Here is a 125,593-nt window from a genome sequence, read left to right as displayed (position 1 = left end):
GTGATGGCTGCAAGGGAATTCATTATAGAATTCTATCTACATTTGTCTATTTTCCAAAACTTTATTAAGAAAAGATTTAAGTACTTCTGTATTTGGTTTCAAAAAGACTTAGGGAAAAGGAGTGAAATCTCAGACAGCTAAAAAGTTGCAAGAAACTTCATGAGCAAGAGAATAGGGAGAACTGGTCCAGGTGAAGAGGCGCCACTGGCAAGATACTTCTGCATTTGGGAGACAGTAACACATCTGATCAGTGTATTTGGGGAGAATATGGTACAGGCTCCGCATAGCTCTGCTCTTCTTCTCTTACGATATGCCTGCCTGCAGGGGTACAAATTCACTGCCCCTCCAGGGGCTCTGGGAGGGAGGCCTACCAGTCAAGCACTGCCATCACAGGGAGTGTGGGGGAGTCTGCCTAACTCAGGGGCTCAGTAATACACTAGTATAAGCCCACAATAAGCAAATGCTTGGTCTTTGTCAGTAATAAGGGAATAATCCAGACTCTGCCTGCCTATACTTTGCTTCATCTTCCAGTATGCTTAGAACCTTAGTCAGAAAGACAGTGCCATCTACTTGGGTCCTCCAGAAACCCCAAAATGAGGGCTTCAGGGGCCTGGTGAAAAGGAAGGAAGGGAAGGTAGATGGAGGGAAGTGATGAGAGCAGAGAGGGCCCGAGGAAGGAGCAAAGAATCCAAGAGATTGGAATGCTGCCATGGGGAGCAGTAAAATCCAGTATGGAGATGTCTCTGAGATATATCTAGGCACAAAGGACCTTAGGTAATCTCAGCAAGATTCCCACAGGCCAGAGTGGCATGAGGCAGGGAGAGAACTATGGTCTCCAGCAGAGATTGAGAACAGCCAGGTATCGCCAGTAACCAGTGGGGACCAAAGATATCTCTATGAATGCCTGTGTGCATGGAAGACCTTGAAAACTCGATCCTCCAACACACACACACACACACACACACACCAAACTACTAGAGCTCAGGGACTTAAATATAACCCCAGAGAAGGGGTAAAACCCTCAATTAGTTGAGATCAAGTTTCTGCCACTTCAGCAGAATGGGAGTTCAAAATAGAAATTAAGTTGAGTTATAGAAAACTTTAATTATATATTCAGGTGAATTTATGAACAGAGATTTCTTCTTGCTGGAATAAATACATATATTTTATTGTTGTTGTTAATCCTCACCCGAGGATATTTATCTATTGATTTTCAGGGAGAGTGGAAGAAAGAGGGAAAGACAGAGAGAAATATCGACGTGAGAGAAACACATCGATTGGTTGCCTAAGCCCTGACCACTGAGCTTTCAAACCAGCTAGGGTTGGAGTAAATGTTTTGAAGGCAGAATCAACAAGACTTGGAGGCCAGATGCATGATGGGGTAGGGAGGAACAGGAAGTCTCTCCTCCCTTTGGGAGATTTGCTTCCCAAACACCCCAGGCAAGATCAAGTTCTTCAACACTGTCTGCCGTTTTCATTCCTTGCCTTTATGGTCTTCCCTCGTGGCCCTGTAACATGGGTTCAATTGCTCTTGCCCATTTAATTAGTGGTTTGGAGCAATTACCAGTCACTCCAATAAAACAATCTACTCTACTAGCAATTTTCTATTTATATCCTAGAACACATAGATGTTAAATCTGCACAGTTCATACTATTGCACAGTGGTCTCTGTAACAAGTGTGTTGGACTTTGCCCTGACCTCTCCCAGGCCCTCTGGGCCTAGTTGTTACAGAGACCATTTTACAGTAGTAGGGACTGTGCCCAGGCACCATCACCCTCATGGAAGGTCCAATTCTCACCCTGGGCATCAGATATTTCACACTGGACCTCATCTCTACTCCATTCCGAGAGGATGTGGATAAAGGGGAGCCCTTCTCGTGCACTGTAGGTGGGAATGCAGACTGGTGCAGCCACTGTGGAAAGCAGTATAGAGATACCTCAAAAAATTAAAAATGGAACTGCCTTAGGACCCAGTGATTCTACTTCTGGGAATATACCCAAAGAAACCCAAAACACTAATTTGAAAGAATATGTGCAGTCAGGCCGGTGTGGCTCAGTGGTTGAGCACTGACCCATGAACCAAGAGGGCACCAGATCAATTCCAGTCAGAGTACATGCCTCGGTTGCTCCAGTAGGGGGCGTGCAGAAGGCAGCCAAGAGATATTTCTCTCTGTCCCTCTATTTCTCTCCCTTCCTCTCTAAAATCAATGAAAACATATTTTTTAAAAAAGAAAAATAAAGAATATGTGCACTCACCCCTATGTTCATTGCAGCATTATTTACAATAGCCAAGATTTGGAAGGACCTCAAGTGTCCATCAGTAAATGACTGGATATGGCACATTTATACAATGGAATACTACTCAGTGGAAAAAAAGAAGAAAAATTTACCCTCTGCCACACATGGATGGACCTGGAGAACATTATGTTAAGTGAAATAAGTGGCGAAAGACAAATACCATTATGATTTCACTCATATGTGGGATCTAATGAACAAACTGAAACTAACAAGCAAAATAGAGACAGGCTCATAGATAGCAGGCTGACAGCTGGGGGAAAGAAAGAAAAGAGAAATAATTCATGGACGTGGACAATAGTATGGTGATTGCAGGGGAGAGGTGGGTGGGTGAAGGTGGAGAACTGTATGGGGGGGATAAATGGTGGTGGAAAAAATTAAAATACAATAAAAGAACAACTTTATAAATTTTTTAAATATATTTTATTGATTTTTTACAGAGAGGAAGGGAGAGGGATAGAGTTAGAAACATCGATCAGCTGCCTCCTGCACACCCCCTCCTGAGGATGTGGCCGCAACCAAGGTATGACCGGAATCAAACCTGGGACCTTTCAGTCCGCAGGCCGACGCTTTATCCACTGAGCCAAACCGGTTAGGGCTAAAATAACAACTATAAAAAATCTGTACCGTGTGTATATGTTATGTGTTCAAAAAAGAAGGAAAAGGGGGAAAATCCCATTTTTAACAATACACAACTATTATATGTTTTAAAGATGTTCCTTTGTGTGCTACTCACAATCCTCTCCTTTTTTTGAAGCACTGACTAGTACGTGCTGGTTACCCATTCTTCTCACCCTGGTTGTAACTGTGTTAAGTGTCCACTTTCCCCACCAGACTGGAGAGAAGGACCCGGCCGGAGTCCCGTGTCCCAGGCACCGAGCGCTAGACTCTCAGGGGACCATACATTGCAAATAAAGTCCTGGACGAGCCTTTCGTCCCTTCCAGTTCAGGCCGTCCACGAGCCCTGGACCACGTGGAGCATTTTGCTTTTTGTAGCCTCGATTGTCGCCGCTACACAGTGGGAACGGCCGCACCTGCCTCTCCGTGTGAGTGTGAGAAGTCAGGTGATGGGTGTGAAAGTGCCGTTGCAATGCAGATATTCATCCATCCATCCTTCCATTTACGGGATGACGCGACAAGGGCCGGGCAGTGCGCTGGCCACTGCGGACACGCGCTCCTCGCGCACGTCGCGAGACCCGGAGGGCGTCTCCCCACCACGTTCTTTCTCCCACGGAACTCCGGGTGCTGACCTTATTCAAAATGGCGCCGGCAGCCTCGGGGGCTAGTGCGGCGGCGCGGACTCCTCGTGCCCTCTGACCTGTTGGCAGCGGCCGAGGGGGAGCCGGGCGCCGCCATATTGGCTGTTGTCCTGAGAGGGGAGCGGCGGCGGCGGCGGCGGCGGCGCAAGTGGAACGAGGGAGAGGCGCGGGCAGCAGCATGACTCGGAGGCGGAGCAGGCTGAGCGGAGGCGCGGGCCGGCGCGAGCGGGCGCGGGCCGCAGGGCCGCAGAAGCCTCAGGTGCCCGAGCCCCCGCCGCCGCCGAGCTTGGAAGCCGGAGCGGGTGCAGGGCCCCCCGAAGCGCCGACGGAGCCCGTCCGCGATGGAACCAGGGAGGAGGACGAGCCCAAGTTGGCGCAGGTAGGAGCGAGCGAGGCGAGTGCGGCTGCTCCGGCTCTTGCAGCTGGAACGGGTTTGGGGATGGACCATCGTACCCCCAGGGCCGAGGCTGGACCCCTCTCTCCAAAGCCGAGGCATGGCCCGACTTGCTCCGAGACCACGCTGCCTGCCCCTCCCGCCGCCTCCTGGCCGGAACAGAAGCCAACCGTCCTGGCGGGACCCCCACCCGGGCACCAGGCTCCGGCCCGGAGGCCACGGCTCAGCCCTCTGCCCTCGCTGTCCCCAGGCCCACCTGAGCCCCCACCCACCCTCCCACGGGCCATCTCGAGGCGCTGGGGCCTGGAAGGCTGCTCGCATCCTCTTCCCTTTCCCCCCGAGAGCGGCTCCACCCCTTCCCCTCACTGCCTGCAGCCACTGCCCCTCGGCAGCTGTGCCCCCGGCGTCTGTCTCGGGGCCTCCCTCCTCGCCTGCCCGCCGGGGCGGTGGGAGCAGAGCGCCAGGCTGCCCGCGGGACTCTGGTGAGGCTCCTGCACGGAGGTGGGAACCCAGCAGGGCCTACCTGTTCTCTTCTCCATACCCCTGACCCACGAGACGCCTGCCCTGCCCTGCCCCTCAGGTCCCTGGGTTTGGCGAATTCTGCTGAGAGCGAGCAGGCAGAGGACTCGCCAGAGCTTCCAGCTGGCCTCCTGGAAGAAGGTCACTTTCTTTTGGGCAAAGGGTTTAATGGGAGGTAACCCTGCCAGTGTTCGCCAAGCGGCCCGGGTGGCAGGAGCCACGGGTGCTCCGGGCGGGTTGTGGCACCTGGGGCCGGGTGGCTCGCCCTAAGCTTGCTTTGACAAAGGAGTTTTGAGTTGGTCTTTTGGCTGAGCTTGCCAGGGAAGGCAGGCTCCTGCAGGAGTCTTGGAGGGTCCGTGCGGCGCCGGATGAGGCTGAGGCGTGGCTGAAGATGCGTTTGGCTCTGCAGACACTGCATCGAGCAGCAGGGGACTCTGGGAGGCTGGTGCAGCCAGAAGGCATGGCTCTTGACAGCCTTCTAGTAGAGTCTCTGGAATTGTGCATGTGAGTGGGGATGCCATTTGGGGTACCATTCCCAGAAAGCCCTCACCTCCCTGGTTGTGAGGTACCCTCTCTGTGCCCACAGCCTCAGTGCTCTCCTCTGGTTTTACTCCCCATTCTGTGATGAAACATGTTGTTGATGTTTCTATTCCTACACTGGACTGTGAACTCCACAGGGGCACAGTCTGTGTCATCTACCTGGTCCTCCACACCTAGCCCAGGGCCTTTCTGACATGGAGTAGAAAGAACTAGGTGAATGAGAGAAGGAATCTGTTGAAAACCTGTGCTTATTATAACCCAATTTTGATGCTGGTCTCCTTTGTATCTCAGATCACAATAAAATTTTTAATTAATGAAAATATCACTACTTACTGAGTGTCAGAAGCCCCACCTTCACCCCCATCCCCTACCCTGGGCTGCAACTGCTTCCAGAGGAATGGGACTGCCCAGGTTGGAACCCACCCTCCACTGGTCTGACTTCAGACCCTGAAGCTGCCTCCCCTCCTAGCTTTTTCTTTCTCCTCTCTGAGAGTGCTGTTATCCAGAAGGGGAGAGTGGGGGAAGGGAGAGCCAGGGAGCTATTCTATTGTCTTCTCTCCTCATTCAAACCATACAATAATACTTTAGGGTCCCCTGCCATTTAGCCAGTCTAAAGTATTCATGGCCAGAAAGTTTGGATGATGGCTTAATCATTTAGTTCTTATTTAGGATGCATCTTTCCTAAGAGCTATAACCTTCACTAACATGGTACATTCCCAACATGTTCTTACCTACAACACTGCTTAACCTTCCATTTCATTCATGCCAGGCATTTACATGCCTTACTTCTAATCTTCCCACCACCCCTGTATCTCCTCAGCATTTAGCACAAATGTGATGAGTTAACTTGGTATAATTATTGGTCTGCTTTTGCTACATAAACTCTGAGTGTGCAGGAACCATCTCAGTCACCATTATATTCCATGCTTGGTGATTAGCAAATGTTAATGAATGAACTGAAGGATATAAATACTATTACCCCTTTTTCAGATGAAGAAACAGAAACTCAAAACAACTAAACATTTGCCCAAATCTCCCACTATAGGTCTCAGTGCACCCCCCCCCCCCCAAAGGGTGTCCTGTGGGGGATTTAACACAGCTTTTCTTCCCACTGTAGCCACAAAGAGATGAAACAGATTGACAAACTCTCTTCTGATTGTGCCCAAATTTTTTGCTGGGGAGGGGGGGTTCTGTATGCCAGAAGCAGTTTTTTTGTGCCCCGGGAAAAGCACCTGCTGAAAGGATCAGTCATTGCTCTGCCCACAGGCGAGGATCTCTGCTCCCATTGCCATTTATAACCCTGTCTTATGTACACAGAGTGGGTAAGTAAAGTGGAATTCAGTGTTCTATGCTGAGTTGAAGCCTGAGATGGCAAATCAGGCCATTTCCAGTCCACAGTCAGGTTCTAATGCCCCAAGTCACACATCGTTTTGTTTCTGGTTTTGTTTTGATTTGAACTCAAACTGGATTTATGCCATCTCTTAAAACTCTAGAAGTCTGCTGCTGTGGCAACTGTTGCTGCTGAACCCACATTTCCACAAAGGCAGTAATCTGCAATCTCTGAATGGTCTGCCCTCTTTAGCATGTAAAGGGCACCTGATTTGTGCCAGGCCCTGGGCTATCTGGGGATGCAGAATCAAATCAGACACAGTGCCTGCCCACAAGGGGCTCAGGGTCTAGAGAACATGTGTATAGTAATTGCAATAAGCTTTGCTTCCTGAGTTAAGGTTCATAGGCCACTCTGGTTTCATCAAATCTCCTCCACTCATTTACATAACATGTACACATTTAAATGCAGGATCTTGAGCTTAATTGGGATCCCAAAGTCTACTTCCAATTGTTTCAGGCCACTAAACTACATTGTTCTGTTCACTAAGAACCCAAATCCATCTGGTAAAAGATTTATTTTGTATATTGTAAAAAAAAAAAAAAAATTAATTTAAAGAACCGAAATCCTCCCTTACTTCACAAGAAGACAGTTACTTAGCCTTATTAGCAAAGGGGAAAAAACTTGCAAAGCAGTTGAAGTAGGCATAAGAAATAGTGTTCAGTGTTATAGACTTGGGGTGAACTCCAAGCTCAGGCTCTTGGTTTTGTGACCCTGGGCATGTTCCTCCCCTCTCTAAGCCTCATCAGCAACTGTGCAAGAGAACGTGAAGCAACCCACATAGCACCTAGTACATCAAGGCTCACACAAGCTCAGGAGTCAGAGGTAGTGTGCCACAGGAGCTGTGCCACATGCCCATCCAAAGTCAGTGTTCTCACTGCCAGCTCTGCTGGCTGTCTTTAGGTTTCTCTTGGACCATTCAGTTTGTAATCCAGATGTGCACGCTCAGTAGACCCCCAGGATACTTGCTAGACTGTAAATCAGCAGTTGGTGAGGGTTGAACTCATGCTGCCCTTCCCATCTCTGCTCCCCCTATAGCATCCTCTGGGACTGTGCCCAACCTAGTTTAAGGGGACTCTGGAGATATGGTTCCCCCACTGCTCAGAGTTTAAAACTTGCTCCCTCAAGGGACTGGAGCAGATAATCAGTCAGTGTCTTTATTAAAACCATCTCATTATGTTTAATCTACTCAGCAAGCATTATGACCTCTGTGCTGGGGTCTTTATTCAGGACATACATACCCCGGGACCACCTCCTTAAAATCACCGCCTGGACATTTTCATTGCATGTAGGGGGAAATAATGCTGAGGGGGGATTCCTGCTGCCTCTGGTTCTTCTTTGTAAGCCCATAGAAATTCACTATGTAAAAATGCCAAAAGGCCTTTGAAGATAAAGGCTTACTCGCCAAGATTTTTAAAATTTTAATTTCTTTAAAACATCCCAGAGCTATAAGCTCAATATCTAATTATTAGATGGACTATTAAGATCCTAACCTTTACTTACTCAACCTAGAATTTGTGAGGACGGGGTGATGTTTTAATTCATTTCTGAGGTATTTATTGTGCATCGTCCTTATTTGCTCAAAAAATGGCTGTTAAACTAAATTATAATAAAATAAGTAAGTTCCTACCACTTTGTTCTTACCTGCTCCTGCTGCTGGACCAGGCTGGCAGTCATTAATTTAGGTCCATTGCACACACCATGCTCAGTCTTCCTCTTCTTTGACCTGGGCACACATTTATTCTGCAAACACAAATAGACACCTGATCTGTGCCAAGCACTGGGCAAACTGGGGGTGCAGAAGTGAATCAGACATGGTCCCTGTCCGTAGGGGCTCATGGTCTAGAGAACACATCCTATATAATAAAAGGCTAATATGCATATCGACCAAATGGCAGAACGACTGGTCACTGTGACACACACTGACCACCAAGGGGCAGACGCTCAACGCAGGAGCTGCCCCCGGTGGTCAGTGTGCTCCCATAGGGGGAGCGGTGCTCAGCCAGAAGCTGGGCTCACTGCTGGGGAGCGCAGCAGTGGTGGCGGGAGCCTCTCCCGCCTCCGGGGGGTTAGTGCTAGGGATGTTAGTGCTAGGGACAGCGTCAGTCTGATATCCCCCGTTGGACATCCCCTGAGGGCTCCCGGACTGTGAGAGGGCTCAGGCCAGGCTGAGGGATCGCCCCTCCCCCCCCCCCCAGTGCATGAATTTTGTGCACTGTGCCTATAGTGTATAATAATTGCAGTAATGCTAGAAGAACATTGCTTCCTCTGCATTAAGGTTCAAATCCTAGTTCAGCCTCTTGGTTTGTTTTTTCATGCATAAAATGACAGTGATGCCAGGCTCACGTTAGGGTTTAGCCAGTACTGCATGTCAAGCACTGAGCACAGGTGGTAGCTGCGATTATTATAGATGCTGGATGCTGAGGATGCACAGACATGGTAGACTTTTCAGAGTGCCTTCAAGGTTGAGAAGTTTCTCCTGAGGACAAAATGGGAGAAACTGTCTAAACAAAGGAAGCATAATAGAGACCCAGAGGCAAGAAGCACCCAACTCATGGGAGAGTGACAAGAGGCCTAGAATATCTTTAAAGAATGGGGCATCCCAGGGAGGAGCAGGAATAGAAACAGCCTTAGTTTTAAAGAAACAAAAAACAAACTTTCCCTGCTTCTTCAGTTGTTTCCTTATTACTGATATTCTGCAACTGCTAATCTTCCTTTATGTATCAGAACATTTACCCATGCCTATCTTTTTGTTTTTGTTAATCCTCACCTGAGAATATTTTTCCATTGATTTTTAGGGAGAGTGGAAGAGAGAGGGGAAAGACAGAAACATTGATGTGAGAGAAACACATCAGTTGGTTGCCTCCTCCACAAGCCCTGACCAGGGCCCAGGTCGAGGAGGAGCCTGCAACCAAGGTAGGTGCCCTTGACCGGAATCGAACCTGGGACCCTTTGGTCTGCAGATTGACACTCCATCCACTGAGCCAGACCGGCTAGAGTGACCCATGCCTACTTTGTACTGCCACCTCTACTGAATGATTGGAATGCATTGAACTAGGGGACACAGGCCTTGCCCATGGAAAGCTCATAGTGTTGTGGAGAGGTAGATTTCAACAACTGGGATACCTGTGATAAGCTCTGTTCAAGATATATGTAAAACAAGTGTTAGGGCATTCCAGAGCAAAGCAGTTTATTCTGCCTATGGACTTAGGCAGATATAACACCCAAACTGATCCTAAAAAGGAAGAGGCAGAGGGAAGTGTGAGTGAGCGCTTTGTGGATAATGGTTCTTTGTGGCAAGGTGTGCAGAGCAGACAAGGACTGTACTTATGTCCCAGGAAAGGCCTTGTGTTTGCACCCTTTGGTTCTTTGCCCTGCTGCAGTCCTATAGGCCATCTCCTTTTTAGTCCCTACTCAAGAATCTTAGATCTCCAGCTCTCCTTGTGGTTTGCCTCCATTCTGAAATGAATATAGGGAAACTAAGGTAGAAAGAAGGGACCTGAAACAATGAAGGTTATTAGAAAGTTGTAGCTAAAGAACATATTCTGAGGGGGTTCAAAGAGGCCTTGAAGGTCACCTGTCTAGTCCTTTGTCCTGTGCTTCAAGTAATAACTTTGGATTGGACAAGTCTCACTTAGTAAGTTTCCCTGTCATTTCTTCCAGGACAGAAGAGGAAAGAAACTAACGGGTATTGAGCACCTACTGTGTGCCAGGCCCAGGCCAGGTACTTTACATAATTTATTTCCTTCTGTCCTCACAAATCTGTGAAGTATGGTTTTATTCTATTATCATAAATGAGGAAATTGAAGCTCATCTAAGATCATACTGAAAATAGCAGAATGGGGATTTGAACTCACAACAGTCTTGTCTCTAAAATTCATACTCTTCCACCCATGAGATATCTGTGCTGGGGTTACAGAGTAGTAGGTAATACAGTTCCAGGTCAGTAAACAACAGCTTTTCTGTGGCTGATTGCACCCAGGAGGTAGGTTTGATGGATGAGCTAGCCTTGCGGGGAGGAGGGGTGGAAGGCCATGGAGGTCAGAGATACTCACTACCCTCTCCTTGACTCAGCTTGTATAACAAGAGTAGATTCTCTACAAATTGACTTTATGGTATGAAACAACCATTCTGCCTCCTGGGAGGACCTGAGCCAACAGCCTGGGTGGGAGTTTGAGTGAAAGCTCCAGGGCACTGAGGTACTGTTATATCAGCTCCCTGAGAATTAACTGCAGCTCTGATTGCCAGCATTAGAATGGTCTGGGGGGGAAAAAAAGAATGGTCTGATATTCTTTGCAGTGAAGCCCTCATCAGTGGCCTGGAGTGATGCAGTCATGCCTTTAACATAGCATGTCTGGTTCAGCTGTGTCTTAGATTCTATTTGTGTAGTCAGCTGAGACATGAGCCAGATGGGCTTTAAGCATTTGTTCATTTATTTCACCTTTTTTAAAAAAAATTAATTTTAGAAAGAGGAAGGGGTCGGGGGAGAGAGAGAGGGAAAAAGAGAAACGTCAATTTGTTGTTCCACTTATTTATGCATTCATTGGTTAATTCTTGTATGTGCCTTGACCGGGGATCAAACCTGCAACCTTGGCTTATCAGGATAATGCTCTAACCATTTGAGCTACCTGGTCAGGGCTGTTCATTTGTTCAGTAAAGGCCTGCTTTGTGCCAGGTCCAAGCCAACCCTAGGTTCTTGGGCACACTTAAGTTACCAGCGTACACTCCCTACCCCCAAAGAGCTCCCATTCTACCAGGAGTTTGGGGACAGATAGAGAATATGTCTATAGTACAAAATAATAGGTACAATACTAACATAATTAGCTCTCTACTTATCTGGTCCTTCAAAATCTTTATTGACCTTTAACCAGGATCTTAGAGAATGAGTAGGAATTTGCCAAGGAGTAGTGCTGACATGCTGAGTATGAATAGAGCCTAAGGTTCTCAGGTAGAAATGGAGCATGGAGAGGTTAGCTGGGGCCAAGTCATGAATGCCAGGGGCCAGAGAGTGCCTTGGTAGTAAGCTCAACCAGAAAGGAGCCTGAAGATTAAAGAGAGACCAAGATAGAAAAGGGGAGCTAAAGGAAAATCATTAAACTGGATAGGTATTCAAAAAGGAAATAATAAGCTTACATTGAGTAAAGAAGCCCAGTATCCTGGTTGTTTGTTTATTTTTCATTTGTGTATTTTGTGTATTTTAATTGTGTATTATTTTAATTTATGTTCTTGCCTGATTCTTCAGATGAATAAGGCATCCAGGTAGGTTGGGAACATTGACAACACAGTGCATGAGCCTGCCTGGTTTAAGCATGTGTTCTTAAGGCAGGAGCTCTATATAGTTTTATGTTTTCCAGCACCTAGTACAATGGTTGGCACCAGGTAGGGGCTCTTAAAATGTTTGCTGAATGAGGAAATAAATGAGTGAACAGAAGAGTAAATGGTGATGACTGAGCTGATGAGTCTTTCTAGACTGGGAATTCATTATTTTCTCTGCTTCTGGAAGGGAATTTTAGCTGCTGCTGTTGTCCTCTGCCTGCCTTGGTTACAGGAAAGCTATTGGAGTCCGGTGCCTTCAGAGTAGAGTGCTCTAATGGGCCGTTTCAGAATAGAATTTGGAAGCTGCTGCAGAGCCTCTGTTTAGATACAGCATTGTGTCTTGGGGAACCCTCTACAAATGTACAGGTACTCTTAGACATACTGTATAAGGAATCCGTGAGAGGAATAGAAGCAGGTTTAGTGCTAGAAATTTGATCCAGCTTCAGAGCAGTCCTTGACAGCTGTCTGGTGACCCAGGTTATTCCCCTTTAATCCCTAAATTATGGACAAAAAGGCCTGGGTGGAAATTTATTCATGCCCCCAAAGAGCTATCCAGGTAATGCTGTGAACTATATCATTGTTTATCACTATTTCTTTTTGTGCATTTTGGCAGTTCTCAAAGTGTTTGGTGTTGGGGCCATTTTACATTCCTAAAGATTATTGAGGACCCGAAGAGCTTTTGTTGGTTATATCTATTGATATCTACCAATTTCAGTATTAAAGCTGAGAAAGTAAAAATATTTAATTACTAATTCATTTGAGAATAGCAATATTATACCTGTTACAGTAACATAATTTTTAATGAAAAAATAATTATTTTTAAAAAATGAGTGAGAAGAATGGTCTTGTTATTATTTTTGCAAAACTTTAAATGTCTGGCTTAATATAAAAAAGCTGGATTCTTATATATGCTTCTGTATTCAGACTTTTGTAATATATTGTTTTGGTTGAAATACATTAAAAAATTCAGTCTCATATAGATCCCTATATGAGGAGTTGGAAATGGGAGGAGTATTTTAATGGCCTTTCCAGATGATAGTTGATGTTCTTTGCAATATGGAATCTGTGACCATATCAGTGAAGTGTAAATATTTATTTACATTAAAGTTATTGGATTTTTGACCAATGTTTGACTTTTTTTGCTTTTGTTTTTGTTTTTTAGAGAGAGAGAGGTTGGTTGCCTCTCATGCACGCCCCGGACAGGGATCGAACTCGCAATCTTTTGCTGTTCAGGATGATGCTCCAACCAACTGAGCCACACTGGCCAGGGCAATGTGTGTTCTTTAACATCATGCTTTGATCCTTTGGAAAATAGGTTTACTGAGCTATGCAGATTTTCCAAATGTTTTCCCATTTCATTTTATAGATAAGATTTGTTAACATCAATTCCAGTTACATCAGTAAAGCCTTTAAGTATTGGGGAATTGTCAAGCTCATGATGGTGGATACAGGTTTTCCAAAATTCTAAGTTTTGCTTGAAAGGTTGAATTTTATCATTGGTCATAAATAAATTGTTTTTCTTGAAGTAACAGGCTCATTTTTTTTTTTTAAGAAAATGTCTGACAGAACCTAAGTTCAAATAATCAGTTTGTCAGCCATTCTTTTAAGTGGAAATGGTGTTCTATGAAAAGAGTGGCTTCTCCTTTCTTTGATTTTTATCTCTTTTATTCAGGAAAAACTAGACTGCCTAGCATAATGCTTCTTAGATGAAAAGTCTCGGGGCCTGGTCAGATGAGGGAACAGAGATACTGGTTTTAATGGCTGCACATAAGAACCCCCTGGGCTAGGAGTGGCTATAGTCTAGGGCTCACCTGGTTCCTTGACTGCTCTGGGGATATGCGTGCTATAACATGGATCCCGTGTGAGTAACCCCGCACTCTCCAGAAATTCTGGTTTTGCTCAGAGAGTGAGGTAGAATTATCTTGGAGCTTGTTTGAGCAAATCCCAACTCAAGAGAACCCCTAGAACCGTTTCCTAACCGCCCCCCCCCCCTTGCCTAAGTCTAGACCTGTGTCTGCAAAGGCTCTGAAATTTTAACTGAGGTGGGAAGGAATAATTAGTTGTTGCCCAGGGCTGCTGGGTTTAAGAATCAATTCCATCAGCCTTTGTGATGAAGAAAAATGGTTGAATGCTTCATTCATTTCATAAATATTTATTGGTCATGTTCTTTGAGGGGGAATACTGTGCCAGGTGCTAACAACACATCTTGAGAACAGTTAGCTGGAAGCCTGGGTTGACTTCAGGATATAAGGGGTCGCAAGTTCCAGGAATTTGGAAAATGACAGGAGATTGCAGTCAAAGGGAATTCTGAACCAAGAGCTTTTCTCTGCCAAAGCAAAAATGTGAAGGAACAGTGGTAGTACTGACTGAATATAACGTCTCCACAGCTTGGGGTTCTCACCACCCTCTGGCAATTAGAGATGAAAATGTCAGATAGAAAAGTCCCCAGGCCCCACCAGGCATTGTACCCAAGTGCAGGCACCAAGACTGAGGGTTAAGACAGATTTAGGGGTTGCCTAGAAAGAAGGACTCAAGTGTACCAAACTCAGGTCAGTGGATAAGCTAGTTTCTGGTGTAGACTTATTAAGAACACAATAGCCCAGGGGCCTAGATAATAGATTGAGTGTCTACTGTGTGGATCCCTTGAGGTAAGCTTTGCATCTCTAATGTCACTTAATCCTCTGGGCAACTTTATGCAATGTAGGTGGTATCATCCCTTCTTCAGTTAAAGTTAATTAGCTTCCCAGGCTCTGTTTTTCTCTTTAACTGTCCTATAAATTCACTTCCATTGATGGCTAATCTCATTTATTGTGTGTACCAATTTGGCTGTAGGGAAAATCACTTTATTTCCATGAACAGAGGCATCTCATTATAATCTCCAAGCAATGCAATCTTATATTCTTTCACACTTGAGATTAGATTACAGTGGTTCTCAACCTTCCTAATGCCGAGACCCTTTAATACAGTTCCTCATGTTGTGGTGACCCCCAACCATAAAATTATTTTCGTTGCTACTTCATAACTGTAATTTTGCTACTGTTATGAATCGTAATGTAAATATCTGATATGCAGGATGTATTTTCAGGGGTTGCAACCCACAGGTTGAGAACCGCTGGATTAGAACCATTTGGGTGAAGGTCCAGGGTAGGGAGATGGCCTTTCTTTGTGGGAAGCAATAATTTCAAGCAGTGTCTCACCAAGCTGCCTGCCAGCAGTATTGCCTTGGGAACATTTAACAGGTCTGATTTAGCCACTATGTGCCCAGCTGAGCCTAGGCCCTGTGTTGCATTGTGAGGGAACCAGACAAGAATCAGACCTGGTGCTTGCCTTCTAGGGAAGGAAAAGGTAGGTAAATAAAATAAGTGGAAGGCACAGATGCTATAACCAAGGCACAGTGTGTTGTGGGATATGTGAAGGGAGGTGAATTATAAGAGGAACTCTCTAGGAAAGCTTGGGTAAGGTTGGATTTAAGCTGGGCATTTAAGCCCTGCCCAACTCCTTATTGGTAAACATGGGAAGGAATGGTGTTTAGGCAAAAGCATGAGGTAGGAGAATACAGAGTATTTGGGGAATTTAAGGAATGACTTTATGGAGTTGAGGGAAGAGATAAAGATGTCTAACAAGTCACCTTAGAGTCATGGCATGTAAGAAATACTTGCATTCTTGTAAAATACAGTGACCTGTATTTCTATATTTTCCACCCTAGTCCTGGTTTTGAGTACTGTTTTCTATTGCTCCCATCTGGTTCATAATTAGTACCATATGTTGAGCAACATATTATGGGCCTCGAACCAGACTAGGTGCTTTGTCACATTTAATGCTCACTGCTGACCGTACAAGTTCAGACTTAATCCCATTTTACAGATGAGGAGACAGAGAGTAAGTATAACTTGCCCAGCATCATACAACTGGTAAGTGATAGAGGCCCAGGATGTTAAAACCAGTATTGTTTCCGCTACACCCTTGCACTTGCCACACCTATTCTGGCATTAAATGCAGTCTATTGGTCACACATTTAACTTATAAGAATTCTGTATTTGCTTTTAAAAGAAAAAAGAAAAGAGCAGCCAGTGTGGTTCAGTGGTTGAGCATCAATCCATGAACCAAGGGATCACTGGTTCAATTCCCAGTCAGAACACTTGCCCAGATTGTGGGCTCGATCCCCAGTAGGGGGAGTGCAGGAGGCAGCCAATCCGTGATGTTTCTCTTCAATGTTTCTGTCTATCTCTCTCTCTCTCTCCCTTCCTCTCTCTCTAAAATTATATATATATACATATATATACATATATATATAAAGGAAAACAGAAAAAAACCTCCACTTAATCTTATATTGTTATAATGTATATTGTTAAATGTATATTGTACATTTGAATTCTCGGTCATATCTAAAACACATAAGCTATACTTCACAGGCCATATAAAGAATTTCAATCACACAGATTGTCAAACTGCAGCGGGAAGGCCGGGGAGGGTTGGGGGGCAGGAGGGAGGGGGTTAAGAGATCAACTGAAGGGCTTGTATGCATGCATATGAGCATAACCAATGGACATAAGACACTGGGGGGTAGGGGAAGCCAGGGTATTGTCAAGGGCGGGGGGAAAAAAAGGACACATATGTAATACCCTTTGTAATGCTTTAAGCAATAAAAAAAAAAAAAAAGAATTTCAAGAATAAATTTACTCATAAAAGATTTTCATCTAATATAGTAACTTAGAATCTAACACCTAACTGAAAAGAAGCTCTGTTGTAGTAAAATTACATGTCCAGGTGTTTGCCTTAAGACTATGGTCACCATCATTACAGGGAAGGAATGTGGGTGTTGGCCTCACCTTGTTCCTCTGCAGTTATGGCTTTCTGTAGCCATGGAAAGTTTCCTGGGTACACTTTGAAAAAAGGTCTTCTTTGCCTTAATTTCTCTGACCATCATTCTCCTCTATCCATCTTCCACCCTTTCCATGAGATACCACTAGTGGATTCTAGGAGGCAGTACCCTGTTGTAATTGCTACTGAGCAGCTGCCTTGCTCATTAAAATGTTCCCTTGGCAGAGACCGTGTAGGCCAGTGATGGCGAACCTATGACACACGTGTCAGAGGTGACACTCGAACTCATTTTTTTGGTTGATTTTTCTTTGTTAAATGGCATTTAAATATATAAAATAAATATCAAAAATATAAATCTTTGTTTTACTATGGTTGCAAATATCAAGAAATTTCTATATGTGACACGGCACCACAGTTAAGTTAGGGTTTTTCAAAATGCTGACACACCAAGATCAAAAGGTTCGCCATCACTGGTGTAGGCTCTTAATATCTCATATGAGTTGCACATGTAAGGTTTGTGTCTCTGGTACTCTTTTCAAAGGTCCTTGTACTTCCCCAAATGTTTCCTTATGTCCCTGGCACTACTGTTTGGTCCCTTTTCTTCCCTAGAAATCAGGGACCAAAGTCAGAGTAATTGTAATGTGACAGATTTAAGGATACTCTGATTCCATCTGACTCTAAGAAGGTGATTTTATTTGAAAAAAGATGATAGCATTGTCCAGCCAACATGGCTTAGTGGTTGAGCGTTGACCTATGCACCAGAAGGTCGTGGTTCGATTCCCGGTCAGGGTACGTGCCGGATTGCAGGCTCAATCCCATGTGGGGCATGCAGAAGGCAGCCAATCAATGATTCTCTCTCATCATTGATATTTCTATCCCTCTCTCCCTCTGTGTTCTGCTCTGAAATCAATAAAAATATATTTTAAAAAGAAAAAGATGATGGCATTAATTTTACTGGTAGGTTGAGAATGATAACCTTTATTATTCCTCTGCTTGGCCTCTGCAAACACCTGTTACTTAGTGGTTGGTAAGTTTGGAAGGTTATCTGTTAACAGTTGCATGTAACAAACCATCCCAAAACATAGTGGCTTAAAGCAGCAGCATCTGTTACTTCTCATGAATAGATGGGTTAACTGGGTATTTCTGCAGATTGGAGCCGGCTTGGCTGATCTCAGCTGTGCTCACTCATGTATCTGATCTGCCAGCCAATTGTCTAGAAAGACTCAGTTTTCTTCACACGTCCCTCATGTCCCTCCAACAGCTAGCCTGATCATGCTCATGACATGGCAGAGGTGCAAGAGTGAGCAAGCCCAGCCATGCAAGGAAGCAATGCATTCATTTTTTCAAGCTTATGCTGGCAGCACATTTGCTAATATCCTGTGGGCCAAAGAAAGTGACATGACCACACCCAGTGTCCCAGAGTGAGAGGAGACTACAAAGTTGTAGGACATAGGAAAGCCATTAATTAGGGTCATTAAATCCAATTAGCCTCCTAGTCAGTACCCCTCAATGTGAAAGAAAACCTATATACATATGTCAAGTTCTCCTAGAAGGGAAACAGAAAAGTCCAGATAAGAATTACTATGTATTGGGACTCTCCTATGGGTAGGCACTTACCCTTTTTATGCATTGAGCCTCACAACTCTGCAAGGTGGGTAGGAACTGGAGCTTGAGAGGTTAAATAACTTGCCCAAGGTCACCCAGCTCATGTGGTCAGGCAGGTGTTAGAGTACATATCGGTCTGACCTCCAAAGACCAGGTTCTTTTCACCACACCTTTGCCTCTCAGAAGCACCAGGTGTCTGCCTTACCTTCCCTCCAAATTAGTTTTCAATTCAGTTGATGCCTTTGACTAGCTATACAAACCCTTCCTCCAAAATGCTGCTGTGATCCTAATGGAATTACATAGCTCTTCAGGAAACCCACATGTCTTTCCACATGTTGCATTACCTGAAATATTCTTTCCTTCCAGATGGGATTTGTCTGTAGACTGCACAGACAACACAAGGATTGTGGCCTCTCACGGACATCTCAGACAAGGAAGGGCCATCTTCTCTTTAAACTTCAAGACTTGGGGAATTTGAGCATGAGCTTTGGAGTCACTCTCACTGAGATTTAAATCCTAGTTCAACCACTCACTAGCTCTGCAACATTTGGCAACTTACTTAACTTCTTAAAATCTGTCTCTTCATCTTTAAAAATGGGAATAATAACACCTACTTTGCAGAGCTTTTACAATGGCTAAAATTATGTAAAGTGCCTAATCCAGTGCATGGCACATAATAAGTGACATTATTAGTATTGCTAATATTATTTCTAAGCGGCCTTTCCCCTCCTGGGAAACCCTGTTTCTGTCTTTTGGGCAGGTTCCCCCCACCTCCAGCCAGTCTGTGCAGACTTGTTGCTTGCTGTGTCATCGGGAACGCAAAGGTTGGGAAGAAGGCCCTTCCCAAAACGGACTGGTGTTGCAGGGTGAGAAGCTGCCCCCTGACTTCATGCCAAAGCTCGTCAAGAATCTCCTAGGAGAGATGCCTCTATGGGTCTGCCAGAGTTGCCGAAGAAGCATGGAGGAAGATGAAAGGCAGACAGGTCGAGAGCATGCAGTGGCGGTAGGTAACCACTGTGAAGGGGCTCCTGAGTACAGGAGGGCTGCCTGCCCAAAGAAGTCAGGCTGTTGAACTATTCCTTCCCTGTCCTCTCAGGTGGCTTTCCTCGGGTGGCCCTTATGCCCAGGTGCTGAGAGACCGCTGGGCTGTACCCACACAGCATTAGTGGCTTAGGGTCACATGGCGGGGGAAGAAGAGAGGAGTAAGGCAGCCCACCGGCCCCTGAGGAGAGTCTGGGTAAAATGTGAGGGACAGTTCATAGGAATTGATAGATAGGACCTCTGCTCCTTCCATGTGGCCATGCTGCCTTCAGCTCTGTGGCAGCTTGAAAGCCAACCAGTATGGCATAGAGGGCAAAGGTCAGTTTGAGGGTCTATAGTGTGCCTCAGAAGGCCTCCAAGATGCTGGGAGCCATCTAAGTCTGCAATCTCCTGAATCAGCAATCAGACCATCCTTGTTTCTCGTTCCCCTCCAGCCCCTCTCTTTTACCAGGACTCCTGACTTACCCTTCTCTCCTTGGGAGCTCTCTGGACTCCCCAAAGGCCCACAGTTGACAGGCATTCTCTGTGATCCCTCCCCTCCCCCCAAGTCTCTCACCAGCATCCACACACTTTACTTCACTGGGAGCGGCACAGCCCACTGGGAGCAACTTGGCCCACATTTGCCCTTGCACCTGGAGCTGTGGGGATTGTGCTTTGGCCGAGAGGAGAAAGCTCTCCTGGGTAAGCTTAGGCAGCCAAGGATTGGCTCTGATGTTTGCTGTTTCATCATGAGCCTCTTTCTTACCTCTTCTCCAGATATCCTTGTCACACACATCCTGCAAATCACAGTCTTGTGGGGGTGACTCTCATTCCTCTTCGTCATCCTCTTCATCATCCTCATCCTCGTCCTCATCCTGCCATGGAAACTCAGGGGACTGGGATCCCAGCTCGTTCCTGTCAGCACATAAGCTCTCGGGCCTCTGGAACTCCCCACACTCCAGCGGGACTGTTCCAGGCAGCTCACTTGGGAGTCCTCCTTCCATCCCTGGTGAGTGTCCCAGCTCGGGAAAGAGACAGACTTCAGAAGTGTAGACAGCTGTGTTTTCCTAACCACTTTGTTCAAACAAACCAGAAGATCAGTTATTAAATTAAGTAAATGTAGAACTATTCTAGTGGAAGCAGGGGGGCACTCCTTTCCCCAGGACTCTGAAGATAAAAAACATTGCTGTCATTGGCTCTGGTAGCTGTTCCCATTAGAGCCAGAAGGGGACCTGGTGGGCACTGATGGAGTCTGGGAGGGCCTTTAGGGCATTAGGACCTAAATCACAGAACACCTGACCCCTACAGCAGCACAGAGGACTTGGGTGCCTTTGTCTTCTTAGGCTCCCTTTTCTCCACCTATGGGGTGGGTATAAAAGGCCCCACTTCTATCCACAGAGGATGACACTGCAAGCTGCCATGATTATTAGCCTGTTTCGTAGCCCTATATGCCTTCTTTAGACCCTGAGGTAATCCTCAGAGACCAAAAGAAAAAAATCATGGCTTATTGATGTACTGTGTAAATATGGAATTGCTGTCTACTTGTAAGTGGAGGGGCTGAGTTCTTCAGAGGGGTGCTGTCCCCTCAACTGTGAGAGTTGAGCAGTACATATTTCCAGTTATTTTGGTGCATAAACCAAAGTCATGAAAGCCTTTTTTTACTCCTCTGAAATCTGGGGCCACCGAAGAGTCTCACTCTTCATGGCCCAGAGACAAAATCTCAGCCTGCTGCTCTGCTGGCTCCTGCAGATCCTGCCCTGGGTCTGAGGAGTACCTGAGCAAGCAGGTCTTAGAGAGACCCTGACAGACAGAATACATTTCCCTGCTTGTGCCACAGTAGAGGTGTATGGCCTTCCATGGGGCTGGCATTCCTGATGCCTTCTCCCTCAAGCCTGGGCTTCTCAAGCTTGTCCAGCCAAGCTGCTGCCTGCAGAGAAACCTCTCCAGCCCAAGGTAGCACTGCTAGACATTCCCAAAAGCTCATGGGTCTACTGTGCTGAGGTACTGTGCCCAAATATGTCCCTCTGTTTGCAGTAAGCAGGGTGCTGGGGCAGCGGGTCCTTGGGCTTTCCTCCCAGGGGTCTGGGCCCCCACTCTGACACCTTTCTCCCCCATGTGCCCACAGGTGAGGTTTTCCCCATCTCGGAGCACCGCCGGCACTCAGACCTCACTGCTCCACCCAACAGCCCCACTGGCCACCATCCACAGCCAGTGTCACTGATCCCATCTCACTCTGGATCCTTTGGTTCACCATCCCACCCCCACCTGCTGCCCACCACCCCCTCAGCACCATTCCCTGCGCAGGTTTCAGAATGCCCTGTTGCTGCTGCTGCGGCCCCACATACCCCAGGGGCATGTCAGAGCCCCCACCTGCCTTCCACCAGCATGCCGCTCCTGAAGATGCCTCCTTCTTTCTCGGGGTGCAGCCACCCCTGTAGTGGGCACTGCAGTGGGCCTCTGCTCCCACCACCAGGCTCACAGCAGCTTCTTAACACTCACAGGTGAGTGAGTGGCCTGAAGGACGAACTCCCTGCTGACTTGGGCTTAGAGTTTTGGAAAACTTTGCAAAGGCTACCATTGGGGTAGAACTTAAAGGGTAGACTCTGTTTATGGTTGTTTTTTTTTTTTTTATTTTATTGTTTTTACAATTATAAAAGAAATATGTATTTGTTATTTTTTTAAAACTTGGGAAAATTGCCCTGGCTGGTGTGGCTCCATGACTAGAGCATTGGCCCTCACACTGAAGGGTTTGAGGGTTCGATTCCCGGTCAAGGGCACATACCTGGGTTGCAGGTTCACTCCCTGCCCCAGGTTGGAGCACAATTGGGTCGTGTGCGGGAGGCAAGCAGTCAATGTCTCTCTCTCACATCGATGTTTTTCCCTTTCCCCCTTCCCGCCTTCCCCTTCCCCTCGTCCTCTCTCCCCCTCCCTCCCTCCCTTCTACTCTCTCTGAAAAGCAATGGGGAAAATATCCTCATGGAGGATTAACCAGAAAAAAAAATTTGGAAAAATTTAGAAATGTCTATAAAGAAAAAATGTCCTCAATCAAAAGATAAATTTCTAATGCTGCAGTGTAGTCTCCCTGATGTTTCTCTATGTAGAATAATTAGGTCTCTGTTTGACATACTTTTTAAAAAATTGATTTGAGAGAGAGAGAGAGAGACATTGAGTTGTTACACTTATATATTCATTCAGTGGTTGATTCTAGTATGTGCCCTGACTGAGGATTGAACCCGTAACCTTGGTGTATTGGGATGATGCTCTAACCCACTGAGCTACTTGGCCAGGACACTATACATTTTTGTGTAATGATTTTTTTTTAAACATTATACCATTGATGATTTTTCCAGTTAAAAATTCTTCAAAACACTTTTCAGTGGCCACTTAATATCTCATTGTATAGCTCTAGCATGATTTTTTTTATTTATTTAATATATTTTTATTGATTTTTTACAGAGAGGAAGGGAGAGAGATAGATAGTCAGAAACATCGATGGGAGAGAAACATCGATCAGCTGCCTCCTGCACATCTCCCACTGGGGATGTGCCCACAACCCAGGTACATGCCCTTGACCGGAATCGAACCTGGGACCTCTCAGTCCGCAGGCCGACGCTCTATCCACTGAGCCAAACCGGTTTCGGCAAGCATGATTTTTTAAATTTATTTTCCTACCCTGGACATTTAGGCATTTCCAGTTTTTAAACCATTATAAACATGGCTGTTATAAGCATCCTTGCACCCAAATCTGTGTTTGAGTTGGGAATTGTGTCCTTAAGGTAGAGTCCTAAAGTAACCCTAGTTGTTGAGAAAGGTTATATTAATATATATTTGAAAGATACAGTTCTTTGGAGAAGATAGATGTCTATTTTTATTATAAATCAGGTCTGTGTTTGTTACACATTTGTAGTTGCCCACTCTAAAATCCCACCCCTTGGAGCAGTTTTCCCTCATCTCTTCCACATGCGTTGATGATGTCTGTGTGGTCGGCGGTTTCACTTAGCATTTTTAGCCTCCTGTGTGGTCTTCTGAGCCTCAGCTTCACGGGTGGGAGGATATTCTCCACTGTGCACTTTACCATTCTCTAGTCACTGAAATTTAGGTCATTCCACATTTTTCCCCCCAACATTTTAATTTTCATTTTTTAATATATATTTTTTATTGATTTCAGAGAAAGGAAGGGAGATGGAGAGAGATAGAAACATCTATGATGAGAGAGAGTCATTGATCAGCTGCCTCCTGCACACCCCACACTGGGGATCGAGCCCTCAACCCAAGCATGTGCCCTTGACCGGAATCGAACCCAGGATCAGTGATTCCATTGAGCCAAACCGGCTAGGGCTTCCCCAACATTTTAATATTTTTTTTTTAAATATATTTTTATTGATTTTAGAGAGGAAGGGAGAGGGAGAGAGAGAGAGAAACATCCATGATAAGAGAGAATCATGGATTGGCTGCCTACTGCAAGTCCCCCACTGGGGATTGAGCCCACAACTCCAGCATGTGCCCTTGACCGGAATCGAACCTGGGACCTTTCAGTTCACAGGCCGACGCTCTATCCACTGAGCCAAACCGGCTAGGGCAACATTTTAATATTATAAATAATATCTAAAGATACCTTTGCTTAAAGCTTTTTCTGACTTGGATTTTCCTCCTTGAAATAGATCTCTCAGAATGAAAAAAAGTTCTCAGTTTAAAGGATGTCAGGATGTTTCCCCCCTTTTTTTTTTTTTTTTAAATTTCAGAGAGCAAGGGAGAGGGAGAGAGATAGAAACACCGATGATGAGAGAGAATCACTGATCGGTTGCCTCCTGCACAACCCCCACTGGGGATCGAGCCCTCAACCCAAGCATGTGCCCTTGACCGGAATCGAACCCAGGACCCTTCAGTCCATAGGCTGTCACTCTGTCCACTGAACCAAACTTGGTAGGGCTGGTTTTGTTTTTTTTAAGAAGGGTTTTTAATACACTGAAAAACTGCTTTCCAAAAAGCTCTCCATAATGCCATGGCACCAGTATTAGAGTGCTGATCTCTCCATATTCTCGGGGGTACTGAGCATTGTAATTTTGCTAATGTAGCAGCTGAAGAGTGGTCAATTTGGATTAAGTTTCTCTAAGCACCACTGATAATAGCTCATGCTCCTCCTTTTCCACCCATGGGACTAACCTGCCCTGGAGCCAAGCCTCTTCCCAGCCCCTTGCCCTGCCCTTCCACCTGGCTCCCACTGCTGATTCCAGTCTGTATTATAAGATGCCCTGTGCTTCCTGAAATCCGGAGTCAGCAATGCAGTGGAAGAGCGTGAACTTTGCGCACAGACACAGGCTGAGTCCTGGTCACTCCATGAGCAAAGCAGTGAAGCACTCTGAGCCTGTCTCCTCCACTGCAACACCTATTTTGCGTGCCTTGGGGGGGGGGGGGGGGGGGAGCGGATAATCTATCTGTCTGTCTATCTATCTATCTATCTATCTATCTATCTATCTATCTATATAAAAGCCCAGCAACTGAAACAGCGGAACAGCCAGAATGACCAGAACGACTGGTGGCTATGATGTGCACTGTGGCAGCCAACCAGCCTGATCCGGGTCCCAATTGGCACCCCCCCCTTGGCTGGCCCAGCACCTGATTGGCCCCCAACCCCTCACCCATTAGGGGCAGGGCCAGCCGCCAACCACCCGCAGCCCGGCCAGACCCCACTTGTGCACGAATTCGTGCACCAGGCCTCTAGTTAGAAATAATATGTTGAATACAGTACCTGGCACAAACAAGTTCTTAGAGTCTATGGCCCACAAGGCCCGTTTTTTCCTAACCTCGAGGCCCAATGGCTAAGGCAGCTTTGCCTACTGGTACAGACTCAGGCATAAGATCTTAGAGTGAAAGGAGACTTACCCTGTTAACCTCCTTTGGATGCTCCAGGGGAGCCACCAGCCCACTAATCTGTTCAGATTACTTACTGAGAACCCACTGTGTGCAAGGCTGTTATGCTATACACTGGGACCCAAAAATAGAAGTGGCATAGTCCCTGCCTTTGGAGAATGCACAGTTGATCAGAGACAAATAGATTGCTATAGTAAAGTGTGATAGATGGTAGGATGGAGACAGATGTATTCGGGGCCATCAGAGTCCGGGAGGGTCAGATGGTGGGTGTGGGCAGGAGAGGCATTGGGGACCTTTCCAGAACAGTGCCATTGAGCTGGGCCCTGTGGGACAATGAGGGTGTTAGCCCTGTAATTATGAGTGGCATTGATGCAGCCTGGCTGCCTTGACCTTTGTGGGATGAGGCAGCTTAAGGGCAGTGGGGACATTGATGGCAGGGCTGCTTCTCCAGGTCCCTGTTGTAGCCTGCTCCTGCCACACCCTCTCTCACCTTTGGGCCTGTCTTTCTCCCCCATCAGCAGAGACCCCGGGTGCAAGGGGCACAAGTTTACACATAGTGGCCTGGCCTGCCAACTGCCCCAGCCCTGCGAGGCAGATGAGGGGCTAGGCGAAGAAGAGGACAGCAGCTCAGAGCGTAGCTCCTGCACCTCGTCCTCCACGCACCAGAGAGATGGGAAGTTCTGTGACTGCTGCTACTGTGAGTTCTTCGGCCACAATGCGGTGAGTGAACCTGCCTATGCCTGAGAGGGCTCGGGGCCAGCCAAGGTGAGCCAGGGGAGTGCCTGCTCTCCCCAGAAACCCCTTGCTCAAGGGGATAGTAACCTCGCTGGGACCCTGTGAGTCCTCGCATCTATGTCTGCTCACTTGATCCTTACAGCAAATTGGTGAGGTAGGGGTTTTTAAACATTTTGCTAACTTTGCTGTTTTTGTGGTTTCTCTTGATGACATTTTTTTTCCTTAGGCAAAAGGAAAGGAAATGGCAGAGAGGAAAGCTATAATTCTGATGAGTTTGTGTATGGCATAATCACAGAGAAGTGAACACTTGTGCAATGAAGGCAGAATGGAAGCAAAGGCTCTCAGTCCCCCAAGTGTGAGAGCCAGCTGAGGGACAGGCCATGTGCACAGATGGTGCCAGGAAGGAGGCACAGAGCAGAATACGTGCTGTCTCTGGACAGGGGGAGGAAGCAGTTCAGAAGTCTTCTAAGGTGAAGAGGAAGGGGCCGCCGGCTAGGGGAGAGCAGTTGAGAACAGAAGAATTGAAAGTAATTACATTGCTAGTCACCTTTCAGCTAGGTGTTATCCTCATTTTAGAGATGACAAAATTGAGGCTCACAAGACTCAGTGACCTGCCCAAGGTCATACATCTTCCAAGTGACGAAGCCTGGGCTCAAACCTGCTTTCCTGGCTCCCATGCCAGTGTGCTCCCAATGCTGTCACATATCTCCTACTCCCTCCTCACACCGCCTGGCTGAGGTGAAGCCATTTGGCCTCTGTGGCTCTGGTAGAAAGAACAGTTGTCTCGCTTCTTACCACATGTTTGGTGCCAGCGGGTGGGAGTCCTACGGGCTTCCCAGGCCCAGGGTGTAACGTCAGCACCTCCCCCTCCCCCAGCCACCCGCTGCCCCGACGAGTCGGAATTATACCGAGATCCGAGAGAAGCTCCGTTCAAGGCTGACCAGGCGGAAAGAGGAGCTGCCCATGAAGGGGGGCGCCCTGGGCGGGATCCCTGGGGAGCCCGCCGTGGACCACCGAGATGTGGATGAGCTGCTGGAATTCATCAACAGCACGGAGCCCAAAGTCCCCAACAGCGCCAGGGCCGCCAAGCGGGCCCGGCACAAGCTGAAAAAGAAGGTGGGTGTGGGGGGGGAACCCAGCTCTATCACCTCTTCTTCCTGAGGAATGCCTTGCCCCAACCCCCAGGACTTCCGGGGCATGAATGCTGCTGGCTGCCAAGGACTTTGGTGTGGCTCACTGCTCTGGGAAGGTCTGAATGAGTTTGGGAGGCATCAGGGTCAGGGAGACTGGGGGCCAGTGACTGGAGGACAAACGAGTCCTGGCCTCAGAAGCAGCTTGCTGGATTCCTTCAAGCCCAGGACTTGCTTTAGTCAGTCAATCACTTAATCATTCCGCAAACACTGTAAATAATGCACAAAAAACCAAACAAAAAAACCCAAAGCATTTGTTAAGTTCTTACCCTGGAGAAGTTCGGTCCATTGGAGAGACTGACACAAAACTTGACGAGCACATTAGTGTGTGACACATACTGGGATGAGGGAAGCCCCCCATCCTGCTAGGGCTTGCTGGAAATGGCCATACCAAGAGGCTGACTCTGGAACTGAGTCACAGGGAGTGAATACAAACTCATCAGGAGGGCCCTCCTGGCAGCGGGCATAACACTTTCACAGCAGTAGTGCAGCCAGGGCTTAAACAGGAGAGGAAGGACAGACAGTGGAGGTGAGGAAGGGCCTGTGGGCCCTGCTGAAGAGCTTTGAGTTGATCCTGCAGCTGAGGAGAGTCACTGGAGGGCTTTAATCAAAGAATGCACTTGGTTGATTCTGTATTCCAAGATTATTGTGTGGCAGTATGGGAGATAGCCTGGTGAAGTGATACTCCAGACCAGAAAGCCGAGAGCCAGAGTACAGATGATTGATGGTGGGACTGGACGAGAGGTGTATTTTCAGAGGAAGCAGAAGTGACAGGCTTTGGTGATTTGATTACAAGACAGATAAAGGAGTTAGGGATGTTTCCCAAGTGTTTGCTTAGGTGACTGGTAGAATGGTGTGCCTTTCACTGAGCAAGGATGGGATTGGCAGAAGACAGGAATTCAGCTGGGGCATGTTACCTCAGAGGTTCTCACGAGACATCCAAGTGGAAATGGAGGTGTGGGGCTGGTAGTTGCCAACGTGGAGATGTAATTGAAGCCATGGGAATGACCTAAGCTAAGGCCAGTGAGTTTTTCCTGGGCAGCCCTGATGCCAGGCGAGCCCTAGGGCTTGATGGCTGGTCCCCTGCCACCTCATTACCTTTTTGCCTGCCTACTCCCGGCTGCATCTGCACAGTGCCATACTTGAGAGCCCAGCAGTTGAGGAGATTGGGTTTGACAACCAGCTGGCTCCAGGTCCTGGGTGGTCAAACAGCCCTGGTATTCTGGAAAGCAACAGTGGTTCTCCTTCTTTTTCCAACCCAAAGGACAAACCAGGACCTTTGTCTTGCACCCTGAAGCAGGGGCCCACCATTGCCTTCAGAACGTAGTCAGCACTTTTTCCCTCCCATCCAGCATTGCCTGGCCAGAAGTGTCCTGTGGGCAGCCCGGCCTCTTTGACCTTTCCTGGCCTCTTAAGACAGTTAGGTATCAGTGGGCACATTTTGCAGTTCCTAGGTCTCGTGTGCTTTTCATAAATCTGTGTGCCACACATTCTTTTTTCTTCACCAAATAATGCTCTCTTCTCTCCCCTAACAACTTCCTTCCAAGCTCAGTTCAGATGTCTCCTCTTTTGCAGCCTTGCTCAGGTAACTTCTCCCACTGTACTCCTGCTACACTTTGCATATCCCTCTAGTCTGCCATTTATCACACACTAGTCACTAACTCAAAAACTCACTGCACAGTAGAGACCAGGATACAGTGGAAGCAGCCAGTTGCAATGCCATGTGATAGGCCATCATGGTCATTATCTTTTTATACGTGAGCCTCCTCCCCATTTCCTTCCACCTATCTCCTAGCCTTACAACCTGGCTATTCACCGAAAATACAGCTTTCCCTAGTAATCATCCAATAGAGTGCTCATTCTGTCCTGCCACGGGAGACAAATAAAGCCAAGTGAGTTTCTGCCTCCTTAGATCATTTCCAGACCATGACTCTCAACCCCTGCTCCTTTGGAACTGACCCCTGCCTTTGTCATCTGCAATCTCCCAGCCACTCCTCTTTATCCACTGAAGACTGTTGCGTACCCTATTCTCCCCTTTCCAGACCAGGTGAGACCATTTACTCACTCTCTTACCAATACTCTCAATTCCTTGTCCCATTGCCCTTCCATTAACTTTCACTCCGGAAAACCGCAGCCCTGGGTTTGAACCCAATCCATCTCTTTCCTTCTATTCTCAAGGAGAGCACTGACTCGAATCTATCTGTGGCACCAGGGCTGCATGGTCTCCCACTTGCCTGAGCCCCTATATTGCCTAGCAGGCCTCTGGTTTTCTTACTTCTGATCACTTCATTCATCATAGCCCCTTTATCAGACCTCCATTCTTCTCTAACTTCCAGGTTTTCCCCACCCACACCTTATTTTTTTGGCAAATAACCTTATTTTCTGTTTCACCAAGGCCAGTGGACAGGCATGCTCTCAACATCTTACTGCCCCAGGGTAACTTATCATGAGGATGAGTTACCCTTTTTCCTAGCTAAGGCCCATGCAGTCCTTTCTTGCCTCTTCAGGCTACCATCGACTTCCTGTCCTGCACCTGCAGCCTCTCCTCTGGGCTCTTTCCCATCAGCATTCTGCTGTGCCCAGTACTCTTTTTTTTTTTTTTTTTTTTTTTTTGGTTTAGCAAAGGTGGAAATTTATTGAAGAACAAGTACAGATTCCCACGTGGGGAGGGGGAAGAGTCCCCCCAGTACTCTTTTTTGAAAGCAAACTGTTTCTTGAGCATACAGCCTGTCTCACCCCACTCATCTCTTTCCTCTCATCATAGCCAAATCTCTTGAAAAATATTCTCTGTATTCACTGTCTTTACTTCTCCCATCTCACTACAACCTCTTTTCCACCCCCACGCCACCAGAGAGCTACCAGTGACTTCTTTGTTGCCAAATAGTCATATTTTCCTGTTCCATCTTCTTTGTCCACTAGGCAACATCTCACATTTTGTGTTTGTTCTCCTCTTCAAACATTCTTTTCTTTGGCACCTTCATTCTCAGTTGAGGGGGTACAGGAAAGGACAATGGGAATGCCAAATTCACGTTTTCCACCTTCCTCTCTGCCCTCTTTTCTGTCTCCTTTGTGAGCTCCTCTTCTTCTATCTGACCTTCCTGCTTGAGGACACATCCCTGGGAAAGAGAATCCATTTAGATAGTGTTGCCTCCCCGTATGGTCTGGCCACTTGTTTCCTCCTTGCACTTCACACTGATGTCCAGTACTGCTACCAGGCACCTCCTCACAGCATTCCACAGGTACTCAAACTCAGCACGTCCAAAGCAGCTTATCTTTCTCCAAGAGGCCTGCTCCTCCTCCTCCATTGTTTAGTTGGGTGCACCACTATCCACCCAGCTGCCTGAATCAGAACCTGGGTGCCATCTTGGGAGGAATGCATTGTGGTGATCGGGAGCAGTGGGCCTTGGAATTGGACCTCAGTTTGAAACCTGGCTCTGCCACCCTTGCTGTATGACCTTGGGCAAATCACTTAACCTTCAAGCCTCAGTTTCTTCATCAATAAAATGAGAAGAACAGTAGAACCTAACTCAGATTATTGCAAGGATGAAATGGAGTGATGTGCAGAAAAGGTTCAGCACAGTGAACAATTGGTCATTGTAGCTGCTGTGGCAGAAAGGTGGTTGTCAGGGTTGTTTTCATAACTCATCTCATTCTCCCCACCCATCACTGAGAGTCCTGGCCATGCTACCTCTCAAGTAGCTCAAACCATCCACTTCTCTCCACCTGTGGCCACTACTTAAAAAGCCTTCAATGTCTGAATGTGGCCGCAGGATCGAACCCAAACTCAAGCATGGCCTCCAGGACTCTTCAGGATCTAGCCCGTACTTAGCTTGCCAGCTTCACCTCTGTCCCTTCTGGGCTCCAGCTGTACCTCTGAGTGGTTTACAATCCCTAAAGATTTTGTGTTTTTCAATTTCCCAGCCTTTCTGCTTATCTTCTGTCTGGAAAGTGCTTGTCTCACTCTCTCCAGGATAATCCTCCTCACCCTTCATGCTCAGGGAGATACTACTGCCACTGGGAAGCATTCCCTGATGGCCCAGTCTGGGTTCCTAGAGCACCCTGTGCTTTTCCCCCATAGCTCTTGTCACTGTTACTCAGGAAGTCACTGTCTCGCAGAATTAAACAGCCTGTTTGCTGTGTGTCCATCTCCCCAAGCACACTCAAGTCAACGAGTAGAGACTCTTTTCTGCACACTTGTATTCTCAGAGCCCAGTCTAGTGCCTCAGAGTCGATGGTCATGAAATGATTTTCAGACGGGACTGAAAAACACAAGAACTGCAGATCACAGCTGGATGTGCTGTCTCGATTCTGCCACTGACTAGCCATGTAACCTTGAGCCAGTTCCTTATTCTTTCCAAAGTTGAGTGCCCTCATCTGTAAATTGAGGATAATGATGCAACAAGGGCAGTTGTGAGGATTAAATGAGACAACCTGTGAGCTCATGGTGCCCAGCAGAAATGTGTTTCCCGCTTCTCACTACCAAGTTGTATGCGGTTCCATATCACTCCCTCTACACCAGTTTCGAGACATCTTTGTTTAGCAGCAGAACTAATTCTTCTGAAAATGAAAAGGAACTCAGTTTCTTTCTTTTATTTTTTTTAAATAAATCTTTATTGTTCAGATTATTACAGTTGTTCCTCTTTTTTCCCCCATAGCTCCCCTCCACACGGTTCCTACCTCACCCCCTGCCCTTACCCCCCACACCCCCTTCCCTCCAAGAATTGTCAGTCCACTCCCTTTCTATGCCCCTGATTCGATTCTATTCACCAGTTTATTCTGTTCGACAGATTTTTAAAAATATATATTTTATTGATTTTTTTACAGAGAGGAAGGGAGAGGGATAGAGAGTTAGAAAAATCAATGAGAGAGAAACATTGATCAGCTTTCTCCTGCACACCCCCTACCAAGGTACATGCCCTTGACCAGAATCGAACCTGGGACCCTTCAGTCCACAGGCCGACGCTCTATCCACTGAGCCAAACCGGTTAGGGCTCGACAGATGTTTTATTCACTTGATTTTTAGATTCACTTGTTGATAGATATGTATTTGTTGTCACTTTGTTGTTTATAATTTTTATCTTTACCTTTTTCTTCTTTTTCCTCTTCTTAAAGAATACCCTTCAGCATTTCATATAATACTAGTTTGGCAGTGATTAACTCCTTTAGCTTTTTCTTATCTGTGAAGCTCTTTATCTGACCTTCAATTCTAAATGATAGCTTTGCTGGGTAGAGTAATCTTGGTTGTAGGTTCTTGCTATTCATTACTTTGAATATTTCTTGCCACTCCCTTCTGGCCTGGATAGTTTCTGTTGAGAAATCAGCTGACAGTCGTATGGGTATTCCCTTGTAGGTAACGGACTGTTTTTCTCTTGCTGCTTTTAAGATTCTCTCTTTGTCTTTTGCTCTTGGCATTTTAATTATGATGTGTCTTGGTGTGGTCCTCTTTGGATTCCTTTTGTTTAGGGTTCTCTGCGCTTCCTGGACTTGGAAGTCTATTTCTTTCACCAGGTAGGGGAAGTTTTCTGTCATTATTTCTTCAAATAGGTTTTCAATATCTTGCTCTCTCTCTTCTTCTGGCACCCCTATCATTCGGATGTTGTACGCTTGAAGTTGTCCCAGAGGCTCCTTGCACTATCTTCATATTTTTGTATTCTTTTTTCCTTTTGCTTTTCTGGTTGGGTGTTTTTTGCTTCTTCGTATTTCAAATCTTTGGCTTGATTCTTAGGATCCTCTAATCTGCTGTTGGATCTCTGTATATTATTATTTCAGTCATTCTATGCTTAATTTCTAATGGGTCCTTTTTCATATCCTTGAGGGTCTCACTGTATTTCTCGGAGGTTTCTAGAAGATTCTTGAGAAACCTTATAACGTGGTTTTGAACTCTATATCCAGTAGTTTGCTTTCCTCCATTTCTTTCATTTGTGACCTGTTTCTTTGTCTCCGCATTTTGGCTGTTCCCCTGTGTCGATAGAGTGGCTTTGTGTGCTAGGTGTCCTATAGGGCCCAGAGGCTCAGCCTCCCTAATTACCTGAGGTGGACACTCTTGGTGCACCCCTTTGTGGGCTGTGTGCACAGTCTTGTAGTTAAGCCTTGATTGCTGTTGGTATCACTGGGAGGAATTGACCTCCAGGCCAATTGGCTGTGAGGACCAGTTATGTCTACAATGGGAGAACTTCTGTGCTGAAGACACCCTTATGGGGCAGGACTTGCTTCAGTGGGGCTTTGGCGCTCACTGAGTCTGCCGAGGTTTTTATGTGGAGAAAGTCCAGACCATTTATATGCAAAAGTCTCTGCACACAGCTTCAGTGTGGTTGTAAATTGGGTGAGGCGGGGTCTCAGGGAATCACCAGGGCAGAGCAAACTGCAATGGCTGCCAGTATGCTCTGCCTTGGAGAGGTCCCGGGGTCTGTGTTCCGCAGCCCATGCAGGAACAATGACTGCTGCAAGCACCTCTGCGAGAAAGCCACCCTCGTGTTCTGGCCTGATGCCTGACAGTCCACTTTCTCTCCGTATGAGTCTGGGTCCCCAAATTCTCACCCGGAACTGGAGTTCAGAGCAGTCGGGAGCTTGTATCTCCCTCCTGACTGAAAAAGACAACAGCGTACCCAGCTGCCAGCCCCTTTTGCACACTCCTCCATACCTCCGCACTTCCACACCTCTGCACCTCCTACCAGACTCAATGCGCTTTTCTTTTCCCTTCTAGTTGTAGAAATTCCACTCAGCCAGCCTTCCCGTGGTTCTGGATGATAGTCATTTTGTCTTTTAGTTGTAGTTTTAATGTGGTTGTGCGTGGCAGCAAATTCAGGTGTTTACCTATGCCACCATCTTGATTGTATCTCTCTCTTTTTTTCTTTTTATTGAATTTATTGGGGTGACACTGATTAACAAAATTATGTAGGTTTCAGGTGCTCAATTCCACAACACATAATCCTGTACACTGTATTGTGTGTTCACCACGCCAAGTCAAGTCTCTTTCCATCACCGTTTATCCCCTCTATATCCTCCTCTTCCTTCCTCACCCCACTTCCCCAGAACTCAGTTTTTAACAAAAGCAAAGGTGTTCTGGTGTAGGGCAGGAGTGAAGAGAAGAAGGGCCTTCTAATCCTTTGTGCATTCCCCATGGCCTCAGCGCTCTGCCCATGGCCTTGAACTGCATGATATATACTGGAAACACTCATCCAGGTTGAAGTACTCCCTCATCTGAGCACCATGGTTATCAAGGTGTACAGCTTTACTTGTGCCCAGGGAGAGGGACACACACCCTCTCAGGTGTCCTAATAGCAATCCTATTAAGTATAGGTAGGTCATTTTTCTCCCAAATTTACAAATGGGGATAATAAGGTTCAAAGAAAATAAGTGATTTGTCCAAGGTCCCACAGTTGTGGTCCTAGTTAGTTGTGGAGTCAGTGTTCAAGAAAGATGAAAGAATAAATAAATAAATGTATGCCCGTTGGGGCACAGGGTTACCCTCTTTAAGTTGACTCTGAGGTGGTGGCATGTCCCCACTTTCCTTTTTCTGCTTCTTCCCCTTCAATCCCAAATCAACTGGAAATATGTGAAATTGTGGGTCATTCAGCCCCTGGCACAATACCAGTCCACCACCTTCCTATAAGCCTTTGACATCTGTCTCCTATCTTCCTGTAAAGGCCTCATTGGTTCTGCTGGTGCTTTGAGTTTGGGCAGAGAGGTGGGCTGAAAGCCCACATGCTTTCCTTTTCACTCTCCAGATCTGGCTTTGTCAGCACTGATTGGCAGGGCCTACCCTCCCTGAGCCCCCTGGGCCTCACCTGGGCAAAGGGGCTACTTTTACATCTTGCCCTACGGGCCCCATGTGGCTGTCCATTGTATGCTGTGGGGCACGCTCTTGGTGTGGTCTTGATTATTTGAGGCCAACTGAAGCTTGGCCCTCTTCAGTGGCACCTGTATACAGCATCGGGAGGGCACACATTCTCGACCACCCAAAGCAGTTGATCTACCATGTCAATCTCACAGCCCCACATGTTCCTTCCTGAAAGATCCATATGATGGCATAGCTTTTTTCCTCTACAACCTGCAGAATTGGAAGGAATGCTTCTATAACAGCTATCTTCCTCACATCCGTCCCCACTTTGGTCTTCACTCCAAAATTATTGTCCTTATTTTGCACATGAGTCCACTGAGACTCAGCAAATAAGTGGATTGCTCAAGCACAGGCCTGGAAGGCAAGATTCAGTGAACTATGTTCCTACCCCTTTGAGTCCAGCCTTCTTAGGCCCTAGGACTGACACTGGGATTCTGGGTGAACAAGCTGTAAAAACCTTGCCCTCTGGGTCTAACTGCCTCCACCCCCAGGACGTATACCTGTCTGATTACACTTCATCTTTACTCCTGCAGAGTGGGAAAGCAGGCCAGGATTTCGAGGTCCTGCTTCTAGCCAATCAGTGGCAGAGCTGGGCCCCAGGCTAGTGTGTCAAATGTCATGTTTTGCCTAGTTACTAGTAGCTGCCAGGCCCCTGCTGAAATTGCTTCTTGTATTGGCAGGAAAAGGAGAAAGCCCAGTTGGCAGCAGAATCTCTAAAGCAGGTGAATCGTGGTGTTTCTGGAAGCCAGGAGCTGAGGCCTGCCAGAGAGAGGTTTTTGGAGTGGCCTGACCAGGAGCTGGATCGGGTCAACAGCTTCCTGAGCAGCCGTCTGCAGGAGATCAAGAACACTGTCAAGGACTCCATCCGTGCCAGCTTCAGTGTGTGTGAGCTCAGCATGGACAGCAATGGCTTCTCTAAGGAAAGGGCTGCTGAGCCTGAGACCCAGAGTCTCCCCGCCTTGAACCTCAATGGCTCCTCAGGGCACCGGCCTGACATCAACCTTGACCTGTCCCCTTTGACTTTGGGCTCCCCTCAGAACCACACGTTACAAGCTCCAAGCGAGTCAGCCCCACCATGGGCAGAAATGAGAGGCCCCCAACCACTGTGGACAGAGGTGAGGGGCCCTCCTCCTGGTATCATCCCGGAGAATGGGCTAGTGAGGAGACTCAACACCGTGCCCAACCTGTCCCGGGTGATCTGGGTCAAAACACCCAAGCCAGGCAACACCAGCTCTGAGGAGCCAAACCCAAAGGAAGTCCCTAGTGGCAAGCAGGAGCTACCTGAGCCTGTGGCCTCAGGTGGGAAGCCGCGGAAAGGCAAGAGACAGGGTGGTCAGGCTAAGAAGAGTGAGGCGACTCCAGCCCCCAGGTCCTCAGCCAGCCTGGAGGCTCCCGGTGCTAAGGGCCAGACCTCCAGCCCCAAGCAGCCAGGCAAGACCCTGGAACCTCCCAAAGTGGGCTGCTGTGCTGAGGCCGGAGAGGGGAGCCCGGGAAACCGGCCAGAACCAGGCTGGGCTAGCAGCCCAAAAGCTGACAAGGAGAAGGGCAGCTCTTGGCGAAACTGGCCAGGTGAGGCCAAGGCACGGCCTCTGCAACAGGAGTTTGTGCAGCCCTCAGGCCCAGCAAGGCCACAGAGCTTGCCGCAGGGCAAGGGCCGCAGCCGCCGGAGCCGCAACAAGCAGGAAAAGTCGGCCTCCTCCTTGGGTGAGTGCACCAGGAACAGTGGCTGGCCCCCACCCTGCCAGCCCACGGGGTGGAGGGCAGTCCTCGTGTGTGGGCAGCACTGACCCAGAGGCCTGGATGTGGGCACTGAGCCCTCCTGGCTGTGTCTTCCTAGACGATGTGTTCCTGCCCAAGGACATGGATGGGGTGGAGATGGATGAGACTGACCGGGAGGTGGAATACTTCAAGAGGTAGGTGTGGGGCTGCCTGCTCTCCTGCTCGCACCCAGGCCTTTCAGAAAGGGCCTCCCTCAGCCCTGAGCCCTGGGATGGAGAGCCTCTCCAGCCTTCCTGGCTTTCCCCACAGTCTCCGCACTGAAGAAGCCACCTGGCAGGATGGGGCATCTGGCAAGGTGCAAGGGACTGAATGAAGGAGGTGTGCGTGTCAGACCCCAAGAACCAGGCCTTTTCCGGCTTCGTTCACTTTGTTTATTCACTTGTACTTCCTTTACTCTGCCTGGACTGAGCTATAGGGCAGAGATGAATCAAACAGTCTAGATGGGGCGAGAGCATAAACCTACAGTCTGGCAATAAGTGCGGCTATAGAAGTAAGTGGTGGGGGCAGCCAGAGCAGCCCTCCCAGAAGAGGTGATAACCAAGCTGAAACTTGAGGAATAGGAATGAGTGGGCCAAGGAAAACAAGGATATTTGTGACAGTGGAGTCAGCACATACAGAGATTTGAGGGTGAAAGAAACATGTCCTTAGGGGAATGGAAGGGAACCTAGCATAGCTAGAGTAAAATACAGGGTGAGGGGGACATCATATACTAAGGCAGTGTAAACTCTCTTCATATCTTGTCCCCTGGGCTTGTGGGTGCTCCATCCTGATAGCCCCCCAGCCAGCACAACTCCCATACCTACTAGACCCCAATGCCTAGGAGCTGGAGAGGTGCAGAGCTGACCTCACTGCTTTAGTGACCAGAACACACGGGTTCAGTAGGCAGGGGAATCTTTGACTGTGCTTCTTCTGTGTCATCCCCCAAACCTGACAGATTCTGTTTGGATTCTGCAAAGCAAACACGTCAGAAAGTTGCTGTGAACTGGACCAACTTCAGCCTCAAGAAAACCACTCCCAGCACAGCTCAGTGAGGTATACAAACCCCCAAGTGTCGCGTGCACCCTCTCCCGATGCTCTGCCAGCTTCTGTCCCCACCAGACCATTTCATGCTCTGAGGCACAGGGAATTGGACTGGGGGCTTGGTATCCTGGCCCCTGCACCTCCACAGTGACAGCCCAGTGGGCTATGCTCTCCAGAGGCACAAACCCTGTCTATTCTGCAGCCATTTACCCCCAGGACTCTGTCCTTTCATTGCTCCTCCCTGGGCCAGGCCCTCCTGTGAGATCTTTCCCAAGACAAAAGATGCTCCCTCCCCCCATCTCCTTTGACCTTTATCCTCCTCAGAGCAGGAGTCTGAGCACAGAGGCGGCATCTCCCCTGCCTGTACCCACCAGAGAACATGCCAGAGCACTTGTTCCACATTGGCTTGGGGGAAGGGAGTGCTGCCTGCCATGGGGGCCATGCGCTCCTTAGGGATGGCCCCCACCTTCCTTGAGAACTAGGATGACCTTTCACATGTTGATAAACAGAACTGGGGCTCTGTTTCCTGGCAGGGTTTTCATTTCCATCCTCTGCTAGAGGTGATTGAGGAAGTCTGTGGGAGCAAAAGTAGGAGCCAGCTGTTCCTCCCTCCACCTTGGACCCATGGAGACCCATGTGGCATGGGAAGGCCATTACTCACCATGTGGCCATGCTCTTCTGTTTTCTCAGCCCCTGTGGGTCCAGCTTCTTCAGGTGTCCTGAGACCCCCAACTGCCAGCTGAAGGTCTACAGTTTCTTCTTCCTCCATATCCCCACCCACCTGCCCAAGACCCTCCTTGCTTCCCGCCATCCTGGACCAACCAAAAGCTGAGCGGATGCCCTGCCTGGCTGGGGCCCCTCAGGACCTCCACAGAGCCGCCTCCTGGTGCTATGCAGCCTCCACACTCAGAGCCCGGGGGCTGGGCTGGGCTCGCCTGTGGGCCAGGGGCTGATGGTACTGCTGGCCCAACACTGCTCTTTTTGTGTTTGGTTTTTTTGTTTTTGTTTGTTTGTTGTTGTTTTTTAATTCTTTACTTTTGATACTGTGAAGATCTTTCCTGCCGAAAGATAAAGCAACTTTTGGACACAGAGTCGGTGTGTTGGTCTCTTGCTAGACTGGGTCAGGGGTGAGGTGAAGGATGTAATCAGAAGCATGGGGTGGCCTTAGTCATTAACCATGTTAGGTATGTACTGTGTTATCAATGGCTTGGCATTGTTTCCACTTAATTCTTGCATCTGTTCCAAGTGGGACTGTTAAGTGGGAATTTTATAGATGAAACTAAAGCTAAGACAAGAAAGTGAGTGTAATGAACTCAGTCTGGCTGACTAGGGTTAAAGCACAGGTCTCTGCCCTTTCCTCCTGTTGTGAGGCCTTGTATGGGAGTAGCCCCTTCCCCACACTGTCTGTTTCTCCCCTGTAGGATGGGTGAACGGGAGGAATGGGACTTGGTCTGTGGATAGCTGATGTGAGAAGGGGCTTGGGGAAAGCTTGAGGCCTTTATGAAGGGTGCACCTGTAGCCTGGGTGTTTGAGGTTGTCAGGGAAAGTTGGGGGAGGGGGGTATATGGAGTTTTTATAAATTGGATCTGACTTTCCAATGGGAATAAGACATGTAGCTTAAGTACTTGACAGTTAAGAGGATAATAAACCCTTCTGTAAAGTAAAGCAAACTATCTCCCCCATTAGATCTGGTTTGTAAATTCAAATTTTAATATAATAGGTTTGCTAAAAATGCCTCACACACCTGTTGTTACCCCCAATGTTGTTTTCTTGACTAAAATCAACTCAACTGTAGCTCATGTGGGGAGTGATGGAGGCAGTGGCCACACAATCACCAAGTATCTTTAAAAAAAAATTTTTTTTATTGATTTCAGAGAGAAAGGAGAGGGAGAGAGAGATAGAAACATCAGTGATGAGAGAGCATCATCAATCTGCTGCCTCCTGCATGCCCCCTACTGGAGATCGAGCCTGCAACCCAGGCATGTGCCCTTGACCAGACTCGAACCTGGCACCCTTCAGTCCGCAGGCTGATGACGCTCTATCCACTGAGCCAAATCAGCTAGGGCGACTAAGTACCTAGTGTTGGGAGCAGGATCAGAAACTGCTCCCTCTTCCTACCCCACCCCTCCACCTGGTTGAGCCCCACCATTGGCTAGCAGTCAGTGCCAGCTTCCTCTTCTAAAGAAGTGAAACAGCATTGCCCACAGGCTCACAATTCCAGTCCCCAGGGAAGTATGGACAGTCCTGTGAAACCTTTCTCTGTGTATGTATTACCTGTGTTCCTCTTACTCTCTAACTGTTGTACCAGCCTCCTGCCCTCAAGTTGAACTGGCACAGCTATCTAAAATTCTGCCTCACCTGGCAGGTGTGGCTCTGTGGATTGAGCACTGTCCCATGTACCAAAAGTTCAATTCCCGTCAGGGCACATGCCCGGGTTGCAGGCTGGATCCCCAGTATGGGATGTGCAGGAGGCAGCCAATCAATGATTTTCTCATCATTGATTTTTCTAACTCCCTCTCCCTTCCTCTCTGAAATCAATAAAAATATATTTTAAAATAAAGACTTCTTTTAAATAATAAAATTCTGCCTTATTTGAAAATTGCAGGTCTGATTGAAGCAGCACTTTTCCTGCAGATAAAAGACTTCTGTGAGTGGCATTTTGGACCCCCTGTGCCTGGCTTCTGCCTCCAGCACACACCCAGCCATCCGTACAACCTCAGTCTCCAGCTAGGCCTGACACCCTTAGATCTCCTGACTTTTGCTCACATACTTGTAACTCTTCGCAGATTACCCTTCCGTCATAAATTCCTACTTAATCTTCATATCCCAGTTGAGAAGACACTTTTACTATATGAGAATCAGTTTGCTCTGCCTTTGTGATGATTCCACCATGTCTTGATACTTCTTAACCTCAAGACTGGTTATATTTTCTGTTTCCTCAAATAATCCATAATCTCACAAGCCAGGTTTGTATCTTGCTCATCTTTTGTCTGCTTCAGCATTGCACAATGCCCAGCACACAAGGACAGCACTGACCCATCACTCCTCTCAGTCCCCAATGCCGAAATTACTGACAGTCACTGCTCTGCATGCTCTGAGCCCAATTTACCTCCCCAACCCTTGCTCTGGCTCCCCCTACTCCATGTGGGCCAATTGATCTCTTTATTCCCTAGGAATCTGCACTTGCACATAGCAGATCACTCCTGCTGGACCCTCTTTCTTCCTCTCCTCCACTCCCTGCTCTGAGATTCCACACTTCCCTGGAAGCTCAGATCCAGTCAGTGTCACCTCAAAGTCGCTTCAGGTTCCCTCTGAACGCTATTACAGCATTTACAACAATAATAGCTTACACACATATGTACAGACCCTCAATTGAAAACTACCGTCATCAGTATTTTATTTACCACTCACCACTCGGAGCATAGGTGTCTCAGAAAAGGACACCAGTCAGAGCGGCCGTGCTTGAGTCACTCGGCAAGCCGCATCCTGCCCGCTCGGCCCTGCGGGGGATGGAGGCCCGGCCCCTGGGCTCCCCAACCAATAGAAGGCGCAGTGACCGCCGGCGTGCGTGCGCCATGACGTCATGCTCTGAGCGACGGTCTTCACTCAGGGCACCACCCCTGCTACCGGATTCAGTGTGAGGCTTTAGCTCATGCTTCAAATCCTCCAGTATCCCACAATGCTTTGCCCGATGCTTTTGCCCTCAGCCCTGCCAACTGCATTGCCACAGGGAGAACGTAGACGCCGCCCCACAAGACGGCGGCTGAGGAGAAAGTTTGTCCCTCGGCGCGATCCGTCACTCAGAGGTCGTTGCTAGGCGCCGACGTCCGCTTCTTCACATCTGGTTGGATCTCAGAGGTAAGGCGGGGTTTTCTGCTGTGGGACGCATGCGTGCAGAAAAGGATGGAGGATTCGGAACCAGAACGGAAGGTGGGAGAGAGGCTGGGGTCCCCTGGGTGGCGAGCCGCCGTGAAGATGGGGAGGAAGGGGTTCCGGGCTTGATTGCTGGGTCTCTGCAGCGGGCTCGTACCGACGAGGCGACTGCCGCAGGAAGCCGTTCCGAGGCGGAGGATGAGGACGACGAGGACTATGTGCCCTACGTGCCATTGCGACAGCGCCGACAGCTGCTGGTGAGGGCCGGGGTCTAAGGAGGAATGAGAGTAGGGGTGGGTGTTTCTCAGTGGTCTGTGGAGTGAGGGGATCTACACGGGAGCGTGGCCTCAGGCACAACCCGAGGGACTGGCGATCTAATCTGAGGGGTAGAGCAGCTCTGCACCTCGGGGCACGATCTTCTCCCAAAGCCAGGATCCTGCCGCAGCTCCTGGGCGCGATGCCCAGCTCTGTGTCGGGCTTGGCTCTGAGGGGCGCTGCTGGACCCTCAGCTCCAGAAGCTGCTACAGCGAAGACGCAAGGGAGCTGCGGAGGAGGAGCAGCAGGACAGTGGCAGTGACCACCGGGGAGATGAGGACGACATCCCTCTGGGCCCTCAGTCCAATGTCAGCCTCCTGGACCAGCACCAGCACCTCAAAGAGAAGGCTGAAGGTGGGCTCAGCAGTGGCGGGAGGCTCAGCGTGGTGCACTGCTTTGGAGTCTCTCTGACATTTGTCTGCTTTTCTCCTCAGCCCGCAAGGAGTCTGCCAAGGAAAAGCAGCTGAAGGAAGAGGAGAAGATCCTGGAGAGTGTGGCTGAGGGCCGAGGTATGGTTGTAGCCTGGGCAGGGAGGAAGTGGCCTGGCCTCTGGGAAGGAGAAGCCAGTCCTGAGCCACATCTCTCTCCTCAGCCTTGATGTCAGTGAAGGAGATGGCCAAGGGAATCACATATGATGATCCAATCAAAACCAGGTATACTTTGTAGTCTCTGGAAGAGCAGTTACCCTTACCTGGAATAGTTTGTGGCTGAGACTGGCAGGCACATGCCAAAGGCAGCCATGTCCAGGGCCTCTCTTGACCCCTACCACCACTCACAGTTGGACACCTCCCCGTTATATCCTGAGTATGTCTGAAGAGCGGCATGAGCGTGTACGGAAAAAATACCACATCCTGGTGGAAGGAGATGGTATCCCACCACCCATCAAGAGCTTCAAGGAAATGAAATTTCCTGCAGGTACCTGGGGAGTGGGAGTGGCATCACACTTGGTAGTTAAATGTCTGTAAGGTTGTGTCCTAGTTCCCACTGAGCTCAGCAGCATAGCCAGCGGGGATGGGGGGATTTGAGGAGGGGTTTCTTTAGGCTCCTTTTTCAGTTGTGCCAGCTGAAGATATTCACTATTCTGTGGCACTAGGAAGCTTAATTGGACAAGTGAGGCTGGCCTTAGACAGGTCTGGGGGTGAATTCTGTCTCCATTTAGCCTAGGAGCTTTGAACAGGTCTCTCTGTCAGTCTTTTCTTTCCCTCTCCCTGTTTCTATGTTTCGTCATTTGTAACTTGAGGGGAATGGTGGCAGTTTTACGGCTTTGGGGCCTGATAAAGCACCTGTGAGACGAAAGAGTGATGTCAGGGTTGTTTTCCATAGCCATCCTGAGAGGCCTGAAGAAGAAAGGCATCCACCACCCAACGCCTATTCAGATCCAGGGTATCCCCACCATGTGAGTGTGGACCTGGGGGCCCTGAGGAGGGCAGTGATGGGCAGTTCCTGTATTCTGCTGAACTTGACCCGCAGACCTGTCCTCTGCCAACAGTCTGTCCGGCCGTGACATGATAGGCATCGCCTTCACGGGTTCAGGCAAGACGCTGGTGTTCACTTTGCCTGTCATCATGTTCTGCCTGGAACAAGAAAAGAGATTACCTTTCTCCAAGCGTGAAGGGCCCTATGGACTCATTATCTGTCCCTCGGTAAAATAGGCTGGCCTGGAGGGCAGGGCACCAGTGAGACTGTCTTCTGGTACCAGCCCCTGCCCCTGTATCTGCAGCGAGAGCTGGCCCGGCAGACCCACGGCATCCTGGAGTATTATTGCCGCTTGCTGCAGGAGGACAGCTCGCCACTCCTGCGCTGCGCACTTTGCATCGGGGGCATGTCTGTCAAAGAACAGATGGAGACCATCCGACAGTGAGCATAAGCACCCCTCACCCTAGGGCCTCCCCAAAGCGTCTAGAACTTTAGTTATTCTGCAGATCCTTGCAGAGGCCTAATTAAAAGAGCTCCAGTCTCATGCAAGAGGTCAGCTGGGGTGGGACAGGGGGATGTGGTGAGGGACTGTGGGAACATAGTAACTGGAACAGAGGCATCTGGAAAGTCAGAGGATTGGGGCATTCCAGGCAAAAGACAAAGGTGGTGGGCCTGGGGTGTTCAGAAAGGTTAGGGTCATTCAGTATGTAGTCCAGCAAGGAGGCTAAGGCACTGGGGCAGGGCTGGACCCTTGCTCTTCCACACAGTGCAGTCAGTCCCCAGTAGATATCACCAGTTGTCTGGGGTCACAGACAGGTCACACCCAGTGCCTGCTTGATAGGCATCCCAATCTCAGGGAAGATACAAAACAGTTGAATTCAGTATGCCAGTAAAGTGAGCCCTTCCAGACCTATGGAGGGAGCTGGGGGGGTGCAGGTTGAGGCTATTTGGAGATTCAGAACAGCCCCCCAGGAGGAATGACCCAGGAGAAGGAATGGCAGAGGTCAAAACATGGGTGGGAAGAGCTCTGGAATATAGACAGCATTGGTCGGGAAGACTGCAGCTTGCTCCAGTAGAAACGTATGCTGAACCCAGGGCAAAGTGGTGGGAGTGATGAGGAGGGGGCAGGTGAGGAGAGACAGGAAGGAGGCCAGAGTGGGGGGAGTCACAGTGCCAGCCTTTAAGAAGGGCTGAGCAGGTGGCCCGACCTCAGGTCTCTCTTGGTCCCCAGTGGTGTGCACATGATGGTGGCCACCCCTGGGCGCCTCATGGATCTACTGCAAAAGAAGATGGTCAGCCTAGACATCTGTCGCTATCTGGCCCTAGACGAGGCTGACCGCATGATTGACATGGGTTTTGAGGGTGACATCCGCACCATCTTCTCCTACTTCAAGGTACCCGTCCCTGCCTGACCAGGGTACTCCTGCACCCTCAGGGCTGCCCACCCACTGTCCCAGCTGCTTAGCTTCCCCAGCCCCCATGTGCCCTCAGCCCCAGCTCTTTCTCAGGGCCAGCGACAGACCCTCCTCTTCAGTGCCACCATGCCAAAGAAAATACAGAACTTTGCCAAGAGTGCCCTGGTGAAGCCTGTCACGATCAATGTGGGGCGCGCTGGGGCCGCCAGCCTAGATGTCATACAGGTGGGCAGTCTCACCACTGAGGGCTGGGTCTAGCGAGACTCCCTTGAAGCTGATTGGAGCAGGGTGGGTGGTCCACCTAGGGGGCACTAGGGGTCCCATTCAAAGCCTCAACCCTTAGCAGGAAACATTCTTAGGGTGTCCAGCCCTTGGTGCACGAGGTTTCTAATCACCTAGATGGGATTGGGGGGCCCAGCCTCTGCAGCAGCACTGTGGCTGGTGAGCCTGTCCTCAGGATCACCTGACCTAGCTCCTGTGGTGGCAGGAAGTGGAATATGTGAAGGAGGAGGCCAAGATGGTGTATCTGCTCGAGTGCCTGCAGAAGACACCCCCGCCCGTGAGTGCAGCCCAGGACCCCCAAGATGAGGGGAGAGGGCAATAGGGGCAGCATGCTGGGGAAGGTTGGGGTCGTTGGGTGGAGGCACTCCCTGTGACGAGGTGGCCTTTCTGGACAGGTGCTCATCTTTGCAGAGAAGAAAGCAGATGTGGATGCCATCCATGAGTACCTGCTGCTTAAGGGGGTCGAGGCCGTGGCCATCCATGGGGGCAAAGGTCAGGATGGCATATGTGTATGCCTGAACCTGGCTGCTATAGCAGCCCTCACCAACCCTTTTCCTGCCTGGCTGGTTTACCACTACTCCCCAGGCTCCTGCTGTCACCGTGACAGCTCCTGCCTGACCCTCCCCAGACCAGGAGGAACGGACCAAGGCCATCGAGGCATTCCGGGAGGGCAAGAAGGATGTTCTAGTGGCCACAGACGTAGCCTCCAAGGGCCTGGACTTCCCTGCCATCCAGCACGTCATCAATTACGACATGCCTGAGGAGATTGAGAACTACGGTGGGAGCTTGTGGGATTGGGGTGCGGGCTAGGCCCCAGACCTGGGCAGTGGGCCAAAGATCGTTTCCTCTCTGCAGTGCACAGAATAGGCCGCACTGGGCGCTCAGGAAACACAGGCATCGCCACCACCTTCATCAACAAGGCCTGCGGTGAGTGTACTGCCAGGGCCGCCACAGCTGTCTCCCGAGTCCTACAGGTCCTGGTTACGGGGCCCAGGGTTGGATCTAATGATTCCCCACTGCCCCCACAGATGAGTCAGTGCTGATGGACCTCAAAGCCCTGCTACTGGAGGCCAAGCAGAAGGTGCCACCTGTGCTGCAAGTGCTGCACTGTGGGGACGAGTCCATGCTGGTCATCGGAGGTGACTGCGAAGCGGGGGGGCATGACAGGAACACCAGGAAACAAGTCTACACTGCACATGAGTGGATGGGGGGGTTGGGTGGGGGGACAAGGTCTGGGGCACAGAACCTGGCCCTGTCACCATGCTGATCTCCATTTCCCTATGCCCCCAGATGAACGAGGCTGTGCCTTCTGCGGGGGCCTGGGCCATCGGATCACTGACTGCCCCAAACTCGAGGCCATGCAGACCAAACAGGTCAGCAACATCGGCCGCAAGGACTACCTGGCTCACAGCTCCATGGACTTCTAGCCGTCTGTCATCCCTCTCCAAGAGGCCTCAGTCTCTGGGTTCCAGTTGCCTCCCACACGCCAGACCCTGGACAAGAAGCCAGCATCTTCGGCCCAGCTGGCTTGGGCTAGGCTGGGCCTGGCTGCCTGCCCTCTGTGCCTCTGGAATTACTATGATTGTTCCCCTTTATCCCAGTTGCCATTAAAGCACAAGCCTCTCTAGTCTCAGCCCCAGCCCTGCTTCTGTGCTTCACCTTGTCTGCCCATTACTTCCTGGCCACCTCACCCCCTGACCTCTGGAGCCCTCTGCGGCAGACCCTGGGTCTCTCCCCACACCCAGACGGCTTGGTTGTGGCAGGAGGCATCTAGCTTTATTTATGACTCGGAGGCACCACACTGGCAGACAAGGCAAAATCCTTGACTGGGTTTTTGTGTGTCTGGTTGGCTGTCATAACCTCCAGCCCTGCCCAGCCTCCTCCTTGTCGGTTGTGCAAAGCTCCTAGGGCCCCTTGAGAGGCAACTTCCTGCCTCAGGCCCCCTGTTCCTGGTATGGAACCCTCCGCTCTGTTTGCTGAGAAGCAGCCGGTGCCACAGGACTGCCACTCAGGCTACAAGCAGTTTTTGATATGCTCTGTGCCAAGCTCTCTGCTGGGCAGCTCACTGGTGACGAGGAAAGGGATCAGATGTAATGAACATGGGCAGCAGTCACGAGTATCTTGACAAATGGACCAGGATTTCAACATCTGGCAAGGGGTAGGCAGAGGACCGGCACGGTCAGACACTTCGTGTGCAAGGCCACATGCTTATCCCAGCAGGACAGCAGTTGCTCAAGCCATGTTTGTCACTTGGTGTGTGGCCTTTGCAAGTTACTTAATGTTAGAGCCTTGATTTCCTCATTGTTGAAATGGCGGTGAGAATGCAAAGGTTTGTGTTTGTAAGGCTGGGCTCCGGGCTGTGTGGTCCATGTTTGGCACAAAGCCGGGTGCAGGAGCACTTGGAAAAAATGTCCTGCCTGAGAAGCAACACTCCATATGTGACCCCCAAATTATATTCCTCAGCCTGTTTACATGTTCCTTTCCAGAGGTGGCTTTGAATGAATGACATGAGGCTGTTTTCAGAATTCAGGCCCACATTCAGAGCCAAGTATCTGGCCTCCAGCAAGGCAAGGCAAAGGAAAAAGAAAAAAAAAAAGGCCCCCAGCAGGAAGCAAAACTTAAAAAGAACATATGAGCTCCCTGGGGGCCCACTGGGGACATGCCACCTACATTCAGGTGGCCAGAGCCACACATGAGGACTTGGGCACACTGCTGGGGCCTTTGTGCGCTCAGACAGCATGGAGGGGTGAGGGAAGTCCTCTCAGAGTAAGCAGCTGGCACCCAGAGAAACACGGTGAGGGGTGCTCTGGAGGGGGTGGGCTGGGGTCAGGACTCAACACCTTGCAGTGCTGGGCTGAGGAGCCCAGGCTAGACCTGAGGGCAGGGGGAAGCCAGAAAAGGTTTAGAAAGGGGAGAGATGAGTGCGCCCAGGTCGGGTGGTGATTCAAAGGGAGATATTCAGGCTGGCATTAGGGGCTGTGAAGATAGAGCAAACGAATATTAAAAATATTTTGATAGAAGGATAAGCCAACCAACCGGGGTTGCAAGTAGGAAAGGAAGTTCGCCAGTCTGGCTGTGGGAATGCAGGTCCCAGGTTGCACAACTGCTCCCTGAGGGATCAGGGAAGGTGTCAGAGCCCATGACTGGGGGGCCAGCCTGTGGGCCTGACGCTCACTCACACCCAGTGACCCAAGTGCAGGCATGGGTCTTTGCCCTCAGGCTGTCTGAGGCCTCTGCCAGGCATGCCTGAGCATCTTGGCCCGCTGCAACCCTAAGGTGGAAATATGTGATGCCCCCACCCCCTATTCTAGCTCCTTTACTGAAGAAGGGATTCCCCTCCCCCAGTCATGCAGCTGCCTCTCTGGACAGAGGGAGGGGAAGTGGCCAGAAGGGGAAGTGTGAGGAGTTCCCCTCGGCCTGTCACCAGTCTCCTCAGGCCTTCGGAGTGGTGGCCCTCCGGCCCTCCGCGGCCATGGAGCCTCTGGAGACCCCCGTCAAGGATGGCATCCTGTACCAGCAGCACGTCAAGTTTGGCAAGGTGGGGACCTGGCTGCCCAGGATAATTGGGCCTCCACACCTGGACCTGGGAGAATGGTGATGGGAATCAGGGTGGGGGAGCTAACCCAGATGTGGGGATGGGAGAGAGGCCCATCCTCTGCCTGAGCAGAAGAGCTGAGCCTGAGTGGGCCTTGGGGAGACCCTGCCTCATTTATAGATGGGGAAGCCAAGAGTCAGGAGGGTCTAAGAACACAAACCTTGGGGCAGGGCAGAGCCGGGAGGCTTGCTAATCCAACAGCCTTCCACCCTTCGGAGGGCCAGGGGATGAGCTGAAGGAGACCCCAGAGGTGGAACCCCACCCTGCAGAAGAGGGCTCGGCTCCTCCCAGCCTGTCATGGGACATAGTAGGGGGTTCACTTCTCCTCAGGCAGCAGGCTCTGCACCCCCACAGCTCAGCTGCAGCTGCTGCCCAGGCAGATAAACGGTCTGTTTCCTTTGCTTGACACTATTTGCATGTTTCCTTCCTTGCCATCATGAGAATGCCTCCCTCCCGCCACAGTCCTTGTCCTGTGGCCCAAGTGACCTTGGGGGAGGGGGGGCGGGGGGGGGGGGGGGCTGGGCACCAACAGAACAGCAGTATCAAGTGGTCTGTTTCAGCCACTGGAGACTTTACAGACATGATCCAGTAGAAGCCCCAGCCTCACATTGTCATGACCTTTTGAGAGACTAGGTCACTAGTCTTAAGGAGGTACCAGTTAGGAAAGTGTGGGGTGGATTTAACCCAGGGCTGACTGACCCCAAGCACAGACTCCTCCCCCTGCTGGGCTGGCTGTGGCAAGGCCTCCTCCTCTGAGGCCCTGAGGAGCTGGGGGAGGCAAAGGCCAGCCTGGGTGACCAGGAGTGTTTGCTGAGTGAGCTGCAGTGGTCTTCACCCCCATCCTCATCTCCCACAGAAGTCCTGGCGGAAGGTGTGGGGTCTGCTCTATGCAGGTGGCCCATCAGGCGTGGCACGTCTGGAGAGCTGGGAAGTCCGGGATGGTGGCACGGGGCCAGCAGGTGACAGGTCTGCAGGTCCTAGCCGACGGGGAGAGCGGCGGGTCATCCGCCTGGCCGACTGCGTGTCGGTGCTGCCAGCTGATGGTGAGAGCTGCCCCCGGGACACTGGTGCCTTCCTGCTCACCACCACCGAGAGAAGCCACCTGCTGGCCGCACAGCACCGCCAGGAGTGGATGGGCCCCATCTGCCAGCTGGCCTTCCCGGTGAGCACAGGGCAAGCGGGCCGGGCACCCAGGTCTGGCCCCAGGGGGACCAGCTCACCTCCCTCTTATTCATCCCATATTCACTCACATCCTGTCACTCAGCAAGCACCTGCCAAGTACCTATGAGCCTGGGAAACAGCCCAGAAACCACAGAAAAATCTGATGGCCATACATGCGATGGAGAAAATGAAAGGCAGGGGTGGGACCAGGAGTAAACCAGGGGGCCTTAGGCAGGATGGTCTAAGGAGGCCTCTCACGAGGGGACAGTAGGTCTGAGTCCTGAAGGACAACCCACCAGGCAAACATCTGAGGAGAGTGTCCCAGGCACTGAGGTCCAAAGAGTGTCCTGGACGGAGGGAGCGCAGTGCGGTAGAGGCCTTGAGGCAGAGAAAAGTTTGGTTTGGCTGGAGGGCAAGGAGTGGGAGGGCCCAGGGGGAGGCGAGGTGAGAGTCCGGTGGAAGCCAGCTGAAACCACCTTGGGCCACATGTGGAGTTTGGGGTTTTATTAAGACTGAGAGGAGAAGCCTTTGGTGGGGTTGAGCTAGGGACTGAGTTTTAAAGCTTCACAGGGTCTGTAATGGGCCAAAAGGAAATGAGTCTGGTGGGTTCCTTAATAAGTGAAACATGAGAGTTACCATATGACCCAGCAAGTCTCTTGAGAATTGAAACATGTTCAAACAAAACATACGCAAGGATGTTCAGAGCAGCACTATTCCCAAAAGCCCAAACAATCCAAATGTCTGTCAGCTGATGATGGATAAACCAAATGTGTCTGTCCGTACAATGAAACATTACTCAGCCACAAAAAGGAATGCAGTAGTGAGCCGTGCTTCACAGTGGATGAACCTCGAAGACATTAAACTAAGTGAAAAAAGCCGGGCACAAAAGGCCACCTACTGTATGATTAGGCAAATCCATAGAACCAAAAGCAGCTTAGTGTTTGCCAGAGGCTGGGCAGGGTTTTAATGTGGAGTGATGAGAAGTTCTGGAACTAGATAAAGATGATGATTGCACAACCTTGATTGCAAACCTGATGACTTTACTAAAAACACTGCATTATACACTTTAAAACGATTAAAATGGTAACTTTTATATTGTGTATTTAAGTTTTTTTTATTTAAAAACAATAAAAAAAGAAAAAGAAATGAATAGGAGCAAGGTGACCAGCGAGGAACCCACCGCATTTGGCCCTGGCCATGCTACCATGGGCCAGGTGGTCATGGTTGAGGTGCTGAGATCAGTGTGAATTACATGCAGGAACTAGGGGTAGCGAGGGGTGAGATGGAGCCAGAGGACTGGGGAGGAGTGAATGGCCAGTTCACTTGTTTGCACCCCCAAAGCCCCTTCACCACTCTAAGCTGTGGGGGACACACATGGGCTGGCCTGGTCCCTAGCCTAACGCAAGGGTGAGGGGCCATCCTGTTGTGTGTCGCTGATGTACAGCTCTCAGTATCCCAGGGGGAAGAGTAAGATTACAGGAGCGAAATCGGCTCAGAGGGGTGCCCAGGGTAATGCAGTGTGTCAGGTGACATCTCTCCACATGAAAAGGATGCAGGAAGAGGTTGGGGGCCGGGGGTGGTGGGGGTGTGGGACTCTAATCTCTGACCTTGACCCTTTCCTTCCCCAGGCCACAGGGGAATTTTCCTCCGGATCAGGGGAGGCGGAGGCTCCCAAGCGGGGCCTGGTCCCCATGGAAGAGAACTCCATCTACTCTTCCTGGCAGGAAGGTGAGTCAGGGAGGGGCAGGGCAGCCTCAGTGCCACCACACCCAGGGCTGGGGCCTCTGGGGGACCGTAGCGTCTGCACCCTCCGCTTGCAGTGGGCACATTTCCGGTGGTGGTGCAGAGGACAGAGGCAGCTACCCGCTGCCAGTTGAAGGGGCCCTATATCCTACTGCTGGGCCAAGATGCCATCCAGCTGAGCGAGCCAGGCAGCCCGCAGGCCCTCTACACCTGGCCCTACCACTTCCTGCGCAAGTTTGGTTCCGACAAGGTGAGGCACTGGGCCTGCAGTGGAGGGGACTAGGGGACAGTGGGAGATGGGGGAACCCCTTGGCAGCTGACCCGCCCATGTCACCCATGACCAGGACGTGTTCTCCTTCGAAGCTGGCCGCCGTTGTGACTCGGGCGAGGGCCTCTTCGCCTTCAGCAGCCCCCGAGCTCGAGACTTGTGCGGGGTCGTGACTGCGGCCATCGCCCGCCAGAAGGAGCGGCTGCCTGAGCTGGTGGGGCCTCGGCCCTGCCCCCTGCCTCGGGCCACCTCCCTGCCCTCACTTGAGCCTCCTGGAGAGCTGCGGGAGTTGCCCCCAGGGTCTGAGCCTTCAGACTCTCGTAGGGTGCTCCTGGCCGATCCTGGACCACAGAGCCTGCCCCCGCTGCCCCTGGAGTCTGGGCTGTACGCTGCCGTGTGCAAGCGGACCAGCGGGCCCCTGGCCGGCGCTGAGCACCTCTACGAGAATCTGTGTGCCCTAGAAGCTGGCCCTGTGCCACCCGACCTGGGGGACCCTGAGCAGGAGGGCCCTGGTGGCTTCAGCCCCCCAGCCAGCCCCATCTACCACAACAGCAAGGACCTGGGCTGGCCTGGCCCAGCCCATGAAAGCAGCCTGGAGGCCCAGTACCGACGGCTGCTGGAGCTGGACCTTGATGACAATGGCGACGAGGCCGGGGTCTCTGGCCGCTCTGGTGCCCATTCAGGCTTCAAGGCCAAGTTGGTGACGCTGCTGAGCCGAGAGCGGAAGAAGGGCCCAGCTCCCTGCGATAGGCCCTGAACACCTGGTGTGACCTGGCTTGGGACAAGAGGGTGGGCAAACAATGGATATCTGGGGACACAACTCTGCATCCGCTCTGGCCTTTAGGGCCAAGGCAGGTGGCCTGAGGAGGCCCCTCAAGAGCCCTGCCAGCCCTCCAGTGTATAGTGTACAGGTCTGCTGAGAATAAAGCCTCTAGCTCCCCTCTTGGTCCTGCCTTGTGGTCCATACCCCGCACCGCCTCACTTCAGCTCCTGATACTGGTGCTTGGGATCCACACAGGCACACAGACCCTCCCTCACATGCTTTGCAGCAGACACCAGTGCCCTCTGCTGGGTTCCAGGGACATGGATGACCTGGACCTGACCTCTGCTACCAGTGGTTGCAAGTCCAAGACAGCAGGTGGGCAGGGTGCAGGTAATTATGGCTCCATGTGCAGTAGGGGCGGACAGTCGGGCAGAGGAGAAGTGAGGCGTGTGAAGGGCAGGGAGGGCTGCACCGGGCGGGCAGGGAGCTCCAGGACTTCCAGGCCAAGGGCGGGCACAGTGGGCACAGAGAGGAAGGGAAAAGTGTGTATACAGATGCTTAAGGGGCAAAGAGGGAGTAAGTGGCTGAGTCTGAGAAGCCTGATCTTGGTCTGCAATAATCTTGGTCTCATTCTCAGTGGAGGAACAATCGGACTATGGAAGGAGCAGTGTGGAGGCCAAATCTGAGGGAGCCCAACCGGAGACTGGGAAGTCGGAGCTGGGGAGAAGGTGATGGGGGTGGCAGGTGGGGTGGGTGGCAGGGACTTCATCATGTGTGCACACCCCGAAACCCTGCTCCTGCTGAGAAGCAAAAGTGCTCAGACACTCTAGAACCCTGGCCTCAGTTTCCTCAACTGTCAAGGCTAAAGATCAAATTACACATTAGGCATACACTCATTAATCCTTTGCTGTGTGTTTTACCACGCGCCTACTCTGGGCCAGGCACTGGGAACATTGCTGTGTTCAAAGAGCCTCCGATCAGAGGGATTTAAACACGTCTCCTAAAGACTTCAGTGCCTTCCTTATTGTCTTCCCCTCATGCTACTTCCTGTCACCAACCCTGGGGCCTCATGTACACAAGCATCCTGCCCCTGAGGACCTGGCCTCCTGACCACAACTCTGCCTCAGCTGCCAACACCCTTGGCACATCGAAAGCTTTGTCTTCATGACAGTAACTCTCCATTGTCACGTCACAGTGACACAATCTTACTTCCAAGCATCTGCCTCTGGCCACCTCCTTCTCTCCTTCCGGCCCACTTCCTCTAGCATGGCATGTGCGGCTCCTCCCCACTGGCTGGAGCTGCAGTGACCTCTGACTATAGGCATGGCTGCTGTCCACTACTCTATCCTTGTCCCACTTAGATTCTGTGCTCCACCAATGGAGTCACCCCCTCCCACTCCTCTCACCTTGGGTGGCCCAACTTTCTTCTGTGCCTGGCAGCTGCCCACGGCCAGAGAAATTCATGCAACCAGGCTGATTGCATTGTTTTTACCAGAGTGGTCTCAAACCTCACATAGGCAGGCTCTCCGTGCTGCTCAGAGATCCTGCATCCCAGAGAAGCTGCTTTTCTCCTCCTCAAGACCTTCACATCTCCCCTTCATCCCTGTCCATTCACACACCTGAAACTAGTATAATACTGAATGTCAACTGCAATTGAAAAATAAAAAATAATTAACAAAATAAAATGTCTATTTAGAATATTAAAAAAAATAGGTGAATACCCCCCACCTCCCACCACCTCACCTACAAGTGCACCAGCATCTGCACCATCTCCTTCATGGCCTATGACAGAAGTACCCTGTTCCCAAGACATCTGTGCTCCGACCCCAGCTCCTTTCACCTCCCAGCTCAGCAAACGGAGCTGTCCCCTCTCTCTTCCACCCATTAATTCCATCGTTGTCATCATGATCATTTCCAGCCACACCAACATGCTCTATAACTTCACAACTATAAAAGAAACTTTCCCTTGAACTTGAATTCTCCTTCAGCATCTCCCCACTTCTCTGTTCCTCTTCACAGAGAAAGTCCTCAAAAGAGTTGTTGAGTCCTCTCATCTCCATTTTCTCACCTTCCACCTACTCATCTCCCAGTGGTGCCCACTACTCCATAACATCGCTTTTATCTGCTCACCAACCTCCTTGTTCCCCCAAACAAAAGCAACCTGGGCTCCCTTTGTGACCTGGACTCTCCCAACTTCTCAGCAGTACTTGACAGCTCTCCTTCACTTGGTTCCCCTCCTCCTCTGCCTGAGTTCTGCTTGGAGCTCTGACCGCAGACACAGTGTAGCTCAACCGTGGGTGCACACAGAATCACCTGGGAGCCCTTAAAAGATGCCCATGCCTGGGCCCACACCCACGGGCTGGGGCTTCAGTCCAGCAGGGCGGTTTCATCAATTCCCCAGGTGATTGCAGTGTGGGTCCAGGATTAGGAACCATGGCCCTAAGTGAGCCAATTCTGTCTCTACATCTCACAGACTGACTACGCATCCTCACCGCAGACCTCTCCCACAAACTCAGGATTTAAGAGTGAAACTGGCCCTGACTGAGGGGTCGCGGGTTCAATTTCTGGTCAAGGGCACATATCTGTGTGCAGGTTTGATCCTGGCCCTGGTCAGGGCGAATGCGGGAGGCAACCAATTGATGTGTCTCTCTTACATCGATGTTTCTCTCTCTCGCTCTCTCCCACCCTTCTACTTTCTCTAAAAGGCAATGGAAAAAATATCCTCAGGTGAGGATTAACAAAAAAACAAAAAAAGAGTGCAACCAGATGCTAGACTCTGGGCATCTAAAATGCATCTCGAGCCAGGCCCACATAGCTCAGTGGTTGAGCGTCGACCTATGAACCAGTCTGATTCCAGTCTGGGCACATGAGTAGCCTAGATCCCCAGTGTGGGGGTGGGGGGCGTGTAGTAGGCAGCCAATCAATGATTCTCTCTCATCATTGATGTTTCTATCTGTCCCTCTCCCTTCCTCTCTGAAACCAATAAAAATATATTTAATAAATGCATCTCGAAATGTCATGTGTGAAGGGAGGTTGAGGGATGACGTGTGTGTTCTGTGCAGTGCTCTCCCAGGGTGTCCGTGGCCACAGAGGTCAAAGCCTGGAAAAATGTTGAAGTCATGATTTGGGGGCAGATTTTGGCCCCACTTACGGACACTCCTGATGACATCTTTTCATGAACAATCAGGTTGCCAGTAATAGAGCAGCGGAGAGGAGGCTCCTTGAAAGGGTGGCTGCAGTAGGGACCCCTTCACCCCACAGTGCAAGCCACCCCTTGCTAGCTGAGCAAATCTCAGTTCACACTGGAGGTTACCCAGAGAGTCAGGGACATGGCCAGAACTAGAACCCAGGTTTCTGAGTACCCAGTCTGGCATGCTTTTCTTTATTAAAAATCTAAGCCTCTTGCCCTGGCTCAGTTGGTTGGAGTGTCGTCCCATGCACCGAAGGGTCATGGGTTTGATTCCCAGTCAGGGCACAACCCAGGTTGCAACCCAGTGGTGTTTCTTTCTCTTTCTCTGAAATCAATTAAAAAAAAAAATCCTAGCCTCGCTTGGCTGGTGTAGCTCAGTGAGCGTCGACCTATGAACCAGGTCCTGGTTCGATTCCTGGTCAAGGCACATGCCTGTGTTGCAGGCTCGATCCCCAGTGAAGGCGTGCAGGAGGGAGCCAATCAATGATTCTCTCTCATCATTGATGTCTCTCTCTCTATCTCTCTTCTGAAATTAATAAAAATATAATTTTTTTATTTTTTAAATCTAAGCCTCTTTGTTTCATGGCAATTGCTCTGAGGTTCCAACCAGATTGGAACAGAAAGTCTTTGGAAACCTTCAGGACTTCAGGGCCTTGCCTTGGAGTCACAAGTGTCCTGGTCACCAGGGGGCACTGTGTCCTAGCCCAGGGCCTGTTCCTACCCAGGAGCTGCCTCTGCCAGGAGCTCTGATGGCTTTACCTAGGCCTGAGCTTGCACAAGAGGTCCAAGGAACTGGATGCCAGTGTCCTCTCTGCTGGAGGACTGCTGGACCCCCAGGCTGCCCTCTCTTCCTCTGCGTATTTGCTGTTTCACTCTCCCCATCTTTCCTTCGTTCACACTGTGTACAGGCACTGGGGAAACGGTGGACAAGACAGACGAGCCCCTGCTCTCACTGGAATGACATTCGAATGGGAACAAAGGGCAATGAAAAAAACACTGAATATAATGTCGGATGGTAGTAAGTGCCATGGGGGGAATAAAGCAGGATAAGGGACTAGTGTGTGATGCAGGTGAGGTGTCAGGGGGTGCTGTTTTAGACTGTGATCAGGGAAGGCTCTGCAAGGCAACAATTGAGCAGAGAGACCTAAACAAAGAAAGAGAGCCTGTTGTTTAGTAGATACCTGGGGGAACGTGTTCCAAGCAGAAGGCCCTCAGGCAGGAAGATGCTTGACATGATGGAGGAACAATGAGGAGGCCACCGTGGCTGGAGTGAAGTGAGCAAGGAAAAAAGTAGTGGGAGGTGGAACCAGTTTATTAGTGTCATGTGCCTTTTAAGGATTTCAGTTTTATTTTAGGTGCAATGTTTTAGGGATGCTAAAAGCAGAGTGTGATGTGGTATGATTTCTGCTTTAAAAATATCACTTTGGCTGCTGGGAGGAGAGAATTCTGGAGTGAGCAAGGGTAGAAGCAGGGAGACTGTGAGGAGACTACTAAGGTTTCCAGACACGAGGCATGTGGCAACAACACTAGTGGCCGTAGCGACTGGATGTGGAACACATTCTGCAGGTGGAATGTGCAGAGTCTGGAGCAGTGCAGAGAAGGGAAAGGAAGAATACCAATAGTTTTTATTGGGTCGGGCAGATGAGTGGTGGTGCCATTTACTGAGACGGGGAAGGAGTAGGGAGGTGAGAACATCACTAGTTTAAATTGGGACATGATTTGAGATATGTAGGAGGCATCCAAGTAGAGATTAGAGGGGAGTTGGGTAGTAGAGTCCGGAGTTCATGGGGGGAGGTCAGGGCTGGACATACAACTTGGGAGTCCTTGGCATGTCGGCGTTATTGAAAGCCACAGGACGGGATGGGGTTTGAGAGAGTTAGTGTAGAGGGGAAGACTGATGGCCAGGTTGGGAGGCAGATGCGGAGCCTCCAAAGGAGGTGGAGAGGAATAGCAGTGGGGCAAGTGGCAGTGTGCCCGCAGTGCTCCCAGGCAGAGGCAGAGGCAGGCTGAGAAAGCCGTGGGTTTGATAACCCTAGGTCAGTGGTCAGCAAACTCATTAGTCAACAGAGCCAAATATCAACAGACAACGACTGAAATGTCTTTTGAGAGCCAAATTTTTTAAACTTAAACTATATAGGCAGGTACATTGTTATTAACTTAATTAGGGTACTCCTAAGGTTTAGGAAGAGCCACACTCAAGGGGCCAAAGAGCCGCATGTGGCTCGCGAGCCGCAGTTTGCCAACCACGGTGGGCCTAGGTCATTGGAGACCTTGAGAAGAGGGCTGGAGGGACAAGAGCCTGCCTGGAGTGGGTTCAAGAGAGAACGGAAGGAAAACAAGTAGAGACAGGACCACAGATAATTCCTTCAAGGAATTTCACTTTCAAGGAGAGAATAAAAGAGCCATAGCTGGAGAGGGAGGTGGGGTCAAGCGAGGATTTTATTTTATTTTTTTAAAATATATTTTGTTGGTTTTTTACAGAGAGGAAGGGAGAGGGATAGAGAGTTAGAAACATTGATGAGAGAGAAGCATCGATCAGCTGCCTCCTGCACACTCCCCGCTGGGGATGTGCCCACAACCAAGGTACATGCCCTTGACCGGAATCGAACCCGGGACCCTTCAGTCCACAGGCCGACGCTCTATCCACTGAGCCAAACCGGCTAGGGCTCAAGTGAGGATTTTAAACACGAGACTCTTAGAGCAGTTTGTGCAGTGAGGGGCATGAGGCAGAAGAGGGGAATGTGAGGATGGTGGAGGAGGGAGAACAGCCATGTCCTAAAAGCAGCTAAGGGGTGGACGCCTGTTCAGGGTCCCCTCTGTCTCCGTCCGCTCCTGCCATTATTTTCTGCCTAGCTTCAAGTTCCCCGGTTCCGCCCTCTACTAACTCCGCCACGATATGTGCCCCCCACCAAGTCCCTCCGATTTAGAAATTCTGGAGCCGCCGAGCTCTGAGCCTTACCCCAAACAATGCCTGTCCTCACTGCGGCCCCGCGAAGCGGGAATTATGGTCCCATTTTTCCGAGGAGGAAATTAATGTTCAGAGACCATTGTCTCCGAAGGTTGCTTTCTTTTCACTCGGCCAGCAGGAGGCGCAAGCGGCTGGGCGAGCGGCTTCGCGAAGCCAAGGCCCCGCCCCACGGGGGACTTGGGCGGGCCGTGCTTTCCGCTCGAAGCGTGATCGGGCTTCGTGATTGGGCGAGGCGAAGGACTGGGTGGGGCTTCCCGTGGCGGGAGAGGCCGCCGGTGGGAGGGGCTTTCTTTGGGCGTGGCCTCAGACACCGCCCCTTTCCGTGGCCTCAAAGCGGACGGCGGCTGCGGGGGCGGGGCCAGAACACGGCGGCCGATCCCAAGGCGGCTCCCTGGAGCCCGCCGTCGAGCAGTGCCCCGGCGGGGCCGAACAGGTACAGGCGGCTGCAGGGGCAGCTGGGGCTGGGTCAGGCAGGGACCCGGGGGCTTCTAGGGACCGCAGAGGGCTTTCGGGGTCGTGGCCAGCGCTGAGCTTCCTCCCGCGGGCCCGGGCTCCTGCCCCTGCCCCCGCCTCCGCCCCCGCCTTCCTGCGGTGAAGCCGGCTGCGGCTAGGAGGATCGGCGCCTGCGCTGATTCCTGCGCCTGGCACTCGGTCGCGGCATAGGACTCGGCGGTGGGCCAGAGGGAAACTGAGTCACATCTGGATGGTAGCAGGCCATTACGGAAGGTACCACCTCCACTGCGCTCCGGGATGAATTCCCTTACTGGCCACGCTTTGGGGTCCCAACCCCCACCCATCTCCGCCGGGATCGCGCCCTCGCCGCCTCCCCCTCCTCCCTTAGCGCCTAGGGATGTCCCATCATGGCTCCCAGGAGCCTCGACTAGTCCCGGAATGACTAGGACCCGCTCCAGCCGCCTCCCTTCTCACCCCTCCCCCTTGAGTCCCGAGCCCCCGGGTGCTCCCTCCGCTGGCTCTGCACAGTGTCAGCTTACACGCCTTATATAGCCCGACCAGGCTCCAGCCGCGGCCTGCCTGCCGGGACCTGGGGGCGGGGGAGAGGAACGCCGGCCCCTGACTCACCCCACTGTCCGAGACTCCAAGTTGGCTTGGGGGAAGGTCGTGCCACTAGCTCTGGATGCACAGAACTTCCAGCCTGGATGCTGGCTCTCCTCACCCTCCCAGTCCCTGGGAGGAGGGGGTTTGCCCCTGTCTTTGCAGCAGCACAGCCAAACCTGACTAGGTGCTTGCCTACTGGTGACCTGGGTGTGCTCAGCGTCTGTCCCTGCCTGGCACCAGTCTAAGGCTGGTGTTCCGAGCTGTGCCTACCTGCCCTACCATGTGGGCTACTCACCTTTCTCTTCTCTCAGGGGCAGGCACCATGGACTCCTTCAAGGTGGTGCTGGAGGGACCAGCCCCCTGGGGCTTTCGGCTGCAAGGGGGCAAGGACTTCAATGTGCCCCTCTCCATCTCCCGGGTGAGCCTAGGTTGGGGGAGGGCTATACCAGGAGTCTTTGGGTGCTCAGGTCTCCTGTGGATGATGGAAGGAATTGGAGCCAGGGCCAAAACCCAGGAGGTGTCCAGGTCCAGAGGTGGGGGGGGGGGGGGGGGCACTTGTTACAAGGACTACTAACTAGTGGATGCTAGGAGAGGCTTCCCCAGCACTGCACTACCTGGTGCCATTCCACAAAGCTCCTGGGGCCGCCTCTGAGGCCCATTCTGCAGGAGGGGAGCCTGCGGTCTCTAGGAAGTGTGTAAGCTGCTTGAGGGAGCAATACAATACTTGTTGCCAGGCCACAGGCAGGGTATTGACGGCAGGATCTCACTACTACCTCATTGCCACCCAGGAAATAGCCATTATCACCTATTTTTCAAATGAGGGGCCTCAGGGCTGAATTGGAAGGGCTCCTTTGGAGGTTTCTTGGCCAAGCAGGGATTAGAATTCAGGCCCTGGGATGGCAGCAGTTTTTGTGGGTGGGTGGGGTTGTTTCTCCAGCCTACCTGAGGACTTCCATTCCCATCCCACTGGTCCCATTCAGCCTGCAGTGGCCTTTGACCCCAAGTAGGTGTGGAATGGGCTCTAGGGTTCTGACTTCAGCCCCTGAGAGCCTGCCCGGGTGGGGGCGGAGTTGCAGGCTGGCTCCTCCCTGCGGCAGGGGGATTGCCTTATAAGCCCAAGAATGCAGCCCCACACTGGGATGAACAACTGGTGGCAGGCCTCTGCTGAGTTTAAAATGGCTGGCCTCGGTCTGGACCCCTGAACCACCTTGGTGGGTGCCTCAGCTGGTGACCACCAGGCCATGGCTCCAGTTGTAGGGTCACTTGTGGTGTACAGAGAGCAAACTGCCTGCCCAGGGATAGTGAGGCCAGCCTTTGGGCTGGTGTCTCTGACTGTGGTCTAGGGGTTATGAGGGGTGGGGAATTTCTGTGCCCAATCCGCCTGCCCAGAGAGGCCCACCCAGGCACCCAGTGGACAGGCAGCTGATGGCAGGAAGCCAAGGACAAGCACCGCCCAGAGGGGGTCAGAAGGTTGTCCAGGCACTGCCCAGCCTGAGAGGGGCTGTAAGGTGGAGTCTGTCTGTGGGTGTTGGGCTTGATGGCCAGCACAGGGAGGTAGTCACTGTTTTTCCCACAAACCTTTCCTCGGTTTCCCCTGACAACTGCCTTGCCAGCAGGGTAGCTAAGGGCAGTGGTCCTCCTACCATACACACCCACCCCTATACAATCCTCAAGCCTTGCCAGCCATGAAAACCTACCCCACACCCACTCCCTGGAAAAGTGCTGGCCACTGTGGCTGAGGAGCCTTGGGCCTTGGTTTTTTCATTGGTGGGGATGGGCAGCATAGTAGCCTGGGGGTTGGACTTCCAGATGTGGCCTATTGGGGGTACTCTTGGCTCCTTTGTCAGCAGCCCTAGCATGTGGATGAGGCCAACAGTTAATCCCCGCCTTATAGTTGGACCTGGGCCCTAGTGAGTGGGTGGGTAGGTGGGTGGGGTGGTCTTTTATGAGCTGGGCAGCCCTCTCCCTCTCCCCTGACCCCAGCATGGAGGGAGGAGGGAGGGGCTAGGGCTGGCTGTGGTCCCAGGCCTGGGAGATGAGGTAATGTCTGGGACTGGGGGGTTGGGCTGCTCAGTGGAGCCCTCAGGCTGACTCACCCCTTACCCCATGCAGTGTCCAGCCCCTCTGGCTCTTTTCCCCTCCTTGGTCCCTCTGGCCTCCTTGCTTCTCTTTCCAGCCATCCCCCGCTCCCTTCCTGCCCTCCCAGCTCTCATGCTTTTCTCTCCACCTCTCTGACCACTCCCCTATCCTTCATGTGCTTCCTGTCCTCACTCCCACTGTTAGGAAGGAAGTTGTCGGAACTCTGGGAGCCAGCTGCTCCTGCCCACCCCAAGACCCCCACTTCAGGCTCAGTCCATATCTCCCAGGAGCCAGCCCTGTGGGTAGGGAGTGGCTGGACCAGGTTTCCCTTCTACTGACTCACCATGACCTTGCGTAGGTCACTTCCCTTCAAGGGCGTTACTTCCCTATGCCCATTGTAAGGGGCTGGATTGAACTAAAGGTAACATAGGGAATCCAGGCTCCAAACCCAACCAAGGAATCAGGGAGTTTTTCCAGTAGGCTGACCTCTGAGTTGGGCCCTAAAACTCACCAGAGTTGGCCTGGTGTAGCAGAGCCTTAGAGTAGGGTCTGGGCCCTACCTCCTGCTAGCTGGGCAACTTGAGGCAAGTTACTTAACCTCTCTGTTTTCCTATATATGAAGTGGGTATAATCTCAGACTCCTTTCCACGGGGTTGTTGGAGGATTCAGTGTCAGTATGTGGCAATACTAGGTGCTCAGTAAATGTAAGCTGTGTTCGTACCACTTAGGTGAAGAAGGAGTCACCCATGCCTTACCCTTCCAACCTCCCAAGCATGAAACAGCCATCAAACCCATCTCTCCCTTACTCCAGTGTTGTCAGTCTCTGCATCTGGTCTCTTTGCCTCCCCGCTCTCTGCTTCAATTCAGTTTGTGTATCTGCACACCTGAGGAGCCTCCTGGGGCTTTGGGCAGCCTGTACCTCTGAAACCCTCCAACCCCCAGCTGTGAAGTATGAATCTCCCTTCTAGTTGTTCCCCACAGAAGCCTGCTCAATGCCAGGCTCAATGCCTCTGGCCAGGCATCCTGGGAGCTTAGACCCATGAACTGGGCTGCTGCTGAGGGCCCAGTGGGGTTCATCAGGGCCAAGTCTATCGGAGACCTGAGAAATAACCATAACCTAGGCCTTCAAACTGCTAATGGAACCTCCTAACCTCAAGGCCCAGTCCTGGTTCCTTCCCCTTGCCTTTGAGGCCTTCATAAGTGGACTCTCACCCCCTGGGTAGCATACACCACTCCTGTCACCAAGACCCACCATTTCTCAGAAGTCATCCCTGATGGCCTCAGCCCACACTGGGTGACCCTTCCATCCTGTTATTGCTCCTCATTTGCCACAGTAACCAGGGGTCCCCAACCAGAGCCCAAAGGATTGGAGAGAGGGTGAGTGGCAGTAGAAGGGCTTGAGGTGACACATTTACAGCCAAGAAGCCACAGCGACACCATGGGCCCCATCAGGCATGCATTGTTCACTGGGAACTTGAAGATGATGAAGCCTATTCCTGGCTCTCAGGGGATCCCGGCAGATCCCTGGTGGTGGCCCCGGCACAGGGTGCTGGGAGCGCAAGAGGTCAGTGAGAGCACCCAGGGCGTCAGGGAGGAACTTGCCACATGCATAAGCCAGAGGACATGTCTGGTAGGTGGAACAGCCTGGGCAAGAGGCCAGTTGGAGCTGAGAAGTTTGGGGTTTAGCCTGAGGGTGGCAGCGCATTGACATCAGGGCAGTCTCTAGACCAGGGGTGGGCAAACTTTTTGACTCCAGGGCCACAATGGGTTCTTAAACTGGACCGGAGGGCCGGAACAAAAGCATGGATGGAGTGTTTGTGTGAACTAATATAAATTCAAAGTAAACATCATTACATAAAAGGGTACGGTCTTTTTTTTTTTTTTTTAGTTTTATTCATTTCAAACGGCCGGATCCGGCCTGTGGGCCGTAGTTTGCCCACGGCTGCTCTAGACTGTGGGGAGGGTCATGGAGGTGAATAACTAAATAGACGGGGTGATTGTGAAGCTCAGGTGAGCCCCACCCCTCCCAGATCTCTAGTATCCAGCAGCTGCCCACAATATGCTGAATGAAGAGGCCTCTGTGTCTGGAAGCGGGCAGCTCAGGCAGGCGGACTACTGTTGGCCTCAGTTTGGTTGGCAGTCTTTGTGCTCTCGTGACCCTCCTCTCTTCACAGCTCACGCCTGGAGGCAAAGCTGCACAGGCTGGGGTAGCTGTTGGCGACTGGGTGCTGAGTATCGATGGCGAGAATGCTGGAGGCCTTACGCACATTGAAGCCCAAAACAAGATCCGAGCCTGTGGGGAGCACCTCAGCCTGGGTCTCAGCAGGTATAAGGGCTCTGACCCCCCTGGCAGGTGAGTTGCCTTTGGTCCTGGCTCTCTGTCACCCTTTCCTGTTCTCCTCCAGGGCCCAGCCGGCTCAGAGCAAACCTCGGAAGGTAGGCGACAGGGCCTGGGCCATCTGGGCGGGTGGGATTGGACTCCAGCTGGCCTGCTTTTCTTGCACAGCCGCCTTGGTACCCCCTTCCAGGGGTAAGGGGCCGAAGCTGGAGCCTGGGAGAGTGTGGGGAACTGGGAGTTGGGTCAGGGCTGCCCCACGCATCTCTGCCTGTCTGTCCACAATACCTCCACCAGGCTTGTGCTGCTAGCTGCACTGGTGGGCTGAAATCATTGCTCCCAAATGGGCCCCTTAAAACCTGAGTCACCCCCTCCACTAAAGCCTCATCCAGACATGTAGGGGCGGGGCTGGAGCACCACTGTCCTCTGCACTAGTGGGAGGGGGTGCCCCTTCCGCAGCTCTGGCCCAGGCCCCCTCCCATTCCCCCCTCCGCCCAGGCCCTGACCCCTGCCTCGGACCCCCCGCGGTACACCTTTGCACCCAGCACTTCCCTCAACAAGACAGCGCGGCCCTTCGGGGCACCCCTGCTGGCTGACAGCACCCCACAGCAGAATGGGTATGTCAGCTTTGCCGCCCACCACCCACGCTAAGTCCACCCGCTAAGCCCACCCGTTGCTGCTCTCTCTGCTCTGCACCCCAGCCCTGCTGGCACTGTGTGGCAGTGGCCCCTGGCGGCCCCAGGCGGGGGCTGCAGGTTTAAGGTCCCTCCTAGGGTGATATGGCTGCTGCCCAAGCACTGCCCTTCTGGGAGCTCTGAGCCAGGCAGCGCCCCCTGCTGGCACCCCGGGGTTAGGGTGTGGTGTTGGGCCCACTGAGCCTCAGACACTCAGTGCAGCCTTGCCCCTGGCCACTCTGACCCCGTGCTGTCTTTCTTCTTCCCATGTATCTGTCCCTTTTTTCCTTTACCTGTCCCATCTGTCTATTTCCTTCACAGGTGCAGACCCCTGACAAGTCAGTGAGCCCCCTCTGCTTGTCCCTCTCTTCCTTCCTGTTGGCATTCTGGGTGGTGGCCCCTTCCTACCCTGGCTCCCTCTCACTTATCTGCCCTACCCCCTCATTCACCCAGCAGGGTCCTGGCCTTGCCCTTACCCACTCTCCCATCACTGTAGCCCACATGCACAAATTCCAGGGAGGGGCTACCCCACTGGTTACCCCTGGCATGAGGTCCTGAGCCACACCCTCCCCACAGACAGCCGCTCCGACCGCTGGTCCCAGACGCCAGCAAGCAGCGGCTGATGGAAGACACGGAAGACTGGCGGCCACGGCCCGGAACGGGCCAATCCCGTTCCTTCCGCATCCTTGCCCACCTCACGGGCACCGAGTTCAGTAAGTGGCAGCCCAGGGCAGGGCATACTCTCTTCCTGGCCCCCAGCCTGGACCTGGGCTCAGCCAGAGCTGGCTAGGCACCCGGTGACCCTTTGCCAGGGCTCAGGGCTGGGCTAGCCCTCTGTTTTCTCTTGGTCAATGCCTGCCTCTGCTTTCTCAGTGCAAGACCCGGATGAGGAGCACCTGAAGAAGTCAAGGTAAAAGGGCAGGCACCAGTCCCTCTTTCTCATCTGCTGCCTCTCCCATTCCAGCCACCACCCCGTATCTGCTCCTGGGGGTCCCCAGCCAGGGCTCTCCATTCTCCTTTCTTCCCTTCCTTCCTCCTTTCTTTTTTCCCTTCATCTCTCCTTCCTTCGACTTCCTCCTCCTTCTCTCTCTGCCCCTCAGGGAAAAGTATGTCCTGGAGCTGCAGAGCCCACGCTACACCCGCCTCCGGGACTGGCACCACCAGCGCTCTGCCCACGTGCTCAACGTGCAGTCGTAGCCCGGCGCTGGCTGGCCAGCTGTCCTCTCTGCCTCTCTTTCTCTTCCTCCTGCCCAGGGCACCCCTGGTGCCTCCAGCTTTTGCCTACCTGGCCCACCTCTTGTCTGCTCCTGTACTGAGCCTCCTGCTGGCCTGGCCCTGGCTGCCCACCTGGCACAGGCCCGGCTTCATCTGCCACTGCCTTCCCTCTGTGCCCTCTGGTACTACTGTCTACCAGGTCTGTGCTGGCTCGGGCATGGAAATAAACACTCAGTCCTCCTTTCTCTGCCTCTGTCTTTGTGGGCTTGGTTTGTGTTTTGGGTGTGGGGTATTAGATTGTTTAGACCCAGTGTGGGCCCTGCCAGTCTGGGTCTCGGTGGGAGGTGGTACCTGACAAAGAGGGCCCTGCCTTCAGAGCTGGATCTTGGGGATGAGGAAGTCCCAAGAGCTGCCCTGGAAGCAAGATCCTTGCTCCACCTCCCAGCCCTGTACAACAGACAGGCCTGCTGCATCCTGGCTGGGAGAAGCTGCCTGACCCAGCCCTACCCATGGGACCTGGAGTCCGGCCCAGCAGCTCTCATGCACCCAGGCCTCTCCCATGGGGCCAGCAGGACTGAGGTTGGGGGGTGGGGTCTTGTTAGGAGACCCAGCCGTGCAGTGCCTTGAATGGCAGATCTTGCAGCCAGGTGCCCAGGACAGAAGCCCCAGTCCCAGCCTCAGCTACACCCCAGGAACCCTGGCCTGGTGAGAGTGGGCTTGGGTCGGAGGAAGGGTGGGTGGCCTCCAGGTTATGGGGGTGGTGGGTCCCTCCAAGCTGCCCTGGGTTCTATCCCTGTCACTTGGGGTCACTGGGCACCCCCCGGAGCCACTTTCCTTGGCCCTGGCAGGCCCTACCACCCCCAGCCCTCCCAGCCGCCCACCCTGGGCTGTGGACCCTGCATTTGCTGAGCGCTACGCCCCGGACAAGACGAGCACAGTGCTGACCCGGCACAGCCAGCCCGCCACACCCACACCTCTGCAGAACCGCACCTCCATCGTGCAGGCAGCTGCTGGAGGGGGCACAGGAGGGGGCGGTGGCAGCAATGGCAAGACTCCTGTGTGCCACCAGTGCCACAAGGTCATCCGGTGGGTGCCCTGTTCCTTTCTTGTCCTGACGCCTTATCCTAGTGTCTTTCTGACCGCTGCTCCCCCATCTGTCTCTCCACTCATCTCAGCTGCCATTGCACAGGATAAAGACTCAGTTCCCATTTGGAGTGGGGGTAGGGACCTGACCTGGGTCCTCAGATTCTGAATCTTGCATCACTTTCCCCTCCCCACAGCAGTCTTTATCAGTGTCTGCCCCAGTGAAATGGAGGAAGTGCCGGCGATGCATCAGAGCTCACCCGTAGACTGACTGCTCTCAGGGCAGAGAAGGGCCTGCCCCTCCCAGCCCCTCTCCCTCTCTCCCTCCTGTTTGCTTGGTCTCTCTCTACTTAGCCTCTGCTCTGCAGACAGGCCAGGGGTCCCCTCCTTCTCTGCACTGCTTCTGGGGTCCAACAGAGTCCCAAACCTCCCCCCAGAGTCAAAGTACAAGATTCTAGAGGCTTTCTAGTTCTCAGCTCAGCCCTGCTCTTGCCTCCTGTCGGCTCTGATGCTCTGCAGAGCATGGGACCTGTGGACCTCTCTGCAGGCCAGACAGAGCAGGCAAGCAGGATAGCACCAGCTCAGGCACCCACTGGTCTTCAGGACTCAGGGACACTCTGGGCCTTCTGCCCTGCAGGGCCCCAGTTCCTCAGGTTCATCTCTTTGGGCCCAAGCCAGCAGCCCCACCCAGTATAACCCTCCTCCCTATTCCAACACTGCCCCCTTCATGTCATAAAGTGATACAGCTTCATTATTCTCCTTGTGTGACTGTGGGCAAGTCATCTCCCAAGCCTATTTTCTCCCTTCCTGGGGAAACGCAGAGAATGAACTTCCCCTTCAGGCTTCAGAATCGGTGTTCAGTAAACCCGCTTGGGCTCGGGCCAGGCGCTCCCACCTCATTTGTGTACTCTCCCTCTCACTGCCCTCACCTCCCCCTCAGGGGCCGTTACCTGGTGGCACTGGGCCACGCATACCACCCTGAGGAGTTTGTGTGCAGCCAGTGTGGGATGGTCCTTGAAGAGGGCGGCTTCTTCGAGGAGAAGGGTGCCATCTTCTGCCCACCCTGCTATGACATGCGCTACGCACCCAGCTGTGCCAAGTGCAAGAAAAAGATCACAGGCGTGAGTGGGGTTGGCAGGTGGGTGGGAAGGTGCGTCCGACCCTGTTGGCATTGAGGGGCTCTATCTGCATGAGCCCTTTCGATCCGTAGCAGCATAATAAATGGGTTGCTCTGTTGGTCTCACTTTGCATTAGCCAGGATCCTTTTAACAATGACCGTAATCCTGCTCAAAAGGGCTTGAGCAAGAGTGTATTGGCTCAGCCCTGGCAGGTTGCTAAGTGGTTAGAGCACCAGCCCATGCAACAAAGGGTTGTGGGTTCGATTTCTGGGCAAGGGCAAGGGCACCTACCTGGGTTGCAGGTTTGATCTCTGGTCTCCAGTTGGGCGTGTGCGGGAGGCAACCAATTGATGTTTCTCCCTCCCTCCCTTTCTCTCTTTCTAAAAATCAATGGAAAAAAATATCCTCTGGTGAGTATTAACAACAACAAAAAAGGGTGTATTGGCTCAAATAACTGGCAAGCCCAAGGGGTGCTAAATTTCAGGCCCAGCTGATGGCAGGTCCCGAGGTCATCAGGATTCTTCCTACTACTTGCCTCTGTTTTCATTGTTGGCTTCATTCCCAGCTTCTGTTCCCTAGAAGGCAGCAAAAATGGAGCCACAGCAGCTCCAGGTTACATCCCCAGCTTAGCACTGCAGAGTGAATGTCAGCTTCACTTCTGGGCCAGTTGATGCATCAAGAGTGCCAGTGCTGCTGCTCGTCGGCCTGGCTTGCGTCACATGCCCATCCCTGACCCAAGTCCCGTGTCTCTGATTGGCCTGGCCTGGTGACACGGGCCCTGGAGCGGGAGTTGGCCGAGAATGGGGAAGGCTGGTTCCCTGAATTTAAACTAGCATAATGTTCCCCGAAGAAGGGAAGTACATGTGGATCAGGTTGAAACAAGCTGTGGCTATGGCATTGCACTTGGCTGCAGTGACAGAAGAGCCCACTGCAGAGATTTAGTCATAAAAATTGCAGGGCTGGAATAGGATGCCTTTAGGCTTTTCCTGCCTTTTTGCTCTTAGCCTATAGACGTTTGTCCCCAAACTTACCCTATCATGGTTGCCAGGTGACTGTGCAAGGCCCCAGCCTTATATTCTTGCTGCAGACAGGAAGGAGGCAGAGGGGCAAATGGTATTTTTTTAATGAAGTTTTGCCTTTTAACTCTGGAAGAAAAACCAGGAATGTGCATCTTCATCTCAGTAGTTAGAGCTGGGCACCTGGGCCGCAGAGCAAACTCATAAGAGCGGAAGACAAAAGAGAAGGGGATTATTTGTGACAGTCTTTTGAGAGGCTGGTCCTCGGTGTCTGCACCCCTAATGTATGAGGAAATGAAGCCTCTGAGAGATGACTTGGTGTGCTTGAAGGACACAGGACTATTGAGTGGCAAAGCCAGAAACTCACACTCAAAAACTTGTGATTCAAAATCTTAGACTACACACCCAGCATAGCTTGGCCGGGTGTCCTGCAGGGCAACCGAGCTGCCACTGGAGCTGGCTTGGGACTTAGGTCAGCACGTGTCATGGCTCAGGGTGATGAGCTGCCTGCCTTCCCCCATTAGTTCTCTCTAATGCTGGGGACACCTTGTGAAGAGAGAGGCATGTGTCCTGTCCCCAGGAGTTCACACTGGGGAGGGGAATGCGGAGGGTATTGGGCTGAAGGCAGAGCCAGGGAAAAGGGTACAGAACAGGCAGGGATGACAAGCTGAGGGGGTTACTGTTGTTCTTACGGAAACTCCTCAGAGCTCGGAGCAAGACGCTTCACAGAGTTGGGGAACGAGTTGGGAACAGCCTCAGGCCCCAGCTGACTCCAGCTTGGACTCATGCTTCTTATTTCTGGGTCCAGAGGCAGAGCTGCCAGCCGTAGCCAGAGAGCTCTGTGGTGATGCTCATACTAGGTTACCTTGACTGCAAGTGGTAGAGAATTCAAAATGATGGCAGCTTATTTCTCGCCTAAGAAAGTCCAGCCTGGCTGGTGTGGCTCTGTGGTTGAGTGTCGCCCTATGAACTAGGAGGTCACGGTTCGATTCCAGGTCGGGGCACATGCCCAGGTTGCAGGCTTGATCCCCGGTGTGGAGGGGGCGTATAAAAGGTAGTGGATCAGTGATTCTTTCATCATTGATGTTTCTGTCTCTCCCTCCTTTCCTCTCTCTGAAATAATTAAAAGCATATTTTTAAAAAAGTCCAGAGGTGGGCAGCCCGGGACTGGTAGAAGGATCCAGGCTCCTAGATCTTGTTACTCGGCCATTGTCTGCACAGGTTTACTTACCACTTACAGTCCATGGCTTCGGGCCTCAGCCAAAATCTTCACGTTCCAGCCGGCATGATGTTGGAAGGGAGGGAGGGAGGAAGGGATGGGGGGCCCATGTCAGCTCTCTTTAGAAGATGCTGCCACCCAGCCCTCTGCTTCCATTCCATTGGCCAGAACTCAGTCATATGACCCCACTGAGCTTCAAGGGAGGCTACAGTCCATGTGGGGCAGCCGTGTGCCCAGCAAAAAGAGGTTCCATCATTAGATGGGAGAATGGGACATTATCACAGTCTTCGTCATTATAGTGACAGGTCATGTGGCACTTACTGTGTGTAGGCATCCAGCTTCACAATCCTATGAAGTCAGTTTGGTTATTTCTTTCTGATAGATGAGGGAATTTTGTCCAAGATCACACCCATTTCCCTGCCAGAATAGGCCACATCCGTTTGACTCTTCTGGAAAATGGGCTGGATCCCAGGATCTCTTGAGCTGGGCATCTGGGTTTTCTGCTGGCGTTACACTGCACTCTCCCCCTGCCCCTCCCTCCAAGTCCTAGGTGGGCAGGTTTATCACTCAGGCCACAGATGAGGAGCTGAGGCTCACGGAACAGGCTGAGTCCTGGGTTCTGGAGTGAGCTTTGAGGGCAGACTCTGCTCCTGCCCTGGCCCAGGCTAGTGGTTCCACAGAGTGGCCCTGTAGCCTCAGCTTCCCCTCTTGCAGGGATTCCTGGGCCTGGTAGACCCTAGGGAGCACCCTCATGCTCGATGGGACAGGAGGCTGACCTCCCCAACCTGCCATGGGCTGTGTACCCTGTCTGCGCCCAGCCCTGGAGACTTCCTGTCCTCAGAGCTCAGTGTGGAGAATGGGGAAAGGCACAGGGCAATTAAATTGTTCCAGTGGAGTTGGAGGGAAGCTCTGGAGGATGGGGGGACACATTAGAAAGAACTCATTCTGATCTGGGACCCCATGCTCAAGGCTCACCACTCACCACCAGCCTCCCTCACCCAGGTAATCCAGCCACAGGTGTCCTCTGGCAGGAACACTAGCATTCTCTTTACCTCATTCTCATCTGGGACTCATGATTTCCTCAGGAACACCTTTCTTGATGCCCACCCTTCCCAGGCTAGACACTGCACAATTTACTCACTACCCCCAGTCCTTTTTACCATGTCTTCCCCAGGTATGAACATGGGCTGGGACTGGGCTGTTTTGTTCATTCTTTATTTTTGAATTTTTAAATATATTTTTATTTATTTCAGAGAGGAATGGAGAGGGAGAGACAAATATCAATGATGATTGAGTCATTGATCGGCTGCCTCCTACACACCCCACACTTGGGATCGAGCTTGCAACCCGGGCATGTGCCCTGACTGGGAATTGAACCCCGACCTATGGTTCATAAGTTGACGCTCAACACCGCCTGGGCTGTTCCTGCGTTATACTGTGCCCTTATGTAGGAGGTGGTCAGTAAACACTTGAAGGAGTGGCCTCTAACTTAAAATGTGTAGGTATTAGCTCAGCCAGTGTTGCTTAATGGCTGAGTGTCAACCCATGAACCAGGAGATTCCCGGTCAGGGCACTTGCCTGGGTTGCTGGCTTGATCCCCAGCCAGGGTGTGCAGGAGGCAGCTGATCAGCGATTCTCATTCATGTTTCTCTCCCTCTCCCTCTCTCTGAAATCAATAAATAAATATAAAAAATATATATTTTTTAAATGTGTAGGAATTAACTTGGAGAAGGATCAGGGACAGTGCTGCAGGCAGAAGGAATAACTTGTGTCACAAGGTGACACCCGGGAAAGTGTGAGTTGAGGTGGAAGAGGTGGCAGGGGCTGTGTTGGGAGTTTGGAGCTGGGGGGGCTGGTGAGGTTAGGTGTGCCTCAGCAAGCCTCCCAGGCAGGGAGAGACACTTAGATGGGCGGGGGGGGGTGGGGGGTGGGCAGAGGCTGCTGGGGTCAGGGGCATGAGGGTGGGAGAAGCAGACAGATTTAGGAAACGGGGGTAAAATAGACAGTACTGCTCACAGGTCCTTGTGAATACCAGCGGAAGCCTGCCTTCCTGCCGTGTACCCACATCCTGCTGGAGCCCCTGTCCTATCGTAGGCAGTGGTGGGAAGAGCCAGCTTTGGAGTCAACGAGACGGGCCCAAGACCCATTTCTGCCGTCTTTTGGGGGCATGTCGCTTTCTCTGGGCAGTGAGTCCTGCCCGGGTGGTTGTGATGTGATGTAAGATGTGACATAGAAGTTGTGGAGGGCAGAGATGGTATATCTGAGACCTAGATGCTGGCTACACTCGGATCGAGCTTGGCCCACACTCTTCCATTTTTATTTTATTATTATTTTTTAAAATATTCATCCGAGGATATTTTTTCATTGATTTTTAGAGAGAGCGGAAGAGAGGGGGAAGGACAGAAATATCAATATGAGAGAAACACATTGATTGGTTGCCTCCTTGCATGAGCCCCAACCAGGGCCCGGGCGGGGGTTGGTGGGGGGGGGACGGGACTGCAACCAAGATACGTGCCCTTGCCCTTGCCGGTTTGGCTCGGTGGATAGAGTGTTGGCCTGTGGACTAAAGGGTCCCAGGTTCGATTCCGGGCAAGGGCACGTGCCTGTGTTGCTGGCTCGATCCCCCCAGTAGGGGGCGTGCAGGAGGCAGTTAGTCAATGATTCTCATCATTGATGTTTCTAACTCTCTATCTCTGTCCCTTCCTCTCTGAAATCAATAAAAAATATATATATTAAAAAAAAGGTACAAGTCCTTGACTGGAATCGAACCTAGGACCCTTTGGTCTGCAGGCTGACGCTCTATCCACTGAAGCAAGCCGTGAGGGCCACTCTTCCATTTTTAAATAAATGTGTGAACCCATGTTATCAGAGTGGGCCTCAGGGAGAAGGTGACATTTCAGCAGAAACTTGAAAGAGGTGAGGGCTGAACCTTGCAGATATCAGGGCGGCAGAGCAATCCAGGCTGAGGGGCAGCTGGTGTGAAGCCCCAAGATGGTGTGTGGTGCACTGACCATGGGCGAGAGTTTACTAGTATGTAGAGGCAGCAGAGGGACAGGAGCTAGACCTTCTGGCCTCTGGGCCCTTCACAGGGGTCTGGCTTTTGCTCAGAGAAATGTGGAGCAGGCAGGGATTCCAGCAGAGGGGATGTGGCCTGGCTCAGGTTAACATTAGCCTGTAGGAGCAGAGGGAGAAGTGCAGACGCTGGTTTTATGGGGTCACCTCGCCAGAGATGTCCAAGGCTCACACCCTGCACGAGGGAGGCTGTGTGCAGTGGTCAGGATCTGGATGCATGGTGAAGGTGGGCCCAACAGGATTCCCTAGTGGACCTGATACAGGGTGTGAGAGGGTATTTGGCCTGTGCAGGTGGAAGGATGAAGTGGGGAAGGGTGGGTGACAGCTGTGGGAGGAGTGGGTTAGGGGTACGGAGATTGGGAGCTGAGCGTTGGACATGTCAAGTCAGAGGCATAGTGGACGTCACCAGGAGACCTCAGGGTAGGAGATAGGGAGTGGGAGGGAGATGTCACATTTACCGTGGGAAGGAGTGGGCTGAGCTGCCAGTTGACTGTCATTTCCTCCCAGGAAATCATGCATGCCCTGAAGATGACTTGGCACGTGCATTGCTTCACCTGCACAGCCTGCAAGACACCCATTCGGAACAGGGCCTTCTACATGGAAGAAGGGGTGCCCTACTGTGAGCGAGGTAAGAAATAGAGGGGAGGGCCGCCCGGCTGGTGTTGCTCAATGGTTAAGCATTGACCCATGAACCAAGAGACCCCAGGTTTGATTCCCGGTTAGGGCACATGCCCGGGGTTGCGGGCTTAATCCCCGTTAGGTGGTGTGCAGGAGGTAGCCAATAGATGTGATGTTTCTCATTGGTGTTTTTATCCCTCTCCCTTCTCTCTCTAAAATAATAAAAAAATAAAAAAAACAGCCCTTGCTGGTTTGGCTCAGTGGATAGAGCATTGGCCTGCGGACTGAAGGGTCCCAGATTCGATTCTGGTCAAGGGCACATGCCCAGGTTGCAGGCTCAATCCCCAGTAGAGGGTGTGCAGGAGGTAGCCGGTCGATGATTCTCTCTTGTCATTGATGTTTCTATCTCTCTCTCCCTCTCCCTTCCTCTCTGAAATCAATAAAAATATATTTAAATAAATAAGTCAATAAAATCAATAAAAACATTTTTTAAAAAGGAAATAAGGGGCAGGGCCAGGCAAAGGGGGCGTGGCCAATGCAGGTGAGAACCCAGCTCCTTCTTCCTCTCTGCCTCCATCCCTCCCAGACTATGAGAAGATGTTTGGCACAAAATGCCGAGGCTGTGACTTCAAGATCGACGCCGGGGACCGCTTCCTGGAGGCCCTGGGCTTCAGCTGGCATGACACGTGCTTTGTGTGCGCGGTGAGTGCCCCCTCAGTCCTGGGTTCCCCCCGCACCCTGTCCTCCACCAGCTTTCCTCCACTGCCTGCCTCTGGGATTCATGAGAGGTCGGGAAGGGGCTTTTCCGGCTACTCCAACCCCAAGTGACTGGACCCTGGCTGTCCCCAGATATGTCAGATCAACCTGGAAGGAAAGACTTTCTACTCCAAGAAGGACAAACCCCTTTGCAAGAGCCATGCCTTCTCCCACGTGTGAGCCCTTCCAGCCCACGGCTGCCTCTCCCTGCCCAGCTGAAGGGGTCACTGTTTCTGGAGTTATCCCACCAGATTTCTGGGTCGGGTTGGCAAAGGTCACCCCAACCCTGACCCCTGGCCCGAGCCTGGGGTTCCCTGGGCCCTGCCTCACCCCCTTTATCTCCCTCACTCCCTCCACCACCATTGCACACGGTGCTGGCCACACCGGCCCCTGTTCACATCCAGTGCCACAATAAACCTGTATTCAGTTGTGTGCTGTGTGCGCTTCCTCTCTATGCATGAGGAGTGGTGGGATTTGAGGCAGGTATCAGGGTAGAGATTAAGCTGGTTTCTTAGGGCTAACCATCCTAGTGGTCCTTGTGATGGGGACAAGGAGGGCTCTTGGTCAGCCGGAGGAGAGGAAGGGGGATTCCATATGCTGGGCCACGGTACCCACAGAAGGGGGATCCTGGTCCTGCCTGGTGTGGAGCTCAGAGAAGAGTTGAAATGGGAGGCTCACTTCTGCCTGGTACCTGGACACCTGGAGACTCTGGTGTTGGCCTTACCTATGTGGGGGCTCTTGCTTCTTACTGGTGCCCGCCACCACCCTAGGGGGATTGTCATCTCTCCGGCCCGAAGCCTGGACTGGAAAGGGACTGAGGAGAGGGCCCAAACTAGGCCAGGACCACGCAGCATATCCATGGCCACCTGTCCTTCATGCTCCTTGGCATGAACATCTGAAGTTGTTGGTGTTCTCAATAACTTGGGCCCCTCCCCTTTAAGAGAAGAGAAGGGTCTATTCTCTTGAGGACCGTGGGCAATGAGTACAGGGCTTCCTGTGTTATTTTCATGATGTCTTGTCAGTGCCTGGTGCATAGTGGAAGGCCAAAAAATGTTTGTTGAAAGACTGAATGAGGTGCCTGTGAAACATTTAGGAGACATTCAGGGAGCAGCTGAAGATTCAAGTCTGGATTCACCTTGGGTTCAATTCTGGAATGAGTTTGGGACAGGACTGGGGCAGTCATCACAGATGTTTCTAACTGATGCCTGTGGACGGCTGGGAGCTGGACCCAGGCAGGTCTACCAAGAGAAAAGCAGGAGGGATACGGGTTTTCTTTCAACATAGACGTCCGGAGCATATTAAACAGTATCTTCCACTTCCACAGTGAAATGTATTCTCTACCATTTCTCTTGAACCATGAAGCCCTCAGTCCACACTTGGTTTCCATGGATACAAGCGAGTAAGATCACAGGGGTGGATGGTGAGTGCTGCTGGGAGTCCTCTGGGGGGAGGCTTCTCCCAAGCAGACACCCTCCGCCTCAACCTCGCGCTGCCACATGGTAATGCCAGCTGTGGCCAGATCTGCCAGTTTATTAACAGCATCCAGAGATCCAGACCTTTATGTGAAATCTGGTTTTTTAATGTTGGCAACTAAGATTTCTTTTTAAAATCCTATTTTAAAAAACAATAAACGTGGGCCAAGTGCAGTGTGAGGCCAGCCAGGGCCCCAGCATAGATAAGAGAGGAGAGCCCGGGAAGCACCAGCATCACAGCTCTGGGCAGAGGAAGCAGGAGCCGCCAAAGACAAGAGCTGTAGGCCTGGTGGTCTGGTGGGGTGGTGGGGTGGCTGAGGCTGGGCAGGAGTGTTTCCAGAAACTGCCAACAGTGTCAAGCAGGCATATAAGCCAGGCGTCCAAAGGCGTTTAGTCCAAAGGCGTTTCGCAACAAGGTAACATTTGGCCAGATCAGTTTAGCTGAGAGCTGGGCCACTGCCTGGGTTAGAGGAACAAGGTGGAGTGGGGAGGATGTAGAAGGAGTGTGCAGACAAGAGAGTGCAGACAGCTCTCTGAAGGCTGGGCTGTGGTGGCCAGGAGGACCACTCACTCAGCTGAGTGCCAAGAGGGGTGGAGGGAGGAAGCTGGGAAGGTGTCTGCCAAGGGAAGGTGGGAGAATGTAAGGGGAAAGTGAAGAGCAGAGAGCTGGGGCTGAACCTCAGAAAGAGGGGCTCGCCTAGGTGGAAGGAAGTAAAAACAAGCATGGGGTACCTGTTCTGAATGGTCACCTCTGCCAGCACCCACAGAGCAATCACTCAATTTCATCTAATCTCAAAATGCACTTAAGAGAAATCTCATCAATGGCATGTTTCAGGTAAGGGACCGGAGGCTCAGAGAGGGAAAGTAGCCTGTCCAGAACTACCAGCCAGAATGGCCCGGATCTGCGGGGCCAAGCATCGAAGGGTCTGCTCCTCACTGCACCCCAGAATTGCAGGGATCACGGTGTTCCAAAGCTGGATGCAGGCTGGGGGATGGTGCCTGGGAAATGTCCGGTGTCAGGCAGGGGGGCCATTAGCACCCTTGGAGATTCAGTCTCCCCAGTGAGGGGGCAGAGCCCAGGGCACGGTCTGAGTGGGCAACTGGAAAGACAGCCAGCAGGAGAGAGGCTTTTTCCAGCTCCGAGCGGTTGGAGCGCATTTGAAGTCAGCAGGGAGAGGCAGTGGAGGGCAAGCAACTGTTTCACCAGGTACAGAGAACAGAGGCAGGAACTGGTGGCTCTGGTGCTGCCTCCTCAGTGCTGCTGGCCTCGGAACGCACACAGATGCACAGCCCTGCGGAGCCCTCCGTGCGGCCATGCAACGGGAAGGGAGCTGAGGCCGTGGGCTAAGGGGCGCAGCAGCCACACTGAGTCCAAAGCCAACCCTGAGAGTGGAGGTGGGCTCCTCCCCAGTTGGTGGTGGTGCCGGGGAGGGGGGGGGGGGTAGAGTTCAGGGGAGCTGAGAGCAAGCAGAAGCTTGCTGGGAGCCTGAGGAGAACTTGGGGGGTGGGGACATTGTGCAGTGGGGTCACTACAGAGTGCTCAGGGAGGGCACCAGGACGAGCCTGGGTGCCAATCAAAGCTGGGGGACTAGAAGGTCAACTCACCTTCTTGCCACTGACAAAAGTGACCATTACTTGGGGACTGAGTAGATCAGGAAGGACTCTTTCAACTGCAATTCAAACTAGTTTCATTAGAAACAGAATTTATCTCATTTAACTGAAAGGTTAATGACTTCAGATTTGGTGGGATCTGGTACCATGGTGTTACTAGGAGTTTCTATTCATCTCTGCACGACTTTCCTCAGTGCTGGCTTTTTTCTCAGGAGGCTCTCCCCATCATTGGCAAAGACACCCCTCAGCCAGCTCTAGGCCCACATCCTGCCAGCTCAGCAGCCCCAGTGGAGCCTTTCTTAATGATTCCAGATCAGTCTCTGAACCCCTTGGCTTTCTGACTGTTCAGTGAGGTGACTGCTGCTGGACCCTCAGGCTGGAACCAGCTAGATCAGGGCCAGAACAGAGGTCACTTCCCATGAGTCCCCTCAGAGACTGTCTGATCAACGCTCCCCTACGCTTCACTTTGTCCTGGTTCCTGGAATAGACCATTGCCCACAAGCAAGCATTTTCCTCTTACCTGGGGAGGGTCACACCCTAATACCCCATCCATCCTGCCCTTTCCTGTATGAGTAACCCCTTAGTGTCTGCCCCTCGGCACACCTCATCCTGCCGCCGCCCAAGGTGCAGCTCATCTGTAAGTTCCCTTAATAAACTCGTGCTATGATGTAGAGTTGTCAGCCTCTTCAGTCTCTCAGCCTTAAGGAATTTTATGGAACATGGATGCTACTGCACTGGACACACTTCCTCCTTGTCCAGGACACCTACTCCCTGACTCCTGCCCTACACCCTCTAGCTGGCTATAGCCTGAGGAGCGACGTCTGACTAAATTCCAGGCCAGGCTAGCCGCTACATGTGGAAGGGGAAGTGAGGAGGGTATGTGGTGAGCTACAGTGACGTGGGTTCCCATGCAGACGTTATCACTCAACAGCTGTGTGCCTCAGGCTGAGGCCCAGCATCCCTCTGCCTACTTGTCCCAGGTCCCTTAAGCCCTGCGGTGAATCTCCTCCCTCTCCCAAATCCTCTGACCTTGCTCCAAGCGTGGGCTGTGGAGAAACTGCTGGGGCCAGGGGTCCATGGGCATAGTGGGCACAGAGTTTCCCAGGCAGGGGTCTGGGAAAATGTTTTGAATTTTAAGAGGGTTGTCCTCTCAAGCACTGGCAACTGCTCCTGGAGACCAATCACACACTTCTTACTCTCTTATTCGTCTTGGCCAACTCAGAAGTCAGATGCTACTTCGAGAAGGAAGTCTACTCTGGGAGGCTTGAGGCTCAGGGACAAGGCAAAGGATTTCCTTGGCTGGTTCCAGGGCCCAGGAGGGGGGCTCCGCGTAGGGGTGGGGCAGAGGTGGTGGAAGAGGATGGCAATGCTGGGGTAATGATGTGAGCCGGGGCTGGGAATGGTCAAGGAGGCCAGGATGGAGGGGCGTGTTTGGGAACTGGGATCAGAATGGGAACAGGATAGGCTGGACTGAGGAGGGTGCAGCTAGGGATGGGGATTCGTGAATTGGGGGGGGGGGGGGCGGGGAGGGGGAGGTGCATGTTAAGCGTGGAGTTGGGAATGAGGCTGGAGCTGCTGGGATGGGAAAGAAATGGGGCTGGATTTGGGGTTGGGATGCAGATGGCAATGGACAGTGACCGTGGTGGACTAGGAATGGGCCTTTCAGAGGTGGGGCTGGGTAGCAGATGGGGGGGTGTGCTTTGGGGCTGGGGGCTGGGGGTAGGGATGGAGCAGGGATGGGGATGAGGCCCGGATAAGGAGAAATTAAGCAAGGAATGGGGCTGGGCCGGCTTGAAGTGAAGTGGATTTGGGATTGGGACTGGGAGCTGATGAGAATGAAACTGAGTTGGTGAGGTTGGGGCTGGGGCTGCGGAAGAGGGTGAGCACCTGGGCTGGGGCCACGGTAGGTGAGGGTTTGGGACGCGGGTGGGACAGGCCTGGAGAGCGGAGGGGCAGATCTGCGCGGGCGCCAGGGCGCTGGGTGAGGGGCGCGGGGGCGCCCGAGGCAGGCCGGGAAGGGGGGGCGGACCTCCCCCTGGGCCGGGGCGGCGCTAGGACCGGGGCGGAGGGACGAGCCGGGCGGAGCCAGCGCCCCCCGCCCCCCGCCGGCCGGCTCCCTTCCCCCGGCCGCTGGCTCTCTCCGCTCGCAGCGCTGCAGAGGCTCCGAGGCGGCGACGGCGGTGACTCCCTCCTCCCCTCCCTCCTCCTCTGTCTGTCCGTCTGTGCATCTGTCGTTCGGCCTCAGTCCGCCCCGCAGCATGGCCGGCGTCAGCTTCAGCGGCCACCGCCTGGAGCTGCTGGCGGCGTACGAGGAGGTGATCCGGGAGGAGAGCGCAGCCGACTGGTGAGCCCCCCGCCCCCGCCCCCGCCGCGGCCCCTTTGTCCCCGCGCCGCCGCGCCTTTGTTTCCATCTGCCCGCCGCTCGGCTGCGGGAAAGGTGGGGGCGACCCCGAAATGGTGCAGCGGCCCGGGAGCACCGAAAGGGGCTGCCTTTGTGCGCGCCGGGGGAGGGGCCCGGGGTCCCGACGGGGCGCTGCCGGCTCCGAGCGCCCGAGGCCGCCCCCGGAGCGATGTGGGAGAGGTGGCCGGACGCGGGCCGGAGAGACGCAGGGTCCGGACGTGTGGCCCGTGCTCGTGGCCCTGCAGGAGCCCATCCCCCGGCCCGGGCCCGGGGGACAGGTGTGCACAGGCCGGCCAAGGGCACCTTCGCTACCTTCGAGCGGGCACGGGCCGGGCGGGGACGGGGCGGGGACCCAGCTAGCGGAGCCAGCTCAGCCTGCCCGGCCCAGCCCGGACGGATGGCCGCAGCACAAAGGAACGCTGGGGCGGGGGAGGAGCGGAGAGGGCGAGGGGCCGGGTGCCCCGCCCACCGGGGGGGCCTCTCGGAGTTGGGGTGTGATGGAAAGATGTTCATGGCCACATGGCAACAGCCCAGTGACTCCTGTTCTCCGGGGCCGCCGAGGGGGCAGGGTGAAGGGGATTTCAGGGATTGGGCAGCTGGACTGGGAGATGCCCAGGGGGCCGAACTGCCTGCCGAGAGGGCCGTCTGGGGACCCTGGGAGGAAGCCCTCAGGCGCACAAGCCTGGAGGGAGCCCCCAGGAAGGGACGAGGAGCTGAGCAGATCTTCTGAACCCTTGGCCCCGTGGCCAGTGCAAGGGGCTCTCAGCTCCCTGGTGGGGGAGGAGCGGGATTGCCCTCTTCCCCGTCCACAGCTATTGTCTCCAGCTTGAGCTGGGCGGGGTGGACCACCTGCTCTGGGGCTGGAATCCTCAGGGTGGTAAGAATGCCAAGGGGTTCCACACTGCCCCATTCAGGAATCATTCACCCCCAAAATACTCATCTCTTGGGTGAGGTGCTCATTCTATTCCCAGACCTCTACTCCCACTGGCCGGCAGGATACCAAGGCACGGAGTGAGGGCAGGCCTGAGGGACCTCACTTGGCTGGCTTTACCCAAGTAGCCAGGGCATTCCGGTAGGAACACTGACCTGGGGGCTGGAGGAGGGGACGGATGGTCAGGCGTCCATGCCACAGTACTGCAGCACTGGCGGGTAGCCAGGCCTGCCTGGAGAGATGGACTCGGGAGACAAGCTCCCATGTTCTGCAGGTCAGTCATAGGAGAGGCCAGCAGAGGCAAAGTGGGTAGCCGGCCAGCCCGTTGTCCCAGCCCTGCTCCTGGGGGCTGAGATCATGGGAGGAGTTCAGGGCAAGTGGCCAGCTTGGCCTGGTGGAGGAGCGTGGGATATTATGGGCCCTGCCTGGGGAGGGGCGTGGTCCATCTCAGAATGCCCCCCTCGCCCTCAGTCTAGGGGTACTGTCTACCACCATATCACTGCCCCTAACCTCCCAAAAGCAGAACTCTGGAGGCCCAGTGCGGGACCACAAACCACTGCTGGCCCACCTCCTGCTCAGTAGAGCCCTGAGCTCCCATCACCGAGCAGTATCCATGTGGCCAAAACTAGTTATTCATCACTGGCGTGCGTCACTTCCCATCTGGGTTTTGTGTGGGACACACAGATGCACACATGTACCCTTGCATGTGCACACATTTCTTCACTCCCAAGGGCCTAGATAGCATTTTGTAAAAAGGGGTGAAAATGACATCCTACAGTGGGGGGCATGAATGCCCCCAGCTGCCGGCATTGAGCTAGGGATACAGTGGGGTCTCAGGACTTAGGAGCAGACCCTGTACTCAGAGGCCAGAAGAAGGTGTCTTGGATAAAACTGCTGCCTGGGGAAAGGGGGCTTGTCATTATTCTCCCTTTCCTGGCCTCTGAGTGGTGAGGGTGGTGGGGCGAGCTCACTTCTTTTGAAATGGACCACTGCCCAGTCACGGGGACCGGGAACCCAGGAGAGCCAGTGTTGCCCTGGATGTGACATGACTCAGTGTGACCACACAAGAATTCATTCCTCTCTGATCCTCTTGAAAATAAGAAGAGGGGCTCCTGGCTAGTGTAGCTGAGTTGGTTGAGTGCCTGATTCCCCATTGGGGTACATGCTCCGTTGCAGACGCCATCCCCAGTAGGGGGCGTGCAGGAGGCAGCCGATCAATGTTCCACTCTCTCATCAATGTTTCTTTCCCTCTCCCTTCCTCTCTCTCTCAAGTCAATAAAAACTTTAAAAATAATAAGAAAGAAAAGAAAAGAAGAGGGAATTGGGCTCAACCACACCTGGGACATCCAGGGCTCTTCCATCTCTAACATCTGAGAGTGCCATTGTCTTGAGGGCTCTGCCTGCCCTCAGCCTCTCGCCTCAGCCGACCCCAGCATTTCTCCTTGGAGCTGCCATATTCCGGCTCCTACCTCATTCCCGTTTCTCTGGCCTAGATGGTTTCTCAGAGTTTGTGTCAATATTACAAATACCTACTGGTGCTATTGTGTGCTGGATCCTGAACCCAGAGAGTGAAGTGTGTTGGCTGACTGAGTCAGATATCCGCCTTCACCAAGCTTAGGTTCAAGGCAATGTCTGTCGCCAGGGGTTGGAGCTGGTGAGATGTGTAGAGTCCCCGTCCCCCCACTCCTGATTGCTTGTGCTGTCCGGGCCCAGGCTGCCTCTGATGTATGTGAGAAGCACTGGTTTAGTGAGATCTGGGGCGGGCTCAGATGCCTCTTCCATCCCTGCTGGGAAGTGGTAAGTGGTGTGGGGCGGCGCACAGCTTCCTGGAGATCTGGCATCAGGACCCCGAGGGACTTCTGCCAAGGGTGGGCATGGGATGGAGAAACAGACCTAGCCTTTCTGCGAAGGGAACCATATACACAAAGTCTCAAGAGTGGGAAATATTCAAAACTGTGTTCGGCATCAGGGAGCCATCTAGGTTAACCCATGTGTGTGGCGTGGATACAGAGGTCCAGCTGGAAAGGCAGGTGGGTAGAGCTCAGGACCGAAGGCCTGTTGAAGCCTTTGAACTTAGATGTGGTTTCTGCCTGATCAGGGCTGTGGCCGGAGTCAGAAAGATGCCTGAAAGTAGGTAGGCAAGGATTGAGGACGGAAGGGGCAGGGCAGGCGTTCCTGGGAGTAGCAAGGGCCCGCGGAGCCTTCGAGAGGCTGACATTCATCCCTGGGCAGTATGCTGCCTAAGGCAGTGTCTGGGGACCAGGGTCTCGGAGTTCTGCCTCAGTTTCTCATCTGTGGAATTGGGAAGGACAGATCCTGCTTCTCTGAGGGCCCTTTGTTCCCAGTGGTGGGTTAGGGCAGCCGGACAGGTGGTGGGACAGCTGTTCTGGGAAGCAGCTGCCAGCAAGGGGGCCGGGGCAACAGTTGGACCAAGAGCTCCCCGCCTCACAGCCCACCTGTGTCCCTTTCATGGGGGAGGGATCCTGGGAATTGGGGTGTGTGTATGTGTGTGTGTCCTTAGCAGTGACTTGTGCTGACCTCATGGGGCTAGGCCAGGCCCTCCTTTTTGCTCTCCTGCTTCCTCCCTCTCTCTCTTCTTTTTCTTTCCCTTCCCCTCCTCTCTCCTTCATTTCCTCTTTATCTTTTTGTCTTCTCTTCTTCCGCCTCTCCCTGTTTTCCCCACTGACTCTCCCTTTCTCTTGTCCAGATCCCTTGTACTCCCACCACCCTCCCAGCCCCCTGCCTTCTGCCTTGGCAATAGGGAAATGGGGAAGGGACTGAGCCCTCTGGAGGCTCTGGAACAAGGCCCTTCTTCCTTGCCCCAGGCCTTTTCTCCCAAAGGGGATCCTCAGGAGCAGACATCTCTGCCTTCCCTTCTGTGGAATGGATGCTGTGCCACTGCCACTTGGGAGAAAAAGCTAGGAAAGAGGAAAAAAGCTAGGAAGGCTGCTAAGTCAGCTTTCTGGTGAAGCTAAGGCTAAAGGAAAGGCTGGCAGTCCCAGGAGGCCAGGGCCTCAGCTGCGGCAGAGGTGGCCTAGGGGCTGGAAGACCAGGAAGAGTAAAATCACCCGGGGGCCCCGGTCTGGGCAAGAGGGACCTGGGTGACCTCATCCACATTTCAGTGAGACATCGATTAAGGCTGAGGGTGTGTCCCTGGGGTCCTTTGTGTTCAGGAGACTGCAGTTGGAGTGGGCCAGTCATGTGCCAGTCGCTGGGTTGCCATGGTTACCAGGGGATGCCCTGATCAGAGTGAGCACCAGGTTATTTCTCCTCCCCTTCCCTGCTGTGAGGGGAGGGGCGATGGGTACCAAGACACACGCCTGGCAACAGCCAATGGGGGATGAGGAGCATGGTAGCCAGGGAACAGTAACCAAGGAACCATCGCCTTGGAATCTCCATGTCCCACCCGCTGGCTGAGTTGTAGGCTGCCAGGACCAGAGCTCCCAGGACGTGACACATGGACAGTGATTTCTACCCCACCCCCATTGTTTATTCCCCACGTAACCCAGGCGCCCCTCTACCAGGTCTCAGTGCGTCCCCCCTCCAGAAATGGTTCCTAGCCCTATTGTCAGGCAGTGAGTGCTGGGGCAGAGCCCCCTTCCCGTCCTGCCCCTTCTGTGTCCCTCCTCCTGCTCCTCCCTAGAGCTGTCCCCACCCAAAATTGGCAGCCTGGGCCTTGACAGTTCTAAGAACCACCACTCCCTCTCCCCAGGGCTCTGTACACATATGAGGATGGCTCAGATGACCTCAAGCTCGCAGCATCCGGAGGTAAGAATTCCAGCCATTCCTTTGCCTTCTCTCAGCCCTTCCTCCCCGCTCCTCTGGTTGTTTTCTTCCCCACCCGCTTGGCTGTAGGTCACCTGGCTCCTGGTCACCTCCTTGCCTGCATCCAGCAGACCCACACTTGGCCGGCAGGTGTCCTTCCTGATCATCCCTAAGCTCCCCAGGGTGGGAGGGAGGCAGCCTTGTTTCCTATTTGATAATGAGAAGACAGCCTCAGAGAGGAGGAGTCACACAGCTATGGGGAGGGGACCTGGTAGGGATGGCCCGGATCTCCCTCACTTTCTCTAGAGCCCAAAGGCTTTCTTTTACCTCACCAGGCACTAGTGCGTCATGAGGATGTGTGAAGAACAAGCATTTCCTCAGTCCTACCCCGAATCAGGCCCTGGGGACTCAGAGGCAAAGCCAGTGCCTGCCTGCCACTCTTTCTCACACCAACACAGAACTCTGGGAGGGAACTAGGGGGGAGGGGCGGTGCCTGCAGAGCCCACAAATGGAGTCTTTCCTTTGGGTTCCAGGCCCTCGGTGGGGTAAGGGTTAGGAGATGGGAGTCCTGATGCCTCCTAATTCCTCCAGACGGGGGCTTGCAGGAACTCTCGGGCCACTTTGAAAACCAGAAGGTGATGTACGGCTTCTGCAGCGTCAAGGACTCCCAGGCTGCGCTGCCAAAATACGTGCTCATCAACTGGGTATGCAGCTGTGGGCTGGGAAGGGGGCTGAGACCCCGGAACAGTTACCCTCCACTCTCTGACACCTCTGGAGGGAACCCCACTCTACCCCTGGGAAGAGAGCCCAGGCCCTTTCTTGTCCTTTCTCAAGCCCCTCTTTGTTGGCTACTTTGCAGGTTGGTGAAGATGTGCCTGATGCCCGAAAATGTGCTTGTGCCAGCCATGTGGCTAAGGTGGCTGAATTCTTCCAGGTGCGAGTCGGGGTAGGACCAGCCACCCAGGGTCTGTATGCTGATGGTGGTGATGGGAGGGAGCCATACTGCCTGAACACACCTTCTTGCTGCAGGGTGTCGATGTGATTGTGAATGCCAGCAGCGTGGAAGACATAGATGCGGGCGCCATCGGGCAGCGGCTTTCCAACGGCCTGGCACGGCTCTCCAGCCCTGTGCTGCACCGGCTGCGGCTGCGTGAGGATGAGAATGCTGAGCCGGTGGTCAGTGTGCCTGAGGCCAGCTGGCCCTGCCCAGGGCTCTCCTACTCCCGCCCTCTCAGTCCTCAGCCTTTTCTGGTAGGAACTCCAGGAGCTCTCAGCCTGCTCTCGGAGCTCATACCAGGCCATTTGACTCTGCAGGGCACCACCTACCAGAAGACTGACGCAGCTGTGGAGATGAAGCGGATTAATCGTGAGCAGTTCTGGGAGCAGGCTAAGGTGTGGACCCCAACCCCAGCCTGCAGGCTGAGCTGACCCGACCCCATGGGGTAGCCCTGGGATTCTCTCCTCAAGTCCCCCATCAATAGTGTGTCCCATCCCGTGTGCTCCCCCAGCTGAAAGAGTGAGACTTATGCCCAGGGGACTCATGTTTTCTCAGAACCCATACCTCACTGGCCCTGGGTTGGGGATGGCCTGGTGGGACAGGGGGGCCCCCAGGCTCAGGGTCTACACTGCCTTGGCACGGGTGGCTGCAGAAGGAGGAGGAGCTGAGGAAGGAGGAGGAGCGGAAGAAGGCCCTGGATGAGAGACTCCGGTTTGAGCAAGAGCGGATGGAGCAGGAGCGGCAAGAGCAGGAGGAGCGGGAACGGCGCTACAGAGAGAGGGAACAGCAGATTGAAGAGCACAGGTGTGCCCAGCCCCGCCTGCTGCAGGCCCAGCCCTGCCACAGGCAGGTCCTTGTGGGCCCTCCGTAAGGGTGCATGCCCACTTAGGCTCACTTATCATTTCAGGAGGAAACAGCAGACTTTAGAAGCTGAGGAGGCCAAGAGACGGTTAAATGAGCAGTCTATCTTTGTAAGTTCTTTACCAGGGCTTCCAGCTTCCTGGTCAGGGAAATGAGGGTGGGCCCTGTGCTCCTGGGCCTCTTGGGGAGATCAGTGGCTTGGAGACAGTGCTGGGTGTTCTGGGTACTGCTCCATGGGCTGCCATGAAGGGTCAGATCTGCCACTCAATCACGTGGGGTCTGGCCCCGGGCTAAGTAAAGCTTGGAGGAGCTTCTACTTTAGACTGAAAGAGGAAAATCTATCTTGACCCAGACCCTCACTGACCAGGCTCCCTTGCCCCCCCCCCCCCCCCCACACGCAAGGCTTGAGGGGCTCAGATGGATTAGACATGCTTTCTGCACTTAGGGCTGCAGACCTGGTCCCCCAGCACTAGTGCTGAAGGGCCACACAAATGAATCTGGCTGGTGCTCTGAGCAATACACTGTGTGTGCAGTGTCTCCTTCAGAGCAGCCCCTTGTTCCAGGGATGCTGTCTGAACCTTCAAACATTGGGGTGTCCCATAGGGCCTGTGGATTGGCCCTTTGAAAATCCTCATGCTTTGAATTAAGGTCATTCAGTGGTGCGATATAGTTCAGGACAGGAGGTGGGTGGTACTTGTCTGGATTGGGACTATGATGGGCAGATGTTGGGCCTTGGGGACCCAAAGGAGCTTCAGTGCCACATCCACAGGAGAAGACTGGGAGGGAGGGGGCAGGACACCCTGCAGGCATTGGCATTAAGTGGCTATCATAGGTCACCAATCCCGCCAGCCTCTGGATGGGTGGAGGTAATGTGTAGTTGGTAAGCTCCAGCCTCATTCATTCAACAAACCCTTGCCACCACCTGCCTGTGCCAGGTGTAAAAAATATGGTGGTGAAGATGAACAAGATGAACTTAACCGAAGATTTTATTTTTAAAATACACATAACATGACATGTAACATCTTAGCCGTTTTTAAATATACAGTTTAGTGGCATTAAATACATTCACGTTGTACAAGCATCACTACGGTTTATCTCCAGAATTTTTTTCATCTTCCCATACTTAAACTCTGTACTCATTAAACACTAACTCCCCATTCTCCCCTCCCCGTAGCCCCTAGCAATCTACTTTGTCTCTATGCATTTGACTTTTCTAGGTATCTCACGTGAGTGGAATCATACAGGATTTTTCCTTTGGTGACTGGCTTATTTCACTCGATATAATTTCTTCATGGTTCATCCATGTGTCAGAATGTCTCCTTCCTTTTTAAGGTTAATAATATTCCACTGTATATACCACATTTAGTTTGTTCATTCAGAGCAAGGGCTTTTTTTGAAAAAGCTTCTTTTTATAGGAAATTTCACACCCACAAAGTAGGAAGAATAGCATAGTGTCCCCTCTGAGCTGATCACTTATCTTGCACTAATTATCAACATTTCAGGCACAATCTTAAGGAACTTGCACCATTATTTGATAGTCCCATCTGACCCCTTCATGTGTGGCTCCTGTGATAGTGACAGTGGCTGTTCTAACAGGTCAGTGTAGTGGCCTTACAAGTTCAGGTCCTCTAGGAAGATCCCATGTGAGGAACTTTGGAATTCAGAACTATAAAATGCTTCCTCTCTTCTGATAAGACTTGCATTTCTTGTCTGAGTTCCCTCTATGCCTGGGCTGCCGGGAGCTCCTGTATATCTGCAGATGCTCAGGCGCAGCAGCATCTTCTTCCTACCCACAGCCCTAACTTGTTTCCGTGTTTTTCACGTTGTTGGTAGGTGGAAAACCAACTCTGGTCTTTTTTTTTTCTTTCTTCCCAAATGAAGCAGAGGAACCTAGGGAGGTTATACTGGCAGGGACAGAGCATCCGAAAAAGCAGGTTGGATATACATTATGGGAAGGCAAGGAGACTGACTGGAGCCCAGTGGGCTGAGGAGCAGGGGAATTGGGGAAGGTAGAGCAAGGTCAGAGGAGTCTAGACTTCATTCTGGAAGACACGAAGTTGTTGAGTGACAACCCTCTTGAAGGGGGACACTGAAGGGCGTTCTCCTAATGCACCCTGTCGGTTATGCACGTGCTTAACAACAGGAGCCCGGTCACTTCACCATCGCGCCTGCCGCTTTTTGTCCCCCTCAGTCCCTCCTGCCCCCTTTGCCACAGGAGCAGCAGGGGACACTATTACAAGGCTTTGTGTAGTGAATTCAACTGAGCAAACATGTGCCAACTCAACCTCATGCTGGCCACACACAGAGACCTGAGTTCTCATCCTGTGTCATCCGCAAAGGGTAGGGGACTTGACCCCAGAAACAGGAGGTTCCCGACACAGTGTAACCTGTGGTGTGTGCTTAGAACGCCTGGTGGGGACCCAAAGCAGGAAAGGACCTGAATGGGCCAGGGACCTCTTCCCCAGGAGGCAGTGCCCAAGCTGAGGCCAGAAGCAGGAAGAGTTGGACCTGGGGTAGGGTTGGGCGTCTGAGGAGAGAGAGGTTCCTCTCCCATACCAAGTGGTACATGGCATGCATGTTCCAGGGATGAAAACTATTATGTCATGCTGAGGACGTTAGGCCTGCATCTCAGGGTGTGTGGGCAGGTCAGGGTGGAAGGGGGCTGTTGGGGAAGTGACAGGGGGGAGGTCAGGCAGGGGAAGGGGAATGTGGGCCAAGTCAGGGGTGGAGGGAGGTTAATGAGGAAACCTCAGTCACGATGCTGAAATTCAGGCAGCGCTATTGGCTAGATACTGGGGTAGGAGGTTTGAAAAAAGTTGGCTGCAAAGCAGGGAGTGCTCCTGGAAGACTGGGGATCTGGGGTGAAGGAGCAGGAGGAGCTGCGCTGGGTGCCCAGGCACCTGTCCAGGCTGGAGATGAGGTGGCTGAGGGCCTTGTGGATGGAGAGAAGGAGCTGTGTGATGTGGTAAAGGGAGCAGAGGTGCCACCTGCAAGCCTCTTCCTGCCAGATTATGGAGGAAACGTGGGGCTATAACAAGCAAGAGCTCCTGGGGGGGGTGCCCAGGACACTGTCCCTTTTTTTCCAGGGTGACCGGAGGGATGAAGAGGAAGAGACCCAGATGAAGAAGTCAGAATCGGAGGTAGAGGTGAGAGCTGGGGGACAGGGCAGGTGAGTCCAGCAGGGAGTGCCTCAGCCTGGCCACCCCGACTCTGACCCTTCCCTTGTGCCCCCAGGAGGCAGCGGCCATCATTGCCCAGCGGCCTGACAACCCACGGGAGTTCTTCAAGCAGCAGGAACGAGTCGCATCGGCCTCTGTGGGCAGCTGCGATGTACCCTCGCCCTTCAATCATAGACCAGGTAGTCCCAGGTCCCACCCCCACCTGACCCCCACTCAGGTTTTGGCCCTGAGCCTCTCTGACACTATTTTTTGGAAGAGAAGCCTTGCCCAAGGACCCTTGGAGAAGGCAAGGTTGTTCATCAAGCGTGCTCTCACCCGCTGCCTCCCAGGTGGCAGGACTGAGAAGGCTGGGGAGGTGATGGTCAATGTTGGGCTTTGGCTGAGCAGTGGGCAGTGCTAGAGGCCATCTAGGCAGCTCTGGCATGGGCTAAGGCACGCCCCTGGCCGTAGGGAGTGGCCCTGCTGGGGTTAAACCAGGTCCAGCCTGAGGGCTGTGGTGCATGTGAGGCAGCCTTGGAGCCTGCACCCAGGTTCCCTGTCAGGTTCTCATTGTAGCTTCTGCCTCCCCAGAAGCACCCTTCTGCTCCCTGTCTGCTGGTCTGAGTGTTTGACCCTGTGTGTGCTTGGCCTGTGCTGGGGTTTCAGGGGTGGGGCAGGCTGTCCATGGGTGTGTGTTTTGCGGGGGCTGGCTGTGTTGGGCAGGCTCCTTGCTTTTTGTGTCTGGTGCTTGAGGCTGTAGCCCAGCTTGGCTGAATGTGCGCCCTGGCCAAAGGCAGCTTGGATATCCATGGCCAGCTCTGGGGGTGGGTGAGGCCTTGGGGCGGGGGTGGGGGAGACTGACCCTCTCTTGTCCTCTGTCTCTCTCTCTGTCTGTCTCTCTCGGCAGGTCGTCCGTACTGCCCTTTCATAAAGGCATCGGACAGTGGGCCTTCCTCCTCCTCCTCTTCCTCCTCCTCCCCTCCACGGACTCCCTTTCCCTATATCACCTGTCACCGCACCCCAAACCTCTCTTCCTCCCTCCCATGTAGGTAGCAGCCCCAGGCCTCGGCAGGGGGGTAAGAAGGGCCCCACTTCCCAGCAGCACCCCTGCCCTTACTCCCCAGCCTGACCACTGATCTCTGGTGTTTGTCCCCAGAGCAGGTACTGCCTGCCTCTTTTCCCTGGCCCTGAAGGGGCACTGACCCCCAGGGGCCTGGCTTATAGGGTCTGGAGTTGTGGTCTGGACCCTGGGGAGCCTGGGGAGCTCCCAGCCCCCCACCCAGACTCCAGAGAAGAGATGCTGGCCAGGCCCTGAGGTGTACAATCCTGGTCCCACCTGGCTTCTTGGCCCTCATTAACCATGGGGGTTTGTTCCACAGGCAGCCACCTGGACAGCCACCGGAGGATGGCACCCACCCCCATCCCCACCCGGAGCCCATCTGACTCCAGCACAGCCTCCACCCCTGTCTCTGAGCAGATCGAGCGGGCCCTGGATGAGGTCACGTCCTCTCAGCCTCCACCACCACCACCACCACCTCCACAAACCGAAGGTAAGTGAGGGGCCCGAGCTGTACTGGGCCTCTCACCAGTCCCTGTGCTGAAAAACCCAGGCGACGATGGTAACAACTCCCCAGGCACCTGGGCCACCCATCACCCAAACTGTACTGCCCTGGAGGTGGCTGTGGCAGGGAGGAGCCCTGGTGTGGCAGTCAGATCTACCCTCTGAGCCTCCGTGTCTCTCCATGGAGTAGGACTCAGGCCTTCCTCCCAAGGCTGCTGAGAGGCTTGCAGACACTAGGTAAAGGGGCAGCAGGGCCCAGTGGGTGCTGGAGAGTACTCTGCATGGAGCTATTAATGGAGGCCTTCTTCCCAGGAGGTCGTCAGATTTTCAGTGCATGACCGGGTAGGTAGTGTGCTTGTCCATGGCCTTCGATGGTGGAGCTGGTCACATCTGTCTCCTCCATTTGTTCTGTAACAGAGACCCAGGAGCCTGGCCCTGGCCTGGAGGGCGAAGGGACCAGCAAGGAGGCCAGAGCTGCAGCCCCTGAGGCCTGGGCTGGCCCCGTGGAGGAGTCCCCGCAGGCACGGGAGCCTCCCCAGGGGCAAGGCAGCCCCATAGAGGACTTTATGTTCATGGTGGCTCCTGAGCAGGCTGTCCTGGCTGCCCCTCTAGAGCCTGCCATAGCCAACACCACTGCAGCCGACACCCTGGCAGCTGCTGCCATTGAAACCGATGGCGTTGCTGCTGCTGACACCGCTGTTGCCAACACTGTCGCCCCCGCCACTGCCAGCCTCATTGACCTATGGCCTGACAATGGGGATGGCGCCTCTGCACCCCAAGCTGAGCCTAGCGCTCTGACAGCACCCTCAGGTGCCGAGGTCACTCTGGCGGAGGTGCCCCTGCTGGATGAGGGGGCTCAGGAGCCACTGCCACCAGCAGGTGAAGTCTGTGCCAGTCTCCTCAATTTTGATGAGCTGCCTGAGCCACCAGCCACCTTCTGTGACCCAGAGGAGGAAGTAGAAGGGGTGCCCCTGGCTGCTCCCCAGGCGCCTACTCCACCCTCTGCTCTAGAGGAGCTGGATCAGGAGCCGGAGCCTGAGCCGGAGCCGGAGCCTGAGCCGGAGCCCCACCTGTTGACCAATGGCGAGACCACCCAGAAGGAGGGGACTCAGGTAGGGCAGGGCCGCCTGGTGGTAGGGTTGGAAGTCAGGGCTTGAGAAGGGGGCTGACCCTGAGTGTTTTGGGCTTGCAGCAGTACCCCCTTTCTCTGTGACCCACATTATTAGGGGGAAGCTGTATTCCATTCCCCTTCCCTGGGCCAGCTCTGCTTTAATTCCCAAGTCAGGTGTCTGTTTTCTTGGTAACCATGGGTGGAATCACTGGTTGCTGGAGAAACTGTCTCAGGCCTGGTAGGTCAGCCCTAGTCTTGCAGGGTGGGGCCACAGTAACCTGGGGCTTTCCTCCTCGCAGGCCAGTGAGGGGTACTTCAGCCAATCACAGGAGGAGGAGTTCGCCCAATCAGAAGATCTGTGTGCAAAGGCTCCGCCTCCTGTGTTCTACAATAAGCCTCCAGGTAGTGTGGGTATGGATGGTGGGTCAGAATTAGGATGGGGATGCTGGGTTTAAGTGTGGGCGGGCACAGTTCCCAGGGGATACAGCCGTGGATCTGCTGGCCATTTCCTTAACTGCCCTCTTTTCCCAACACCGTAGAAATTGACATCACCTGCTGGGATGCAGACCCAGTCCCGGAAGAGGAGGAGGGCTTCGAGGGTGGCGATTAGCAGTGGCGCCCACCCTCAGGCTGTCCTTGCCAAGACCACCCACCTGCGCTGGCCTCTGCCCAGATGGCCCGCTGCGCCTGTACTCGAAGACGCTCCGCCTGGCACCCACTCCAGATTCCGGCCCTGTCCGGGGACTTGGCCGCTTCCTTGCCCAAAGGGCCTGACTTTTACAGCTTTTCTTTCTTTTTTTAAAAAAAAGTTGATAGGAGACTTGTACAGTTGACTGGTTTTCCTCCTGTTGGTAGTTGAGATGTTGTTGCAAATTCCATCCCCTCCCCACCCGGTCCAGATTGTAGCGCTTAGCCCTCCCTGCTCACTCAGCTGGCCAGGGTGGAGGCCTCACCCTGTTTGGGGCCTGGTGAGGGGGGAGCTCTGATGGGAAAATGTCCCCCACTTCTTTTCCTAGTTTTATGTTTCTTGGAAAAATATCACTTTGTATTTTGTCCAGAGCTTCAGATATTTTGCACGAATTTGAAAACATGGCAATAAATGGCTCGCGGGCTCTGGCTCCCTGGGACCCCCTCCCTGCCCGTCTCTTGACCTCTACCCACCTGGCCCTAAGGAAGTAGCAGGCCCAGCTGGGGCAGCTCAGCTTCCCAGCCCTTTCCTGCCTCCTCCTGCTGGGCGGGTCCCAGGCTGGAGGCCTTAGGCCCGATTCAGGTCAGGGCTATGGGTGGGGCCCAGGGCTTGGGTGGCCCCTTCCCAACTCCCTTCTTTGCTTGGGTCCCTTTTTCACATTCAGTAACTGTTTTTTGGAAAGCACAAACTTCTGTAACGGGTCGTGCTCATGTCTATTAATAAAGAAATCCAGATCCCTTTGGGCCTGCTGCTGGGCCGCCTGCCCTTGACCCCTTTTCCCAACTTGTCCCACCTCTAAGGCCACAGGGGCACCTCACCGTGATTTCATAGGCAGGGAAGAGGGGGTCTGAGGCTCTTGGGGGAAGCAGGCTGACCTCAGGTTTAGTTCTGCATCCTCCAGCCACTTAGCTGAAAAGTGCACTCAGCTTTCCTCCTGCCAAGGCCCAGGCACACCTGGCCACCAGAACCTTGGACGCAAGCAGTGGGTGTCCCCTCCGCTTGTACCAAACCAGATCACACACCTTTATTATCCTCAAAATGTAACAAATGGGGTAAGAAATCCCTCCCACCCCCCGCAGTCCAAGGGAAGTATTTAAAAAGCCTCTCAGTCAGGCCAGGAGTCTACTGTTGGGGCTCGGGTCGCCGGGCACCCCTCTATACGGCTGTAGTCCTCCCAAACAAGGGGATGGAGACCGGCAGGCGCCAAGCTCCGGGCTCCAGCGGCTCACGGCTGCTGAGCTCCGAGTCGGTCCAGCTGGGGAAGACCCGGCGGCCTCGGTCCGCCTGCAGGCAGAGCGCAGGGCAGGGCGCCGCTGGCCGCGGGGCGCTAGGCAGGTGCAGCGCCGACGTGTAGCCTCGGTCCAGGAACAGCGGCTTATAACTGGGCGGCGGCTGCTCCTGTTTCTCTGCGCTATCGCGGCGGCTCAGAAAGGGCGTGACGATCTTGCGGTAGAGGCCGCGGGTGTCCGTGAGCACCTCACTGTAGGGCGGCGGCGGCTCGGCCATCAGCACCGCCTCTTCGTAGCACGGAGGCTTGGACATGTCCGATTCCGCTGTGGAGTGGGAAGCGGTCCGAAGGTGTGAGACCACCCGTCTCCAGCCTCCCGCAGAAACCTTAGCCAAGTCTCCAGCCTCCCGCAGAAACCTTAGCCAACGCCAGGCCCAGCCCGCGCCCTCCTCGGTTGGGGCCACCGGTCCAGTGAAGACCACGAGTCCGCCCGCGGCCGAGGCCCCGCCCATCCCAATCGCTCCGGCCTAGGTCGGCACTTACCTTGGCGCGGGTAGCTCCAGGGCCGGGGCGGAACGGAGAGGTGCGGCGGCTGCGGGTGCGGCAGTGCGTGGTGGTGTGCGTGCGGATGCGCGTGGGGCTGTGCCGGCCCGTGATGCAGCAGCGGGTGCACGTGCACGTGTTGGTGCGCGTGCGCCGGCGCTTCCAGGCGGCCGCGGTGCGGTGGTGGCGGAGGCGCGAGGCCCGGGGGGCTCCCGGCCAGGCTGCCCTCGAGCTCGAGGGGCTCCAACTCGAGGACGCGCAGGTTCTGCTCACGCAGTCGCTCCTCCTGGCGCCGTTTGAGGCGGCGGCGCAGGAAGCTGCAGAAGCAGCACAGGAGGACGATGAGCCCCCAGATAAGCCAGAAACCAGCGAAGCACGTTAGGAACGTGTAGGTGCCCTGGGACATAACCATGGCGGCGGCGCGGGCGGCGGGTCCTCGGCAGCTTCACTGGACACTGGGCTCCTCTACGTGGCCCCGGGCCCGCGCCACGCTCCCAGGAGCCGCCAGCGTCACTTGGGGACCTGCGGCCGGGGGCTGCCTGCGGCGAGGCTCAAGTCCTGCGCGCGCCGGCGGGGGGCAGCAGTATCGGTGCCCGCTCCTTCCCATGGTGCCGGCGGGCGAGCGGGCAGGCCTCACCCGGGGCCGCGCGGGACCTATGGGACAGACATAAGGCGCGGTGAAGGCGCGCTGCAGCCCCCGACGACTTCCCTGCCGGTGCCCTGTGCAGTCCCGGGGATGCCTCCTTTGCCGGAACCCCCACACTCCCCGGGGCGGTGACGTCACCGACGAGGGTGACGTCACACCTCGAGGTTTCCCCGGTAGGGTTTTCCCGGGTCTGAGATTCGGCCGTTGCGGCTGAGCCGAGGGAACGCCAGGCAGGCCAGCAGGGGGCGCGCGAAGGCCAGACTCGGCCTCTGCGCAAGGGAGATTCGCCCGCCACCCGCACCCCCTGGGCGCCGCTTGGTTGCTTGGCGGCGGGGAAAGGGTGGCCCACCTTCTAGAGCCACACAACCAACCACAGGCGCCTGTCTTCAGCCCTATGCATATGTCTAGCAGCCCCAGGCGCTCTAGGTCTTGTACCCGCTCCCACCCCGGCTGCCCAAAGCATGGAACATCCCAGCCCGCACTGCGACCTCCCGATGGTCGCCGTTCTCATAGCGGGAGCTCGGGCGGGTAGTTCCCGCTGCATCTATCTGCCTTTGTCCGCGCCGAATACCCTCCCAGCGTGAGCTGTTCCCTCTTCCTTTCCTCTATGTGCCTCCACCCGCCAGATCCCAGTTTCTTCACCTCCTACTCCTGTTTAGTCCCACTTGGCCCTGCCCTTCTAGCTCCAGGACTTTGGGTCGCTTCCCCTCAATTCCTTTCCCTTTCCCCAGAGGGGAGGAAAAGTCTTTAGTACCACCAGGTCCCGCATCACTCCAGATGGGCCCCTCTCCTCCCAACTCCTCTCCACAGCCAGGGTTGGGAAGGGAACCTTGCATCCTAAGAGGTATGTGGGAGGGGACCCTGACGGCAGAGTGACAGATGGCAGGCGACTGTTCATCACTTCCGCAGAACAGAAATGAGCCCTTCTTGAATGCCTTTTACTCAGGGGCTTTCATATACCACCCTTTGGGGTAACTGTAATTATTCCTATTTTAAAGATAAGGAAGGGGGAAGCAATTAGCTGTATAGATAGCAGGTGGCTGTGCTGTAATTTAAATCCAAGCCTGACTACAACACCCTAGCCTGGGGTGGAAGAATGCCGCCTGAGCTATGTTGTGAGGCCTCTCCCAGGAGCCCCATGGACACCCCTATCCTCAACATGTCCAAGGAACACGTCCAGCTTTGGGGGCCATGGTGGGCCTGAGCCCCAACCTGGGGGCTCCACATCAAGCATCTCAGACTGGTCTGGCAGTAAGCTGGGGGGAAGCCAGGGCACAGGCCACCCCAAGAGGGCTCTTGTCAGACGAAACAGCTGCCTGTGCCATGTGCCACTTGGTGCCTGTGCCAGTCCCGTTACCCTGGGCCTGCATTCCGGAACAGACAATGGCAGGAACAATGGTTCCACCCACCCCCTCCACAGCCCTGCCATGAGGCTGCCATGGCGACGCAGCCCTGATAAAAACACGATGCTGCCAGTCACTGGGAGTTAAATAAATCCGTTGTTCTCCTTTTCCTGAGCCCACAGGAATTTTCAGGAATGCTCTGAGGAAGTTGATACTAACTAGGGGGCCCCTTGGCCTGCAGAGCAAGAACAGCTCTGGGTCAGAAAAGGCACTTCTGTAGCTGGAGGTGATGTCTAGCTGAATTCAGAAATAGAACTAGCTACCAAGGCCTGTCTACTGTGTGTCAGGCCTTGTTCTAGGCTCTTTTCATGCAGAATCTTGTGTGATCTTCACCAGCACTTTCTCATGGGGGTGGGAGTCCATCTGATAGATGAGACCAGCTCAGACAGGGAAATGAACTTGCTCCAAGTCACAAAGCTAATAAGGGGGGGGGGGGGGGGGAATCTAAGATTTAGCCCGAGTCTGAATGCAAAGTCTGTGTCAAACACCTTTCCCTACATGACAACTGAACTGTATATGAAAAGCCTGGTGCGTGTGCACCTGTACATGAGGACTTGGAAGCCACAGGGACACTGGCCAGCTTGTAGCCAAAATGTGCCTTCCTGATCCTTCCCATCAAGGCCCTGGCCCTTTTAGCCCTCAGCCCACAGCTCAAGAGTGGGAAAAGGCTACATGGTGGAGGAGAAATTGATGGCAGGAAAAAAGGACAGAGACCCTGCCCTCAGGAGCCCAGTGCAGCTGGCTGGGCACTAGAACAGACTGGGGCAGGCCAAGACCAGCTGAGTGCCATTGTGGCCCCTCAGCCAGGAGGCAGGAACCACTGCTGCATTTTAGACGAGGCCACTGTGTGTCCATGAGAGGAAGTCTTACAGCTGAGCTGACCCTCTGGCACCAAGGCTCAGTTTTAGTGCATGAGACCCTGTCTGAGGCCTGCCTCCTGCCCAGTATCTTCTCAGTCCATCTCATCTCACCCATAGTAGGTGCTCAATCCATCATCATCAGGACATCCTTGCAGGCCTTTCCAAATTCACTTCCTGACCAGGCCACGCTGCTCAAAGGCTCCCCAAGCTGTCCCTTGCTCCTTGGGCCTCTGTCATGCTTCCAGCAGACCTGCTGTGGCCTCTTGTACACAGCCAGTGACCTTCCCCAGCCTCTCCAGACTGTTCATACCAAATCCCTGCTCTGTGTCTGCCTCTGGCTGTGCCAGGAGCAGTGCGTTCAGATGGACTCATCCTTAAGTCTGTCCTTTTATGATTTGTTTCGTTTCCCCTTTCTCTTTTCTTACCTTTTTTTGCAGGTTATTTGAACATTTTTTTAGGATTCCATCTTGATTTATTTGTAGAGTTTGTGAGCACACTGGATTGCACAGTTTTCTGAGGCCACATGCTCACTGGCAGCACAGCATGGAGTAACAGAGAGACCCAGGGCAGTGAGTTTCTTAAACTCCATGTTGCCTCAGTGTCCTCCTCAATGACCACAGTGAAGATGGAGCTAGTTTGTGCAAAGGGCTTGGAGACGCTCAACAAATGTTAGTGCTTTTCAAGGCTTCTGAGCTGGGGGTGCAGAGATGTGAGTGTCCCCAAGGTGTTCCTGCCCAAGGGCTGGATCCCACAGGTCGTTCTCGCAGTCACCCTGAGAACTGTCAGCACTTTCCCCATTTGACAGATGAGAACACTTGGCTCAAAGAGATTAAATGACACCCAAGGTCACCTAGATGTCTCATTCTGGACCTACTGTACCCCTGTAGGTTGAAGAACCCCGGCTCCCAACTTCAGACCCCAAAGATCTGCTACTGGGTCCTTTATCTCAGCAAAGGCCCACCAGTTACTCTATCCACTAAATCCTGTTGTTTTCACCCTCAGTGTAGTGTGTGTTCATCTGTCCACTTCCTTTGGTTCCCCTGCCACTGTCTTGGCCAGGCTACCAGCATTTTCACATAGGCCCCTATTACCATGGTTGCCACCACTGTCTCTACTTCTGTGCTGTGTTCCTGCCCAGCCTACCCACTCTCCACATTGCCCATTTTCCCAGGGCCCTCTCTGGCCTGAACCCTCCAACAACTCCCTATTGTCTCAGGAGACAGTCCAGCTCTTTAACACAGTGAGATGGGAACCTCTCAAACTGGAGTAAGCATCAGAGCCACATAGAGGGCTTGTTAAAACAGAGTACTGGGCTCCGGCCCCAGCTCTGGGATGGGGGCCTGAGAGTTTGCATTTCTAACAAATTCCCAGCAAGTGCTGGTGTTGCTGGTCCAGGGAACACACTTTGAGAACCACTAACCTAGATCATGGCCTCTGAGATGAGCTCCTGCCAAGATCTCTTCAGCCTTACCTCTCAGGGCTCCATTCTGCACTGCCTACAGTTCTGCTTTCTCTCTCCAAGGGGCCTGTAATACATCCTCACTGTTCTTGCCCCAGCACTCACTACTCAGCTTCACGACCTCACTTGTCACTTCCCTGGACAAGTCAGCCCTGAGCCACCTCACCCCCCGGCTGGATAAGAAGCCCAATGATGTAACAGTGTTCTATAGGCCTATGTCCAACACCAGAGCTGCATCTGTCCTTATCACCTGGTACACAGTAGCTAAAAAACCACTTGCTGAAGGAGTGACTGGAGGTGTCCGGTTACCTATTTGGTCTTTTAGCTGTAGGGACAAGGAATGCCTCAAGAGCTGGGTCTGCAGCCAATTCATTCCTGGGGAATGTCAGCCATTCATCAAAATGTCACAGAGAGAGGCCATCACCCAGCTCTTGGTCCTTGCGGTTGTTTTATAAGCAAGCTGAGGACCATACATCTCTGTCCTCATAGAGGAAATATGCATGGAAGCATTTGCCACTCTCTGCTGTGGGTAGAGGAAACCCCAAGCAGTTGGGGTTCTGGGTCATGAGGTTCCTTGCATGTGAGGCCAAAGGTACCAATCAAGTGAAGGGACAGGGACTCAGACCAGGGGACAGAGGAGAGAGGGAGCAGAGTGTGTGTGAGGAGTGAGGATGGGGTGGAAGCCGGTGGCTGCAGGGGGTAGTGGCCAGTAGAAGAGGGTAAACGGGGGATAAAAGGTGATGGAAGGAGATCAGACTTTGGATGGTGAACACATAATATACAGATGGTGTATATAGAATTGTACACTTGAAACCTATATAATTTTATTAACTAATGTAACTCCAATAATTCAATAAAAAAGAAAGTTAAAAATGCTTTATAGCAAAAAAAAAAAGAAAAGAAAGAGGCTGCTAACATGTCCTGCGTGCCCTTGCACATGCCAGGCTCACTGCTAGCCTCTTTATGTTCAGTATCTCAGTGACACCCAGAAGGTGGCTGCTGCCATCCCCATTCTACAGATAAGAAGCTGGGGCTGCCTAAGGCCCACACTGTGAAGTCCAGTGACTGCAAAGTCCACTGGCCTGGCAAGAAGGCACTGGTGACATTTTTACACTCCTCTCACACCAAGACAGATGAACTCAGGCCAGAGAGAAATGATGGGAATTGTCCCAGCTGCCAAAGTCTGCCAAGCATGGAGCTGGCCACAACCTCCTTTCCAGCTAGGCCAGCTACTAGCTTGGCACCAGTACCTGTAGGTAGCATCTCTGTGACCTAACCATGGTACTGGGCCATGAACCTCAGGCTTGGGGAACTGCAAATGGGACAACAGAGACAGGAGCCCCAGGAGGCTTGTGGGCACAAAGGCCTTACTTAGGTCAGTATCTACTATACTCAGATTTGTCCCTCCAAGGGAGTTGACCACAAATTGGGGGATGAAGGGGGAGATGAGGATCCACTCTTTCTGAGGGGCAGCCTGGTGTGACACACAGAGCATTGTTGAGGGAGCCCTGAGTTCAAATCCTGCTTCTGCCCTGCCCTGCTCTGCTGGGTTCGTGTGAACCTATGCCAGCTATCCTCATGCCTGAGCTGAAGACTCTTCACCTGTAGGACAGGGATGATGAAGCCTGCCTGGCAGCACAATGGAGGAACACAACTGATGAGGGAGGTGAAAATTCTTCAAGACCAGAGTACATAGCTGCATGTGACAAACCAAATGCCAGCATCTTGCAGCCTCAAGAGGCTCATATGTGGAAACCACACCATGGTGCTACATCTACACAAGCCTGGCATGGTCTGGCAAAAAGTGCCATCACTTTACTGTGGGCCAGAGGTCTCAGCTCGTGACTCACAGGCTGAACAAGGTTCATGGATGTGTTTTGTTGGTCCACCATCAATTTTTAAAAAATATTTAGTTGCCAACATTTAAAAACCAGGAGTTTTTACATGGAAGTCTGGATTTTTGCCTCATCTTGAAAACTGGACCGTCTGGTCATACCTAGTCCACATTCTCACATGGTGACGTTGACTGCAGCTGAGTAGCTCCCTGGCACTCCCCACCCTGGGCCCTCGGGGCACTTGGGTCTCCAACCACTGAGCTAGACCGAGCACCCACAAGGCCAGCACGACATAGGTCATTCTTTGCTAAATTCCTTCTCCCACAGCTGCTATGTGATCAGGCCAAAAACTAAGAACTAGAACCTTGGGAGGTTCCCAGGATATTGAGGCAAACCTCACTGCTTGGTCTTCCCCAGAGAGAGAAAATGGAGGGAGGGTGGGTGGGAGCCAGCCTGGCAGCAGACCAGTCCTGTGGAGCATCTCAGGGAGCAAAATCTGGCTATTTCTGGAAGAAGGTGCACCAAGGCAGGAAAGACCGCATTTGCTCACTGGAGGAATGTGAAAGAAGGCTAAGGATGTTCCTCTAGAAAGCTCCACAGTTCTTTCCTGCATGGCTCACAAGAGATGTGTAGCAGGCAGAGGGGCGATGCCAGCAGAACCAGCCCTGGAAACCTAGCTCCACTCTGACTGGTTGTGTGACCTTGGGCAAGTCACTGCCTCCCTGAGCCTCAGGAATCTTCAATGCTACAATGGGGGTAATAAACTTACCTTGCAAAACTGTTGTAAGGATCAGGAATAATGGATGCAGAGCCCTCACCCCCGAGCAGAAAGAGAATGAAAAGGGCCTGTGAATCATTCCAGAGGCCTACTGTCTGTGGGAAGGAGACTTGGGCCTGGCTCAGGGCACCACTCATCCATGGACATCTATGCCAACGTCTCAATGCCCAGGGTAATGGTCACTTCTGGTGCCCAGGACACCACCCTGAGTGGGAAGGGAAAGCCAGGGGTGGCGGTTGTGGTCGAGGTCTGTGGTCAGTAGGGGATGGCATCTGCTGAGTCAGACCCAGGAGAGCTGGCTGGAGGGCCATTTCTCTCCCCAGCACACTGACACTGAGGGGAGGTTGGGAAGGGAGCCAGAGGTCATTTCCTCTGACTCTGCTGCCATTCTCTGTCCAGAGGAGCTCCCTGGGTCAGGGCATCTCCATGTGGCACTGGCCAGCCTGCGGCCAACCTGCATGCCACCCAGCACAGTTTGGGCTTTGTGCTCAGACAAGATAGGGGCACTTGTGATCCAGACAATAGGCTGGGGTGCTCCCATCTGGCCCGGGTCAGCAAAGTCCTTTCCTCTGCCCCTGCACAAGCTGCTCCCACCCCTCCCTGCAGAAAGGTGGCTTGGAATGAGTAGTACAGACCCACCACCGGCCCAAGCCACGTTTGGCACATGCCCTGGCCAGGAGGACGAGAGATTCGAGCTTCTGTCCTCTCCCCTGGTAAGAAACATCATCCTTGGGGTACCCAGCTCGGGTTGGGCCATTTCAAAGGCAGGTGGGGGTGGTGGCAGTGGGGGTGGCGGGATCCAGATCCAGCTTCCATGCCTCTTCCTGCCAGGGCTCCCCTACCTTTGTCACCCTAGGGGCCCCGCTGCGACGACTGCAGCCACGTGGGAGCCAAATCTTGCTCCAAGGTGCGCTCACCCCCACCCCCACCCTCGACGGGTTGTGGAGGCAGACACACCCAAACGGGCCAGAGGGGCGAAGTCCCCCGCCCCAACCGTGAGAGGGGTAGTCCCCGCATCCCCTCTCCTCCTGTGCCCGGGGGCTGAGGCCCCGCATGGGGTGGGGGAGGGCTGGGAGAGGGTGTCGCCGCCCCACAGTCGCGTTACCGAGGAGCGAAACCCCGTTGCTGTGACAACCGTTTCCAAGCGAACCAGTGGCTGCTCGCGCCCCGCTCCGGCTCCCTCGCTCACTGGCGCCCTCCCTCTCCTTCCCTCCCTCCCTGCCGTGGGGGCTGGGAGAGGGGCTGGCCGGGGCCGGGGTCCAAGGCGGCGACCCGGGCCCGGGCGCGGAGCCGTCCGCGGGAAGGGGGGTGGCCCCGGGACTGTCTTCCGCCCGCACTGCATGCCCACCGGCTCGCTGCCGCCGCCGCGGTACTCACGGGCCCAGGCATCCTCCTCGAGCTCGTCCTCTTGGCTCCGGGAGAGCGGCGCGGGCCCCGCGGACAGAGCCTCCGGCCGGGGGGAGGCGACAGCAGCCCCAGGAAGCGGACTGTGGCAGCGAAGGCGGCTCCGAGCGAGGGGCTGGAGCCGCGGGGCGCGCGCACGGACGCGTACACGGCGCGTCCTGAGCCCGGCGTGCGCGCGCGCGGCCGCCAGCCGCGGGCCCCTGCCCCCCACACCTCGCGGCGGAGGAGACAGTCCCGGGAGCCAAAGGCAGAGGATCCGCATCCACCTGCCGAGCCGGGCTCCCCTGGCACAGGGAATGAGCTCGCCACGCCGCACACCTAGCAACAGGCTTTCTGGGCCTGGCATATGCAGGCAAACCCAGTGCACACCATCAGCCGAGCACACGGGATGCTCAGCCAAGCAGCTGGGGTTTAGACACCACACACACCCACCCCGCAGCACGGAAAGCAGACGCACGTCCAGGCCCTGGCCATATACTGACAGGCTCTGCACGCTTGCATTGGGCAGGGGTTGGAGCAGGCAGGTACCCCAGTGTGGCGCCAACCATGAATTCACGGCCTCAAGGCCGCTCCCACTGTGTCTCCAGCAAGCCTACATCACCACATGCCTACTTCGAAATAGCAGCAGAACCCAGTGCTTGATCCATAGCGCTGGATTCCATGGACCCTGCTCATCCCCAGCAACAGAATTGAGCCCTAGTGATGGCCTCACTGTTTAGGCTGAGCCAGAACCTGGCCATCTTACGACTCTTAGGTTCTCTATTTGGGGGGTTGGGGGGAGGGGGGAGGAGGAATCATCGTGTCCCAGGGATGTCATCATGGTGGACCTATTAACCCAAGTGCCCTACTCTCCGGATGCACAGTGGGCAGGTTTCCAGTCTGGTTATTCAGATTCCTTGGGTTTATGTCAGCAATGCAGACATGAACATGATTGTAGCATCTTCCTTCTGGGAGAATCGGGTCTGCGACTAAGGCCCTGGAGCCGCCCCAGTCTGGTTCTTCCTGTCAATCAGCTCTCCCCCATCCTTTCTTTAAAAGACAAAAACACTTTCTACCTTGCAACCAAAGATCCCCAACAGCCCCACCTGTCACACAGCTCTAGGTGTGTGATATGTATGTGCAGTGGGTGCAAACCCGGCCCCATTGAAACCACATGGACTGAGTGGAGAGTTCCCAAAGGAAACTTGGGGTGCTTTTGTACATGCTGGGCAGGCACTCTTCCACTGCCTCCCAGATGAGACCCCACAACATTACTGCTTCCAAAGCCATACATGGCTGTATCTCACTGACCTCAGCTCCAGGCACTCCCTTCTTCCACACTTCACCCACCCACCTCATGTTTAGCCATCTTAAACCACTAGAGGCCTAGACCAGTGGTTGGCAAACTCATTCATCAACAGAGCCAAATATCAACAGTATAACGATTGAAATTTCTTTTGAGAGCTAAATTTTTTAAACTTAAACTATATAGGTAGGTACATTGTTATTAACCTAATTAGGGTACTCCTAAGGCTTAGGAAGAGCCACACTCAAGGGGCTGAAGAGCCGCAGTTTGCCGACCACGGCCCTAGACTATCCAGATACATCTGGTCCTGTGTGCTGGAGGGCACCAACTCTGACACCTTTGTAGCCAAAGGGCCTTCCCTCCCTAGTCCCAGCCCTGCCAGCTCTTGAATGATTTCTGCCACCTGCTCACACTGGCTCCCACTATTCCCATGTCTGCCTCCTTACCAGACTGAGCTCCAAGCTTATCTTCGAGTCCCCAGCTCCCTCTCAGAGCAGGTGAGCTTAGGAAGACTTGTTGGGAAGTGATTCCGAGTTTCCTCTGCCAAAGGTGCACTGTGAGCTTTAAGGTAAGCTGAACCCTAGCCAAGAAGTTTCCGGGATGCTTCCCTATCCCAAGGGGAAGGTTGGTGGGAGATCTGGACCCACTGCAGGTAGTGTGCCACAGGGTCCTTCCTGTCCACCCGACACCCACTCACACCTGCTGAGGGCTGGGCTTTGGCCTCTGCATGCTGATACCTCCTCACTGCCCTTCCTCCCAGAGCCTGGTGCAGAGAGGAAAGTGTACCTTGGGCCCTAACCTCATGGGCAGGATCCAGCTTCATCTTCAGCTGCCTTCCTTTGCCCTGCAACAGCCACTCACCAGCTGGAAGAGCTTGGAAAGGCCCTTTCCTTACTCTGTTCCCCTCAAGTTAATAGAAGAGCACACTCCACTCACCATCAAGACCTGAGATAGCCCAAGAGACCCCATCTTCTAAGTTGTTGCTTGGAGTTTTCTTTCTGACTGCCTGAGATAACTGTCATCTTGGAACCCAGTCCTGTTAGTGACCTAGGGGCTCAAGGGGAGGGGTGACTGGCTACTTCTCATTCATAGCTGCCTTGTGAGGCAACAGGTATCACACTCATCTTTCCATCTGGCAAAGTGACTAGGCTGGGACTTGAATCCAGAACCAACAGCAAAGCTCATGTGGTCTCTATGGCATGGGGTACCCAGCCCAGAGGCAATAAGCAAACTCTTACGGTGGCACAGGGCATGGGTATGTGTGTGGCTGAGGTCACTGGGAGATTATCAAACAACAGGTTTGTTAAGACTGGGACAGACTTGTGGTTAACAGGCTGTCACATGCCCCCCCCCCCCCCCGCCCCCCGCGTCTTTGCACTTTGAATGCTACGGAATGGTATGCTCTCCTAATCCCTCTGATCCCAGATGAATGTCTCAAAGGCCTGGTTCAACTTCTATCTTCAGAAGACCCTTTCTGATGCCCACATGCCTCTGCTACAGCCTAATGCCCAGTATTGCCATTGTCTCGTCTTGGCCTGGCCACATTCCCTGCTTCAAGGGCAAAGCAGAGGGATGGCTCTACTGCACGTGCACTGGCCCTGGGCCAGGCACACAGCAGGTGTCCAGGTGAGACAGACTGGGCAGGTGTTTCTAACAGCAGCTCCACCTCACTCCCCAGGCTGCTCCAAGTCCACAATTGAGGGCCAGGCCACCTTGGCCTTGGAGGGGATATTGCCAGCTGAGCCTGCCTCTCAATATCAGGCAAAGCCAGACCCACACCTTGGTGGGGACCCAATTCCCTCAGGCCTCATCCCATGTAGGAAGCTAAGAAACCCAAAGGCCTGAATGCTTGGAGAGGCTGCCCCAAGGTCACCCTGGGAACTCCTGGCCCTTGCTAGAAGGGCAGCCCCCACCAGGCCCACCTCCAATCCCTTCCCACTTCCAGCAGATCCAGGGAAGAAGACTGGCCGAGCACCAGCAGCAAGAAAGAGGCAGGCAGGGGCAGCAGGCCAGCTTTGTGCTCAGACTGTATTCACATAGAGACACATGGCAGCTTACATTGGACAAAATGAGTAATAAAAATTGGCTTTAAATATGGAAAAACCAGGGTCCTGTAATCCCATGCTACTCCAACACTGGGACCAGGATGGCTATCCAGTCTGGGAAGGGCTGGGTGGGGCCTGGCATATAGGCACACAACCTCAGCCTGCCCCCTTCACTCACACACACACACACACACACACGCACGCATGCACACACACACGCACGCGCACACACGCACGCGCAGAGGGAGGGGTGGGTTATTGCTGGGCACATGTGTCTATTGTTATGAGAGAAGTCTGGAATGTTTGAGGGTTGGCCAGGGACACCCCCTTTCCCCGCCTGGGATGGGGCATTTCTGCAAGAGGTGTCTTCAGGACAGGTCACAACATGAGGGACAAGGTGCCCTGGGAGCTGGAAGGCAGAGGCACACCCCACACCCCTCTGGGACAGCCTGGGCAGTGGACTGATGGGTCCCAGAGTCAGCCCAATCTCTGTTCATACTTTGGCACATGCCCCAGATTCAGCTCTGACAAGTGCTGAGAAGGGACAGCATTGGGCCCGAGGTGGTGGCCTGAGCCAGGGCAGCAGAGGCAGGCACGAGTCTCACTCGGAGGTCGGCGGCGGTGAGCACAGTGCTGGGGGCTCAGGGGCCTGAGGAGCCTTGAGTTTGGCAGTGGCCCCTCTGCCAGCTCCAGCGTGGGTCTTCAGAATGCTCTAGTCACTATATACATTCGTACAAATACATAAATACAGAAAGCCCCGAGCTCCACGGACAAGAGCTGAAGGGACGCACCTTTGTCCCAAGGACAGCCTAGGCCTTGCCAAACTCAGCCAGACTGCGGGCCGAGGGGCAGAGAACACTGGGGACAGCTCCGGCTGTGTTCCCCAGGCCACAACTTGAGTGGACAATGGGGAGGACCACTGTGCAAAACTGTAAACAGCACTCGAAGTAGCTGCTACCGCCAACCGCCGGTGGGGGCCTCAGACTGGGGGCTAGAGGCGGGTGGGGAGCTCTTCTTCACTGTCGCTGCAGTTCCCACAGCAGTCCTGGAGGGCAGGGAAGACACAGAGGGAGAGAGGCAGAGCAAGCGCTGTTAGCCACCAGTGCCATCAGTGAGTGGGCCATGCTCTGGGAGGGGACCTCCCACGAGGGGCCTGGAGCAGCAGCTCAGGCCACACATTGGTGCAGGGGCTGCCAACTACAGGCTGAAGTAAGGGGACCAGGTGGAATCCAGGCTTTGCCAGGGCAGGGCCCCATCAAGCTGCTCTTCCCTGGGGCAGCTGAAGGCAGGGCACGGGGAAACAGATGGCTAAGCAAGGCTAGCAGCTTGAAGGTGCCGGGGTGCAGGGAACGAAAGCAGTGGGGAGGGTAAGGTGGGGAGCGGGCACCGGACTTCTTTCTCCCACATCTCGCCTCTGCCATGGAAGGGCTGCCCGTGGCTCCCCGAGGCCAGGCAGCAAAGCCAACCCACGGGGAGCCTACACTGCTCACCTCTGGAAAGAGAAAAGAGGCCGTGAGCCCAGCCAGAGGTGGGGGATGGGCGGGAATGAGACCAGAGACCCTGGGTACCACTGGCACGGCTGGAGGAAGCCCACTCACAGCACATGCGGGCACTGGCCCGGCCTCCCACCCACCATCCCCTGGAGCAAGGCTGGGGCCCAGGGAGGACACTACTGGGGTTACCTGGCGACTGAAGAGTCTCTGCAGCAGTCCCTTCTTGGGGGGTGCAGGGGGCTGGCCCTTCCAGTCCAGGTCTGGGGGAACTGAGCCATCCAGCCCGAAGACATTCAGCTCCTGGAAGCACTCGGTCTCCACCATCTGCCATAGGACAGCAGCTGTGAGGACTGCCCCCAGGGCCGACCTCTGGAGCCCCTTCACCCCCTCAGCTGGGCAGGTCCCACCTCATTCTGCCAGGGGATAGGCACACTGCCCGTGGCAAACTTCTGATAGAAGTCCTGGTCCGTGGGTTCCAGCTCCACACCCTTAACCGTGGAGAACTGTTCGATGTCCAGGACATCCTTGCAATAAATGGCCTGGGGCTGAGGGGACAAAGGCAGTGGTCAGATAGGAGCATGGGAGGGCAGCTCAGCCCTGAGAACCACTCCAGTCTTGGCCTGGTTGTGCTCTCTGGTTTGGAGTCAGAAACCAGCAACCCATGTACTTCTTAAGCATGGCAGTCCCTTCCCTCTGAGCTCAATTCCCCTCTGTAAATGGGATCATTCTCCATCCCTGACCAGTTGCTGGTAGCTGACCCACCACAGCCAGCAGCCTCCACAGTGCCGGGTGGAACCACTAACAAGTGCCCCCTCCGTCTGCACACAGCTCTCTGCGTGTGCAACTGGTGAGGTGAGCAGAAGCTGAATCTCAGCAGGCACCCTCAGAGGGCACCTGCATGCAGGGCCCAGTGCTGAGGGGTCTCTGTCTTGGGATGTTCCATAGCTTGCTCCATCCCCTACTATTAAGGATATCTATTAAAACATCATCATATAAAATAGTGCAGCTGCCTTGGAAAACAGTCTGGCAGTTCCCCAAAGGTTAAACAGCATTACCAGATGAGCCAACAACTCCATTCCTAGGTACACAGCCAAGAGAAAAGGAAACCTGTGTCCCCACAGAAATGTCTATGTGCATGTTCGTGGCAGCATTATTCACGATAGCCAAAAAGTGGAAACAACCCTGATGTCTAGCAACTGATGAAGACAAACAAATGTGGACTATTCATACACTGGAATATTGTGCAGTCACAGAGAAGAACTGAAATGTGCTATAATACTGATGAGGTTTAAAAACATGCAAAGGGAAAAAGAAAAGAAAAAAGACATGCAAAGGGAAAGATGCCATTAACAAAGGACCACATCGTGTATAATTTCATTTATATAAAATGTCCAGATTAGGCAAATATAGGGTGTCCCCAAAAACTGTACACACTTTGAATAATTATTAATTCCAATGGGTTAAATCTGAAAAGAAAAAAAATCAATTGAGCTATCAGCTATGAAGTATGTATACATTTTTTTAGCACACCCTGTCTATAGTGACAGAAAGATTAGTGGTTGCCAGGGGAAGGGGAGAATGGGGAATGATTGCTAATGGGTACGAGGTTTTTTGGTTTTTTTTTGGCGGGGGGGGTGATGAAAATGTTCTAAAATTGATTGTGATGATGCTTGTACAATTCTGAATATGCTAAAACCCATCTAATTATATACTTTAAAATGAGTGGATTACATAGTATATGAATTTACTCCCAATAAAGCTGTTAAAAACAATCAGTGCCTTGTTAAAGTCCAAGGCACTGATTTTCTAACTTTTAAAAAATGTACATATTTTTATTGATTTCAGAAAGGGAGAGGGAGAGAGATAGAAACATCAATGATGAGAGAGAATCATCATCGGCTGCCTCCTGCACGCCCCACACTTGGGATCGAGCCCACAACCTGCCCTGACCGGGAATCAAACCATGACCTCCTGCTTCATAGGTTGACGCTCAACCGAGCCACGCCGGCTGGGCTGGTTTTCTACTTAGAATGAAAGACGGGGGGCAGTGGGTGGTTTCAAGGTTAAATTAGACGATGTGCCTGGGAGGTAGGAGTGGCAGTGCAGCTGGAGGCAGCTGCTGACGTCAGGCTCAGCCACCCCCAGCAATGCCCACATCATGGGTGTCAGTGAGGCCTACATGGCAGAGTCCTTCAGAGGCAGCAGCCTGCTAGTGGGTCCCTCCCTTCCACTCACCTCCTCTATGGCCCACCCAACACCTCACATTCCTGTCTCAATGTTCCCAGAGGCCCCCATCACACTCAGAGGAAGACGCCTCTGTCATACTAGCCCCTCGTTGCTGTATTAGTTCTTGAAGCTGGTCCCTGCCCCAGGACTCCACTGTCTGGCTCAGGCCTTTTCCCTGGAATGCTCACACTATGAATCCTGGCAGGGTTCTTTCCTTCACATATTTTAGGCTTCTGCTTAACTGTCAACTCCTCAGAGACCATCCACCATCTTCCTTATCTTCTTTTTTTTTTTTTTTTTAAATATATTTTATTGATTTTTTACAGAGAGGAAGGGAGAGAGATAGAGAGTTAGAAACATCGATGAGAGAGAAACATCGATCAGCTGCCTCCTGCACATCTCCTACTGGGGATGTGCCCGCAACCCAGGTACATGCCCTTGACCGGAATCGAACCTGGGACCCTTCAGTCCGCAGGCCAATGCTCTATCCACTGAGCCAAACCGGTTTCGGCTCCTTATCTTCTTTTTACCTGCTTTATTCTTTGCTGCTGCACTTCACATCACCTAAAATGTTTTCACTTACTGGCCTATACTGGTGTGTTCTCCCACTAGAACATGAAGGCAGGACTGGGTCCTGTTGACTTCATTATCTCCACGGTCTGGCACATCTGGGCACTCAGATATTTGTTGAATGAATAAACAATCATGCATCAACCTAGTCTGCCCATCACCTTCCTGCCTCCCGTGTTCCTGGTGAACACAGGACACAGGCCTCTCACATATGCGAGGGGAGTAAGCACATGACCTAATTCTGGCCAATCAGAACCTTCCCTGTGACTTCATACAGAGAAGCCTGAATTTAGTGGGAGGGCAGTCAACAGGTTGAAGCAGAGCCAAGAGATGGAGTCCTGGCAACACAGCATAAAACCCTGATGTGGGCCCTACTCTGGGACTTTCTGGCCAAATGAACCAACAAACTCCATGTTGGGCATAAGTAAGTCTGAGTTGGGGTTTTGCCACTTGGAGTTTGATAACTCAAGAATATTCCTGCCTGCAGGATGCCTGACCCACTGAGATGTCAGCAAATGGGTGAGCTTCTACGAGAGGGAGGGTTCTGCCCATAGATGGAAGGTGAGCACTGCCAGGCGTCATGGGCACCAGGTGTTATGCCAACCCTAACAGCCCTCCCCCCTGCTGTTAACAGCATCTTGGTTTTCCTTTGGGGAACTGGTCTTCTCCATTAGCAGTGCTGTAGGTAGGCATATGATCCGGGTGTGGCCACTGAGGGGCCTCTGAGGAATCAAAGGCAATTAGCGTCAGCCTTAGGCCTTTTATCCTCTCTTTTAGGACTTTTTAAATCATTGGGCAAGAGGTGCTCTTTATCTACAGGAGTGGCTGAGCTGGCAGACTGTGGGTTCGAGCTGCTGGGTCCACCACTGCCATGCCCTGGGAGAGCTACCTGCGAGTAAATGCTGTCCCTTGACCAGTTCTCGGGGAGGGAGAAGGAGAGAGACCATTCCTACAACATAGTTGGGGCCCAAGATGGGGCTTTTCATTTTTGTGAGTCCAGGGAATTATCTGTTTTGTTGGCTAAGCCGTTTGAGCTAGGCTTTCTTACATTCAAATGGAAGGTATCCTGACTCCAAGAGCCGCCAGCCCCCACCCTGGCTTGGTCCTGCCTTCATATAGGTGGTACTCACATCAGGCTTGAAGGGCGGCTCCAGTATGCCCGCTCCCAAACGCTTGAAGTTCAGTTTCTTGAAGATGGGGTGCTCCTTCACCTCACAGGCACCACCTCCACGACACCCCAGACGCTCGGCAGGGTCCTTGCAAAGGAGCTGTAGCAGGGGAGGGGTGGTCAGGGTGGCCTTGGGAGAGGTGCCCAGCCCCAGCCCAGGCCTCCCGCTAGCTGCCACACCTGGGAGCAGAGTGAGCGGGCCTGCAGGGAAAATTGATCGGAGTACTCTTCAGCCACCTCCTTCACCAGCCGCTCCACCTCCTCCCGCTTAATCTTCTTTTTCCTCTGCTGGAAGGGCGATTGGCCTGCAATCATCTCGTACAGAAGGCAGCCTAGCGCCCACCAGTCTGGGCTGAACGTGTACCGTTCGTTCTTCACCACCTCTGGAGCTGGGTGGGTGGCATAGGAGTTAGGGGTAAGAAGGAGTCAGGGGTACCCCAGGAAGCGCAGCACATGTCAAGGCAGGGGATCAGCTCGAACACCCACCAGGCAAGTAGGCACCGCCAATGGCCCGGTGGGGACCATGGTGAGTAGGAGAGCACCTGCAGAGGGCAGGTTTCTAACTTCAAACAAGTCAGAAATCCGTATTTTTAATGTGAGGCAGCCTGGCTCATTCAATGTTGGCAACCAATTCCAATTGTTTTAAACTAATTTGATTGAAACACACAAACATAGGCCAAATGAAGCCCGTGAGGCTACCAGTTTGCAACCTATGGATTTAGTATTAGACCAAGGAAAGGAGGAAAGTCACTTGCTGGATGCCTACACTGCCTACAGGGCAGGGTGAGTTGCCTCTACTGCCTCTTCATCTTCGAGGCAACCCTGGCAGGAGGTATGAGGATCATAGTCAGGGAAAGTGAGGCTGGGAGTGGCCGGTCCAAGGACACACAATAAGCAAGGGGCGGGTAAGAGACCACCTGCAGTCCGGGCTCTGCCTACTGTGTCATGTGGTCCCAGAGGGGAACCCAGGACCTCATCTTGGCCCCTCTCCAGATGGGCACTCCCACTCTGAGTATAGGCAGGTCAGGGGTGGAGGGCTGGGGCCATGGACATGGGTTTAAGTCCCTTCACTGGTCGCCACCTGCAAGTCCAGCCAATAGGAGCTCAGTAAGTAACAGATGAAGTGGGTTCACATGGATGTGGGGCCCTGGCTGAGTCTTGACTCCTGATCTATGAAGGAGGGACAATAGCTTTTTCTATTCCCGGAGACACAGGAGACTCCACAGAAGTTGGGGGGAGGGAGGTGTCGGGCCCAGGACGGTGAGAGGACTTACCCATGTAGCCCACGGTGCCCACACGGCCTTTGATGGTCTGGCCCTCAGGCACATGCACAGCCAGCCCCAGGTCAGAGATTCGGATGTGACCTGAACGTGGGTGAAAAAGTGAGGAGCCCATGAAGCAGGTGGGCTGGACCCCACCCCACACCACCCTACCTCTGTGACCCCCCCACCCACCATGGTCATCCAGTAGGATGTTCTCTGGCTTCAGGTCCCTGTGGGGAGAGAAGGGCAGGATCAGATGCTGCTCAGTGTGCCAGGCAGCCAGGCAGGGCTACCCCCTCCCTGTTGGGTCAGCTCCTGGGATGCGATGTGCAGCACGTGTAGGAGCCATTTGTTGCCAGGGTGACAAGAGAGCCTTGCCCTCCACCCGCAGCAACCCCAGTTCGAGGGAGCAGACAAAGGATTTATGGAGCCAGTACTCCTGGGACTGACTAGGCATGTGGAAGGCATCTCTTACCTAGGGAAGCTCCCCAGATGTCATTAGTAGCATTGCTCACCCACCCAATGTCGAGGGGCTCCCCCCATGTCCCCCCCAACCCTTTGGTGGCTGACTCTACCTTTCCTGTCAAATGGGGTTGCTCATTCTTTCCCTCCTGGGGCTATTGGGAGACTCCAAGGAAATAATCACCAATAACAGTAATAGGCAGAGCCCTCACTGCCAAGCCCTGTGTATTTTACCAAATCCTCTCATTTGGCCCCTATAACAACCCACCAGGCAGGAATTATAGCCTCTGCTTTCCAGGAAAGGAAACGGTGTTAGGCGCAGGAAGCAGACTGGCCCAAAGTCACTGAGAAGGGTGACAATGCCGGATACACCCCCATGCCAGCCAGATCCCAGAGTCTGGGTTCTGAGCCTTTCAAATCCACCTAATGTGGGCAAGTGCAGAGCCTCGAGCCAGTGCTTCCCAGGACTCAGACACCCACATCTACCCACCACCTTCACTCGTGCCCAGCCACAGCCCCTGGTGGGAGGCAAAGCTCCACACCTGTACACAATGCGCTCCCGATGCAGGTCCTCCAGGCCACAGCAGATCTCGGCAGCGTAGAAGACGGCCCGTGCCTCTGGGAAGCCAGCTTGGCCCATGTGGTAGATGTGGAATTTGAGGTCACCTCCGTTCATCAGTGTCAGCACCAGGCACAGCGCGTCCTTAGTCTCATAGGCATAGGCCAAGCTCACCTGTGGCCCAAGGGACCCGAGCCCTCAGGCAGGGAACACAGGCCACCTGGTGGCGGGGCTGGTGCCAGCGCCCAAAATATCCTCAGTGCCACTCCTGGGGGCCCAGCCTGCTTCCCAGGCCTGGTATCAACACCCCAAAACCTGCCCTTCCCAGGCATCTCCAAGAATGGGAGGCAGTGCCTGGAGGGGTGAGGGGTGGGGTGGGGGGAAAAGATCAGCCTGGTGAGTGGGGAGGGCAAGCACATGGCCAGGGGACAGGGCGGGTCTCCTGTCTGTACTTACTACAAACCTACTGTTCACTTTCTCCAGGATCTGCTTCTCATTGAGTGCCATGGCCTCCCCTTTCCGCTTCTTGATGCGCTTCTTCTCCAGCTTCTTGCAGGCATACATCTTGCCTGTTGCCCGTACCTGGCAGGCGCACACCTAATAGGCAGGGTAGATGAGGCAAATGGGAACAAGCTGTGCTCTTGCTGGGGGTACAGCGGTTTGGGGGGCAGGGAGGAGGGCTTGTCCAGGACCCACTCTACCCCACCACTACATGGTCTGGCTTGGCCACTCACCTCCCCAAAGCCACCTTTGCCCAGGACTCGGTACTGCCTGAAGGTGTTTTTGGTCACTGGCTGCCTGTGGGAAAGGATTTGGGGAGCAAATGACTGAGCAGAGATCCAAGGCCCATGACAGCCCCAACAACCTGGCCGGCCTGGCCCCACCTTCGAGGAGCTCACCTTTCCAGCCACTTCCACTGCAGGAAACGGTTGAAGTAGATGCTGTCGAGGTAGTCGGCAAAAGGGGCCACACTCAGGTACTCATGGGTCAGCCTATTGAGAAGGCCCAGCCCACTGGTCAGCCTGACATCCCAGGTTCTCAGTTTGATGGACCAGTCCCCCTGTTACATGCACGCTCAGCCTAAAAGGCAGCATCCTCAGCCAACCCTCCTGCTAACCCACCTAGGACGGAGACACACCCGTGCTGAAGTTGAGGATGCTACAGAGAGGGGAGGCAACCTGCCCCAGGTCACACAGCATGGCAAGGCTGGGATGAGAGGCTGAGCAGCTGAGCTGTTCACAGTCTTCCACACCCACAGAAGCCCCTCCTCAGGACGCAATTTTAGGCCTGTGGGAGGGAGAGGCTTACCGGGTTAGCTCCTGGAAGAGGTCTTTGCAGGGCCCCTTCTCCAGCTGCTGGGCACAGTTAGTCACCAGTTGCTGGGGGACCTCAGGAATGAGGTCAGGACCCTGAGGACAGGCCACAGACAGGTCAGTGAACGGGCCCCCTTGGCCAGCTGCTCACTCCTAGGGCAGAGATGGCAGATATCTCGGGCCAGTGCTAGGGGCAGCTGCAGGCTGGTGGTGCCCTAGCCTGTCTGATGACTGAACTCGGTTCCTGCTTCATCATTAGAGGCAGGGGAGAGCAGAGCTGCTGGCAGGCTGCTTGTCCCCCCTCCTAGGCTCTGTGCCCACGATGCTGCCTGGTGAGCCTGGAGCAGCTCCAGGGCATCTCTGCCCAGGTGGTGACCACTCCTCTCCCCATCACTGAGCTCTGCCCGCTGCCGTCATCCCTTCATCATTGCTCACTCACCGTGTGGCTCAGAAAATTCTGCATTAGCCTCTGCCCACATGCCTTCCTCTTCTCATCAGGAGTCACTTCATACTCAGCCTGCAGGGTGGAAGGTGGAGAGGCTTGAGGTCTGGGGGAAGTAACAGGTATGGGGCACCAGAGCACACAGGGTCTGGGACCTCTGTCTACCCTGGGAGTTGGGCTGGGCCCGGGGCTAAGCAGCACTCACCACCTCATCCAGGAAGGCAATGCAGCGGGTCAGCTCAGGCCTCGTGGTGCAGAATTCTCGGAACAGCAGGCGCCCAATAGGCTGCCGCTCGCATAGGCTGTGGTAGTCACGCTCTGCAGGCAGAGGTGGGAGCTGCTGGGTTCTGGACCTGGAGCTAGCCAGTGGGGCATTCCTGTCCACACCACCAGGCCCTGGGTCCCAGCCCTGAAGTACGGCACCCATTTTCTCCTTTAGAACCTCTACTACATCATAGCTTGGGACTCTGAGGCCCAGAAAGGCTAAGTGATTAGTCCAAGGTCACACAGCCAGGAGTGTGGCTCTAGAACCGGGGCCCTCACCTCCCCCACTGTCTCCTTGTTCACACCACCTCGAATTCGTCACAGTGCTGGGGTTGGGTGTGGTCTGAGGTTCCGCCCAGGCCCAGGCTGGGCCCACACCTGCTGCCTGCCTGGCGAAAGTACGGGAGGAAGCTGTGGCTTCCGTTGCGCTCCAGGCTAGATCTCCTTCCCAGGCAGTGGAAGCAGCTGCAATATACTCCTTGCCCACATGTAGGTTGTCAGGGGGGCCTGGGCAACCTCAAGTACTGCTCAGACCTGGGGCCTCAGCCAAGATAAGCAGGAACTGGGGTTTTGGGCCCTTCTGGTCAAGGCTTTGCTGGGCCCCCCAGGACCAGACTGGGTAAGGTTCCCAACAAAGTCAATCTGTGGGCTGGCTCCAGCCTCTACTATATCCTCTGTCCCCTGAGCTCTGCTCCCCCTAGGCCCAGCCCTTTCTTCCTCTGTTTCTCTCATACTGCCCCAAATCTGACCCTGCCCTACTCCCCACACTCACCCCACCCGCCCCCTGCTGTTTTGTTTGCTCTTTGCCTTCGCCCATCACAAGTCCAGGAACTGAAACTGAGGTGGGTGGTGTAGCCTAAATCTGCTCCCTGGACCCCCCCCAACCTTGCCCGTCTGCCCCAGGGTAAGGTCTCAGGGGAGGCTTCCTGACACCAGCAGGGCACCCTGGCCTCAGCACCCCGGGTCTCCACCCAGGCCTCACCGAGGCTGAGCCGCAGCTCTTCGCACTGGCTGATGTGGGGGAACTGCAGCATCTGTCGCCATTTCTTGCTTTTGCCTTTGCGATTCCCGCCACCACCTGTGGGAGCAAACAGGCGCTGAGTCTGGCCACCGCCAAGCCTCCCCTCCACTCTCAGCATGGTCCGGAGGCCTTCAGGGCCCAGCTGAGGCACAGTTCACTAAAGGAGGCTTGTAGAGGCCTTCCTTCTACAACTCCAACACATCTTCACTGGGTTCCCGGACATACATGGTCCCATCCATCGCCTGCTAGGGGCTCCTGAGCTGGAAGAGCCAAGAGGGCAGTAAGGCCAGGACGCTGGGGAAGGGGGTTTCTGGGCAGCCTTGGCAAGTCTCAACTGCTACCTAGCAGGTAGTTTCTCAGGTGAAGAAAATAGAGAAGAACTTGACAATGGTGGGAACCATGTAAATCAACACCCAAAAGGGGGAGAATCTAGGACATATGCCTGACAGTTGCCAGAGTCAGAGGGCAGCCTGAGTCACTGGGCCCTGTATCAGGGCTATAAGAGACTCAAATAAGGTGGCAGCAGGAGGGTTGGCACTCAGGATGCCCACCCCTGCAAACAGGGGCTTCCCTGGCCCTCATACCTGCCTCATTTCACCTAGGTGACCTCCCAACTGCAGCTGCGGAGACCCAGGTAGCAGCTCAAATGCCTACAAAGCTAGGCAGATATGGTGAATGTGGACCAGATGGGAGACAACAGGGAGTGGTGGAGAGTGTGGTGAACTGACCTAGTCGTGTCCCTTCTAATAGAGGCGGCTGCAGCACAACTCCAGCTGTTGCTTGGTTTTTGCTAGGGAAGAATGCTGGCACCCTAACCAGTTTGGCTCAGTGGATAGAGCGTTGGCCTGCGGACTCAAGGGTCCCAGGTTCGATTCCAGTCAAGGGCATGTACCTTGGTTGCAGGCACATCCACAGTAGGGGTGTGCAGGAGGCAGCTGATCGATGTTTCTAACTCTCTACACCTCTCCCTTCCTCTCTGCAAAAAAATCAATAAAATATATATATATATTTAAGAATGCTGGCTCAGTGTGGCCAGCTCTGGGAATCCAGACTGTTATATGAAATATTGGTTCCTATTTTTTTAAATACCACTTCAGCCAAATAAAACATGTTAAGAGAGCTAGCCAGATGTGGCCTGTGGGCCATGAGGTTGAAAATAGTGCAAGGGGCCTGAGTCTAGGAGACCTTGGTTGGAATCTCCAATTCACCCTTTAGGCCCATCACTTGCCCACTATTAACCTCAATTTCTCCATGTGTACTTTGGGTCCTAGGCCACTTCCGGAGGTGTTGCGAGGGTGACTGGGAGAGTCTGTGTCCAACACCAGTAGGTCTGTGATAGGAGGTGGGCCCCAGCTCCAAATCAATGGCAATCTCAAGCTACCACTTTCCCTTGCCTGGCCTCAGTTTCCCCCCTGGGTTACCCAGTCTTATCTCCATCTGGCCTTGTTGAAGGCGGGTGTGCAAGGGGAAGGGGCTGCCTTCTAGGGAGGAAGCAGGGCTGGGTCCCTCAATGTGCTCCCTGACCCAAGCTGACCAGAGGAGGAAGTGTTGCAGGGCACCCATTGGGAAACCCACTAGCAGCCCTCCTGCAGCCCACACCCAGTGTATCCCAGTCATTGCTCCACTCTGAGTAAGCAACAGACCCCCCCCCCCCCACCCCAACCCAGGCAATGCCTCCCTAGAAGGGGAACTCCTCCCCCACCCCCGCAGGTCCCTCACCCAACCCTCCATCCGCCTGCCTCCCCATCAGTTACTTCCTCCTCCCTCCCCTCCTCCCAGCCACATTAAGGCAGCAGCACAGAGTCACACGCAAATATCCTGTCCTGGAACTGCCACCAGTCAGTGGGGCTCCTCCCCGCCCCAGCTTGGTCACCTCACTATGTCTCTGGGAACGTGGAAAAGGAAGGACTAAGCGAGGCCTCACATCCCCAGGGCTGTCCCACTTCATCCTCTCAGCAGCTCTGCCAGACCTGGCCCAATTTCATAAGAAAACCAAGACCCTGAAATGAACCATTGTGTTCAAGATCACAAAACCTGGAGGTACCAGAGGCAGGATTGGAACCCATATCCTTGGGGTCACAACCCAAGCTCCTTTCCCACCCCAAATATGTCAGATATTTATTAGGTGTCAACTGACTATATACACCAAATGCTCCCAAACCACTTGGGAAGCTGGCAAAGACCCAGCCCCAAGCTGTCAGCCAGCTCATGAAGCGATTCTGATGCAGCCAGTCCACGGGCCAGGGTTCAGGACTCGGAGACAATTGGGATTTCCTTTAGTTTTCATGTCCTGTTCCCAACCATTCCACAAAAAAAGGTTACCAAAGTTCAGAGAGAAGAGACTTGTCTAGAGCCAGGTAGGTGGGAGAGACACAGCCAGGTGGGGTGAGGATTCCCCAGTGGAGGCATGGGTCCCGGGTCTGGCCAAACTCCTACGCCTCACCCACCGCCTGAAGAAGCCTATCTGATGATGCCCATACTCTCTGGCCAGGCAAGACAGTGTTCTCAGCAGCCTGAGGCCTGAACTGGCTACAGCAATAGGAGGGAGGCCAGGCCAGGCTCTCCTCACCCCTCCTCCCTGGCTTGCTGGATGACGAGGCAGAACAGAATCGGCAGATGCCCCCAGAGGCTGGGAGGAAGGCCCAGCCCCGGACTCGATAAGGGACAGGAGATAAGGAAGGCTCTGGGCACTAAGGACCCAGCCTGCCATGCCTATTTCCAGGCAGCACCTCCCTAGGGTCAATACCCATTGGGGAGGCAGAAGGTACCAGGTGCTGTGCCAGCTGGGGGCTCCTCTGTGCTTCCTACAAGCTGTATTGGGGCATCCTGTATCCTCAGCCTGGGTCAACCAGTCTTACTATGTAACCTGGAGGAAAGTCGCTGCAAAAGGGGCACACAGGTGAAGCAGACTACTCTTTCAGGGCACTTTCGGCTGGAAGCTCAGCAAAGAGTGGAAAAACTGTCATGACCTCCCTGTCCTAGAGTTCCAAAAAGACGGGTCTTGTACAGTGCTGGTTGCCAGCACCCTGGACAGGACACAGCACCAAGTGCGTGTTTGATTATGTTACCAAGGTAGACAATAGCAGAGGAGGGGCAGACTGAGCACCCGGCAGTGAGGGTCAGGTTTGGTCCTTCTGCGTGTCCCAGGACCCTCTAGAGCAGATGTCTGCTAACACGTTGGGTGGGAGCCATGAGCTCAGCACACACTTGGTTCACCAGACCAGCTCCCCCTGCCAGGCCTTGCACTCACAGTCCTGCCAGCCCAGTATGCTCTCTTCTTTCAAAGCTGCCTCCCACTGATTTCTGTGCTTATGTGCCCCAGTAGCCTGTGTGCTTCCTGAAGGCAAAAATCGTGACCCATTCACCTCTGTCCCCAGTGTCATTAGGTGCTGAGCAAGTGGCAGTCATATTGGTAGCATACGTGACTAGCAGCTTCCCCAGGTCCGATGGCCGTTCATTCATTCTCCAAACCTTTACCCTGCATCAACTTGTGCCCGTCCAGGCTGTGCGCGGGCCGCGGGCCCCGGGCCCCGGGCCCCGGGCACGTGGGGGCAGGCTGCCCCTTCCTGGGGCATCTTCTCTCTCATCTGGGAGAGGCCTCAGAGAAGCTCTCCGGGGTCTCGGGTCCCACCCTTCCCTCTTCCTTCCGCTTGGTACACCAGACCGGCTCCTTCACCCCCTCATTTTCCCCACGCCGCGAGGGCGGTGGCCTGGCCCCCGCCCCTTCCTGGGCCCGAGCTCCCGGGGGCAGGTGCGGAGGAGGAGGACGCGGGGCCGGAAAGACTCGTGTCTGCGCGGGGTGAGGGGCGCGAAGCGCGCTGCCCTAGGAGAGGGGGTGGCGGGGTCGCCCCGCCGAGCTCAGAGGCCGCGCGCCCGCGTTCTTCGCACCCGGCCACCCGCCCGCCCGGCCTCCTCACCTTCCCGGGCCTTGAGTAGCACCGTGTTCGCTACGATGTTTTCGAGCTCCATGGGCTGCGGCGCCGCCGGCCCGCGCCACCGGCCGGGATCGCGCGCGGGAGCCGGGGCCGGATGGCGATCGGCGCGGCTCCGCTCGGCTCGGCTCGCAGTGACCGCACCGCGGCCTCCCGGGCCTCCCCGGCCGCCGCCGCCCGCCGCGCACTCTCCGCCCCCTCCGGGGGCCACCCCGGCGCCGGCCCGCCCCGCCCCGCCCCGCCCCACCCTCTGTTTACTTTACTTGGCCAATCACCGGGAGGGCGCTCCCCGCGCCGTCTCTCCATTAGACAGCCTCAGCATCTTGCCCCGCCCCCGAGCCAGGGATTCGCTCCGAGGAGCGGGAGGCGGGACTTATGCGTCACCCCTTCCTCAGTGGTTTGCGGTGGGGTCCGGCCCCTGGGTTCGAATTTCTGCGCGTTCGTAGGTTGCCGAACTGCCAATTAGGGCCGAGCCTCCGCTGGGACAACGGCGGTGGGTCCTCTGGGTCACGCCCCGGAGGCCGGATGTTCAGTTGTTCTCACCGCGCGCTCCGATTGGGCCAGCAGGGGGGGGTGTGGCCCGGGTCCGGCCGCCGCCGGGGCTTTTCTAGGGTTTGCAGGGGACCCGCACTGGGCATTCTGGGCCTCCCGGGCCGCGAGCTGCCAGGGCCTACGGTCCGCTCGTATTCCTGTGGGTCGGCCCGTCCTGCAGGGCGCACCGAGGAAGCGGGGAGAGGCCCAGAGGCGGCTGCAGGCCTCCCCAGCGGCTCCCCGGCCTCCGGCGCGGCGCCGCGGGCACCCCCGCCCCGCCCCCGCTGCAGGATGTTGTGATTTCTCTCCACCCACACGGCCTCGCCCGCCCTCGGCTTCTGCCGCCTTATAAGGCAGCGCTGCCACCCCGAGACGTTGGGATGAGCTCACACCCATTACACAGGTGGGGAGCTGAGGCGCCACGGGCCCAGCGCTGGCTCCTGGCCGAAGACTAGTGAGAAAGCAAGGCCGAAACTTCACAGCTCATCAGAACCGTCTAGAGTAGACTCTAGTTCAACATCCTCCTCCCTCCATCCCCGCTTCACACACCAGGAGACGGAGGCTTGCCCAAACTCAGGGAGTACGGGAGAACCAGATGCAGCTGGGCTTCTGTCACCTATCCATTCATTCATCCCCAAATGCAGGGCATCCAAGTGGTGTCTGGCACCGAGTGGTGTCAGCAAGATAGCCACGCTCCCTGTTTACATGCTAGAAGGAGGATGAAGATGAAAATCCAATAAATATATAAGTAGGGTGGTCTCAGAGAGTGGTAAATGCTATTACGACTGAAAATTAATAAAAGGAAACCTCATTGGAAATGAGTCCAGAAGGGGGAGCCCTCTTGCCTACCGCTAGAGGCTAATTACAGACCCCAAAATGAAGGCGTCAATTAGGAACCTCAACAGGAAGAGACACACCTTGCCAGTTGATACTACTTTACTACTCCAGCAGGAAGATGTCCTTTCTTACCCCGAACTCTCCCTTTTCTCTCTTTAAAAGAAAGTGGACTTTATTTATTTATTTATTTATTTATTTATTTATTTTAAAGAAAATGCTCTTTTTTTTTTCTTAAATTTTTATTGATTTCCGAGAGGAAGGGAGAGGGAGAAACAGAAACATCCACAGTGAGAGAGAATCATTGATCGGCTGCCTCCTCCATGCCCCACACTGGGGATCGAGCCCACAACCCCAGGCATGTGCCCTGATGGGGAATCAAACCATGACCTTCTGGTTCATAGGTCGAGGCTCAACCACTGAGCCATGCCCGCCAGGCGTGGACTTTCTTTTAAACAACTTCTCTCAATTTCCTTCTTTTTCTCTATGAAATAATGTTCTTCTCCTTTGCTTTTTGAATTTGCCTATGGTTTTGCTGTAGCATGCTTGTCTTGAATTGCAAGTCTCTGCTATTCCCGAATAAACCCCCTTTGTTGGTAAAATTACTGGTTGTTTTATTTTTTAGGACAAGACAAAGAAGAGTGAGTGAAGGGAAATGGTCTCAGGGTATATGACATTTGAGCAGATCCAATCACACAAAGATCTGGGGCAACAGAGTTCCAAGCAGAGGTAACGAGCGGTGAAGGGTTCTGAGCCTAGGGCCAGTTTGATGTGTTCAGGGAAGAGGAGGGCCTGTGTCGTTTCAGGCCCAAGGGTCTGACATGTGATGAAGGAACATGGCCAGGCATTTGTTTTTCTCACGTGAAATGTGAAGCCTTTGAAAGGATGATTTATATTTTAAAAGATCACTCTAGCTAGTGGACATTAAGGGGGCAAGAGTGGAAGCGGAGAGAGAGAGCAGTTGGGAGGTTACAGAATTCCAGTAGAGAGAGGATGGTAGCTTGGACCAAGAGGAGGGCAGTGGATATGTAGCAGCCACGTTCAAACTTTTTCATCTCATGGCACACATAAGCTAATTACTAAAACTCTGTGGCACACCAAAAATTACATTTTTTTGCCAATATAACAAAAAATAGGTATCATTTTTATTCATTCACACCAATGGCTATTGTTGCATTGGCTGTTGTCAATCTAAGGGAAAAGAGGTCAGTGCCCTTGACTAAATAGGTACTTCATGTTTCAAACATTCTTGCGGCACGGTGCCGCTGGTTGAAAATTGCTGATACGAAGAAAGGTACATGGACCTAGGACACATTTGGAAGTCTAGGTAAGTGCCCTGGAAGAGGGAAACCCATCTAGTAGGACAAAGGGCAGTTACCTCATCCAGTGAAGGCTGTTGTGTCCAAGTGAGATCTGAGAGTTGAGTGAGAATGTGCAGGTTTCACAGGTAACTGGTAACTTGCTGGGGTCCAATCCCAGCGGGTCCAGGGGTCCCCAAAGGTGTGGACGGAGTCGGCGAAGAAGGAATGACACGAAGACAGCCTTCAGTTGATCAGCAGCCTAGTCAGGACCTATAGCCAGGATCTCCAGCCAAAGTTCTGGTCGGAGTTCTGGTTAGGAACTGATGAGGATCTGATGTTTATTGTCTTGTTACATCCGTATTTATACCAGCCGATTTTAATCCTGTCAATTTCTATTACAAAGGTTAGGGCGTTTCTTATCTCCATTCCAGGGAGTAAAGATTATGTAGCTTAACTACCCGCCTGGCACTTAATTAAGGGGTTGTATCCCCTCCCTAACCTCAGGGAAAGATCCCCACCTGGGGAAACAACCTTTCTCAGAGAGGTGACCTTGGTTAAAACACATAGCGCTAAAGGGAGCAAACACATTAAGAACAGTATGCTATATATGCCAGGTCCATTGAAACATATGCTGTGCAGATGTTTCTTTCCTGCAGCGACTGTGTCAAGCAGCAAGGATGGACCGGCTTCCGGCAGTAACTGGAGTGGGGAGGGAAAGAGCCTTCTGGACCAAGGGCCAGCACATATTCAGCGTTCTGTGGAGGTAGACAGTAAGGGCTCATGCATTTGGGCCCTGAGGGCAGAGCACTGGGGTAGAGTTTCACCTGCACATTGTATTGGGCTTGGGGGCCAAGAAATGAGTCCAGGCTTTGGAGGGGCCTGGATCACGGAGGTCTTTGGAAGCCTCATAGAGTTTGTACTTCATTTGAGGGTAGCAGGAGCTGTCAAGAGTGTTTTAAGCCAGAGAGAAGTGTGATCAGATTTGCTTACTCTGTGCCACACTGTGGAGGACCTGCTAGGAGTGGGGATCAAGGGTCAGGAGAGAGGGGCTCAGCTGCCTTGTGAGCACCTGTTGTTTTGGTGCCCAGCATCCGAACACCCCTTCTCTTTAGGAGGAAACCTATGAAATGCAAAGACGGGCCCTGCATTCCACTATGAAAATCAAAGGGGAGGCAGAATCTCTAAGGTTCCTCATAGCTGGCGCATGGAAAGGGAAGGGCAGGCCGTCAAGTGGAGTGGAAAACAGGGAAGCGGGGTGAGGGGAGAGAGATAGAGAGAGAGGAAAACATGGATGTGAGAGAGACACATTGTTTGACTGCCTCCCACACACGCCCAGGCCAGGGCTGGGGATT

At 53.4% G+C, this 125,593-nt stretch overlaps 7 protein-coding genes across 17 annotated transcripts; 5 read left to right on the top strand and 2 right to left on the bottom strand.

Moving 5' to 3' along the window:
• The first annotated feature begins 3,630 nt into the window (after window positions 1-3,630).
• Window positions 3,631-38,682, top strand: FAM193B (family with sequence similarity 193 member B). Of its 4 annotated transcripts, XM_070415117.1 has the most exons (10): window positions 3,631-3,933; window positions 18,897-19,139; window positions 19,934-20,165; window positions 21,282-21,657; window positions 25,546-25,747; window positions 26,639-26,878; window positions 35,473-36,496; window positions 36,630-36,705; window positions 37,506-37,603; window positions 38,282-38,368. In XM_070415117.1, the coding sequence occupies exons 1-9, from the start codon at window positions 3,733-3,735 to the stop codon at window positions 37,600-37,602; spliced, it is 2,691 nt and encodes an 896-aa protein (XP_070271218.1). In that variant the 5' UTR covers window positions 3,631-3,732; the 3' UTR covers window position 37,603; window positions 38,282-38,368. The 4 variants fall into 4 exon arrangements, 3 of the variants coding, with proteins under 3 accessions (XP_070271218.1, XP_070271220.1, XP_070271219.1); XR_011471539.1 differs by lacking the exon at window positions 36,630-36,705; XM_070415119.1 differs by lacking the exon at window positions 36,630-36,705 and having other exon boundaries at window positions 35,473-35,907; window positions 38,282-38,682.
• Window positions 38,683-41,448: 2,766 nt separating this feature from the next.
• DDX41 (DEAD-box helicase 41) lies at window positions 41,449-46,525 on the top strand. The gene is made up of 17 exons (XM_070415120.1): window positions 41,449-41,521; window positions 41,611-41,721; window positions 41,974-42,133; window positions 42,214-42,288; window positions 42,372-42,432; window positions 42,558-42,694; window positions 43,103-43,175; window positions 43,269-43,422; window positions 43,500-43,636; window positions 44,427-44,589; window positions 44,704-44,835; window positions 45,098-45,169; window positions 45,288-45,384; window positions 45,521-45,670; window positions 45,748-45,819; window positions 45,921-46,031; window positions 46,183-46,525. The coding sequence occupies exons 1-17, from the start codon at window positions 41,495-41,497 to the stop codon at window positions 46,317-46,319; spliced, it is 1,869 nt and encodes a 622-aa protein (XP_070271221.1). The 5' UTR covers window positions 41,449-41,494; the 3' UTR covers window positions 46,320-46,525.
• A 1,775-nt stretch (window positions 46,526-48,300) lies between these two features.
• DOK3 (docking protein 3) lies at window positions 48,301-52,592 on the top strand. Its single transcript, XM_070417192.1, has 5 exons — window positions 48,301-48,430; window positions 49,344-49,649; window positions 51,277-51,376; window positions 51,469-51,641; window positions 51,736-52,592. The coding sequence occupies exons 1-5, from the start codon at window positions 48,365-48,367 to the stop codon at window positions 52,414-52,416; spliced, it is 1,326 nt and encodes a 441-aa protein (XP_070273293.1). The 5' UTR covers window positions 48,301-48,364; the 3' UTR covers window positions 52,417-52,592.
• A 6,346-nt stretch (window positions 52,593-58,938) lies between these two features.
• PDLIM7 (PDZ and LIM domain 7) lies at window positions 58,939-75,251 on the top strand. Of its 5 annotated transcripts, none has more exons than XM_070415114.1 (13): window positions 58,939-59,013; window positions 59,948-60,054; window positions 63,890-64,041; window positions 64,121-64,151; window positions 65,046-65,062; window positions 65,301-65,437; window positions 65,598-65,634; window positions 66,583-66,644; window positions 66,788-67,025; window positions 67,963-68,143; window positions 73,955-74,075; window positions 74,652-74,767; window positions 74,915-75,251. In XM_070415114.1, exons 2-13 carry the CDS (start codon window positions 59,959-59,961, stop codon window positions 74,999-75,001), a joined length of 1,275 nt encoding a protein of 424 aa, XP_070271215.1. In that variant the 5' UTR covers window positions 58,939-59,013; window positions 59,948-59,958; the 3' UTR covers window positions 75,002-75,251. The 5 variants fall into 5 exon arrangements, with proteins under 5 accessions (XP_070271215.1, XP_070271213.1, XP_070271216.1 ...); XM_070415112.1 differs by lacking the exon at window positions 65,046-65,062 and adding an exon at window positions 64,549-64,667; XM_070415113.1 differs by lacking the exons at window positions 58,939-59,013; window positions 65,046-65,062 and adding exons at window positions 59,057-59,306; window positions 64,549-64,667.
• A 4,237-nt stretch (window positions 75,252-79,488) lies between these two features.
• On the top strand, window positions 79,489-93,789 carry DBN1 (drebrin 1). Of its 2 annotated transcripts, XM_070415109.1 has the most exons (16): window positions 79,489-79,572; window positions 80,150-80,248; window positions 84,949-85,004; window positions 85,593-85,705; window positions 85,861-85,935; window positions 86,031-86,177; window positions 86,316-86,393; window positions 86,651-86,802; window positions 86,906-86,969; window positions 89,946-90,005; window positions 90,094-90,217; window positions 90,925-91,062; window positions 91,397-91,567; window positions 91,996-92,690; window positions 92,989-93,091; window positions 93,229-93,789. In XM_070415109.1, exons 2-16 carry the CDS (start codon window positions 80,163-80,165, stop codon window positions 93,297-93,299), a joined length of 2,133 nt encoding a protein of 710 aa, XP_070271210.1. In that variant the 5' UTR covers window positions 79,489-79,572; window positions 80,150-80,162; the 3' UTR covers window positions 93,300-93,789. The 2 variants fall into 2 exon arrangements, with proteins under 2 accessions (XP_070271210.1, XP_070271211.1); XM_070415110.1 differs by lacking the exons at window positions 79,489-79,572; window positions 90,925-91,062 and having other exon boundaries at window positions 80,022-80,248.
• Window positions 93,409-103,595, bottom strand: PRR7 (proline rich 7, synaptic). The gene is made up of 3 exons (XM_070415111.1): window positions 103,507-103,595; window positions 95,149-95,802; window positions 93,409-94,930 (listed from the first exon to the last, which is right to left on the bottom strand). The coding sequence occupies exons 2-3, from the start codon at window positions 95,558-95,560 to the stop codon at window positions 94,533-94,535; spliced, it is 810 nt and encodes a 269-aa protein (XP_070271212.1). The 5' UTR covers window positions 95,561-95,802; window positions 103,507-103,595; the 3' UTR covers window positions 93,409-94,532.
• A 3,231-nt stretch (window positions 103,596-106,826) lies between these two features.
• GRK6 (G protein-coupled receptor kinase 6) lies at window positions 106,827-121,749 on the bottom strand. 3 transcript variants are annotated; one of them, XM_070415106.1, is made up of 16 exons: window positions 121,561-121,749; window positions 117,605-117,700; window positions 116,564-116,676; window positions 116,356-116,433; window positions 115,912-116,012; window positions 115,503-115,595; window positions 115,338-115,401; window positions 115,060-115,200; window positions 114,587-114,777; window positions 113,775-113,812; window positions 113,595-113,684; window positions 112,501-112,709; window positions 112,283-112,420; window positions 108,764-108,901; window positions 108,546-108,680; window positions 106,827-107,908 (listed from the first exon to the last, which is right to left on the bottom strand). In XM_070415106.1, the coding sequence occupies exons 1-16, from the start codon at window positions 121,610-121,612 to the stop codon at window positions 107,855-107,857; spliced, it is 1,731 nt and encodes a 576-aa protein (XP_070271207.1). In that variant the 5' UTR covers window positions 121,613-121,749; the 3' UTR covers window positions 106,827-107,854. The 3 variants fall into 3 exon arrangements, with proteins under 3 accessions (XP_070271207.1, XP_070271209.1, XP_070271208.1); XM_070415107.1 differs by having other exon boundaries at window positions 107,823-108,355; XM_070415108.1 differs by lacking the exons at window positions 115,912-116,012; window positions 117,605-117,700; window positions 121,561-121,749 and adding an exon at window positions 115,725-115,890 and having other exon boundaries at window positions 106,827-107,910; window positions 116,564-116,651.
• Window positions 121,750-125,593: the final 3,844 nt, after the last annotated feature.

This window comes from Myotis yumanensis, unplaced genomic scaffold (genome assembly GCF_028538775.1).
Source record: "Myotis yumanensis isolate MYYU_CA2020_CCGP unplaced genomic scaffold, mMyoYum1.0.hap1 SCAF_5, whole genome shotgun sequence".
NCBI lineage: Eukaryota > Metazoa > Chordata > Mammalia > Chiroptera > Vespertilionidae > Myotis > Myotis yumanensis.
The sequence above is the reverse complement of the archived record's forward strand: the minus strand, read 5'-3'. Positions and strand labels throughout refer to the sequence as shown.

Excerpts from the sequence above, each read along its gene's own strand:
- FAM193B (XM_070415117.1), top strand. The coding sequence starts at position 3,733 with ATGACTCGGAGGCGGAGCAGGCTGAGCGGAGGCGCGGGCCGGCGCGAG. Across the intron at positions 20,166-21,281 it reads GAGTCCTCCTTCCATCCCTG|GTGAGGTTTTCCCCATCTCG; the intron begins GTGAGTGTCCCA and ends ATGTGCCCACAG. Across the intron at positions 25,748-26,638 it reads AGTTCTTCGGCCACAATGCG|CCACCCGCTGCCCCGACGAG; the intron begins GTGAGTGAACCT and ends CCCCTCCCCCAG.
- DDX41 (XM_070415120.1), top strand. The coding sequence starts at position 41,495 with ATGGAGGATTCGGAACCAGAACGGAAG. Across the intron at positions 42,433-42,557 it reads GATGATCCAATCAAAACCAG|TTGGACACCTCCCCGTTATA; the intron begins GTATACTTTGTA and ends CACCACTCACAG. Across the intron at positions 43,176-43,268 it reads ATCCAGGGTATCCCCACCAT|TCTGTCCGGCCGTGACATGA; the intron begins GTGAGTGTGGAC and ends CTCTGCCAACAG.
- DOK3 (XM_070417192.1), top strand. The coding sequence starts at position 48,365 with ATGGAGCCTCTGGAGACCCCCGTCAAGGATGGCATCCTGTACCAGCAG. Across the intron at positions 48,431-49,343 it reads AGCACGTCAAGTTTGGCAAG|AAGTCCTGGCGGAAGGTGTG; the intron begins GTGGGGACCTGG and ends CATCTCCCACAG. Across the intron at positions 49,650-51,276 it reads TCTGCCAGCTGGCCTTCCCG|GCCACAGGGGAATTTTCCTC; the intron begins GTGAGCACAGGG and ends TTCCTTCCCCAG.
- PDLIM7 (XM_070415112.1), top strand. The coding sequence starts at position 59,959 with ATGGACTCCTTCAAGGTGGTGCTGGAGGGACCAGCCCCCTGGGGCTTT. Across the intron at positions 64,668-65,300 it reads AGCACCCCACAGCAGAATGG|ACAGCCGCTCCGACCGCTGG; the intron begins GTATGTCAGCTT and ends CCCTCCCCACAG. Across the intron at positions 65,635-66,582 it reads GAGCACCTGAAGAAGTCAAG|CCAGGTGCCCAGGACAGAAG; the intron begins GTAAAAGGGCAG and ends CAGATCTTGCAG.
- DBN1 (XM_070415109.1), top strand. The coding sequence starts at position 80,163 with ATGGCCGGCGTCAGCTTCAGCGGCCACCGCCTGGAGCTGCTGGCGGCG. Across the intron at positions 80,249-84,948 it reads GAGGAGAGCGCAGCCGACTG|GGCTCTGTACACATATGAGG; the intron begins GTGAGCCCCCCG and ends CCCTCTCCCCAG. Across the intron at positions 90,006-90,093 it reads AGTCAGAATCGGAGGTAGAG|GAGGCAGCGGCCATCATTGC; the intron begins GTGAGAGCTGGG and ends TTGTGCCCCCAG.
- PRR7 (XM_070415111.1), bottom strand. The coding sequence starts at position 95,560 with ATGGTTATGTCCCAGGGCACCTACACGTTCCTAACGTGCTTCGCTGGT. Across the intron at positions 94,931-95,148 it reads CTGGAGCTACCCGCGCCAAG|CGGAATCGGACATGTCCAAG; the intron begins GTAAGTGCCGAC and ends CCCACTCCACAG.
- GRK6 (XM_070415106.1), bottom strand. The coding sequence starts at position 121,612 with ATGGAGCTCGAAAACATCGTAGCGAACACGGTGCTACTCAAGGCCCGG. Across the intron at positions 116,013-116,355 it reads AGAATTTTCTGAGCCACACG|GGTCCTGACCTCATTCCTGA; the intron begins GTGAGTGAGCAA and ends GCCTGTCCTCAG. Across the intron at positions 108,681-108,763 it reads CTATCCCCTGGCAGAATGAG|ATGGTGGAGACCGAGTGCTT; the intron begins GTGGGACCTGCC and ends GTCCTATGGCAG.